The 144,179-nt window shown below is 40.0% G+C and overlaps 1 protein-coding gene across 6 annotated transcripts; it reads left to right on the top strand.

Annotated features, from left to right (window-relative positions):
- Positions 1–42,329: 42,329 nt before the first annotated feature.
- LOC136694281 (PDZ domain-containing RING finger protein 4-like) lies at positions 42,330–118,805 on the top strand. 6 transcript variants are annotated; one of them, XR_010802168.1, is made up of 9 exons: positions 42,330–42,693; positions 82,499–82,752; positions 85,556–85,658; positions 91,782–91,880; positions 95,424–95,486; positions 98,183–98,284; positions 99,187–99,315; positions 100,124–102,007; positions 118,742–118,805. XR_010802168.1 is itself a non-coding variant. In XM_066667694.1 (8 exons), exons 1-8 carry the CDS (start codon positions 42,625–42,627, stop codon positions 101,606–101,608), a joined length of 2,304 nt encoding a protein of 767 aa, XP_066523791.1. In that variant the 5' UTR covers positions 42,330–42,624; the 3' UTR covers positions 101,609–103,581. The 6 variants fall into 6 exon arrangements, 2 of the variants coding, with proteins under 2 accessions (XP_066523791.1, XP_066523793.1); XR_010802166.1 differs by lacking the exon at positions 118,742–118,805 and adding an exon at positions 103,481–103,613 and having other exon boundaries at positions 100,124–103,385; XR_010802167.1 differs by lacking the exon at positions 118,742–118,805 and adding an exon at positions 102,902–103,581 and having other exon boundaries at positions 100,124–101,658.
- The last annotated feature ends 25,374 nt before the right edge of the window (positions 118,806–144,179 follow it).

The following is a 144,179-nucleotide window of genomic DNA, read 5'->3' as shown; positions in this document are numbered from 1 at the left end:
TTAAGTGGAATAAAGGGAGGCAGAAAATGGTTGTGGGACTGGGATGGATGTTATTTGTAAGCTGTTCTTGCACTGGCTAGATAGGGATGTTAAGTGTGGACTGTCTAAAATCATGCATTTTGAGTTTTTCTCTCTCGTTATAGTGGTATGGTATCTACTTGAGCGTTAAAGCTCAATTATAAGTTACTCTCACTGTCTCCTAAAGCTAGAATTTTAGGCAGCTCTTTACATTGTGTTAAAAGTTCATGGATAAATGTGTAGTAAAAGTCCAGAGTTGGTTGTAATAAAATCTTAACATGGACAATTATTTCTATCTCTCTCCCCCTATAAAATTTATTTTTTGGAGTTATGATATTTCAGTAAGAAAAGCCATGATTATATTACAATATGTAGCATATAACCCATTTTCAAGTGCTGGAGCCCTGTTGTTTTTGTTCTGTTTTTTTTTCTTCTTTTTTTCTTGTATTTGTTTCCATTTAACCATGGTATAGAATGTTGTCTTAGCTGCTAATACTATTCTTTTAATACTCTTTGCGCACATCCCTTGATCAATATTGTCTAATCCAGGTGTCCTGTTTTAACTTTATTTTTTAGTCATTATTTCAATAAATCATCTTTGGAAAAGACATTTGCTACATCTCTACACTGACATTTAAAGAGCCTCCTCTATTGTCTACTGTATCACCAGGGTTAACTGACCCCAAAAAAATCCATTGACGTGCAATAAACCCTGCAAAGCCTGTGCCTTAGGATTGATTCAAAGCCAATATTGATATATTGCTTTTCAGAATGACTTCTGTTAAATGAACTAATTTTGCAATTGGGGAAAGCAGAACTTCCAGAAATAATTAGATATGTAGGCACACACACACGCACACATTCATACACTCACTCTCTCTTTGTTTTCCACTGTCTCCCTGGTTTTTATCCTGCTTTGGCCGTGGCTAACAGTCCAGTATTGCTCTGAATGGACGGTTGTATGAGTGAAATGTCACATGCTCTTAGAGCGAGTGCATGAAAGCGTGTGTGTGTGTGTCACGTAAAGGTCTCATCTCTTCATTAATGTTGAATGTGCCATTTGAGGCGTTTACAGCTTCTCCAGCACGTAAAGTCCTTTTCACCTTCTGGGTCAGACCTGATTCAGAGCATGAAGCATGCAGAACAATCCAGCAAGTTAAAACCCATGGAAAATTACCCTAAAAGCACCTTGTAATTACAGTTTGAGGTTTCTTGCACATAGATACTGTATGTGTTCACAGTATTGCCTTGAAATTTATACTGATATACAGCATCATGTACCATCTGTCAAGTGACTAAATTCGATGTAGTGTTAAACACTTCTGGCAAATTTGATATTTGATGTTTTGTTCACATTCCTTTTTAACAAGGAGTAGCGAATATAACATGTTTGTGCATAGATGAATTGTAACTTAAGTTTTTATTCACTGTTTGAATTACCACAGAAACCCATTTGTAGCTTGATTTGTTTATTTTTTCTTTAAGTAATGCAGCTGTCCCTTGAGTAAGGAGACATTTCCACCTTAAGTAATCCAAAACAGCAAAAATATGTCAATATTACCCACCTATAGAGCAATATCCTCATCCTGGATCATCTTGAACATTTGGAGTTCTCTTCGTTGTCTAAAAGAAAAACTCCAGATGCATCTGCCACAAGCAGAGAAAGAGACACAGACTGGAGAGCTATCACATGTTGAGGAAACATCTGATTTATATAAAAGTTTTTTTTATTATTATTATTTCAACCATGAATGTCACCTTTTATACTGCCCACATTTCCAGGCTTCTACTATTTTCCCTTAATTTTTCATAAGAATAACAGTTTGCAATTTTTTTCAAGGTAATTATTTAATAGTATGCCATAGGAAGTAATAGCCCTATACACTGAGTGATTAAACTATGTACAATTGCACAATAGTATGTACAAAAGCACAATTTAGAGCTATTGCAATGGTAAGTTTGCTGTTACAGTAGTTGCGAATGCATATTTCATCTCCAAATAAATGATTTGCTGTCTCCACAATGGAGGGACCTCTACACTCCCATATAAACTGATCAATGCATTCCTGTCTAAGTTGGCTGTTTATTTTTCCTAATTAGTCATTGTATAAATGTATAGCTAGTTATATTATCAGGCCACTATGAAGAATGAGTTTTCTTTCAATCTGTCCAACTAGCTTATGCAACCGCATGCGTTTTTATCGTCAGACTCTGCCTGAGAGATTTCCATGGTCCTACTAAACTTGTTTTTGGTTTCTTTTTATAGCTTCCTACAGAAGATTGATACAGAAAGAAAATATCATTTTCCCGATAGGAGCATGACCAAAATGGCTTGTCGCTGTGTCAGAAGATTAGTATCAAGTCTACAGAAGATATTTATAGTGTCCACCCACTGCTCTGGTGGTTTATTGATCAAAGACACGCAACAGGGTTCTTATATGGTCACTCAGGACCCAATCAAGATGGAAGCTCACCAGGTGGGGGGAAATTGGCCCAAAATATCCAAAGCCTGCAATCATCTATATTAATCCCATCCTCTCATGGCTGTGCACTGGGAAAGCATATCTGTCCTGGGTGAGTTATTGATTTCATAAGACCATTAGTGCAGAATCGTGGTGTAACGAGGCAACCTCGTGAACAGACCTCACATCAGGAGAGATGGCTGTGAGGGCTTTCAGCACTTCTCCAGCCCCTAATGCAGCAGCAAAATCCAATTCCACACAGCCGTAATTGAAATTTATTTTGTCACCACAATGGCATGTCAGATTCGCTTATTGAACCCCGTGGTGCTTCAGGATATGTCCCCTGCTCTCTATGGTGTGTAGTGGCCCTAAATGTGTTAATAAATGAATAAAGCCTAAGGATTTTACATCACTCCGGGAAATGACTGTTGAATAATTGAACTGACAATGTAGCTTTAATTGTGGCCAGTCTGGGATCACATGCTGTTCAATGTAGGGAAGCAGGACTGCAGGTTAAATCATGAAAATCATCATGCCATAGTGTCATTTAGCTTTGTCTCTGAACTGTATGGGAATTAAAAATGATTTGGCCTGAAATTTACTATTTATGCATTACTGTACACATTGATTTTTCTCAGAAACTTACATTTAATTGCTTTCAGAAATAAGCTAATCAAAATATTGAATAGTTGGGGAAGCATAAAAAAAATCTATGGGGTGGGTTCCCAAACAGGGATTAAGTCTAGTCCTGGACTACACAGCATCTTGTATTGTCCTCAGACTTTTGACTCACCCTGTAATTCATGAAGATGAGGTGTCCTAGTGAAGCTAACAAAGCTCAGCAGCCTACTGCTTGCAAATATCTAATCGCTAGAGAACAAGTTTTACAATCTGTAATTCACTCACATAGCAGAAAAAATCAGGTCCTCTTGTGGCATTGCATCATATTCAGACCCAGTTCTATTTTTGCATTAACTGCATGGGCTCAGATACTTCAGAAAACCATTGTCTGTGACATAGTTTGTTGCTGCATCCACAAATGAAAGGTAAACTGTATCATGCAAAGAAGAAACCATATATAAACAGGATCCAAAAATGGCATGCAGAAACTCTACCCAAGCTCATTTACAGTGGAAATGTCCTGTTTTCAGAGGAATTTAATAACTTTTAATTCTGCTATGTGTTAAGTAGTGCACATGACATGGCTGACGTACATATTTGTGAAGGCACCATTAATGCTGAACAAGATTTATAAAGTATATAGACATATATACATGAACAGCTTTTGGAGCAAAAGGCTTTTTCTTGCTTATTGTGCAAATCTACTTTCCGCATGGATTACTACAACCTTGTCCCATAGAAAATAGTGCTAAATTAGTTTAGACCTATTGAAAACATTTGGTACATTATGAATTAAACACTATCATCACCAAATCACTGTCACTACAGCGCTGAGAATGATCTACCAACCAAATCATACCTGAACCATTGAAGAGAGGGTTAGTTGGCTATAAATTACGCAGTGAAACAGGTGGACAACGGTCTGTAATTGTAGAACTACATACTTCTACATAGGGTTTGTAAGAGGTATATTAAACAATTAAAAGAGGGGAAAAAGCCAAAAGCCCTTACTTTAGTAGCTGTTGAAGTGAGTGGTCTGCACTCCATATTTGAATGTAAATTAAGTTTTACCATTGCCCTTCATGCCTTCTAGCTCTTGTGTTAAAACAGTGTACGAACTGCTTCATTACCCTATAAACTGCACTTTGCTGTAGAGTTCATATAGAAAGATATGAAGGACAGCATGTAAAAAAGCTTAGCAGTTCATTTAGTTTAGAATTACAGTGAAGGGGAAGGTTTTAAGCTGCTTCCTAATTAATAATGTTGTATTATCATATAATGACAAAATAATCAGTCACAGGTAAGGTTTACTAGGCTAGAAGTTAACACTGTGACATTCTAAATCGATTGAAATTGACAATAAAGACAGTTACATAAAAATAACACTGGTGTATATTTGATGCATTTCATAATGTGAAACACATGAGACCAGCTACAAACAGTGAGAACAAATCAATAATCAGAAAAACTAGAATGGTTCTTAATTTTAAACTGGTTGTCACTAGATGCTTTGTGAAATAAAATAATTATTTTTGAAATCCTTTTTTCCCTCCTCATTTTGTTCACATTGAATGCAAATAATTTATGTCCTAAAAGTATAGCCAAAATAATAACTCCTGACTTCTAGGGATTGTATGCATATAAGGATATGTTTGTCTATATTTTGTTTGTATGAAAAGGAGCTTTAGGCAGGTCTGGTAGTTTTGTGAGTGTACACAAATGATTTTGGCATATGTGTATCTAACCATCAGTATCCACTAAACTGCATAATCGCTCTCAGCCATCAAGTGTCTCTCCTGAGTTTGCAGTACCCTGATGATTAATTTGGATCTAATTTTTCATATCAGGAATCAGCATGTGCAGATTTCCTTTGCTAATTGGCATGGAATCTCCTTGGCATACATAATTATGGAAGAGGTGTGTGTACAGGTGGTAATGTGAGAGCTGCTGTGTATTTAAGTAGCTGATAAGACATGGTATTCTAGAGCTTACTTAAAGAGCATAAACTATTAACCCTCACAATAATCTCCTCTGTCTGTGGCAGGTGACCAAGGTCCCCTCTGTGCCCCGTTTTTGTCTCATCTCACTAGCCAAGCATGGTGATAAGAACAACAGGATGTCAGAGTTAGCATGCAAGAAAGCCAGCTACGCTGTCACGCCCTCGTCTCGTTTAGTCTGTTTTCCTTTCTTTGCACATGGCTTTGTTTTGTTGTTGTTCCTGTCTCCGCCCCAGTCCCACCTTAGTCCTGCCTCTGTCTCATTATTGTCTTCAGGTGTTCCTCGTTTGCCTTCCTATATAGTCCCTTTGTTTCAGTGCTCCCTTGTCTGGTGTTGTGTGCGCAGATGTGTGTTACTCCCTTTTGTGTGTTTCACATGTCTACCCCAGTTCATGGCTGTCTACTTTCTGTCTCTGGTTAATTCATAGTTTAGTCTTCTCTAGTTTCTGTGTATCTACCCGTGTTTATTTTGAGTCTATCTATGTTTAATAAAACTTCCTTGCGTTTACGTCCGTCTCCTCGTCCTCCCTGCACGGCCATGACATACGCAGGGTTTGCTCTACTTCAATTAAATTATTATAATTTGTTTTGTAACACTAATGTATGCATTGCACATAGTATGCAAATACTATAAAATAGGCTTAAGCTTCTTCACTATGAAAAATGAAAATCCGTGTAGCTTTTTATAGTTTCTGTAGTTATTAAATGCTTAACTGCTATATTTCATATTTGAGGATGCAGCGAATTTTAGATATAACATTTCTTATGTAATACAAACAGTAAAGAAGCATGTCTCCTCCTGATTAGCACTGTGTGCTAACCTTAATATTTACAAGAAACAAAAGCACCAACCCAGGGTGGATGTATTATAGAAAGTGTTGGCCTCGTTTTCAGGAGATCAGTGATTGGATCCTCGGTCCTCCAAGCCTGGGAGTGTTGCAGAACATAATTAGCCTTGTTTTCTGGGTGGGTTGTATGGCCACTGCTCGCCTCATGTCTGTCTTCTCATTGTAGATAACATGGGTGTCTTTTAGCTTATGATCAGATATAGGCAGTTTGCGTTCTCTTCTAGCTTTTTAGAAGCTTTTTTTAGCTGCAATTCAAAAAGAAGTGGAGGGCTTGCCTCAATTTTTGGAAGAAAACACATGCTCTCCTGAGGCTGGTGGCACTGATTATCCCTGACAGGTGAAATTGTAGATGTCTAATAATCGGGGAGAAAATTCCACTAAATTTGGGGTCATAAAAAAATGAAGCAGATGGACATGTTTTATTACATACTGCGTACTCTCACACGGTAGTTTGGTGCTGTGTTGATTTTTGCTTCTGATCCACACTGCACTTGATTATTTGCTAGTCATGCTTCTGGTGCCTATTGTACATGGTTGGATTATGTACCCATTGTTGTAACAGTTTACTGATGTTAGCATTCTTTCCTTGCTCCATATTGGTCTGACAAACTTGGTTGTCTTGGTTTGAGTGAGAAATTGTATAGCATATGCATCATTTCAGCACGTGTTTTGACTCAGCATTGAAACTGGCTAATTGCTTATTTTGAATGCAAATTGATAACAGATACTTCTTACTACACTATAATTCAGTATTCAGATAAATAAATCATTGATAAAACTGTGCAGCTTTCTCAGTTTCCTCTTGTCTTCTAATCTAACAAAATCCATATCCATTTATGGATGGTTTCTAGTTTCTTAATCATTATCTAAAATATAATTCTTGTATACATTAGTTTGCTAACAAATTGGTTAAATGTGACTGTAAACATTGACTTGGTTTCACATTATAACCTTTACTTTCGTACTGTGTATGCATTAATTACAGGTTTTAATGAAGTCATCAAGGGTAATCTCTTTGGATGTGTGGGTGTGTAATAAAACCACTTTGTAAGTACACATTAAGTGTAATATCATGTGAGACCTGTTTAAGTTTAAACATAAAATGAATGTAATGAAACAGTAATCCCATGTGAACCACAGCACCAGGACTGCTGCCTCAGCACGAGCCTGTGCTCTCTGCTCACTTATGACTTATGGCTTCCTGGAAAAGTCCTGCTAATAAAGCAGCATCAGAGGCAGCTCCAGATCTCACTTCCACAACACTTGCCAAGGGAACTGTATCTGCACAGGAATAGGTTTTCAATTCATATGCAGTGTATTTCAGAGCTTTGTTCTCTTTGCAGTATACTGTAGGTGTAGTGAGGCATTGATAATGATACTGTCCAAATTACAGCTCTCAAATCACAACTTGACAGAAACATTAATTTATTCTAAAGAAATTTTATTACATTTTTAATGACTTTCAATCACCATGAAAACCAGGTTTTGTGGTTCAGATGGGAAAAAAAATAAACAAGTTTTGATAGATTAGAGCATTGTTAGTTCTGTTTAAATGGGTTTAGTGCCTCATAGCAGTGCATTAAGTTTACCTTTGTACTCAGATTGATTTTGAAGACTTTGTAAATTTTGCATTAATAGGGCATTCTTTACATTTTTGCAATAATGCATTAAGTATTGCATGATGTTCACTTACTGTATTATAGAACTCCGCTGTTTAAAGTTTGACTGCTCGCGTATTTCTGTAATATCTGTAAAGTCAAATTACAGAGCAAGCTTGATTATGTTGATGATGATAAAAGTGCAATTTCAGGCTTGTGCATCTGTTAATTAAAGCAGTTTCATGGTCTTTTAGAGTTTGCAGTCCAATTTGGGATCAGTGACTTGGGCTGTTTTGTCCTTGGTGATAAACACACACACACACACACACACACACACACAATGCCCTCAATTCAGTTCAAGGGCTGAACACTCATTATCTGGCAGCAGCTTTGCGAAAAATGTGCTCCCACTTCATATCTACTGGTATATCCCACTTCCTATCTACTGGTATGAAATATTTAGCATGTCTTTGGTATTATGCACAGATTGCACAAAGATAATTGCAGTATGGCCATCGTCCTGCCATTAAGGACTGAATACGTAAAAGGCTTAAAGACCAGCAAATTAAAATCAGGTAAAATAAACATCCGAATATATTTTTAGTCGATAAAACACTCCGACAAGGTAATCCACAGCTCTTTTATTATAAAAACAGCTTCTAGACCACTTTTTTTTTTTTTTTAATAATTTCCATAAATGATTTCAAGAACCTTCAAGAACCAAGAACATCCTGGATAAATGTACATAGAGTTCAAAGCCATTATTACAATATATAGTGAAAATTGGACACTTAACACTGAAATTATCACCATTTGATAATCAGTTTTTTTTTTTAAGTGTTATTCTGATCTTCTTTCAATGTGACAAGATAATTCAGTGCCAATTGTTATAAAGGACTAGTAGTTGTCAAGGTTACTTTTACAGAGAAAAGGACCAAAAAGAAAATCTAACATTTAAGCAAACAGTAAATATATAACATTGCTAAAAGTACAACATACTATTCTCATTGTGTAAACCTGTATATTTGTTACTTGTAAGAGTTAAATTGGTTGATGTATTCTGGTGCAGAGTATTATCACAGAACACTAGTGTGTACTGATAAAGAAAGAAGAAATACCACCTACCTCGTTCTACATCATATTATCATTAATGTGTATGGGTTTTTATATTATATATTTTTTTTTCAATCAGCAGATAATCAGTGAATTATTCATTACAGCAGCTGAAATGAAGACTGTGCGCAAACAGTGGGAATCAGTAATGGGTGCAGCTATGCAGTCAGCTTACCCGTAGCAGATGAGGCCTTTCATGTGTGCACAAAACACAAGACTGGGTTTATGGCTATGTTTTAGAGGCCTGCCAAACTGGCTTATTGCACACAGAAATCTAGTCCAAAAACAACGGCTGCACAATGACTGCCCACAGTCTCTGCTCTGCCTCCATCGAAGGACAGAGAAAGAGAGCATGGGTTCTGTGGCTAATGGACATCTGTGAAGGTGAAGACCCATGCTTTAACATATGCACAAATAAACACACACACACAAACATAAACAAAGGCCTTTTTGTGTGCGTAGTCTGAATTTGCGGAGGTGTTAGCGAAACCTTTGGGGGCATTTGTCTTGCTGCTGGAGAGAATCCTCTCTCTCTCTCTCTCTCTCTCTCTCTCTCTCTCTGTCTGTCTCTCAAACACACACACACACACACACACACACACACACACACACACACACACACAAAAATAATGGATTAACTATTGGCTGAGATGGGAGGCCTTGACAAAGTGCCTGTTCTGAGATGCACTCATGTCTCGCAATGCCTTATAATAATTGATGGATGACTGTAGTGTTGGGTGATGACAGTCTGGTTGCCTGGCCTTTAACCCCTGCTAGTCCAGCCCTTACATGTGTGAAATAGGCAATTACTGCCAGGCCTCATCCCAGTAATAGGCCAATGAGCAAATGGCTACTTTTGGAGAGACTGTGAGGTGAGTGTGTTTCAGTGAAGGCTTTAGGAGGCAGCTAAAATTACGATTGGCCCATGCTGTTGTATGTCACCCACTTAGAATCTAACATTCTTTTTGGATCATGATTGCTGAAGGATATTCTCCCAGTCTAGTTGCATCTAGTGATGTTGCCAAGCCAATTTTTTTTCCTCCCAATTTTGGATGTACAACTGCCACTATAGACTGAAATAAACTGATTTAGACACACAGCACACAGATGACAAATGGATATAAATTTTAAACCTGTTGGTTTTAATTAATGGAATAATTTACAAATGAAATAACCTGCTTATGGAGAAGCCTGAAAATATGAGCATGATTATTAAAATAGTTGAAGTTATGGCTATTTAACGTCATATTCCTTTTAAAAGGATATTTGTTTTGAAGTGGGTTCAATGTTCAGCATTCTTCCATTTCACAGTTTACATCTACTTATGTACATCATAGAGACCCACTTCAAAACAACAGAAATATATATTTATATTGTAATATCCAGTACCAGTCAAATGTTTGGACACATCATCTCATTAGTCATTGGTGGAATAGGGCTATTCACTGTATAGAACTGTATGCTAGCTAGAGTTTATGAATTTTATGAAATTAAGTTGTCAAAGTAGCCAGTGCTTTTAAATACAGGGCTATAATACCTCAAATAGAGAAATGTGCAAAACATTTAGTGAAATTTGTTTATACACACGGAATTCGAAAGTATGGGGCATAAAATTAATTAATATAGAGGTAACAGTTTAATAATACCAACCAACACACATGTATTTTTGTATTTTTTCTTGCTAATTGACCCTCTTATTAAAATAGCTTATTTTTATCTACCCAACTTCAAATGCGCAGATTTAAAGTTGGTTTTTTATACGCTGTTATTTCTCTCTTGGCACAGCTGCATTATAAAGATGTGGCCTTTCTTGCACTTGAAGCCGAGGTGGTCCCTTAAATATGGCCAGGGTTTAATTTCTTTCCAGAGCAACTCAGAATTCCACAGGATTTCGTACTCAACTGGGTCTGCACCTGTAACAGACTTGTCTGTTTGCATATTTCTTGTGAGTTTAGCGGTAGACTGCTCTCCAGCTCATCATTCACTCCAGTAGTTTGCAGTGCGCAGTCTTTTTTTTCCCCTTGATTTGTATTTACATTTTTACTCAGTAACAGATGTGATTTAAAATGTAGTGAAGTAAAATATTTCAAGCAAAATGTACTTAAGTAAAAGTAAATTTACAGATTTTCAAAATGCCTAAAAAAAGTACAAATACACTAAACAAAACCAAATGATATTTAATTCTGATTAATTAAGTATTTTTGGAGAGTTTCCGTTGGTCCATTCATCATTAAATAAGAATAACAACTTATATAGTCTTGCACTTATTGGACAAGTGTGTTAAATACAAACAACATTAGTTCATTTTGCTATTGCTATTTGTTTTTAAAGTATATATTTCTGTTGCTGAAAATTTCCTATTGCTTGAGCACTCACTGATTGGTTATCAGAATCATCCGCAGTAATAGGAGACAACACCACAACTAACATTAAAAAAAATAAATAAAAAAAAAATCCAACAGAAAAAAACTTAGCCGTGCCACTCTGCATCCACAGGGCACCTTTGTTTTTAGCAGTGTAAAGTATGATGTCAAGCTGGCTAGGTAGACGGGAGCTACTAAATTGTTTCAGTGGAATTAGCCCAAATCAGCCTTTAGGCTCATAATACCTACACTCTATTACATATATTGCACATTATTCAATTATATCACACACTGCCTTTCTCCAGACTGTATATAGAAGATGGATTTGGTGGCACAAATTAGTATAGAAGGCCTGCTGTACAGCACAGCAGATTAGTCTGGTTTTAGAAAAGCATTTTTCACAGTGGATTAGTGGTGTGCTTGTTATAAAGAGATTCTCTTTTTAACTGCTCAACTGTGTTATTTTTGAGAAATACAAAGCTGTGATAATTAATTGAAAAGATAAATTGTTTTCTGAAAAGCTTTAACTCGTTTTCCAAGCAGCGTTGGAATAAGTTGGATTATGTAGGTTATGCCAAATAAGTTGCGTTGACAAATACGCTTGTTCAGGATGAATAAACATCCTCTTAATCACTGATTTTTATTTATTTATTTATTTATTTTTTCTTTCCTCAAAATGCTCATTTTAAGCCTTTATCTCTTGTTAGAGAGAAAGATATAGCACGTAGACACGTTTGTATTAGCAAAGTGGATTATTTAGGTAAATATAAGTAGGTTCATTGTTGCTATAAAATGGTTTAAAAATCAAAGCTCAAACATACTTTGTAAATAGTGTGCAAGGAGAGGAGGTTGGGGGCTTATCTCTTCCTGCAGCCTGTTCTGCCCCATATTGACTTAAACTTTATGATCCATGATACAGTCCTGTTATACCCTGCCTAATTTAGAGAGATAAATCCTGCTTTTAAAGCTGTTAACAGGCTAATGTTCACGGCCAGCGCTCATACATTCTCTAGGCAAAGCATTAAATAGGATTTCAATTCAAAGTATAGAAAGTCATACAAAATGCACAACATTGCTCTAATGGAAGCTGTCCTGTGGCTATTGACAGAACAATCCATCTTTATAAGGGACAGTGAGAAATTCCAATCTACTTTCTGAAATCACATTATCAGAGGTAATAGATGGCTGCATCTAAATATAAACTGAAGATGCGGAAGAATGAATTTGGACTATGACGACAAAATAATCGGCTTCACAGTTACTGCCACTCTTGTTGCAGGGCATAAAAATCTGTTTTTAATTAGCTTTGTCTTACCCCTAAAATGTGAGGAGTATCAAGATTTTTCTTCATGTAGGAAAAAATTAATTAAGCAAAAACTTTGAATTCCTTCATGATTATTGGCACTCCACCCTTTAATGCAACAGTACAATAAGCGTCCCGTAATGCTCAGTGACGCTTGAGAATAGAGGCAATGTTCCACAGTACACAATCTCTGGAGAATACTGAATCTCTTTCTCACATTATTTGTGCATGCCTTCCAAATTTTTTTGGCTTGGAAAGTGAAACATATCACTGTTCATTGCTAATATCAGTTTGTTAGTATAATGAAACACATTGATTTATTCAGTGTAGTTTACTTATGTAGATTTGCATACAATGTTATGATTTTGGTATTATTTAATCTACTGATTTTTTTTTTTTTTCTTGTGTAGTTTATGTACTAGTAAAGGTTGACAGTTACAGAATTTGCACTTTGTGACTTATTTATATTTACTGGTGTTGCACCGATACCAGCACGTATTGTTATCGGCTACAAATAGCCCCAATACCATATGTGTTGGAAATGGCCCACTGCTCACTATTCCCTATATGTAGCAAACAGGGCACATCCCATAAAGCAGATAGTGATGCACATGCTTAAATGGTTCAGAAATAGCAGTAGCCATAGCACGCACCACAGTGTTGCATCATGTAATGTGGAATGGAAAACTAGAATACAGTTGGAATATAGGCTGTAACAGTGTGTTGTGTGGCGCACTGTTTTCCTACAGGTAATTCTTGTTATTTGGGGACATGTGCATCTAGCACTATGTAATATAGTGCAGTTATTTGTAGTTCTACCGTCCCCTACTGTACGGCTCCACTGCAAACACCTGTGTTACTTTCTGTGCTCTATTCTAATTATAGGCAGCTTTCTAGTACTTTAGTTGGTACGCAGTAAATTGACTGGTGTTAAATCAACACTATTAGTGTTAACACTGAGAGTGTTTAATTATTACACTAACAGTTTTGATTTAACACTGGCGTATTTATTGTGTATAGGCAGATACTTGAACATGAAATATCGGTATCGGAAGGGGAAAAATTGGCATTGATGCATCCCTTAATTATTACCCAGTAATACTGGAAGTCCTGTATAGCCACTAAATAGCTTCCTTGCTGCTGCTGCTCCTGTGACCTCTTTTTGCTGCTCCTGTTTCTTCTGCTGCTGCATCTTCTTGTGTATACTTCAGCTGCTTCTTCTGCTGCATCTTCTGCTGTATCTTCTGCTTATTAGTACTACTACTATTAAATCCTTAAAGCCCTTGTAGCTAGTCAGCTGATTTATTATACACTGGCACTCAGTATATTGTCTTAAATGTCTTTTAATAACGTAGTAGGGTTTATGTACTAATGATGCTCATGTTGGTCTCTGGATAACACGTTGTGATTTAATTTATTGTGATTAAACATTGTCAAGTTGCCCAGCACTCTGTGTATAGAAGTGTCTGTAAATGTACTTGCTTGGGTGATGAGTACAGTTGTGCCTTTTTAAGAAAAATTGTGTTTTATGCTATTTTAGATGAATTATAACTGTAATCTTACATGAGAATTTCTTTAGTAAAGTCTATTATACTTATTTACGCCCAGCTGTGTTTGACGGCATTATGGGCATCATTTTTCTTATGTATTTTCTGTCTACATTAATTTTCTTACAGACTGGAGGACACACATGACATGGGACATTTGTAATATGCCAGGCATGACAAGGAGCTCTATTTAATTAATGGATGGGGAAATGTCCCATTAAATGGAGGTCCCATATCCAAATGACAAAACAAAATGGAGTTACCTGTCCTTACCTAACACCTCACCCATGAAATAAAGTCACTGGAAGCCATCTTGCTGATTTTGGCTGCTTTTATTTGTTTGATGGACACTCCTTAAAGTACTCCCAGTGAAATAAAATGTAGAATGTAATATTCCCTGGCTGCAAGGCTGAAGTCATATTAAGCCACTCAATCCTGAGCATATACAGGGAGAGGGAGTTGATGATCATTTCATTCTCTGCACTACAGTGAGATCAGTGTCCAGAGAGAAAGACTGAGCTTGCCTACAGAAGTCTCTGCTGGTCTATTTACAGGATGGATCATAGACGGAGGGCTTGTGATGCCTCCTGTAAGGACTTATATGAAGAAATAAGGATGTGCTCTATGTCCCGTTTTCATTGGCTGCCATCTAATGCATGCTACTTTTTACAAAAGGCTTCTTGATGGGGTTTGAGGGCTTCATTTAAACATGAAGAACTGCGTTGCCTCCTCAATAGTTCCTTAGGATTGTTCCCAAGCAGAAAGGCCATAGCAGCTTGGGAGTGATAATATTTCAATAGTGTAGTAGCACAGCTCTGCACATCTGTAACCACAGAAACCACTCCATTTGTCTTGCAGTTATTCCGTAATGGTTTCTGCACTCTATGTCTTGGAGTTGTTTACACTAGCTTCTGAAATGACTGTTGCTACAAAGTGTGTCTTATAGGAATCTGTATTAAACTTTGAGTCTTTTCTTTGTTCAACCTGATGTGATTTGGTTTTGGCTTTTAACCTAAAATTAAGTTAAATCTCATGTCTTCTCAAAGTGTCAGCATATGTTAATTGTAAGGTTGATATACATTTATTTATAATAGCAAACAGATCATGCGGGATGCACTGATTATTCACTTACTGATGTCAAATTAATATATCTAAAAGTACATCACAGGTTACACTGAATGCTTATGAATGTCCTAATTCCTGATTGTTACACAGTGAAGTCTTATTTCATCCTTCATATAAAAAAAACAAATATATTTGTTGATTAAACTATATATATATATATATTTGTTGATTAAATTAAATAATATGGGCGGCACGGTGGCGCGGTGTGCAGCAGGTAGTGTTGCAGTCACACAGCTCCAGGGGCCTGGAGGTTGTGGGTTCGATTCCCGCTCCGAGTGACTGTCTGTGAGGAGTTGGTGTGTTCTCCCCGTGTCCGCGTGGGTTTCCTCCGGGTGTTATGGTTTCCTCCCACAGTCCAAAAACACACGCTGGTAGGTGGATTGGTGATTGGTGAAGCAATTACAGATAATGAATGAATATAATTAACATATATTTCTTTAAGGTCTTCAAACTAATCCTAATGTTTTCTATTTTTTGTTTTGTATAAAATTGATTACTACAGTAAGTAAGGTTACTTAATTATTGATGACAAAATTAAAGACGGTGAGACTTGCACATAATTGTTTATGTAAGATTTGGCCATATACAATTAAATCTAGTTCTATGGGGGAAAAAAAATCTTTCCTAATCGTGACTTTATTTCCTCCACTAGAGAGCAAATTGAGTACATATCTTTGCCTCTAATCTGATGGTCTACTGTAATAGAATGAAATGATAGGCTGACCAGTTTGTAAATAGAGGTTTATTGCAAGGGGTGCATTCATGTATCAACAGTGGTGTTCATAAGAACTTCTGTGTAAGATGATTTCTGCATCTTACAGTGGGGAATTTGGCAAAGAACCATGGTCTTGGATCAGCATAAATGGTTCACGTACACACACACACAGCCATTACAGCAGCAGTGATTGGCAGAGGCAATGGAGCCTGGGATTAGCAGAGAGAAGGGGCCAGCTGTTGTGAGAGTTCTGCTCCATTTGTTAGACAGTGACTGAGAAATGACCAAGGCAACCCTTGTGTGACCCCACAAACACATTTACACCTGCAAGGGCTCGCCTTGTTATGGATGCTCATGACTAGTCGAGCATGAGCATTTCATTACTGCTCACCTTATCAGTTACCTTTCTCCATAACACACTGGCCACGCAGCTGATGGGATTTAAGCTTGAAAAGATACTGTGATGGTGCTAAAGTATAACCTCTCAGGTCCCATGCAGCAAGGTGTGAGTTATGCTTGAGATGATGTCTCTTGTTGCATGCCCCACAAAATGTAGGTTTATATTTACACACATGGCCAGAGTAACTTATAATTTTTAAATCATGTTACAAATGTAAGCTAATTTTACATAGTCTTGTCCAAGGACTCTTTGAGATATAGCACTGATATAGTTTTTTTTCCTCCACTACTTTCTCTAAGTGAAAATAAATGAACACATCTTCAGAGAATAGACATTCCCAATTGAATGCACAATTACAGTTCAGCTATTGTTCAGCTGGTGAAAATGTGGTTAATGTTCTTTTTTTATTTCTTCTCAACATCTTAAAATAGATAGGTGCAGTTTAAAGGAAAAAGTGTATTCATTGTCTTTTTTTTAATCAACTCCCCTTACCATGTTTGTTCACTTTGTAACTTTACAATTGTAATATGCTTTCCATCTGTTTCTCTGCATACCTCATTAGCTTCCTTCCAACTTCTTCAGTGGATCCCACAGTGACTTTCCCAGTGCAGGTTTGATTTTGGTCCTGGATCATCCTCAGCGTTTCAGTGATAGTGATGTGTTGGTGGTGTTAGTGTGTGTTCACTTGGTATGAGTAGACCAGGTACTGCCATTTTAAAACACTGTGCCAAGATATTGTAATATTGTACCAGCACAACACACACTAACACCACCAACACATCATTATCACTGAAGCGCTGGGAATGATCCACCACCAAAACGCTGAATTAAATTCTTAAATAAAATATTTGATGGCTCTTGGGACAAAGTCTCCTTTTACATGTGAGTCCTGGTATGAAAAAATGTAGAAACCACTTGAGCAAGGCACCCAACCCAACTGGGCACTGTGGCTGGCTGCCCGCTGCTCCGGAGGTGTTTTCACTAGCGGGTGTGTGTTTTCTAGACATAAAGTATGTCTAGAAAGTAAAGAGCAAGTTGGTGTAATGAGGGACAGAGCACTAATCAGTTCAGTTGTTTGAAGGTGATGTTCAAGACTTTAATTAAAAAAAAAAAAAAAAGTTCAGATGATGTTTTCTCATCGTGTGCTAGCTCACCGCTCTCTATTTGTGGAAGAAAAATGGCAAGGAACCATCCAATCATTGAACATCATGAAAAGAGATGATGTTATATTATTCTTGCTCCATAGGTGGGTAATATTGACTTGCTCTTTCAGATTTTTTAGGTAGGAACCCACTCTAAATATGGGAGACTTGCAACTTCATGAAAGTAAAAGGACCGAAAGTGCTACAAAACTAAACAACTTGAGTTACAAATGAGTTTTGTGGACATTCAAAGTGTGAATAAAACTTACAAACAAGTTAATCTTCAGCCACACACAGACAAGTATTTTTTTTCTCCTTAAGCATACCATTCCACCTTTAAACCAGGGGTTCCCAAACTTTTTCTCAAAAATTATTTTCACGCCCCCAATTTCACCCCCCCGTATTCACACATGTAAAAATCTTTTACTTCCAATCTGCACTGGAATTTACTTACACAAACTGCAACTACTTATAGAAAATAAACAAAAATAAACTGATCGTCCTTAACAGTCATTTTTAAACGTATTTGCTCCTAAATGCTTCCCTGCACAAAAAAATAAATTACAAAACAGCTTCCTGAGAGGAAAAAAGCCTAAAACCTGCACATTTGCTCTGCAAAAATGACACATTTAATCTCCTAATCTCTTCAGTGACTGGTATAAGCTTGCTTTGAGAGATGCCTCGTCATATTTTCTTGTTTTCTTTTTGGAAGTTGTGGCTTGAGAAAACTCATCAACTCACAAACTATTGAGAATACAAAGCTGCTAAATAAGTAGGATAAGCTCTGCAAAAGTAAGCAGTATGTGTGTTTGTGTCTTGCATCTGATGTATCTCGATCGTATTAATAGTAGTAGATAATGGGAGTGAATCTGCGGGACAGTCCTGTAGTCCACCCACTGCAGTAAAATTAACTAAATTCCAGTGTGAAACCAAAACGCATTGGTAGGTAGTGTAACAGTCACACAACTCCAGGGGCCTGGAGGTTGTGGGTTTGATTCCCGCTCCGGGTGCCTGTCTGTGAGGAGTTGGTGTGTTCTCCCTGTGTCTGCGTGGGTTTCCTCCGGGTGCTCCAGTTTTCTCCCACAGTCCAAAAACACAGTAGGTTAGTAGGTGGATTGGTGACTCAAGTGTCCATAGGTGTGAATGTGTGAGTGTGTGTCGCTCTGTAAAGGACTGGCGCCCCCTCCAGGGTGTATTCCCACCTTGTGCCCAATAATTCCAGGTAGGCTCTGGACCCACTGCGACCCTGAACTGGATAAGCGCTTACAGATAATGAATGGATGAATGATTGTACCATTTGGCTGGCTTTACACAGAGAAACTTTGCTGCAATTAGTTGCAATCTTGAATTGCATGCAACGTCTGTGCAACTTGTCAGTTACTTCATGTGATTAAAAAGACAAAGTTGCATACAGCAACTTAGTTAGCTCACCGCTAAACCAAACTACCAGTTCATATTTAGATACAGCATAGTCATGTGCAAGGTATTTTATTTTCAAATCTACGGCATTACTATTCAGTAAATCTTTCAGCCATATATCGTTGCTGTGGATTTATGGGTGGTACTACATCATCTGAGCAGCTGTCCTTCACACTGGGTGAAAATTTCATGATGACTGGACTAATAGAAATGCTCCAGTTTTTTGTTTTCTTTGTTCTTTGGTGGTAGATCATCTAGTATTTATTTTAAAATCAAATGAACAAGAAAAACACCACAGCAATGATATATAAATACATCTATATTTCTTTAATTATATGTTTCAATTGTTCAGGTCTGTGTTTTAAACCTTTCCCTAAGGAATGTTTAATTGGTCTTTATGTCTGTTTTTGGTGTATTGTTATTGAAGGTCCTTTGAGTTTATTGAACATACGTAGTGTCAGAGAAGCTAACTGTGTAGATCTTGAAAGCAGTAGACTACTAAAAAATAAATAAATAAATAACACTGGCCTTAAAGTTGCATGATAGTTTCACCGTATAATGCAGCAGTCTGTGTTCTGTGTACTGTTTTGTTACTTTCTCCTACGAACTGGGCATGCAGTCCAAAGTTTAGATGTGAGTCTTGGGTGGTTAGAGTTCAACACTGGACAGCATTTAAAAAAAATAAATAAAATAAAAATAAAAAAGTCTTGCTCTCCCTCTTTCTTCTTTTTCAGCTCTCTCTCTTGCTCTTTCTCACTCTTGGTCACTTTGCTCCGTCTTTCTCTTCTCTCTCCTCTGTAATCTCCTCTTTTCAGTTCCCCCTCTGTCCTTATCAACCTTGTCCTCTCTCATTGTACTCTTAAATATTTTTTTCTTTCTTTCTTCTGTCCTCTCTTGCTGTCTCTCCCTCCTTTCTCTCACCCTCTTACACTCTCCCCCTCACTCTACTGTTCCCTCTCTCTCTCTCTAGCTTGCTCTCTCTAATCCTCCTTGCTTCAGTGTATTGATTTCATCCTCCTGCTGTTGTAAAATGAAACCTGAAAATAGTTTCCCTCTCATTTTACAGGTTACAGCTTTGTGCTCACAGCAAACTTTGATTTATCTAACGGTTCTCCAGTTCTGCATTATAGTGCCTGGCTTAACGTGAACAAGCTTTATGATCATGGAGATAAGAGGAAACACACAATCTTCAGTCTGGATCTGTGTTGTTCAGGATGAATGTGTGTAATTTGATTCAATCTTTTTAGAGATGCTATTAATAAATGGCTTTATTATGAAAGTACTGAGGACGACAGTGATGCAGCAGGTAGTGTAACAGTCGCACAGCTCTAGGGACCTTGAGTCCAAAAACACACGTTGGTAGATTAATTGGCGACTCAAATGTCCATTGGTGTGAATGTGTTTTTTGCCCTGTGAAGGACTGACACCCCCTACAGGGTGTGTAACTGCCTTGCACACAACGATTACAGGTAGGCTCTGGACCAACCATGAACCTGAACTGGATAAGTTTACAGATAATGAATGAATGAATGAAAGTACTGAACATGTTTCTACATTACTTCTGCATAGAAATAATAATAATAATAATAATAATAAAAACAGTTCTAGAAAATACATGCTAGGGACATACACACTCTGTCTGTAACACTGTTTTAGAGTGAAACACAGCATCAGGTTGGGTGTCTTTACAAATAAGACTTTTTATTTTAAATGTGGGGTGGTTAAAGAAAATCACAATGATATGTTAAATCTGGAGTAGTTGATTTAGTAGAAACCAGTGTTTTTTGTTTTTTTAAATGGAAAATCCCAAGCCCTCAATCAGTGCTTGTCCCAAAGACTACCCAAAACATGCACATGTACTTGTGCACGGCTCCACCTGCCTCATGTCTCAATCATGTCTAAGAAATCACCCAACAGCTTCACCCTCTGTCTGTATGTCTCTTCAGGCACAAGTCTCCCTCAAAATGTGGGGTGGGGTGATGTAATAGACAGGCAGGTAAATCATCCAGTCCTTTTTGTTTGGTCTGAGTAAAATGGGTTGGACTAGATTTTTACAGTCCTGTTGCGTATATAGGCAATTTACTGATTGCTCTTGGGACTCCTAAAAAAAAAAAAAGAGAAAGTAGGCAAGCCTAGTTTTGCTGGACCGCCGTTAGCCATATAGCTACTGTTACAGAGTTGTTTCTGGTATTTCAAAAACAGGAAAGCTTAAAATACATACCCTTGTCATTGAAAGGTCTGGAGAAGCTTTGGTGCTTCATATCAATGTCTTTATTTACAGTAATAACAACAATGTGTGTATGATCATGGAAAGCCTGTTATTTTCTGTTCATACAAAGCTACAAAATTGAATCGACGTGTTTAGATGACGTTAGATGAGCTGCTTGTTTCCCAGAAAACAACAAGATAACATTTTAACGTTTGAGTTTTTGAACATTTCTAGAATCAAGCACCTTAACCTGGAACCACAAGTTCGATACCGTAATGCCTCATTCATCCAAGACTTGGGATTCCAAAAGGGAGCAAGGAGAGCTGAGGAGAAGAGGGCCATTCTACCCAACCTAATGCAAGACATTGCAGACTCCTGTTATCTAACATTACCACTGGTCAATTTGTGTTCTCCTCCAAGTGTGTTGAACGGAGTGGACATTGTATTAGCAGCAGTAGTAAAGAGGTGATAAATAAGTTAATAAAGGTGTCTGAGGAAGCGTGTGCTGGCCTTTGCCCTTACAGCTTGTATGTATTGTGTGATTTGTTGAAACCTTGCTAACGGGTGGAATTCGCAATCTCACAGTGTGGATTAGGTTATATTTTAAATATGTTTTATTTCATATGAAACTTATATTACATATGAACTTACAATGTAGAGGGTTATATTTGATTTCAGGTTATTTTAATATTTAGTTTTCATTTTCAAATGTGTTTTCAGTGGCTCCTGTGTGTACAGTACATGGGTGAGTATTGATGCTAAGCTGACCTTAAGAATTTCCCTCTCTTTCCAGTGGAATAATGAAGTGAGGGGCTCAGTTAATGAGCTTTTGTCCTTGTGCCGGAGTGTGGGCCATATGGCTGAGAGGAGAGGGCTCTGAGTGATTAGTAAATTGGACCTAATTAGATAGATGGAAATCTCTATGGCAATGATAAATCTGAGGGAGGCCCAGGCTGTTGAGCTTTCATCTACTGGCGATGGAGGTGAGAGACACATTTGTGTGTCTGAACTGTACGTGCACATGTTTCAGTTTCTGGTTTTTATAGAAAGCCATTAGGCACAATTTATATAGATAGTGGAAAATGTGCTGTTTTGTCTTCTCTTTGTTTCTCCCTCTGTGTTCAAAGACAGCCTGGAACTACTCGGAGATGAACCTTCTCTGTCCTCTTCTCCTGTGGAAGAAACGTTCAGTACGTAAATGAAATTAATGATGGAGTGTGTTTGAGTAAGCTCTACTCCACTTGTTTATGGCCTTTCCATCTATCTTAAAGATAAATATGGTATGCAACCACAGATAAGTATTCCAAAATATGATTTATTATTAAATGAAAATGATTTATTGCTCAGTTATATTGTGCAGTCCGTGTGTAATTGGATACGGAGACCATTTCTGTTTTTGTCTCACTCCTGAACATTTAAGTTAGAACTTCCTTGGTCTCACGCCAGGCGAATGAATGGCTGGTAAGAACAATCCAAATGTACCAGTTGCAATCCCACAGGTCCAATGTTTAAACACTTTAACCCAAAATTTATACACTTAACTTCAGATTTACCTCTATGTATTTTGGCAGGCACTTTATCCAGAGCAACTTTTTTCCAAAAATGGAACTCTTGTCAGCTGTGTGGGAAGCAGAATGCTTTACCAACTGCTTTCCTAATTAAGTTACCCACATTTTCTTTGTTTCAGTTTAGAATATTTTGAATATTCTGTTTACCGGTAAATAAAGGTCATGGTCAAGTGTCCAGCCTTGGTACAATAAGAGATTTACAGATGACTATTCTACACCACAACAGGCAAAAAGAGTGCCATTAGAATAAACAATTTTTCTTACTGTTTTATTAATATGTGTGGTGTGATATATAGTCTATGTAAATGTGGTAGTTACTTAACATAAACCTTTAGGATTCTCTCAGCTTACATTTTTATTTTTGAGGCTTACCAGTTGTGTGTATCTAGACACTTAGGTCATGTAGCCCATGTTATGTTTTATGATGGTTAGCCTCAAAGGTTTCTTAATGGACTTGATCATTTCTTTATGGGTTTAATGGCTGCTAATGTGTTTTGTTGTTGCTGTATTACTCTATTGTTCTGTGTGGTGCTCTTAGACATCATTTTAGTTACAAAATATTCTATTCTTGATTTATTGTTCAGCCATTCAATTGCCTGCAAAGTTTTTATTTTATTATTATTATTTTTTTATTATTATTTTTTGTCAAACATTTGCATCAGGCACTCACTGTGTAGTGTTTTTGTCTCATGTCTCTAAGGTTTTTCACCTTCAAAACTGATAGATGCTTCTGTGGTCATCACATTAATATAAACATCAGATGGTAAATCTTAAATAGTTTGCGGCTCCCTCTTTGCAAAGAAGCAGCCGATTGTTCAATCAGATATAGCACCCTAAATTGAGTAGAATATTTATCACAGAGATCCAACAGATCATCTGTTATGGACAAGTGTTTACTTTGAAGCTGTTAGTGAGCATTAATTTGTGATTTGCTTGTTCTAGGGTGTAGTGCTAGAAACTGCCAGTGTCCAGTTATTTGGGGACTGTACTGTATAAACCCACAGCAAGTTTCGTTTAGCAGCAGCTAAAATAATTGATGTGGAATTGTTCTCTATATCTGCAGAGACTTGTGGCCGGTCTGACCTTATCTAAGTGCAATACATTTCTCATGAAGATACAGCTGATAGTAGGTAATAAATATGATGAAGTCTGCAGCGCAAATCCTGCTCGGGGTTCTGGCCGTAGAGGTGACCTTAGTATCCCTCCTGTGTTCTATATCTGGGTGTTGACACATTTTATGAGTGATAAGATGCGTTTTCCAGAGACCCCCGCTGCTGCCCGCGCTCGCTCCTGACACAGCTGACCTCTGGGAGACTGGCGCTGCAATTAAGTGCCAAAATGACCATCACTAAATCTCACCGAGGGCCAAAGGTTGGCAGGGAAACCTGAAGGAGAATGGAAGAAGCAGTGGGCTAACTGCAGCCTTATGACATTATTGAGGTAAGGGGAGGGGGGCCTGTGTCCTTTGTGAAGGTAAAAACAAGTTTCTTTTTCCAGTTGACACGATTAGTCTGCCAATTAGTGTAAAGTTTGTGCAATGGAATATTACATTTATTGTTGAGTAGTGTGTGTGTCCGCGCAGTGTCGATGGCAGCTGGTGTTGGGGTATTTAAATATGAAATTTGGATGTCACTACAAATAGGGTTGCTGCCTCACAGCTTCAAGGTTTCCTGAGGTCTGTCTGAGTGAAAAGAAGTTAACACATCCTCTACAGACTTTTTCCTCACGTTCAAAGAACAAACAGTTTATTTTCTGAATTTAAGTTTCTGGCCTGTGCTGTCATTATTCAGCTTTATGCAAACCTTGCCAAAACTCTTAGTTCTGAGCACTTCTGCCCTCTTGGTTTTTGGACTCTCAGCTTGCTCATTTGCATTGTTATTAAATAGTTTTCATTTTGAGATTTTGAATGTTTTTTTAGGGGCTGGCATTTGTCTTTTGACTTGTTTTGTGTTTCATAGTCTTTATTAAAATAAAGTGTGCATCTCTGAGTGTCACAGAGGTTCAGTTTGTAGTCTTTGCATGCAAGCCCTCAGAGCTAATTTATAATGGAGTACATTCGTATTCTGTGTGCACCTTCAGCTGCTATATTTGATGAATGTTAATATTTCTCTAATAGTTCTCTCCAAAGGTGGGCAATATTTATGCAGGGAATACTGCAATGTAAACAATACGCTTTCTATTCATTTCTTGCCGACATCCATCTCATTGCAATTATAATGTAGTTCAGGTCGTGGCAGTGCAAACAATGTATGGTGGTAGTGCGAATGGGAATTATAAATTCAAAAACTGTTGATGTAAGTCAAATTGGGACTGCATTGTGTCTCCATGAGGATGAGTGCAACCAGTTGAGGTGACTTTAAAATTGTAGGAGTGGGTTTTGTTAAGTGTAGGTGTGTAAATAATGAATCTGCAATGTTACATTTCTATGGCAAGTCTAAATAAAGTATAAACATGCACATGCAGGTAATCTGTTATAAATGTATTACATTGACTCATAATTGTGATATGAAACTGCAAATGTGTGCACTGTAGATGTTTTACAATTCGTTGTCTGAAAATTAATAATGTAATTAAGTTAATTACAATGACATTCCACAATGAATCATGATTAATAGTAAGAACAACTGCGAATACTTCTTGTTTGGAAGGGAAATAAAAACAAATATGTAGATTGGTATGCACAAAAACAGGTTAGAGGAAACCATTCTTTTTACTTTACTTCGGTTTAATTTTTATATTTGTATTAATTAGTGTGTTGAATAAATATTATAGGGAGATATAGAATATCAAACATGAGCAAGCTCAGACACAAGCTTTAATTGTGGAAAGCGTGCAGCTCACATCTCAGATAATGAAACCTCCATATTCCAGCACCAACAACTTTATGAGAGAAAAATGTGTGGATTAAACCAAGCATTAACTCGTTAACGTTGACAGTACTAATTAAAATGCATTGTAGAAAATGGATGATCTGTTAATTGTGTTATCTAATGTAACCATTTTCAGAATGCCCTAAATTAGCAACCAACAAGCCCCAACCAAAAACTCGCTCAAGCCTGCTCACCTCTTACATCATATTATGCATTAATAAGCTGTGAAGCCGGATTATAGTCATTTTGTTTTGAAGGTATGCTGCTCTGAATATCAAATTCTGAACACAGCTGAGAAACAAATTGAATTTTGTTGTACTCATAGTGAATATAGATTGAAAATATTGTAGGTATTGAAGGTATTGTAACTCTTTTGCTCATAAGTATAGGTGAGTTTAAACAAAAGAGAAATATTTATTTATTTATTTATTTTGGTGAATGTTCATTGTTGCACTCAGATCAGTTCCAAGTCTAGTTTTATCCTAAATAATAAAACGTATCACTCCTGTGTACTTAGATGCTGCAAATGACATTGAGTTAAATCTTGAGTGTTTAATAGGAATGGTTCCTCAAGCTGTACACTACGACTGTCAGGGAAACTTATTTATTGAACTGCATGTAGTTGGCTTTTGCTTGTGTAGGTGGGATATTTGAGGGGTGGGTGTGTGATTCTCATCGTAATGTACAGCAGTGTTAGTTAGCATGTAACCAACTTCATATTTTGAATTTTCATATTAATTTTTAATATAAACATTGAGAGAATGTAGCACTAGTCAGAGGAAAGAAATGTATGAACCTTTATTTTTATTTATTTTATTTTATTATTTTTTTTGGTACAAGACTTGACAGCAGAAATTTTCAGATGCCATTTATTTTTGTCATTTGTTAACCCAGCTTCGACCCAGTATTCCTAATATGGCTACATGAATATGAATGACTTCACTACTAAAGAGGACTTTGGTGAATAGTGAAGCCTGTTTGGCTGTAATCTGGAGAAGTTATTTGTCTTTGAACAGGCTTTCAAATCTGACAAGATGCACTGATTGAGTGTGTTTCAAAGAACGAAAGCCTTCCTAATGATGCCAATCGTGTAGGAAATCAGCTCTGAAATCCAACCTCCCAACCATCTGGCACATGCCGCATGCAGTATAAAATTAGAATGGGTGTCTTTAGACAACTTATAATCAGCGCTTCTCTGATGATGTGACAGTCCTTTTCCCCCCAACTGTCCTTATGCACACATAGTAAGACATTGCGTGTCATGTCAGAAATGATAGCAGTTTGTCTCCTGAATGGTGATCTTATTGAATCTAACAGAAATAACAGAACTGCTCTTTGAACAACAGAAATATCAAACCTTAAACAGCAGGCAGGATGAATATAACTACTTGTTACATATAATACAAATGTTTTAAGAACTCAAAATCACTTAACTCATGCTTGCTTGTAAGAAAATGTAAGGAGCAGTGCCAGATGTATGCGCATTTTGTGGACCATTATGCACATATTCTTTTAGAGTATAGAATATATGTATGTATGTGTGTATGTATATGTATGTATGTATATGTATATGTATGTATGTATAAATACTGTAAACATGTGTATTGTGGCAGTTTGTGTACAGCAGTTGGAGTTGTGCAGGACTGCTGTATCATGAGTTGTAAGCCAGCCGTGTCTGACTGATAGTGTTGCTTCTGCATTTACAACAGTCGGCTGATTTGTGAATATTGCCTTCCGTTGGTGTAATCTGCCTTGTTCTCTGGGCTGGAAACCATTCCCAGAAGGCCTTCCACCAAGAGCCCTAATTCATATCCACTGGATTAACTTTGTGTTACAAAATAGCCATCCTGACCAAGACCATAACAGCCAAATGGTCGGGAACACAGTGCCCTTTGTTGACCTCAATCCATTTTATGTGTATGGGTCTGCATGTGTGTGATGCAGTACAGCAAACCATGCTGTTTATCCCTAATCATGGGAGAGGTCTGAAAATGGGTTGACTTTGCCTGCACTCTGTTCCAAGTCAAAGATCCAGCCCAACTTAAGAGATCTTGGACTGTTATCAAGAAATTGTGTGTGCTTTAAACGCAATGAATTTTTATTTATTTATTTTTTGTTTTGTTACTAGTGACTTCAGAGTTTATTGCTATTCCTGTCCTATTTTTTTCAAAGTATGCACACTGCCTACCTCAACTTTTCCTTGAGTGTGTAAGGAGGCCATTTTCTCACACGCAGATTCTCCTGCAGTGCTTTTACCTATTGCTCCATGGTTAGATGGCATGCGATTGTGTTGCGTATGGTATGAGATTGTGGTGTTGTTTTTTTTCTCTGTTTGTGTCCCCCCCGTCTCCGCTAATGAAAATGTACAGATGACAATGCTTTGTCAAACAAACAGTGAGGTTGCCACAGAGACGGAGCCCTGCAAGCCCATTTGGGAGTAGTACTTGTGGACCTTTCCACTCTATCATCTGATGTTCAATAGTTTGGTGTTTCAAATAACTGGGAAATCAATGGCTTTCTCTGGGGACTGTGTAGAAGAGGATAGAGAGAGTGGGCGAAGTGCACCAGTGATGGCTTTGTGTTTCTGTGTTTTATGTTGAGGGGTACAAACAGAAATGTGGTTCTACTATATGTACATTCTTGTGAAATGTTGATGAGGTCACGTTTTCTTATACAGGCTTGGCTCTGTTTCTACAGAACATCTCTAGTTCCCAAAATAGGGAATAAACCAGGGCTGACACAGATGTGAAGTTTTAGCTGTGAATGAACTGCAACATAATTGCGATTATTGTTGTTGATTAATAAATTGTTTTAGCATCTTAACACTAGTGGTATCACTTTCGCGGTATGCCAAGCATCTGATATTAAGTTAGAGACTTTGTTTTTATTACATTATTTTCTCATTCCTTCCACCAATAAACCAACTATCCTTTATGTAACTCTTATTCAAATATGAATTATTCTGAAGCAATCTTATCTGAATACCATTGTTATCAACATTCTGTGCATTCTTTAGTTGGAAGATAAAAGAAAAGTTATTCAGTTTCAGCACAACACCAGAATGATCAGACAGGCATAGCAGCAATGATTAAAAAGTGCACTTGTAGTCCCTCACCTTTCACTACAGCTGAAAATAAGGGTTCTGCTTACTGGGCTTGGTCATAATACCTGACTAATCAGCCTTGCTGTAAAAAAAAGCAAAGTGGAGGCTCATCTCCTGGTGGTATTAGAGAGAGATGTGACTGCTTTGGTTTTGATCAGGATTTTGCCGACATGAAGATTTACAGCTTATTCTGAGGTACGCAAAGGCTGCCTCCTACCTATTGGCAGAGAGTGTAGTGAAGAAATACTGTGGAGAAATGTATGGTGTCTGTGCTGCTCTGCTCAGCACTGCGAATACATGAAGTATTTCATCTTAGCTCAAATTATGGAGTACAAAACAGGACCTGGAAGAGGCTAGTTACTCAGCATAGCCAGGGAATAACACAATTGCCAGTGCCAGGGTCAGTTTCTGGCTGTTTCTGAACCCCACACCTGGTGACAGTCTGTGAGGAGTTTGGTGTGTTCTTCCAGTGTCCATGTGGGTTCCATCCCTGTCCAAAAACACGCATTATTAGGAGGATTGGCTACTCAAAAAGTTACCATGTGTGAATGCATGAGTGAACTGGATAAGCGGTTACAGACAATGAATGAATGAATGAATAATACTTCTGCAGAAAATTAGGCCTCGTCAGTTAATTTATTATTTTTTTTTCCTAGTTAGAACAACGGAAAAGTAACAACAGACTCTCAGCAATGTGCCTCTAGACCAAGCCTTTGTCTGTAAATGCTGACTGTAAGTGCATCGTTTGAGAAACAAATGTATGTGTCAAACTTTTATGGAATGGCCTCCATGAACATATAACTTTTATGAGTCAATCCTGCCTGGCTGGCTGCAAAACAGGCCTGCAAAATTGTTTCACCCCGGAGGTCATGAGAAATGCACCTGCTGTTGAAACCAATCTGATGTGCTATCAAGCTGATGGTCATGCTTTTTTGCTTCTTGGAGTTTCTGTACCCCGAAAATGAAACCAAAGAAACTTCCCTCTGGGCTAGAGCTGGTTGACACACGTCCACCACCCAGTATCGTTATTCCACGTTAGCTATTGCTACATTGGAACATTTTTAATGAAGCTAGAGTTGCTGAGGATTGTCAGCCTAATTCATTTTCTTTCCATGATATTTTGAGAAATTCTGGGCATTATCAACCCAATTTCAGCTAATTTGGAGCAGCTATTAATACAAAGATTTGGTGGTCTGCCCAGTGGGTTATAGAAGTTGCCGTTTCTGTCACATTGCTCATTACACACAACTCTTAATTTTATACTATAAGCCAGAAGCAATTTAATCACTAGCTCTTCTCTGTCTCCTGCTGATAATATTTGCTCACACTTTAAACAAGAACAGTTACTTTTGGATTTAGCTAGTTAATGGTGCTACAAACAAAGGATAATTGATTGCCTGGTAATAAATTGGCTAAATTGAGAAGTATAGGTATTAAATGAAGAAATGCAGGCTGAGAGTTTTTATAGGGCCTGATTTTAACATTCTGTGGTAGTGTTGCTTCCAGGGGTTTGGTTCAGGGTTACTACATACCACGATCCATTGTTAGTGTGTGACATTGCCACTGCTTAAAAGGCATCATACCCTTCTCACCCTTTAAAAAATAAATGTCATTGCCTAAAATGCCATGCCAAGGACATGTTTATGAGGCTATTACTGTATTGCTAGTATCAGCATAACTCTCAATAGATGGTCACATATGCTGTACCCTTTCAAACCCTCTCTACAGATTGTCCTATAGATCTGTTATCTCTCTTAAGGAGAGGCTCAACACTTTCTATCTGGACTTTATTGATTCTATTGACTGCTACTCAAGCAGCTAGAGGTTTAGGAGTGTGAAATCAATGTTGTGTCTATTCTGCACCGGCTTAGAATCTCTCTTGTCAATGAAATGTGCAGCTTACTTTTTTTGTGTCTTTTCTGAAGTTCACCTTAACACTTTTTGCAGAGGTTAACACTCAAAACAGTGCCTATATTAGAGAGAGATCAGTTTTTGTTTCACTCTTACTTTAGTATTTCAGCATGAAGATTAGTACATGTATATATTGTGAACAGGTTCCACAGGCTGTGTTCAGAAGAGTATAATTGCCCTCACTCTGACTGAGTGGGTTGATGGCGTAACCCCACAATATTAGAAAACAAGTGACATAAAGGAACTGCCAATTCTCCTCCAAGTGGGTTGAGCTGTCCAAGACGGCCATGTCAGCCGCAGAATAGAAAAACGTCATGGCACAGTGTCTCGTCCTAACCTTCAGCCTCCCAAGGGAGACTTTTGCTCAAGTATGGAGTTGGATGTACCTTAATTGGGGACAAAAAGTGGCTAAATAGTTTATTTTAAGTTGAAAGCAAATTTCAATATCTAGTGAATATTAATGTCCTCTTGCTGAATTTTTAAATGCGTATCTAACCTGCTTATCAAGTTTAGGCAGTTGACACCATTTGAAATTTTCCATTCCTGCTGGATTTAGAATGAATTTTCTGTTTCTTAAAAAATGCATCCAAAGGGTGAATTAATTTTCAATGTGTTCTCTTGCTAAATACATGAGAACATGACAGGACTCCCACCATAAAGAATGCTGTGAGGTGTCTTTTTATGTGTCACTGCAGATTTCTGACATCCAGCATGTATAATGCAGCCAGTCTGGGTATTGCTGCTCAGAGGTTGACATAAGAGGAACCCAGCTGAATAATACTGGAAAATTCCGGAAGAGTGTTACACTTTAATACTTAGTTCAATGACCTTTTTTTTATTAGTTTAATTCACATTGAAAAGGTATCTTTCAAACGTGGAAATTGCATTGTGGAGTTGTACAATATCACATTGGTTGTTTTATTTATTTATTTATTATTATGCCGTTGAATGCAGTTTTATTGTTTCGTCCGTTACATCAGAATTTGAAATGGTTTTAACTCTCACTAGCACCTCCCACGCCACACTCCTGCCCACATTAGCACTGCAGCTTCATCTATTCTGCAGTGGAAACTGGTGAAGGGGAGATTGGGGGAGTCCCCTCATATTTTAAATACAAGCTGTGGCAATATTTTGTTTTCTCCATTTCCTGAAAAGCTGATTGAAACCTGCCTTGATACTTGTGTTTCTTTTGCAGTAGTGTAAACATATATTTCATTGCAACCTGTGTTTGAAAAGCAAACCATTCAAGATTTCTGGGGCTGTGTTTGTTTCTGGCAAAATATTTGTATTTTCCCCTCCCACGGGCGCTCTGGCTTCAGCGGGTTAAGTGATTTACACTTTGTATTGTATTGCACATTGCTTTGTACACCATGTACTGAAACCTAAAAGCACTGAGACAACTCCAAATACCGTGAGAGTCACAGCAATCAAAATGACCAGTTCTTGATGTTTCTAGTGTTTAAGGGCTAATCTAAGCTCAGTGTGCTTGCTTGCTTACTTTAATATGAATTTAACATTTGTTATTTAAAAAATGGCAAAGCTGTTACAATGGCACCACTGTTCTTTTTGTTTTTATTGAATAGCAGGGGACTATATTTCAGGATTTCATACAAGAGTCTTGGTTCCTTCCAAGGTTTCTTCCTCGTGTCCTGAGGGAGTTTTTCCTTGCCACTGTTGCCCCTGGCTCGCTCATAGGAGGCTTGGACCCGGATCTCTGTAAAGCTGCTTTGTGATGACTTTGTTGTGAAAAGCATTATATAAATAACATTTGATTGATTGATTTGATTGAAATGTACACAGTAGTTTTCATTGTCTGTGCTTCAGAAATAAAAAAGAATGCTTATACTTTGTAGTTTAATATGGTGATATTATATATAGTAAAATGTCCTTTCATTTAAAGGGGAGGAAATATTCTTTTTGTTCAAATATTTAAACAATGAAACAGTGCAGAGTTTGCATTGTTTAATAAATAAAAGATGGCAAATTTTTCATTCATATTTTTGTTCAAATATTTTTAGAAAATCGAATTGTCAAGTTCAGAATGTTGAGTTGAAGCCAATTGAGAACTGAGTTTGTTATTTTATTTTATTTTATTTTATTTAGCATCACTTTGGTTTGGCCGATATTCTAATTTTGTCTAATTTTATAATCAAGCATGTCTGCACTGAACATTATAAATCTGTTTTGTTTTTGGAAAATAATAATGCAGTATGTGGTAGCTTAGACCTGTATGCTTCTGAAGTTTCTCTTGTGCAACTAAAAACTTTAATCTCTTAGCACAGGTGCTACAGATGCTGCCAGACAGTGCAGCCTGAGAGATAGACAGATATAGCAACAGTAACCAAGAGAGGTGTGTCCACATTTCTGACTAAAATTTTGATGATACTATTTTATTAAATGAATTAAATATTTAATTCTACATGTTTTGCACTGCTTATTTAATCCCTCTCTTCTCTTTTGCATCTCCTGTGTGTTTTATAATGGGTTGAGATTTTGTCTGAGAGAGCAATATGGTTTACATTGATAACTTCACATGGCTGGATGGCTGTCCATCTCGGCAGTTGCCAATTATCTGAAGATGCATTAGCAATGCTGATTGATAATGTAGATATCATACTCACTCACTCCATTAACATTGAGGTTGTATTTAACATAACTAAGTTGTATTTCATTCATTAGGAACATGGGTGTTCATACTAAGGCTCTCTGGGTGGCAGAACTTTTCATTACATTTCTCACCTTGTGGAATACTTGGCAGATAGCTAACTTTTAGAAGAACTCCACTCTTTAACAGAGAGGTCCATAGTGCTTTATACAGTCTTATTTAATTATGCATGGTGAACAGTACTGGATGTCTAGAAGATGAATGAGAAGAGGAGCAGGAAAGGCAAATATCATCTCAGGAGAAACATAGAAGTGCTGGACTGAGCTTGATGAGAACAAAGGCAAATGGAACTCTTTAAAGATGCCTGTCCTGTATTTGCCTGCTTTGCCAATCACTAGTATAACGAAGGGAGCATGCTACATTTGGTTCAAATGGTCATTTCTACTTCTCTTAAGTTCTTGATTCTAATTTCCTGATTGTCATTTTTCAATTTGAATAAGTGACATAAATCGTTTATGCAGAGCACTCCATAGCAATCTTAATACATGTTTCAGATCCAAGCTTTATTAACTGAAAGAAATCCAAAGGCACACAGTGCATTGATAGAATTTTAATTGGCTGTCTCTGTTTCCACAGTAAGAGCTTTGTAAATGATTTTACAGAGACCTGAACAATGGATTTGGAGTTTTAAGATACATGCTTTTAATTATTTTTCTACAATAATATTCTCCAGAACCTTAGGAATGTTTTGGTTGTATGATCCATATGTTAGTGGTGTATTTCTCTGTTCATTTTCTCAGATCCACTGACAACACTAGAGCACTTAGTTCTACAGTTGCCGGCTGTAGTCCATATGTTGCTGTTTGTAATTCTTTGCCCAGATAGGGATCAAGCCTTGTCCTGGACAACACAGCATTTTGAATTGTCCTTTTCCACTGAAATGAGGAATTAGAATGTATGTGGTGAAAATGTTACGGTTGATCACGGTTTATATATACAGGGTGTCCTCGACTTACGATGTTGATCCGTTCCTACGTCGCGTCGTAAACCGATTTTCGGTGTAAGTTGGAACATACGTACATACTGTACGTAATATATATATATATATATATATATATATATATATATATATATATATATATATATATATATATGAGTGTGTGTGTGTGTGTGTGTGTGTGTGTGTGTGTGTGTGTGTTAATCTAATTTGAAAACAACTGTTAAGAAGCTACACAGGTCAAACAGTTGTGTGTTAATTGATTGTGACTAAATAGTAGTGTACATCTCCTGCTTTCTCCTCTCTCATTTTTTGCCTTTGTTTTTTCTCCTTTTCTTTCAGCTCTTAGAAAGTGTTTGTGTGGTGTGCAGTTTGTCGATCGGTGTAACCAGGTCAAAAGATGATTCATTGAACACTGTTAGCTATTAGTCGTTAGCACCTACAGCGGTAAACCCCTGGCACTCTGCGTGTGAGAGACTCCTGGTTAGCCTGTTGCTTTGAATCTGTGCTTGACTTGAAGTGGCGACCAGCAGGAGTCTGCTCTGTGAGCGTTTGTGTCTCTCTCTGCCTGTCTGGGACCGTTTGGAGAGTTTCTCTCTCTCCACAGTGATTAAAAGTGATAGACATAAGAGTGTTACTACCTGCTGGCTCCATGTCTATCTAGGCTAGAGACAGACATCGTGCCTCTCTGTGACACATCAAAAGTGAAGTTATTCCTCCCTCTGTCTGTTAGCCTCACGCCTTGCTGATTTCGCTGACACACACACAGGACAAGGGGAGCATGTTGTCAGGAAATACGGAACATGCCTGACATGCGGAGAGGAAACCTAGAAAACATTCTTTCCTCTGATGTTAGCTTTGTTTCATCCTAAACATGGACCAGCCAGAAGATGCAGAAACCTGGTGAGCTTGTGAAGTTTATAGGTCATGCCAAACACAGGAATGTTTGTGGATTTTTTTTATTTTTTTTGCAGACACCTTCACTTTTGCGCTTTGTTTTGGAAGCATACAGTGTTCTAAGATCTCAGGGTGGGTCTGTATAGGCTATTGAAGCAGCTCATTAATGTTGTGTAGATGCTGTAGCAGTGTGTTGGAGGCCTGTGACTGAAGTAAACAGTCAGACACCGAAGCATAAATATAAACAACCTCAGTGATGTTTTTTGCCAGAGATGTGTACAGGAAGACTCTTTTGTTCTTTTCAGCCAGAAGGAGTTTGGATTTTTCTGCACATGAGCACCAGAAATGCTATGACCCGATTTGGTTTCAAATACACACAGACAACTAAGTTACTTCAAAGGACTACTTGATCAGAACTGGTCTGACAATATCACTACCAGGGTTAATTGTACAATGATGTACAATGATGTTAGTACGTATGGTTTATATTAAACTGGGTGTTAGAGGGAAGGAAAAGTCTCAGTTCTCAACCTTGTATTTCCTGTGAGAGGTTACTCAGGTTACTCATATAGTGTGTGTGTGTGTGTGTGTGTGTGTGTGTGTGTGTGTGCATATATACATCAGTTACCCATAACATTAAAGCCACCTCCTTTTATCTGTACTCATTGTCTACATTCAAACTGTTGCTACACAGTTTGTTAGTCATCCTCTAGCTTTTCATAAACTGTAACACTACTGGTGGGATATTTTAAGTTGTTGGAATATTCTCAGTCTTGCAGGTGTTTAAAATATCCAGCAGAACTGCTGTGCCTGATCCACCTTTACTACCTCATCACAAACAATCCAGCCACAACCAGATCAGTGTCACTGTAGCGATGAGAAATAATCCACCACACGTCATACACAGAGCATTAGCTGTATTGCAGTATGTAATTGTGGAATTAGAACGTGCACCTCTGTGGTAAGTGGAGTTAATAAAACATACAGTAAACGTTTAAACGAGAAGATGGCTTTACGTCTGTGCTGATCAGTGTATGGTTTGATGATTAAGTAACATTTGCAATGATTAAATTAGGGATAAGCAAAAAATAAAATAAAATTAAAGTGATGAGAGGCTGGTGTGAATGTTTAAATTAAACCTGTTTGTTCAATGCATTAGTCTTAACCCTTTTTTGTAGGTTTAACCATTGAAGAAGGCCAGTGAAATGTGTGGTTGTTGAGTTTGTGTAGCAGTCTGAACAGTCTTGAGCTAACAGTTATGAGCTCTCGAGTTGATGCTAGATCTAAATGGGGAAAGAGTAAGTTGGACATTCCAGCTTCATCAATCAAAATTATGGATGAGGCATTGTGTATTTGTAAAGTTTTTTAATATTTTTTTTATATTATTTTAATTATAAATTTTTCAGATGATCTAATTTTTGTATCTATATATTCCCTTTGTAGTCACTTGGTCACTTGGTACTTGGTTTATTGTAATGAATGCTGAATGATTTCAGGAGCAGAATCCTAGCACATTCATAATTTTGAGCTGTGAGAAGTGATCGTGGCAGAGTGGTTAGTTGTACCCGAACATGACATTCTTAAGGTGTTTGAAAACAGTCTGGCTGTTGGACTAGTGGTCCTCCTTTGATACATTGTGTTTGGATTTCACACAAAATGACTGTCTGCCTTAAGGCACACGACAACTGTAGCTTTCTCTGAAGACACAATGGAGGAAATCAGCTAATAGGACCCTCGGTGTGAGGACGGATGGCTTCTCCATGCCTGCTCTGTGGGAGGCCTATGAAGGGAGAGCACGGGACCTTCTTTTCCACTGGCTAGTATCAGAGTAGCATGTGATGGATGGTCTCTGGATGAAGGGAGGTACTGGAACAGAGCATGAAGGAACCAAATGTTTAATATCAAGGAAGAAAAAAAAGGTGAGACCAGCTTAAATCAGCATATGCATACGCTGTATTATTTTCTGAGAACATAAGTCATAGGGTTCTCTTTTCTAGGCCTTTCCAGTTCCTTTTTTGTGTGCCTTACTTGTGTTTCATGGTTTGTAGCATTTATAGTGATAGATTAGATGAAATAAAATGTCTTTATCTAGATTGCAGTCAGTCAGCCAAGACCACCTTTTTGGCATAAGAGCTTCCTTTGATTTTCACCACAGTTAAGAAGCTAAAACTATAGCTTACACTACGTGGAATCCTGCAAGCAGAATCATTACATATGGCCAATAATCACACGCCTACCTCATTTCAAGTTGTTTAGAAATTCAAAATATACCTGATGTCTTTGATACCTGAAAAAGCTGTTGTCTCAGTACCTCACATCCAAGATATATCCAAAAAGCATGCCAACACCTTATCTGGCAGGAGGGATATTATTCTGGAGTTCATACTGTTTCTGCTATCAGCTTCTGGTCCTTTGGTAAGACTTTAAACTAGTTGTTGTAAAACTTAAAGAGAATCAGTGTGGTCAGGTTTTGTTGGATGATTATTTCTTGATCACAAAGGCCATTCCAAAGCATCCCAAAGGTAATGGGTGGTGCTCCATCGCTCCAAATAATAAACTACTTTTACTATACCCCTGATGTTGGGAAGTATAATGATAGAGCATTGTGACCATGTTTGCATCCAGTTTCCTTCTTTGATTTGTATGGAGATTATACAAACTCTATGTGCATTATTGAATATTTGTCATCAATGCATGCACTTTACAGTAGCTCATTCATTCATTATCTGTAAGCACTTATCCAGTTCAGGGTCGCGGTGGGTCCAGAGCCTACCTGGAATCATTGGGCGCAAGGCGGGAATACACTCTGGAGGGGGCGCCAGTCCTTCACAGGCAACACAGACACAGACACACACATTCACTCACACCTATGAACACTTGAGTCACCAATCCACCTACCAACGTGTGTTTTTGGACTGTGGGAAGAAACCAGAACACCCGGAGGAAACCCCTGCAGACACGGGGAGAACACACCAATTCCTGACAGACAGTCACCCGGAGCAGGAATCGAACCCACAACCTCCAGGCCCCTGGAGCTATGTGACTGCGACACTACCTGCTGCGCCACCGTGCCACCCACTTTACAGTAGCTGAATTACGGAAATAGTAGCAGTTGTCTTGAATGAATTTTTGTTTGCAAAAGAAATGGGGAAAAAAAACAGACATGAGTGAATAATAATTTGTGCTGAACATGGGCCCCTGTGCCTTACTTGTTGCCTACATCACCTATCAGCTTCATCTGCCATGGAAATGCCATGCCTTGAACTGTTTGAGTATGATATTCTGTATATAAGCAGTGTCGTAATTATATAGCATAGGTTCAGGTGTGAATCTTTTGGTTGTTGATCATAGTGACTTATGTATGAGTAACTGGAACATTTTCATGAAGGGTGCTGTTTCCATGCTGATGCTCCGAGCTCCCTGCAGTAGTTCCTGCTAAAGCCCAAAATTGAATCCTAGTTCATGGACTGCCGAATACAGCCCTTGAAATGCAATATCATTCCCCTGCTCTCTGTACTCTCTCCTCTCACAACAAGCCCCTTTGATGTAAAATTGACACTTTAGTGGATAGCACTTCATGGATCTGGTATTGCCTGGCAACTGCAAAAAGGCTGTTCCCTGGTTCTGTGCTTGTTCAGGGTAAAGAATCTGGAGGTGTGTGTGTGTGTGTCCTCTCTCCATTGTATGTATCTTCTGTAGATGCTCTGCTGACGTGCTTGTTTGTGTTTGTTGTTCATACTTATATCTTAGTCTGTCCAATTAGGAAGCATAAGAAATGGAATAGGTTTCATCTGCATTTTTTGAAAATGAAAGTGGCAACAGGTCACAGAAGAGACACAACAATAAAACAACCGCCAAACTAAGGGATTGTTTTTTCAGGCGATGGTCACAGACAATTACATTCTCTTTATCCTTCCTGACTGATTCTTGTTTAGTTTTGCATTTTGCTAGTGTCCTTGGCACTACAGGTAACGTGAGGCAATGCTTCAGCCCATTGAAGTTTCACAGCTAGTGCAGCTCCTCCAGGATGGACTGTGGTTTGCTGTGTCTCCCAGCACAGTCTTTAAAGCATGGTTGTTAAACAAAGAGAGATGGACAGGGCCAAAGAAGCAGCAGCAGGATGGGTATCTATTCCTTTATGTGCGGAGGAGCAATGCCAGAGCCCTACAAAATGATCTCCAGCAGACTACTGGTGTGTGTATGTTTCTGATCAAGCAGTCAGAAGCAGACTCCATGATGGTCATGGCCGACGTCTTCTAGTGCACTGTACAGCTCAGTTGGCATTCCCCAGAGAACATCAGTATTGCCAACTTCGCCTCTAACTCCTTGTTCTCTTAAGAGATAAGGTTCACACTAAGCAAATGTGATGAATGTGAGAGAGTCCCTGTTATGCTGCTTGCAAAATGCTCAGTTTGGCGGTGGGCCAATGATGGACTGCGGAGCTTAAATCCTAAGAGCCATTGTCAGGTTCTCCTGTTGTAGGACGATGCCTGGCCTCATGCGGCCAGTGTGTGTAGGCAGTTCCTGGTGCCTTTATGTTCCCCGTTGAGAACCTCTGGGACATTTGTCTCAGTGCATCCAGGCTGTCCAAGAACTCATTGATGCCCTGATGCAGGTCTGGTAGGATATCCCCCAGGACCATCATGCCAGACATGGTCAGGAGTGCAGACGGGCACATGGGGGCTATGCCCACTACTGAACTGATGTGATGAAATTCATGCAAATTGGATCAACCTGTGATTTTATTTTTTCATGTTGAGTCTCAATGGCTAAGTGTATGTGAGAAAAAACAAACTTGTGGCTGAATCTGTGTGTAATCTAATACAGTCCTTTCAGAGTTTTTATAAATTGTTTTAAAAGTATTGGGAATTCACAAGATGTTTCCTCACTGTTGGCTTGAAATGAAGATAAATAAGCCTGTTAGAGAGTGCCCCCCCCCCCCAGCTTCTAATCAATGAATTCAGGTGCCTTTGCTACAAGTGTAGACTCCTAGCCATGCAGTCTGCCCTTACAAACATTAGTGAAAAAATTAGTAGTTCTGAAGGGTTCACTTAATTTGAGCGTGGTGCTATATTATGATGCCACCGTTATAAGGAATCAGTTGTTTATCTGCTACGATCTACTTTGTGATATAATTTTAAAATGAGAAACTCCAACTGCCCTGCTTTAACTGATCCCCTTGTACCATCACAACACACACTAACACACCACCAACAGCTTTGCAAAGCCTACACCTGACAGTGGTAGAACAGACTACTAAGTACTTGCTGGTGTTTGCTGAGATCATTACCGTCTAAAATTAAGTAACCAACCCGTTTGTTTTATCTAAATTGTAGAAGAGAGTAAAAAAAGATGAAGTGTAATGTGTGTATTTAAAATCTGTTTATCTTGGCTGTAAATGTGCTTTGGCCTTGTAGTAAAAAACTATAATTCAAGTAAATGTAATGCATTAACGCAGTAAAACTGGTTTGAATAAATAGATAACTCGTATGATTGTTGAAAGAACACAGGGTTGATTTGACCTCTTGTTGCTCTCCAGCCGTGGATGGCAACACACCTGATTCAGTTTAATGAAGTATTGATTAACTCAATAGGTTAATGGATGGCAACTAAATACTACGCTTCCTCCAGGTGAGGTTTGGAACTGGTTAAACTAACAAACACTTTTTTTCCCCATGTTTGTGTTTAGTATAAATTTTAATGTAAATATTTGCTGTGTATATTAATCAAATAAATGTCAATTTTAGGATGGCCTATGATGCACAGTTCTGTATGCGATTGGTCTTCTTTTTAGCAGCGCTTGTAGGTGGGTTGCTGGTGTGTCTTCTGGCCAGGCCCTAGGCTAGGGGGCAAAATGAAACCCAAAAAAAAAAAAAAATTGGATTATCATGTCCCAAAGGGACAAGCCTGATAGCCAACTGATGGGAGCTCATTTAGTCTTAACTATGGTTGTATGTGAGAGAGAGAGAGAGAGAGACTGACTCCAGGGCCAATTTGTTAACAATTATAGCTCGTTACCATTCCTTGGATTCATACCCCACCATGGCTCTATTGTGTTGTAATTATCTCAGTCAGAGAGAAGCGTCTGCTATTATCAGACCACTATGAACCTCCTCATCTCTGATTGCTGACTTGTTTCTGGCGATGCTATTATAACAACACCTGCAGTGACTGCAGTCCATGGGTGCTGTTATGAACCTGTTTGTTCGTGTTCTTATCACGTGTTCTGTAAATGTGATATACTATAGCTGGAGCAGTTGGAGATATCAAAGATATGTTTGACTTATCAGCCTCTGCTCTATTGAAGGCTTCATTGTAAAAATGTCAGTGCAGTTTTATCAGATATTTCTGATAAATAAAAAAAAGTCTTTGTTGGCTTTGTTTGCCTCAGCAACTTTTTCGAGCTGCTGCAGCTATAATGTTGTGAGATACAGCTGCATATAAAGCAATCGTTTTTCATGCTCGTAATCATGAGCCTGTGGCTCAAGGCAGGTTGTGAATGTTGAGTATGCAGCAGGTTGACCTAGTTTGTCTCCTTTCCCCCTTTTTTTTTTTAAATATATAAAGTGTACACAATCAATTCCTTGCTATGATTTTTTTTTCTCCTTCCCTCCCCCTTATCTAACCATCTCATCTATCAAACAAAATAAGAAAGCATAGACCAGACTTGCCTTTCAGCCCCGAGGGCTTTTGAGTGATATGTCTTTCTAGGTCTGTAGTGTGAATGAAAACAATTTTATTTGGAAATGAGGAGATATTACCTATTATTAGTTGGGAATATGCTGATGTGAGAATTGTTTCTAATATGTGTCTGCCAAAGCCAATTAAAAATAATATTATTTATATGTGGATTTTTTGCAGCTAAATACATCTGTTTAGACATTTTAATAGTGTCACTATTTACTGCAGTTAAGTGAATACAATGCAGACATTTTAACACATTAGTCCAAAATTATTAACGTACTACTCTTCAGATATAAAAGTAAGTACTGGTTTAAAGTATCAGCTAAATTTAAACATCTGTTTAATACCAATATTTTTGCCCAGTTTTCCCAGACAGATCAAGCCAATGGAGAATCTGGGTTTACAGCTCCATACTTAATCCCATTCTGGGGAAACTGACCCTTTTAAAGTGTTGTAAGTAAATATCCACCAGTACTGATAGAGTTTCTTTATAATTGTGCATCCTTAGTTATTCCAGTCATGTCCTATTGGGTGCATTTTTCCTTACTGCATCCTCTGTATGTGTCCGTTCCTTCTGAAAGCAACACAAAGGAAGCCTCATTGTCTTTACTGTGGCTGATCCCTAATGAGCAAGAAAACACTTGCTCCTCCCACATGCGTGACCACACCTCCTTTATGCATACGCGCAGGCTCCCTCATCATTATTCATGGTCCAGGCAATGTGCGGAGGCTGGGAGAGGGAAGGGGGAGTGTCTGTGTATCTGACCGGCGTGTGAGTGTGTGTGAGAGCTAGCGCATGTGAGTGTGTGGGAAGAAGGAGAGGGATAGAGAAGTAGGACCCTGACATTGCTCCAGTTGCTGATACTATTACTACTACTGCTACAAACACATCTCTCACACACACACACACACACACTGCTGATTGGAGCTGTGTGTTAACACACACGATTTTGTGTGTGTGCATGTATGAATGTGTGGAAGGAGCATACAGGAGTGTATAGGAAAAGTGTTAAGGAGGACAGACTGATGAGAGACTGGAGGGTGACCCCCCGAGTGCTTCTGGGGAGCGAGAGAGAGGAGAGTGGTCTGGCGTATCCGTGACGACGAGGATGGGCTGCAATCTGTGCTCCCTGCAGAAGAGAGAGGAACACTACAAACTGCTTTACGAGATCTCGCAGGTAGGACCGGATGAATGAGCTTTTTTTACAAAGCCCGAGAGAGTGGCAGACTGAATGCTTCTGAAAGGTTTAATGGCACAGTGTGAGTGACAACAATTCGCGTCAGGATTAAAGAACAAAACATTAAAAAAAAACAATACAACACTAGATGTGCCAGAGGAATGGTCCGTGTGAGAAAGCAGCACTGAGAAATAGCAGAATGTGAGGGGGTCTGTGTGTGTATGTGTGTGTGCATGTGTGCCTCTTTCTTTAGAAAGGAAGTGTGATAATTCTTTCTTGCCAAGGAAACAGTCCCTGGTGTGCTAGCAGAGATCGTATCCAAACACCTGTGCTAAACCAACACAGAATGGAAGAGACCCAATTCTTCTGACAGTATGAGGTTAGAGTGTACATATGGATTTTAGGAATTCTAGTAAGAGTCTAATATAACATAACTGTCAGCCCAAGAACCTTGTGTGCCCCTAAATGCTAACTTTCCACAGGAAGGAGACACGTTTTTAACTGAAGTATGTTAACAGAGCAGCGTTTAACCAGTTTAGTAAAGTACTTGTGGATCATTTTCACTGGCACTGTCATTATGAAATGTGTAAAAACACCTGGCATTTTAAATGAAAATGAAACAATAATTACTAGGTTTTGAGCTAAAAGCAACAATAGTTTTTCAGTGACATGCTTTCTGCATGAGTGATTTGTTTTTTCTTAAAGTACGGGGCATTTATTGTAGCGTCATACTTTCATTCACCAATGTAATCACTGCTGTGTTGACAAAGCGCTGCTGATAGTGGTAGCAAGGTTCAGTCTAAACATAGTCCTGTGCTTTTGAGCTTAAATTGTTCATTAACTTGTGCACTTGGCAATGGGTGATCTCTCCAAATTGTGGTGAGGGTTTTTTTTCTTCTACTGTTGAGCTGAATAATACCTGCCTATTCCCTAATTGTTGAATATTTAAGTGCCCCAAAGCCTTTTGTTGTACTAAAGAATGGATGAATGGGTGGGAAAGATTCTTTAACTGGAAAAGGACATAATGGATACAGAATGATGCGTTATATCCCCATTTTAATAAACACATACATCAGGTCTTCCAATGAGAACAACATTTTAAATATGAAGAGGATCATTTGAAGATATTTTTTCTGCTGTTATGTGTAGTTCAGTTGCTGGAAATCCTTTTGTTTTTTAAGCAGATTTGTCTACGCTTGCATTTGCCTAGATTTTCTGGAACCATTTTTGGTTAGACATTGGTTAGTTGTGTATATAAACACTGCTTTACTGTAGGTTGACTTGTTCTAAGGGTATAGGGATTGAAAGTTTAATCTGTGTCATCGTACTAAAGAAAACTTACTGACATTTCTGCTTTACTTAGACACGCACTGAAAGCCCATAACTGCTTTCTCAGTAGTAAGATCACAGTCCCATTAGTGCCTTTATGAAAAAATCCTCAGCTGTAATTGGATGTGAAATGTCTTACTTCGTGCAAAACAGTCAGATTAGGTCAGTTAATTGCCTCCTTTGTCCAGTGGCTTTGAGTCTGAGTGAGGCTTTGGTGAGTGATGAGCGTTGACTGAAAGAAAGGAGTCATTGAGTCCTGCCAACGGATAATGTCTTATAGCTTTTACTTTTCCAGTTATACGTTTTGAGGGATAAGATGAGGGGTTATTTGAGGACTTTCACAGAGGTACTATGATCAAAATTAGACCTGGGCTAGAGTAGAGGACAGGCATGTTATAACATGACAAACTAACTGTCTAGGTATGCTGGTCCTCTTGGCCAAGAAAACAGGCCTGAGAGCTGAAGCTAAATTTATTTATTAAAAATCACAAACTCAGATCTGGATTAAAAACTCCCAGATTAGATGTGTCACCACATTCTTCTTGAGAGCTGCTACACTTTGTTAAAAGTATTTATTACAATTGCGATTCACATTTCAAGAAAGAAAATGTAACGTGTAATTTGAATTGTTCTGTTGAATTGAACTGTTCTTCAACAATTGATGGTAATAATTCACACAACCAAATAAAAGGTATAAATGCAATTGTTCAGCATGACTGTAGGTTTTGAAGCTGGAGCCCATCTTGAAGAACCACATTTAACACTTGTTTTTTGAATAGAGATTCAGACTGTGGTTTTGCGCATTCATTGTGAGTAGATAACTACAGCAGAGATTGTGTAAAATTGTGTATTCTTTAAAACATGGGTCACCAATCTTATCCAGAGAGGGCTGGTGTGGCTGCATGTATTCATACCAGTTAAGCAGAGCACACCTGATTCTACTTGTTTAATTAACTAGTCTCCTCTCTGAACAGTTAAACAGTGTTGGCATCTATTTGGTTGGAACGAAAACCTGCAGCCACACCAGCCCTTTGTGGATAAGATTGGAGACGCCAACTCTATACGCAGAACTCACCACAGACTCTGCTACAGCTCCAGCGTCTGCGCTGCTCAGTGAGCCGAATGTTGTGTTTGCTGGAGGCAGTGTGCTGTTTGTACAGTTGTGGTGCAGGTGGTGTCTCTCTCCTGTAATGTTAGATAAGACAAGCTCTGATTCTACACGCAGTGCTGTTCTTCATCTTCTGCAGGAGCACTCTGCCACATCAGCATCCAGCATCCTGTCACCAGCAGGAAATTTAAATAGCACTTTGAGCATGGAATGAACATTATAGTAACCACCACTGTTTCCAAATGTCTGCAAAGTCATTCAGTGCTTTGGTGTGAATTGCTTGTTTCTCCAGAAAGAAATGAAGGGTGTAGTACTTCTAGAAGCTGCATCATGGAGTACAACTGTGTGTGTTTTGACCCTATCAGGAGTTTGATATATTTGCAGCTGTATTTCCAGTTTAAATTGTTACAGTAGCTGTGTTGTTCTAGTGCGGAATAGTATTTTGGCCAACCTTCCGTGTAGCACAGCACACCTAGAAACAGGATCTACGCTTTTGTGTTCACAGAATAGATCACTAATTAAAGCCTTTAGTATTTTTCATATGCATAAAATAGTAACAGGTAAGGTGAATGAAACCTTGGTTCTCTTCTGTCAACACTCCCAGTGGAAAATGTCCTGGCCTTGTGCCTCTCCTTTGAACTGTGTTTAACCATACGTGCAGTTGAGCTGCTGTCCAGCTGCGGTGACCAGCCATATGTCCAGTCGTGAGGGACAGCGTAAACACGACTGTCTGAGGGAGAGCCAAATGGAGTGAATACTAAGTTAGATTTGTGGAGTAGACATTTCTTAGAAAAACTGTTTGAGTTGGAAGAATTGCTGCAGCAGAGATGCTGACAGAGCTTCCTCTTCTCTAACCTGCTCCACTTTCCCTCTCTCCTGGAAAGCCATTTTTTTTTCTTTTTGCCTCTACTCCAACTTCTCATGCTGTTGTACTGTCAGTTCAGCAGTTTAGATGTGAATCTGAGCCTGTTGAGATCAGCACTGGACAGCGTCTCTCTGGCCTCACACCCTCACTGCCTCTTCTACCACACACTCAGGCACACCTCCTTCACGTCAACCTTCAGGCCTATGGGAAATTAATGAATGTCCTGCTGCTCTCGCTATCTCTCTTGCTCTGTCTTTCTCTCTTTAAAAAATAAATAAATAAATAAAAGCTATATTTGCCCAGGGACTGCTTAGGTGTGTGTGTGTGTGTGTACACACACACACACACACACACACACCAGAGAAACAGTGTAGCCAGTGTGCAGCACATGTGAATTATGTGAATGTCGTCCAGCATCTGGGAGGAGTTCAGCTTAGTGGTGTGTATCTTTTTGTGCTAATTAGTGAGCCTGCAGATGCTGGGATGAGGAGTTGATACACACCACTGAGCACGCTATGATGGGCTGCTGAGCTGTTTGTACATTTTGCACATGTGCTTACTGCTTCTCTCTCTCTCTCTCTCTCTCTCTCTCTCTCTCGCTCTCTTGCTCTCTCTCTCTTCCCTCTCTCTCCCTCCCTCTGCGAGCCTAGTCTGTCACTGTCAGAGTGGTCTTCCAGTATAAAGAGTTTTATGGGAACAGTTCAAAGGCAGTCATGTCTAACATCAGAAAACAATGTGAGAGAGTGCCCCCTCTAGGACAGCTATTTACACTGCCATAGGTTAGAATGCTGATGTAACACAGGGTTCACACACATCACACACCAGAGAGATTGAATTTGTTTGTATATCTACTAACCTCTACAACAGTGCAGTGTTGCATGTGGACAGATGATCTTTTACACTATGGCATCATGTGGCATTTTAAATAGACATGTACAGTATATAGACAGAAGTCATCCGAATTGGAGGAAATCAGTAGGTACCTGCTCTTCCAAGAAGGTTTAATGCTTGATGGTGTATAGAGAATTTCTTTGGGAATTGGATTGCCTTTAGCCAGAAGGGCATTACTGAGGTCAGGTGCTGACCACTTGAGTTAATCCCAAACACTGCATAGTGCTTTATCAGGGAACAGTTCTACTGCCTAGTGTATAGCCCTTTAGCCAACAATTAGCAATGGATCATAGTGACATTACGTAATGAGACGCCCACTCTGGGGGTGTATCAGGAATGGTCAGGGGATGTGTAATAATAGGAACTTATTATTAAGCCAAACTTGGCTCAACATCATTTAGAAAAAGGAGAACCTGTGGAGTTCAGAATACTCAAACCGCCCCAGTGAAAATCAGTTGAGTGGACACAGAGGTAGGAATTTACAAGTAAATAGGTGTGCTCAGTTTGACAACAAAATTGCCTAAACGACCAGTATAAGTACTATGACTTAAAACAAAAAAAAGCAATGCACATAGTCAAGTTGTCTTTGTTTATTTTACAATCTGAAGAAAATGACTTTTGGTGACAGATTTAACAGGTAAATTAAATCCATGTATAGTATTCCACAGTCACACATGTGTAAACAGTTCTCCTTCTGAAATGTCTGGCTTATTTAGAGGCTGCTGACAGGGAGGCCCATTATCTCCCTACCTCTTTAATTTTGTGATTAAACCCCTAGCTACAGCCATATGGGTGAGCAGAGATACTTACAAAATTACTGTGGGGAACACAGAGACTAGAATTTAACTGTGTGCCCATAATATCTTATATCTGACTGATGGGGACAGATCAGTCCCAGCAGTGCTAGCTCTTATCAGCAAATTCGGAGGGATCTTGTGCTGTGAAGTTAATTGAACACAGAACTAAACTAATATCTGCTTAAGTTCATCAGTTTCTATTAAACTCAAGACTACTGCTCTGCTGATATTTAGGTGGGTGTGTCTTCTAAACTTAAAGATAAATTCCACATAAATGTATGCAGTGCTTCTTAAAAATATTTGAACACTGGGATTTGCTTCTCATTTCATTTCTTGTATAAATTAATGTGGTAAAAAGTAATGTCCTGCCATGATTCAGTTGTACTATTGAGACAAAGAGCATGATTAACTGGGTACAAAACCATAGAACTACTCCCTGAACGGATATTAAAGAGGAACTTTGCCTTCCTACCCCTCTGACCACTCTACCATTTATGAATAATATAAATGCATTTCACTCAGGACCAAGGATTTGTGTCATTTATAAAACAAAGGACAGAGCCATCTGCAATTTCAAAGTCCTGGTGCACTAAATTCCTCTGGATATCCTACCAGTCTGTTGTTGCTAGTGTTATATTCTGTGCTGTTGTGCGCTGGGGCCACAGCATCAACAAACAAGCTCTGGACAAACATCAGAAAATCTGGCTCTGTTTTAGGAGTCGGACTGGACAGACTGGAGGTCACAGCAGAAAAACAGACTCTCAGTAAGCCGCGGAACATTATGGACAATGCGTCACACCCTCTGCACACAACAGTGGAAAAACTGAGACGCACATTCAGCAGAAGATAGATACGGCTTGTCTGTGCTAAAGAACACTGCGTGAAATTCCCACTGCAATAAGACTTTACAATGAGTCTCCCTACTGCTGGGTTCAGTACTGATCTGCTTTTGTCTGTACTGTGTAGCTCAGCACAATTCCAAGTTTACAGTATATTATGCACTGATAGCCTTTGCTTTATTAGAGTACCTGCTAATGTTGTGAAACCTTTACTTTCATTCTTCACTTTAGACTGAGTTCTGTGAGTACTGCAGCACTTGGTAATAATTTATTGACACTTAAGGACCTCATACACTTGCTGCAGAATTTCTGCAGTTCCTACGGATGCTGCTAAATATCATGTACAGTTCATACCTCATATGTTTATAGATATACCTCACCCTTGGACATTTTAGATTTAGATCAATACCTTATTGGTTAATGTACAATATGGATGCTGTTGTAATTCTGGCTGCAATTTCCTTCTAAAATAGTAACTTCAGTTTATGCAGGGACATGCAAAAAAAGTTGTGTGAATTTGTGTTGGTATGCTTTCATTGGGCGTGTGTGAATGTGTTCCAGTCAGCTAGAAAGGGCTTGTTAAGAGTTGTATTATTGATTTTAATATTAAGCATGTCATGAGACCCAAATCATTCTAATATGACTTCTGTGAGAAAAAGATGCCATTATAAATGCCTTGGGGGGGGGAATATCAGGAAAAATGTTTTCTATTCAGACGCTGTATAGAACAAGACCATAACAATGGTGTAGATTAAATTACATTTTAGAAATGTAATTAAAACAGGAATCTGTGATTTGAATTCTCTTGATGATTTAACTGGACAAAACTGAAAAACATTGATTGCCGTCCTCTCACAAAGTTCCTCTCACAAAGTGGTGAGCCACAACAATCTTTGCTTATAAAGAGTGAGCCTTCGATGGAAGCTCCTGTTGTACCTAGTCCTGATCTCCACATCTCTTACCAATCATAGTTTGTCATAGACATTTTAAAATTCACAGTGGTGCAGCAGGTAGTGTCGCAGTCACACAGCTCCAGGGACCTGGAGGTTGTGGGTTTGATTCCCGCTCCGGGTGACTGTCTGTGAGGAGTTGGTGTGTTCTCCCTGTGTCTGCGTGGGTTTCCTCCGGGTGCTCCGGTTTCCTCCCACAGTCCAAAAACACACGTTGGTAGGTGGATTGGTGACTCAAAAGTGTCCGTAGGTGTGTGTGCATGTGTCGCCCTGTGAAGGACCACCACAACCCAGAACTGGATAAGTGGTTTCAGACAATGAATGAATGAATGTATCTGCTATAGTCTATACATTTTTTGGTCTTGCTTTGCCTCTGTCCCAAATGTTTTGGTGTGTTGCAGAGATGAGGTTTTAGATTAGTTTATATAACAAAATTACATTTAGTGGTTCAGTGAAAACACTAGAAATTGTTTTTCATTTGTCAATTAATAACTTTATTTTTCAGTTTTTATATTGTATTTTACAAAATGTCCACCATTTTCTGAAAAAGGGCGTTCTATTTTGTGTGTGTGTGTGTGTGTGTGTGTGTGTGAGACAGAAAATATGTGGTCATTGTGAGTTTCCTTATCTTTTGTTTTACTAGTATGTGCTATGGACAGGTGTGAACACGTGTTTGACAAATGGGTCTCATCACTAGTGGGGATTTTCCTGCTTGGGTCACTCCAGCTGGTTTGTTTGTGAGGGAGAGGGAGAAAAATGTCCTGAGGCCTGTGCACCCGGCTTGGTGGTGGTCACCCCTCTTGGCGCTCTGGTGCTATCTCCTGCCTCTATGCTACAAATGTTCCTATCCATCTTCTTGTCCCATTACATTTTTCTGAGTGATGGTCCTCAGCCATTAAAATTGATAGGAGGAGAACAAAGAGGAGGGGGAGAGAGAGAATGCGTCACTTGATTGATCTCATGTCCACAGTCTGGAGATTACAGTCAAGTATTATATATAAGAGATGGAGAGAGCGAGGAAGAGAGAGCATGCAGTACATAAATAGATACATACATTGAAAAGGAAAGGGTGTGTTTTCAAGTCATACCTGCTTTTTTGATTTTGTCTCACACCAGAAATCCTCTGGTGAATCTCTATTTTTTCTGTTCTAGTTAAATTCAAGCTCCATCACCGTGTTTGCGGAGGGGGGAATAGATGTCCTCTTGCATTCATGAGAACTGGAGTGGTATACTCCGCCGTTATTCAGTCTTTCATCCTGTATGTGTAGACACAGTCAGATTAATTCTTGTGCTAAAATTCTTTAAAATATAAGCACATAGTCTGATTAGCAGATATGCTGTTTACTTATATTAAAGCTATTACTTGCAAATAAAATACAAAAATACACCTTGCTCCTAAGCTTCCAAGCAGTGAGCCAGGGCAGGCCAGATTGCAGGATGATGATGAACATATGTGTGAACACCTTTAGACAACAGTGATTGGTTGAATGAGTCTATGTCTGCTGTGAAATTTAGCAAAAAGCAGAATCCAGCAAAGCTAATTATTCATTAATGCTGCTGTTTCATAGAGAATTTGGGTTTAGAGCAGAAACCTTTTTCACGAAAGTTATTCGTGATTAAATTCATTTTTTCATGTTACACTACATTGCATGATTTAATTGTGAAGTCCTTTTGATTGAAACGTGTAGTTGACGTAGTTTAAATTCTTCTGCAGCTAGAGTGTGATACATTATTTGTTTATTTATTTATTTTTCTCGGAGCTCTCTTTGTAACCCTTTAATTCCCTGCTCAACCATGTGATAATATCACAATCACAGCACACATTTCAGCTCCCAGTGGGTTCTTGACCTACAGATGAACACAGACTGAAAGGACATTTAATTTAACAATTCAGGCCTAACCTGTCTCATTTTGAGCAGCAATATGTCATGTACTTGTTTTGGAATAAAGCCCTGTTCTGTTTTTGAGCTGAGCAAGCAATTGAAGAAATCAGTCCAAGTCTTTAGACATTTTACTAGACTTTCTCATTGTTGTAGAGACGCAAGAAAGGCAATGTAGCCAGTGTTGTCATTGCCTTAAAGCCCTAAGAATGCAAGGAAATGCAAGGGAGTTAAATAAACAAGGGGGGGGGGGGGCAAGAAAAGGCAGGACACTTTGCAAGCGTTCCATCGTATCTCAATGCAGCTCATGCACTGCAGTGGATTATGTAATCAGGATTTCAGTTTTAATATCATCAGTGTGCCATTCAGCCTGCCTCCCAACTGAAGACTATTTGCAGTAGCTTTATATGATGCATGAAACGTGTTCCAGCTTTAGTGCACTTCATCCCATCCTCATTCTTTCCTCCACTGCTGAGAAACAGAGAGGGAGAAAGAGAGGGATTGGTTCAAATTGCCTGATTCTAAAAGAAATGAGTCTCTCTTATGGCCAGTAAGCGGATTAACAAAGGTCCATTTTCCCAGCATTTGAGAGCCCCCATATATATATATATATATATATATATATATATATATATATATATATATATATATATATATATATATATATATATATAGCATGAAAGTGTGCAAACAAACAAGCATGCACAGTTTTACTGACAATAAGTCTCTTATATATTGACTTTACTGAGTAGTCACTGAGGAGCAATTGCAGAGCAAAGTTGTGTTTAACTGATGGTATTTAATGTATTAATGTTCTATGCAGTAACTACATAGGTTAGTGTTTTGTTTGAAGTAAGAAGATAATAACTGAACAATAAGCCTAAAGCTTAAGGAGGTAAGTACATAGTCTCCGGTTCATATGCTGTAGACATTAGCCTTTGTTCAGTGTGGCTTAGGAGTGTTAATCAGAGGCAAGGACTGCAGGCTGTGTGCGTTACGCAGGCAGATATGCATTCAGTGAGCTTTATCAGTGAAGTCTGCTATATCGTACTGGTGAGGATTTAAGCAAAAGCTGATGAATTGACCTTTAGCGTTAGCACCTATTCCTCATCCCTATAGGAGCAGGTCTAACCTTTACAGCTGTGCATCAAATTCACAGCCAATCATTCTGACCCTGTCGAGAGGAAGGGATCTTCCCCCAGAATATTTCTTTAAATAGTGTTCATCTAATATTTCAGTGTCACTTAATCTCTCACATGGGCATATAATGTTACAGACTGAGAGATAGATTGATGCATAGGTTTATTAACATCAATAGGAGAGTCACAAATCAATAGCTATTAAGCATGAGTAACACAACACTATAAAGATGAAAAATCACGACTCACTGATGCAGAGCATTATAGTTTTACGTTATGTAGCAGTCACTAAATACGTGAGAGTATGTGAGATAACGTGGCCATTGTGGCACTCCACCAAACCATGAATGAAGTAGTATTTGAGTGAGTGAGTTAAAAGCAAGTTTCCGTCCATAAACTGTAGAAGCAACAACAACAAATAAAAAGCCTAAGTCTCTTGGCAGTGTGCCTTAGTGCAAGCTGAAAATAGAGACAGCAAAGGTTGGGACAATTGGAAAGACTACAAACTTCCACACTGATGGTAAAAACAGAGTCTTTTTTCTGCTGTGATGAATTATTAACAACAACGGATCCAGCAGTCGAGGAATAGAGCTGATTGGCACTCTGTAGAACATGGATAAAGGAGCAGGAAAACATCTGCAAAAGTCTGGCCCTGCTGTGTTTGACTGTATAATGGTAGGAATATACTGATGGTTTTCAAGGCTCGAGTACGTTTGGATGGTAAAAGTAACAAAAGGGTTCAATCTTCACTTGTCACTCTAGATGCAGTTAAGTACAGAAACGCTTTGTCAATGTGGATCTTATGAGTAGAGCTAGCTCTTTGGAAAAGGCACTTATTCGTGATACAGCAAAAGAAAGCCAGCAAGATGATGGATAGAGACAATCATTAAAGGAATATAAACAAGCCATTAAGAGCCCTACAGACCCAAACGAGAGGATCTTCTGGAAAAACATTATCCATATTGTCGACAGGGGTCTGAACTGACTTGATGGCACTGCATACTAATAATGAAAGCTGGATGTGTTTCTGCCTCAAGTTTCAGCCTTGTTCTTTTCACTAGTGTAACTTCCACACAACCTGGCTTTTAAACAATATAGTTACCTGCTTTTAATCAATATGTATCTAGAGTAAACAAGTGTAATTGACATGTTCAGGCAGTTGGACAAAATTCTGAACTGTTGCATAAACAATGTTAGTCAAGGTCTTGGTTTTAATAACCTCAGTATTGACAGGTTCATCAAAGTGAGCTAATCTATTGATCCTCAGTCCTCATAGAATTGTCCATCACAGCTAAAGCCCTGGTGGACGGCAGCTGTAGACGGCAGCTGTAGACGGCTGTATTTCTTCTGTGACTGTCAGAGCACACGGTCAAAGGGCGAGACAGCCTCCATGGCTTTACGTACAATGTTGCCGCATTGTTTGTCTCCTCTTCAGAAGGCAGTAAATGAAACATTGCACCATATTTCCTCGATTTCATTGGCACAGACACATTATTAAATTCAGTGGCGGGAAGCAGTAGCAACCCCTCCACATAAATGACACTTTATGCATTTCAAAGCAGCAATCTCCCTCCTTTATGGCTGGGCGTAAATCGGACTGAAGGGATTGTTTGTAGCGTAATGAAATGTCTGGCAGTCTGTAAGAGTGTGTGTACGTTGGTGTGACATCAACGGCTTGGACCGCAGGCTTGGAAGAGTGAATAAAAACCAAAGCATACAGCATAGCCCAGTGAAACCTCATTGAGGGGCTGGCTAACTGTGTAGCTGTAGGCAGGACCCTCCATCCGCCTGATTATCCTGATTTAGCCTGTAAAGTGGGCATGTCCTTTTCTCCAATTAGAGCATTATGCCAGAGTGATGAGGGAAATGACTTTCAGAAACCTGTGAATGCTGTAATGATGGGTTAGCTAAAGAGATGATGGCTTGCAGGGGTGACTCCATCAGATCTGTGTCTGCATTCATGGGGCCTTTTTTTTTCCTTTCCATTGACGTTTTTGAACTGAGTAGAAATGAGATGGCCTGCTGCTAAGCGCTACAGTTGTTTGCTTTTCCGCATACAGCCTCGCTGTCTGCAGTCATTTAATTGGCCATGAGTTGTTGCTTAACAGTAGGAGTGAGCTGAAGCGGGAGCCTTTTCATTTAAAGTTCATGTGACTTGGTTTTCGCTCTTCATATTTTGCTTGTTTAACTGTTTACATTTTATTGTGCACCACACTTTGACCTCTTGAACAGCTGGGCCATTATTTAGCTACAAACTTTGTTGCTTAATAGCCTTTAATTTAATTAAAACCCTTGAATACTGTGTGGACACCCACTGTACTATGTGGACCAGTATGATCCATAAATATTGTATTTATTAGAAAGTATCGTGAATATTTAATATACCCTTGAATCAAAAGATCACTCTTAATATTTTTTAGGATGGGTTCGTATCTAAACAGAAATTGTGGACACAGTGTGTTTGGAGAAAAAACTAAACAGAAACAGTGTGATGACACGTAAACAGATAAAACGTATTCTGGCCACGTAAGCTACTGCTGCAGGTTTATCCAAACAGTACAGTACATTAACCCTAAACTATACAGATAAGATTAAATTGAACACACTGCTAGTAAGATAACTACTTGACATAGGTGACAGATTCAGACCCTAGGCACACATGCACTAGTCATAGGTTCTTTTTGAAAACCTATTTCATCCAATGTGCTCTAGGTTGGGCTAAAGGCTGTGACTGCCCAGCAACATTCTCTCACAGAATGCTATTTCCCCTGTTGTTCTACATGCTTGAAGTTTGGGGTGCTCAAGCTGTAACCTTCATTGTCTGACCTGGTTCATTGTGCCTTTCGGTGAGGGAGAGAGATCACCTGAGGGCACTGGAACAGCTGATTTGGAAATAGTGCTTTCTTTAAAGGCTGCTGAAGGATAGCATGCTGTTTGTTCTGACCAACAAGAATCAAATTGAGAAAGAGAGGTCAGCAAGTGGAGTGAAAAGTAGTTGACTTTTTTTTCCTCCACATTTTGTATATTTTTTGCTGTGTTCTGTGCACTGAGTGGGATTTGGCATCAGAAGGTAACCACAGAGAATCCCAAAAGACATTGTAGACTTTTTAGCTAAGAATCTAGGATGAGGGAGTCTTGAGATTCATGGGAAAATGTATTAAATTCTTTACAGGTTTGACATGGTACTGGAAGCAAGCTGTTGGCTTTAGGTGTGCTAATTTCAACCCCAATTTTTTTATTTATTTTACTCATTTTTCCCCTCCCTCCCCCCTAAGTGGTCCTTAACAAAAATGTAGACCTTAGCTTGGCGCTGTAGCTCTCAGTCAATAAGGGTCAGCTCTGTTTATATTTACACAAGGAGGGCTTGTTTGTGAGGCTTTATTGAAGTGATGTGACCTCTCAAAAACACAAGCCAAATGCATGACCATCATCTTTCCATTTCTCCCCAGAAGAGATAAATAGACCCTCAGGGTAATAATAATGAGAAAGCTTCAGGCCTGTTTGGTTTTGGAAACACAGCCTCTACTTTCACTACCTTTTGTGAATGTATTTTTAGGCAGGTATTAAACTGGCTTTCTCTCCTATCTCCTCCATTTGATATTAACAGAATCCTCTATCCTTTCCCAACTTATCTCCACCTCAATATCTGCTCTGACATTTACAGAATTGTGGAAGTGTCAGAATGGGGGTCTTCATTTGATCTGTTATCAATGAGGAGTATTGCACGAGTCACTAGTTTCCCTTTGGTAAGGCCCACTGCTAGGGTGTGTGGTGCGGTGGGGGTACGTCTGCAAATCTGGCTTTGTGGTGGTGGTGGTGGTGTTGGGAGGTGGTGTGGCGGCAGAGACCCCTGCTGAGAGACCCTTTCTGCAGGTCAGTGGCCACTCTCTGCATTCCATATGATAAGGCTGAGGGTGGAGAGGGGCTGATGGGGAAAGCTGAGCTGCTGATGAGGGGCTGACACACCTCTGAGGTTTCTCATCACGCCTGGGTGAGAGAGGACAGGAGATGATAAGCAGCAGGACAAAAGCACACTGCCATCCATTTACATTCTCAGCCTCAAAAGCCCTGCTGACACAAAGGAGTCTAGACATGATGGATATTATTAGCTAAATGCGCACTCCTCTGTGTTTATAGAGTTTGATATCAATTGGAGGTATTGAAGTTGGCTTTGGTTCACTCGTGTTTTAAACGACAGATGGACATCTTGAAGCGTATTGAGTGATGTGATTTCATGAAACATACATACACTCTCAAAAAAAAAGCTACCGTACTGGACCAATGTACCATTTAAAGTTACAACTGTGTGTTTAAAGTCCAGCTGTGTTTCCTAAATGTACGTCACATTCTTCTCTCCAGTAATAAAATTAATATTTGTAAGCTTTGAAAATAGAGCTGTAAAATAAAAACAATATACATCCTGAAGATTAAAAGGAGGGTATGAAAGCAACTTTAAAATCTACAATTAATATAGAATATGGTACAATTATGTTCCCTAACTAAGTGTTGAATAAGTACCCTTGAGGGTACAACCACAGTGAACATTTTTTCTGGTCTTACTTTGGCATTCTACAATCTCACAAACACACATCCCTGTGCTGTAAGGAAAAACTCCAAAACAATCTTTTATATATTCCTTGACTTTATTTGAAACAACAGCTGTTGAGACCAACATTTACAGTCACTTGTGTATGTGTATACCACAGAAAGGGAAAAAAAACCTCTGAAATATTTAATTTGTTGAGTGGAGAAAGTTCATGTGGTGTATCATCTCCTTCTGTGCTTTAACACGCTCTTTAGCACCTCAGCTACAGCCAGAAAGTAAAGGGGAGAAAAGTCCATTACTGTCAGTGTAGCAGCGGAGGGTTAACTGTACTGCATCATCGCTCATGTCAGCTCCTTTCCAACAAATACATCTGTCAATCACGTGTGTGTGTGTGTGTGTGTGTGTGTGTGTGTGTGTGTGTGTGTGGCGAGAGAGCTTTCAGGATTATGATGGTACTCAGTGAAGAGGAACATTATGAGAAGTCGTCAGTCAAACCTGCGATGATGCGATAGTGTGCAATGCCAGGAGCAGACTCAGGGCTGTCTCTAGTCACCCATAAAATAGAATAAATGGCTGGTGTGTATGATAACAATCCAAGATGCAATTATGAAACGTTATATTGGCTTATAAAGATCAGTAATGCGTGTTTTTATGGGTTTTCACTGCCTATAAATTTCTGTAATAAATGACATTATCCATCTTAAACAAATGTCAAGAACTCCATTTAGCTTAACATGAAATTGTTTGTAAACCATACAGTCATGTACAAATGAGTTAACTCCTATAAAACCATGCAAAATTGATAGCTGCCCAATACATGGTCATGTTTCAGCCATCTGAAGAGGTTAGTCAAAGACACCAAACCTAAATAGTTTGGCCCTTGTTCTCCCCATCAGTCAGCATTCTCCTCAGCACGTTCAACTGTCCAGTGCTGTTTTGTTAGCTGTAGTTCAAAAAAGAATTGGTGGCCGACTTCCCCTGTCTTGAGGCAAGCATTTGTTGTGTTTGACGTTAACTCTGTCCCTGAAACATTTACTAAAGAAATTGAGATTCTGATTCAAATATTGTTTCATTAAAAACTGCTCTGAAATGTTTCCTCTTACCAGAAAATGCTAGCATTTTAACCTGAGATTCATCGTAATTAATCACAGAATGTCAATTTGATTAACTCAGTTTTATTGTCGATTGACACCACCACTCTGAATGCTTTATAATAACCTGCAGACACTGTTTTTCTTTCACACTACTAAGTTCACTCAAACATGTTTTAGTAATTTATTTTAATTACATGATCATTACAGCCCAAAATTGCATAAGCATTTGAGAGTGCCCAGCTTGAATCAGCTCCTCTCCTGTCCATTCGACATAGTTTACTGAATCAGATCATATGCACACATGCACTAGTCGTAGTTTCTTTGTGAAAATCTTTTATCCAGTCTGCTCTAGATTGGGCTAAAGGCTGTGGCTGCTCTCAGATCTTATTTGAGAGCTGAACTTGAAGTCTCAGAGAAAGTGATTTCCCCTTAAAGCTGCTGTTCTACATGCATGAAGTGTTGGGGTGCTCAAGCAGTAACCTTCATTGTCTGGTTGGTACACACTGAGGGAGAGAGATCACCTGAGGGCACTGGAACTGCTGATTTGGAAACAGTGCTTTCCTTAAAGGCTGCTGAGGGACAGCTAAAGGGGAAACCTGGCACTAATCAATGAGAGAGGGAGAGAGGCATGGAGATGGAGATGCTGCTTTACCCTGCCTGTCTTCTCCCAGAGGAGCTAATGTTTATCAGCTCTGGCAGTGAGCCAGGTTTGTGAAACTGGGCTATCCCACAGGTTCTGGACTACAGGTCATTAACTGACATTGAAATTCTCTCAGTTGCTTCTGAATGTGTTTCTACGCCATGCTGTGGGGTCAGAAAAACCCTCATAACATTGAGCATCCCCTAGAGGATGAAGGCTAGTTTTCAGCTTCCTCTCTGCCTATTCAGCTCACACAGCCTCGCAGGGGAGCCTGTGTTTTTTCCCTACTTCAGCATCTGGTGTACCTGGAGGGGAGAGTGGGGAAGACAATACCCCCTAAAATGAAGAAAAAGGAACGAGGGCTTTCCTCCTGTAGTCTTCTTGTATTGTCATATTTGACAGTCTAGGCATGAAACAAAAGTATACAGTATTTTATGTCCCCACTCTGACAGGTGACAAGCAGCAAAGTGTTGAAAGCATGTTCTCAGAAGGATGTTGGTATCATATCATTGCCGTAGGACCAAACAATATGAATGTTGAATTAAAATGTGAGTTTTAAGGGGCTCCAAAATATAAATCATATACCAAAAGCAACTGATTTCTCAGTTGTTAGAGTTGTGTTTTTTTAAATTTGATTCTATTTCTGCATAGTTCAGTAGTTGCAGTCATTAGTTTGTTGTGAAATTGTTTTTTTTATTGAAAGTATACCACTTTCTTTACAATGGTAGTGACATTTAAACAGGGCTCAAAACAAGTACAACACAACTATAACCATAGTATTTACTCTGAAACAACTACTGTGTTTTACACAGGGTCAATGTTGGTAAAGTATTGGTCATAAATGTATAACTGGGGACTATTTCCCCAGGACACAATTCATATGTTAACATCAGTGTATTTTCTTATATATAATAGTGTTTCAGGAAACAGGCAGAACATCTTGAAATACAGATCTGTGATGTTGGTTTTGAGTTCACCAACCATTTGAACATCTAGGTCTTTATCACTACCACTGATGATTTGTGTTAGTTTCTGGAACAGAGCCTTTTACATCAGATTTTAATTGTTTTCAAGGTAATATATCTGACATTCTGCCACTAGATGCTGCACTAGAGCGCCAGCATTGGAGACCACAACAAATGCTTTTTGTTCAGCCATGACTCCCACCTCCCATTTCTCAGGACTGTGTCCAAAGAGAGCATCATCTAACAACAGATGAGCACAACAGAGTAGGTAAAAATCTTGGTCAGGAATTTTTACTTTCTTTCTTCCCTCTTTCCTCCCTCCCTCCCTCTTCTTATTTCAGATTGTTTGGTCTGTCACTTTCACTAGAATGTGTATCAGTCTTTTCTCCTGTGAAAGGGCACTTCAAAACAAAGAGCAGGTGTTTGTTCTCTGCTCAGAATATCTTTAATATAGCAGCACAAAACTAGTTCTTATGTAATGTTTAATACGTCAGATATCTAGCCGTTAGTGTTCATCTTAATGATTAAAAATTTTAGCCATAAATCATTTGCATTAAAATGGTGAAATATATATCGTCGCTGTCCAAATGAATAACATGTAACTGCATTTTTGTGGATTTTTAATTTACTACATCATTTGAACACAGCAGCTGTCCTTCACACTGTGTGAAAATTCCATGATGAATGAACCAATAGGAATGTACCAAAATGACTTGGAATAAAATATTTTTGCAATGACTTCCAATAAAATTTGAGAAGGTTTGTTCCTTCTGTAAAGCTACTATTTTGGAGATGGATGTTTTTCGTTGCATGGACACAGTCTGTAAGCTCCTATGTTTTCTTAGAGACATATAGAATGTTTGGCAAGTGTTTAAAAAGAGCATAAAAGAGCAAACGTGTTTTTTAAATACTAAAACCCACCATTTAAAGTGAAAAGCTAAGATTACCAAGTCTTTAGATTTAATGGATATAACATGTTTGTTTGTTTCATTCTGTCTAACTTGTTAATCAGTATGTGACTTCTGCTTCCATGTTCCATGTTTTCTGAAGGAGATAGGAAAGCTTGGTGTGAAGTATTGCACAGTTATTTTCTGCCACACAGTTCGTTTCCCAGAGTCTCAGAGCATGTTTTTCAGGAGTGTTAAACTCGGCTCCTCCCCATCTGTCTCACTATTGTATCTGTGAATTTGCGCATTGCATTCTTTAAACACAGATTTCCTCTCCAGCGCAATATGGTTGATATTTTCATTTGGGTTGACTAATAGCCTTCACCGCTGGTGTCAAGCCAAGCTTCCATCCTGTAGAACTGTTATCGGAGAAATCGCACTACAACAGACGCTTTGCTCCCAACCAATTGGGCTCATCTAATTATGAAACACTAGATGAATTCAGAACAGATGCACCTCAGTCCCACCCTCCAGCCTCCAGCACCCCACTTCCACCTCCCTCCCTCTCGCCGCTCAGCAATCGCGGTAGCCATTTGGTGTTCACATTGGCTCCACGTGGAGTCACTATCCTTGCCAAAGAGTGCTGTGGTCTAAGTGGTCCTAATCTCTTTCCTCCATTTAGGAGCTTTTTGAACAAATGGACCTAGAGCACAGGCTTTGTCCCTTTATCTGGTAACTGCTGTAGGTCTGTTAGTGATAGTGTGTGAGCTTGCTGAGAGGAGAAAATCTGCCTAGAACAGAGTCCACATGGTTTGGTTTTAATGACAAAGTCCCCGCACTTGCATTTGGCAACAAGGCCCACCAATTAAGCACCTGCTAGTGGAGCCGAGAGAGCTAGAGCAAGGCCATCAGAACTCAGCAGGGGTGCCTTTAACACTGCCCTGTTTATACACAGATGGACATGAGAAAAGAAGGCACTGCTCATTATTTGACTGATCCAATCATTCATCCCATTTAGCCAACTCTGTATGAACCCATTCTCACACAGAAAAGACAGTCTTTCACTCAGGAACTGTGGGTGTGTTTAACAGTGGAGGACATTGCTGTGTTGCTGCAATGTTTATTTATATATATAAAACATTGATCCCCAGTATATATATATATATATATATATATATATATATATGACATGTCCAGCTTGGTTCGATGCCACTGACCATGTGGAATCAATGCCTCGTCTTTAGGTTGAAGCGATCCAAGGCCTTCTGATATTTTCACTCCTGTTTACTTTTAATTTTAGGATTATAACACGTTTTGTAGTATGAGGTGACAAGCAAGAGCTTTTTTCCCATTCATTTTAATTTGGTTTAAAGGTTGGTGTGGTCACAAAGCAGCTTTAGAGAATTTCTAAACTGTGTACTAAACCAGTGATTCTGACAACTCCAGACGCACAGCTCTAGCTGTAAAATCTCTGTCAGACTAGAAAATTAGTAACAATTTTTGCACATAATTCTGTCACTATCACAAGTGACAGATATTGAACAGTGACTAAACATCTTGCACTCAGCAGAGTAAGGGGCTAACGATCTGAATGTGATTACAGCTTGGGGGGGGGGGGCGGGGGATAGACTGTTGGAGCACTAAGACGGTAACACTTTTTTAGAGATTGGATCAATTCACCTGATCCAAATGGAGTAAATTAGCGTGCTCTTCCTGTGATAAACTTTCTTTTATCCTGTTTGACTTAGCTCAGTGGTGCTAAATCTTTATATTCAAATTGCACCTTCCAAACTGGAAACAAATATGGCAAGGAATGTATTGTTAGCTGCACTCAAGTCAAGTAACATAAGTGGTATTAGTGATAACCGATGAATTTCGGACTTAATTTTTCTCTTTTACAGATGTAATCAGCTCATTTGCAACCAGTTGGATTTGCTCCACGTCTGACTTTATGCTTTTAATATCATAAAGTAGATTCTCATTTGCATTCACAGCCTTTCTGTATACAGCGTGCACACTGGATATGCTGATTGTTAAATTGCAGCTTGAAGATAAATTTGTGTGTGTGTGTGTGTGTGTGTGTGTGTGTCGCATTCATTAGTCAATCACGCCTGCGAATGAAAGTAAATTAAAGGGAAAGTGTAGGCTGATTGCAGCGTTGGTTGCTCTGTCTCAAGAATGAGAATAACGTAGTGTTCCCTCTGAGAAACAATCCTTCATTAGAGCTATTAGTGCCCAGACCGCCAGTGGAAGAAGGTGGGATCCCATATGAATGTGCATGTGCGTACACACACACACACACACACACACAGACCTGCACACTCATTATGTGGACCAGAATTTTGCATTCAAAAGACAGCCTGGCCACTCCATTCACTTGATCTTTTATATTCATTCAAGTTGCCAAGCTTAGCCATGCGCAGGATTCATTGTGCCCATTGTGGACTTAATTCAAACTAGGTATGATGTGCTATTTATAACCAGGAACAGCTCACACCAGCCAGTTGGCATGCTCAAAGACTCTGAATGAGTAATCGCTACTCTTAATTCATAGAAAAGCAGCAGGTGTGCTACCTGGGGATTAGTATGCAGGTACAGGGTTTTTTTTTTTGTTGTTTTTTTTTTTTTTAAGGAAATGATTATTCATTTCCTCAACAAACGCCAGCATAGGCTGATACATCTGAGAGGAACATGGCTAAAAGGCATTTGATTAGATTTAAAATGACATACTCAGTAGTGCACAATGACTTCTACTTTTTGTGAGTTGTGTAATTGATTCCATTACAGGCTTCAAGAGTGTTCTCTGTGGTGTACAAGCATGGCCAGATCTGTCTACAGTCGACAAGCTTTTAATGCAATGAGCTCTACAGGAATGCAGATATGACTTAAGGGTAATCATTGCTACTGACAACTCATTTAGCTGCAGGATTGGAGAGAGCTACTCAACTCGTCGTCTTTAAGTCTGTGTAGCAGTTGTCATGTTGGAGAACATTCTGTTTATTGCTTCATTAATGTTGAAGCTATGTTCACTTAGTGTGATGAGTGACTATGAGTGACATGGTATGATTTTGCCTTTGAGTAATGCTCTAGTCTTTTAGCCGGTAATTAGTATTGTGCTCTCTGACTGAAACAGGTTCTATTGTGAAGCTGATCACAGTTATACTAAAATATACTGTTCACATTCTGTCATGAAGAATGAATGAGGGTGGCAATCAAAGGCTTGCAGTTTGAATTTTACAGAAATTTTGCAGTTTATATTGGACTTTTCTTTCAAAAAACAAGTGAGTCATCAAATCAAGTTTTCAAAGTCCAGTTGTGTTCCTTAAACATTACGTTCTATTTTCCAGGAGGAGATGAGAGTTTTTATAAGGTTTCCTCATAGAACTCTGTAAAATAAATCAATGTAATAACTAACTTTAGATAATAGCAAATTTACTGCTATGAGATATTGAATAGTAATGTGTGAAATTTTTGTTTTATTTACCCTGAAAAATTCTAGACAATATTTGAAGTGCTTTGTGCCATATTTAAGATGAAGTAACATCAGTCATTCTTCTTCTGTCTCTCACTTGTACACACACACACACACACACTGATGAAAGCAGTATTTATATGAAATGACCTGGAAAAACATTAAGATCCAGGCCATTGTCCCTTGAAGTTGTGAAAGCAAATTATTTATAAATTGAGAATCAGAATGTACTTTAGGAAGCATTTACAGTTTAATTGTAGCCATCTGCATCAGTTGTGCCTACATAACCGAATGTCCTCGCAAAGTCTCAGTCTGGAATTCTTAAACTACATAGCTTCATTAGCCATTTGAGTGATTGTTTTCTTCAAGCAAATATGTTATGTACTATCCATTTACACAGATATGGAGATGTGAGACATTGTTCCCACAGTGAGTAATTTTATGACTTTTGTATTGCAGTAGAGTTGTCAGTAGCATTAGATCAAGCCTGTGTGTTGACTGTGATGTGGTAAGGTGGAATTCGTTTTCTGAGCTGTGTCTGCTGCCTCAGGGCAGCGTCACTGTGGGATATGTGTTGTGTAACTGTAAGTGCTTCTGCACAGTGGGAGTTGTCTCTAAGCAAGTGAGCCAAATTTCTTTATTCAGTGATACATAAGAGCACTGTGGAGAAAGGTGAGGAGTGCGGCTTTTTCAAGTTGTGTATAGCAATACAAATGACTGCTGGTGGTCCTAAGCAGTTAAGCTCAGCAGCTTCATAATGAAAAAAGGTTATTGCAGGGAATAAAGTCTATGGCTTTGTTAATTTGAGGTTTATATTTTAGGTGCATGTATATTTTTCATTTTGCACAATTCTTGTAACATCTCCATAGAAAAGCAATGCCAAAGAAATGGGTCACCTGGTGCAAACCTAGTAAAGCCCTGGTAACATTTGGTATGTGAAGCTGAAGCACCATTCAATAGCTTTAGGACAAGTTAGAGAGGAGTTTCTGATTCAGAATTAATCTAATCCAATATCAATTTTTGATCTTATTAAGGGAGCTGATAGCAATAACAAACATGTCAGTTTTCATAGCAATGTTGTATAATCCAGGGTAAAGCTTCCAGCCAGAAGAACCGAGGACATAGCTACAACAAAGGAAAAACTGTAAAAAATTTTTATCAATACCCCTGATTTCAAAAGAAACATTCATGTAATTGCCATCTACACACGTTTGGTCATATACAGGCCAATGGGACAGCCATGGCCTTAAGGGAAGAGAAGTAGGTTTGGGAGGGAAAGGTTACTAGTTCAATCACTGGTACCTGCAGGAAAAATGGAGATTTGCCCTTGAGCAAATCATCTAACCCTCAACTGCTTCCCACTCACCAAGGTGACTGTTCATTGCACTGGTCACTGCCTCTAACTGTGTGTGTGTGTTTTCAGTGCTATGGATAGGTTAAATTCATGGGTCAAATTTCTTTTTACTGCCACACTATAAGGATGAAGCATGTTTCACCTTAGTAGTGTATGATGCAAAAGACAAAATGCTTATTTTCTTCTGTAATCTTCCATAAAAATGTAGTGAGTTTGTGTACATATAGGAGAGATACTTAAGTTTTCTTGGTCTGAACCCTAGCAGAAAATGTTATTGTCTTTTATATAGAATCTAATGGGGGTCATTAATATTGAGAGATTGTAAAATAATATTCACATACTTTTACAATCTGTAGTTGTATATCACCTTTTGTGTGCATGTAGTGAAAAAATGCATGGATATCTACATGTGTGGAAAAAAATTCTCATAAATACATGTTTGAGAATGTGTGATAAAGATTTGCAGCTGTAGAAATATTTTGTGCACGTGTGAATGTTTTGCACACCCAAATATTTTCATGTGTTTAAAAAAAATTGTAGCTTTTGAAATATTTGGTATGTGTGAGTTTTCCATCAGTGAGATGTCAGAGGTCTAAAATACAGACACACACTTCATACATTTGTTTGCAACACTGAAGTTACAAGCTTGAATCTGAAAACACAAATTTTGTCCCTGTTTTTACAGCTGAGCTTACGCAATTACGTTGCCTGTTCTCTAACCAATCAGAATGCTGCCCCCACAGTAGCCAATCAGGGAGCAAATGGTTCCAGCGCCTTCTCAGTCAATACAAACTGTTGTTTTAGCTTTAGTTTCTTTATTTAAGCACATTAACAGAGACCTTCCTGATATTAAATTCTTGTGACATATCGGGAAGCACTTCTAAACGTCTGCCTTACGTTCCTTAACGTTACCAAGGTGTTCAGCTTCTTATTCCTCCTCATTTTGTTTGAATGTCCTTATTCACCCTGAAATGGTGGGCTAACTAATGTTGTTCTGAATAAGATTTAAAGGATGGATTTAAAGCACATAAAAATTCATGTTTACTACAGTAATGTACATGTTAGCTACACTGTTCTTTGCTTATCATCAGAATGTAAATTGCTACAGTCTAACTGTAAAGCCAGTGTTTTGTTTGTTGCTTAATTAATGCAAGTGTTTGTTTCCATACTGCTGCACTACCTTGAGACTCCATTTTCCCAGTTTTTACTTTTCTACATTTGTTGGACCTTCATAAATGAACAAAACAGTAAGCTCAAAAACAGTATTGTTTCACACAGCAATTCATTTACATTCATCTGCATCAAGTTACAAATGCTTTTAACATTGGCAAACCTGCTTCTGAAATTACTTCTGACTTGGAAGGACATCAGGGTCCAATCTGTTTTTGGTCTGTTAAGATCTCTTTGGTCCATTTTGCCTTCCTTTATGTGCAGCACCAGGGCTAGATTGGATGTGACCTAATTTTTTGGGCTGTACAAACATTAAAAAGCTACTAAAAATGCACTTGTACATCTCAAAAGACATGTAAAATATACACTAAAAAATCATCCGTTTTTATGTAACCTTGTTTGTATAGCTGTGAATTAACAACCTTCTGTGTATAACCTTATAATTTTTGATGTCTTCAATAAATGAGTATGAATCTGAGTTTTTCAGAGGGGGGCTTGGTGTTTAATCATTACAGCACTACAGCCTTGGGTCACATGCAGCGCAATGTGGGATGTATATAAAACACTAGAAACAACGTTGTTGAATATATTAAATGTACTTGAGATGTAGCCAGACGAAAATTATTTAAATAACACATATGTATTTAAATACCTCATAATCAGGGAGGATAAATCCTGCAGAGTAATTTATATATTTTCTGGGTCTTGATGTGCCTTTAAAAGAGATGAAAAGAAACACATGCGAGTACATCTCGAATAGTGAAGAAAGGGAACTGGCCCCATAGACGTACTTATTTTTCCCCTATTCTGTGACAATTTCAAAAAGAGAATCAGACAGTGCGCATTGTGTTAGCAGCACACACTCCCAAAGCTTAGGGCTTTGTTAACCTTTAAGCCATAACCTCTAATTTACCCAACTGATGAGTGAGAGAGCACAAGAGATGAAGAATAAACTATTTTCCTGTCAGACACTTGTCCGACTGCTGACACGCTTCAGCTGTCTCAAAACCTGAAATTAAGATTGCAACATGAGTTTAAAGTGCACGAAGCGAGACAAAGACAAACAGAAGAATAAGGAATAAATGAACTCCACTTTGCTGTAAGTACAGTGCTCTCTTTAAAGCGTTGCGACTTTCCCAAGGCACAGTACACAAGCTGAACAATGAATATATTACCAATGTGAGATTTCCTCTGTTCTACTTATTGACCTTGAATTTCTAAAGTATAAACATGATGCCTTCATTCAACTGAGTCACAAATGCAATGCTTGTGTGGGTATTGAAACAGTGCACTTGTTTTCATGTTCCAAGAATAATCAGTAACCTCTTGTACAGTGGATGGAGGCCATTTGTAATCTGAAAGAGGCAACTTCAGTGCTATAGACTCCTTCCACAAGCCCCCTAGTGACCAATCCACTGGCAGAATGGACATTTCTAATTCAAATAGTAATATAGTATATTTAAGCTTGGCCTGAAAGTTTTAAAGCTTAAAGATAGTTGTTAGTGTACTCAAATATTTCTTAATACTGCCCTTGAAAATGATTATTACGTTTGTCCAGGTTTCACCCTGTTTTTGTTAGCTTTGGTCTTAGTTATATGCTTTGCGTCCCCGCTTGTCTCCCTTAATCACGCACTGCACCAGTGAGCTGTTAGACAGTCATGTGACTGAGCTCACAGGTGTACACTCATGTCTCTGGTTATTTAAGTCATGTCCTGGTAGTTTTTGTTTGTAATTCATTTTGTTTTATCCTATGTCTTGCTATCGTGCGGTTGCTATCGTTAGCTGTGTTTGACTTTCCTTCATGAACTTTCAAAATTATCTACCTCATCCTATGCTTCTGCCTTCCATTGTATTCACTACGTCAGTTCCATATTTTTAATTGTAACAATAATTCTATAATTTTAAGTTTGATTGTTTTAGGTATGTTAGGTATGTATCAATACTAACTGTTTAAGGTATCTCTAAAGTTCATAACTTGAAAAACATTCAACAGTCATCTGTGTCGCACTGATGGGGAGTAATGAGAGCTTCACAGATGAGCTTTGTCCTCACAGGTGAAAAACAAGGGGAACCGACTAGCCAATGAATGAGCTACCCTCAGTAGCCAATCAGGGAGCAAATATTTCCAGCACCTGCAGGTCCAGCAATACAAGCTGTTGTTTTAGCTTTAGTTGTGTTATTTAAACACATCGTTATGGGAGACTTTCCATATATATATATATATATATATATATATATATATATATATATATATATATATATATATATATATATATAAGGATATTTGCAAAATACTGATTACTGAACATTTTGTATGTCCCCTCCTATCGGCTCCCTACACCTTACTGAGATCCCAATTACTTTCAAAAAGGAAGATCAAGGGCCACCACCAGGGGTCTGGACTGACCCTTGGTGCCCCGAGTGCTTGTTACAGCTGATCTGTGCGCAGACGTGTGGCAGAGTGACCCCCTCTCTCGCTGTAATGAGCACAGGATGGGCTGGAGAATGACAGCTAGTCACAGGAAACATCTTTGTTCTGTGTTTGTGTGTGTGTGTGTGTGTGGTGTCTGGCACTATGAAAATATGGCTCACATGATGCTAATTGCCTCCTGTGCACTGCAGTTTGTGGTTGAGGATGTGCAAATTAATGTGCTGGGCATCAGAGGCTTTTTCTCTCTCATTCTCTCACTTTTTAGCTCACATTGTCTGTGTCTTTGTCTTGCATTTACTTTTTATCCTGTGTGCTCTCTCTCTCTCTCTCTCTCTCTCTCTCTCTACTTAGTCCCCCTCCTTTTTCTTTCAGTCTTGTTCTTTTCTCTTCATCTACACTGTCCTGTTTCTCATCCTCATCAACTGCATGTGCAGTTAACCACTGCTGTAGGAATGGTTTGTTTTCTTTCTCAAACATACATTTTTTGAGATTAGGTAAAGCTGGGGTCTTTCAGAAGGAGAAGAACTCTTTGAAAATTATGTATTAATGAGATTCTCCCAAAGGGTTTTTTTAACACACCTTTTTTACAGACTCACTTGTTCTGTATTGTTTTTGGGTTTACTCCATTTAGACAAGATATGTGAAGTAGAAACCCAGGAATGTATGTGGGTGATTTAAATCAATTCACATTATACACACTGAAGGTTAGTTGAAAAGAACTCCTTGTCTAGACATTCCTATGCTGAAATATCCTGCTCCAGGGTCAGTTTTTGTGCACATCTCTGGCCCTGAGTGCCCTTTGGAATCTAAATTCACTTTATAACTCTGAAAGGCTTCTACCTTTCTTAACATTTCATAAGTCAGTTAAAGCATTCTACAGCTGAAGCTTAACAGAGAACAGGAAGTCAGACTGCTATCTACTTCTTTACAGGGATAGTTTGGTGAAAATTTCAACATTCTGTTTCTACATTCTATTCGTTCTCTCAGCTCTAATGACCACACAGGAGCACTTTGGAGTTATGTAGTTACAGACTGTTGTACATTGGTTGCCCTGCATACTTGTTTGCCCAATTTCACCCTGTTCTTCCATTGTCAGGACACCACAGAACATTTATGATGTTGTGGTTCATTCGCAGCACCTCAGTGACACTTATCTGGTGGTGTGTTTTGTGTGTGTTGCATTCATACATGTGGATCAGACACAGCAGAAACCCTCTGGAGTTTGAGGCCTTTCAGCCATTCCTCATATTCAACACAAACCCAACAACAATAATGTAAGAGCAGTAACAATGTTTCAGTTAAGTTTAATATAGACTTTACAGAGGTACTGACATATTGTTATATATAAAATAAATGACAGTGATGGTTGTGGATGTGCACCATGACAGTGGTTGTAGACTGGGCAAACTGTGTGCTTTCTTTTTTTTGTCTGTGTAGATAGAATGTTCTCCATATTTCTGTAAAGTAATGATGTAAAAATTAAGCAGTTTCCCAGTGAGTAGTGAAATATTTAAAGCATTTTCCCTAAGATTGAATTATTTGGTGGTGATTGTGGTGGTAAATGTCTGATTTTTTTTTTTTTTACACAAAACATTACTCCTTGGAATCAATTTGTTGGTTGAAAACGGACCTAATTCTGAGATATACATGAGATTTGTGTGAAAACAAGCAGCCATGTGCTCTGTGTTTATCGGAGTAAAATGGGTGTTTTCACACCTTTTCTTGCTTCTGAATTTAGAGCTGCTGGATTAACATGCTGTTATCATATGAATAGCTGTATTTGTTCATGTGTGGGAAATCACAGCTTATGCTCCCACTCACAAGCTGAAACTTGCCTCTTGTTACATTTCTCTCACAATAATCTAAAAGTGTATTTAGTTTCGACCTGTGCTTATTTTTAATTTTTTTTGAGGCCAAATTTATCTTACCACGCAGACTCCACAGGATTAAAGCCTTTGTCCACTTACAGTTCGTTCTTATTAGAGACACCGTCCCTGTTGGACCACTTTGTAGATGTAAATTCAGAGATTGTAGTTTTTTGTTGCTGCACAGTTTGTATTGATCATCCTCTAGTCAAGTGGTTCCCAAAGCAAGAAAAAGACTGGAAGAAAAAGACGTGTTGGAGTAGTTGAGCAATAAAATGTGGCACTGCAGAAAACTGCCCACAGGACCTTGTTGGCTGGCTTTGTCTTTGTTGGTGGACTATTAAACAGTGTTGCTTAGAGCTGGGCGATATAGCAGAAAATGTTTTGTATGAGGGAAAACCACGTCATGCAACGAACAGTGCTCTCACAAAAGGGAAAACATTTCCCAGGAGGAAAATACACTTTGAGTGAAATAAAACCCAGCGGGTTCACCCTGTGCGCAAGGGAACGTTTCTGCGCTTGTGTTCTGACAAGGGGTCATCATACCAGACCAAATACACCCTAAAACAATACACCCCAAAACAGAGTGAACAGTAGACTATAACATATTTAATAAATAATTAATACATACACACAAGCACTTGAATTAAACTTATTATAGTCTTGTTTACGTTCTCACGTTCATGCGGTGTCTTATGTACCGTAATAGCATGAGTATACGCGTCTGATAGCGTACAGCTGGCTGTGCTAATCAGGAATAGAAATGAAGGTTTATTGAGCTCGATTACTCGAGCTTGTCATCGTTATCGAGCAAAAATTAATCACAGAACATTGATATAATTTTATTGCCCAGCAATACTGTTGCTTATTATGCTGTGTTAGCCCTCTTCCAGTTCGTTCTTCTTTGGTCAGAAAGCCAACAAGACCCCTGAGAGCATTATTTAGGTGGTGGATCATTTCCAGCACAGCAGTACAACTGGCATGGTGTGACATTGTTATGTATCACATTGGATCATGTGGATCAGTCACAGCAGTACTGCAGGAGTGTTTTAACACACAGTTGCTGTAACAGACACGACTAACTTATTGGTTCATTTTCTAACAGTAAGAGACAGTAGCTCATCTGTTGCTGCACAATTTGTTAGTCATTCTCTAGTCCTTCACCTGTGTTCACTGGACACTGTTAGCTAGATCATTGGATGGTTGGTGGACTGTTCTCAGTCCAGCAGTGACACAGAAGTGTTTAACTCCAGCAGCACTGTGGTGCCTAACCCACCATGTCAGAGAAGCCCAAACATCTCTGGCCACACACAGCTTCCTCTAGCACCTTCTAGGGAATTCCCAGGTGTTTCCAGGTCAGCAGGGGGGAGATAACAACTTCAGCATGCATCAGTTATTCTTGCCTGGTATACCTTCAGTGGGAGTATTCCGGGGGGCATTTTATCATCCTATCAGATGTCCAAACCACCTTAAAAGGCTCCTGTCAACATAAGGGAGCAGCGGCTCTACTCCAAGCCGCTCCCTGACAGCCGTTCTCCATGCCTGGTCATGAGGAATAGTAATTTCAGCCACTTTAAACTACAATCATGTTGTTTTATGACTCAGCTCCCTCTTCACCACTAGTGTCTGGTGCAGTGACTACATTACAGCAGCTCCTGTACTTAAACTATGGTCAATCTCACAATCCCTCTTACCGTCACCCTGAGATACTTGTTCTCCTCAGCACGTATGTAGCTCTGGTGTGAAAATACAGAAGGAGAACTTGAACAGCAGACACATCTTGGCTAATCGGCTGTATAAGGGTGCAGCTGTGCTGTGGGTTTATATCCACTAACTGATGAGGATACTCAGTTTCCTATTTTGGTTGCTGTTAAATTGAAATACTTCACTTGCATCTGGCCTGCATCATTCCATCAGCACGAGTACAGTGCACCAGAGCACTCAGAGTCAGAAAATTGCTCAAAATCATTTAATGTATCCGGGCACAGAGCCGTGAACAGAGGAGCTCCATTAATGTACAAAACAGCCCATGGCAGTGCTCTGCGTGTGTTTTATGTTGCTGTGGGGGTGAAAGGCTAGATGTTGAGGTGCTTGGTTTTGTGATGCAGGGGGACAGTGAGATTTCCCTGGTGGTCTTCACACTGTTTTTATTTCGCTGTTCCGTGTCACTGGAGCGGTACCCCAGGCCCTCAGTCTCTCCCCCCCACGTGATTTATGTACTCATAACATCTTTACTGTACCAGGCCACTTGTCATATTTTAGTCTGACACTTACTATTGAAATGAGACATTTAGGACGCTTCATTGAAGCACCAGCGGTGACGGCTGGATCGCTCCACATCACTCTGGGATGTTCTCCTCCTCGGTGCCAGGGATTACTTTTTGGAGGTTTAATGCCGTTTTGCAGCCAAGCAACCCCCATTCCTTTCACCTGAGAGCTGAATTTTATTTATGAAAATGTAAATTGATTCCTGGAACACAAAAGGGGGTGTAGTGTGTGGAGTATTGTTTGTGACTGGAGAGCTGTGCATTCATTTATTCACCATCAGAAGCAAATGGTGCCATCTATGAAAATGAGAGCAGCCGTCTTTGGCACAAAGGCCTGCTTACACTGTGAAGTCTCTCTCTCTCTCTCTCTCTCTCCCCCTCTCTTGAGCTCTTGAGCTCTATTGTTCCTAAAGTCATTGCAGGAAAAAAGGTAATGATGAAGCTGTGAAAATTCATCCTAACCCCTGCTTGCACATTTATATGTGAGGATTCTATAATGCATTATCAACCTCATGTTATTTGCTTTTTTTGGGAATTTAACTAAATTAATCATTTTAAATATAGCTTCATTTATAGTTTGATTACACATTAACTTAAGGTCATTGTAGTTTTTAACTATTTTTTATATTTCTTTTGTGTCACTTGTAGTTTTCAAATGTTCAGTTCCATTGATAAATTTCTTCATAAACCCAATCTATGCTGTAAATATTTGAAGTACAGTATATCTGGTGTGTTTTCAAATTCATGCTATTTAACTTCACACATGTATGCAACGTGTATGCAAACAGTGAAACAGTGAAGCCTTCCACTCACAAATAAGAAACGACATTTCTTTTTAAATCAGGGAGAATCAGTTTTTTGGGTGGTCCAATTAGGGGAGAAATTTTGTTTAAGTATAAATTCTAAGTGCAGCAGGTAGTGTTGCAGTCACACAGCTCCAGGGACCTGGACGTTGTGGGTTGGAGCCCCACTGTCTGTGAGGAGTTTGGTGTGTCCGTGTGGGTTTTCTCCCACAGTCCAAAAATACACGTTAGTAGGTGGATTGAAGACCCAAAAAAAAAAAAAAAAAAAAAAAAAAAAAAAAAAAAAAGTATCTATAGATGTGAGTGTGTGTCGCCCTGTGAAGTGGCGCCCCCTCCAGGGTGTGTTCCTGCCTTGTGCCCAGTAATTCTGGGTAGGATCCAGACCCACCATGACACTCTAAGTTTATACATTACTCTGAGTTTTACTTAAGATAATCACCTAATCTTTCTCAAATTAACACTGTCACACACAGCTGAAACAAATGCACGGTGAAAATGCTTTCAGAGTTGTTGCAGTGTTGAATAAGATTCTTTGTTTTTATTTCCTTTGTTAACCGTATGACAACAAAACAGATTAATAGATGATATATCAGTGGGTAGTACTCATAATTTTGGCTAAATCACTACAAAATGCTGTACTGTTCTGTTTTAATTAGCTTTAAATCTCCATCTCCTGATTTGCTTTCAACTTGAGATGGTTTAAACAAATCTGCTTTCATTCACAGATTTGTTGACTACAGTATGTGGGTGGGTGAGTGGAGGATACTATTTTGTATATGTTATCATGTGGTTCAGATTCAAATACAGAAACAGATATTTTGAGCGCTGAGCAGATATAGATCGCCTACGGATACTGGAGCAGAATCCCGTCCCTATTACTTATTCATCTTTCAGTGCTTTTTCTCTGCAGAGATTTTCTTTGCAGTAGTACCCTTGGTTGTATGAGGGAATGTTCTGTGATGATTCAAGCAAACTGAACTGGAGGCTAGTCCACTTGGAGGGCGTCCCAAAGCGTGTCCTCTCTCACCTGCTTTGAGCTAAAGTGTGGATATTTGTGGGTGGGTGGGGGGGGAGGGGAGGGTGGTAAACAGAACAAAACTGCTCCGAGGTCCTACTGACCTACATCCTTCACACTGCTGCTGCTTGCCCTTGACTTGTACCTTTTATCCATCTGGGTTATCTGGTCTGTGCCATGGGGGAATAAGTCACAAAATTATGAGTCTTCTTAAGCGTAGGGCTGGACAATAATTCAATATCAGTACATATTGCAGTATAATATGTTTCAATAACTATGATCTTTATAGACGTTTTAATATTTCAATATATATTACTCACATCAACTGTCTCTGACTGACGTTGAGTATGGGGTGCTGCCATCATCAGTGTGTAATCAAACTATAAATGAATAACATTATTCAGTTAGTTACATTCCCAGCATATAAGCAAATAACATGAGGTTGATAATTCATTGTAGAATCCTCACGTTTAGATGTGTGAGTAGCGGTTAGGATCATCATACCTTATTTCCTGCAATGACTTTAGGAACCAGAGAGAGAGAAATGTAATGTCATGTTGCTTTCCGTTTTTGGCAGTTTTCTGTAGCTTTTTTTATTGTTCATATTGATATTGGAGTTCTATCTTATTGACCGAAATTAAGAAAGCTCTATTTAAGTGCTTATAATATATGTACTGCAGTATCTAATGGATACATTAGCAGATTAATAAAATTGAATGATTTCCAGGTCCTGCAGTTGTTTTCAGTTAATGCACTTTAATACAGTGTTCTGACAAAAGCTATACAAATAAATGTAATGATTAAGAGTGTGTAAGTGACCTCGGGTCCCCAGTAAACAATGTTTTTAGATGACTGAATTTACAGTATGCTCCAAAAATGATCAAAATCTTAATTCAATTCTGGAGCCTTATCTTATAGTTTACATTTCCCAGATGGTAATGTGTTTTCCATGTAGTTTATCATAGCATTCAATAATGCTTTGTAGTTCATAATGATTGTTGTATATTGCATGATGATATGTAATACCAATATCAAAGTGGTTCTCTGGATTCATTTACTGCCAAAATGGCAGGGGAAGGGGAAAAAAACATGTCTCATTTTTCTGGATGAACTTGTCCTTTTACTCCCAGTTGATTTCGTGTATTAATTAATTAATTTTTTTTTTTTTTTTGCTGTACCTCGTCATACTTTACCAGGCTTAAAATCTTTATCTTTTTTTAACTGGTGTTCAGAATATGTATGTGCAGTTATTTAGCTTTTTTTGTGTGTGTAGACTGTAAGTGTTCTGTTTTGTGTTTTTGTACTTATTATTCTTATTACTATAATTGTACCAAGAGAATTAGCAATCAAAAAAGAAAACTGGACACATGAAAGAAAAGTAATATGGATATAGTTTATTTAAATTATTGCAGTATTTTATAATATCAATTATCAGCAAAATGCTGATTAATAGGAAAAAACGGAGAACACAAAGGCCTCACTATGATAGCATCACATAAAGTCATGATGAAATGTGTTCTATTCAGCATTCCATTTGTGCATTAGCTTTTGAGAGACGTTTGAGTAGTTTACAGAAAATTGACTAAAGTGTAGAAAAAGACGTGTGAAGTGATCGTTGTTTACTCGCAAGTTGACAGTAGCTTGTTTAAAGTGGCTTTCAGGGTGTGAAAAGCACGTCCTGTGAGATTTAGCATGAAAACATGTCTCTTTCCTCACTACAGCTGCTCAGTGTCTGTGTGCAAACATAACCAGATGCGTCTCGGCAGACATTGCATGTATTTGTCTAAAGCCTTTCTATGGTAATGTCCACTGTTCTGTTTTACAAATGCCCGTGCTGGCCCTCAATCAGATTTATTAGGAAATGAGCAATTTAACTTGGAATATTGAATATATGTGATGTGCTAATGATGTCACCAGTTGAAGGATTATGCTAAGAAGTTTCTCAAGGACATTCTTTGTGTGTGTTTGCCAGAGTTTGCTGGAGCCACAAGCATCTGTGTAAACATATAATCAGCCTCCTGCTATGAAAATCCTGCTGGAGGTGGGGAAAAAATAACTGATTTTGAACAGAATGGATGTGAAGGATTTTGTCACATCTTTAAAGAAGTTTAGTTCTGCCTAGGGCGCATGGCTGCTCTGTCTGTGAATGGATCAACATGAAAAAGAAATGCTGAAAAGTGTTATGGAGTTTCCCTAAGTTATTATAGGCTTTTAATGGGGATTGGCTGCTGTCACTGGATGATAAAAATCCATTATTAGAAGTAATTACTAATCAAATTAGAGCTGGATCAGGTGATGGAACTTTTAACTGATTTCATGCCCTTTAGCACATTCTAAACCTGTCCTATTTCTTTTAGAGCACATTACTCTTCAAGTTAAGCTTCTAATCTCTATAAATTATTCATTCACCTTGTATTAGCGTTATACTCCCAGTATACACCATCCTTGGGAGTGGCCTCGCTTGTCCTTGAACATCTGTGTGGTATTAGAGCATACTCGGTAGAGCATACACTTGGTATGGAACCAGTGGCAGGTAGCCGAATGCTACATAGTGGCCAAGCGTGTGCCCAGGATGCCCAAAGTCATTAATATTCTGTGGCTCAAATGGGATTAATTGGTCCATCTGGCACTTATGTAAACAATGAGAAGAATCCCTCCTTTCGTCTTTGTTTGGAATGGCTTCTTTTCCTCCAGCAAGGCCGTGTTCGCCATCAGGCTAGAAGCCGCAAGAGGCATTGCTAGCACTTACCGTTTGTTCATTTTTCTCCCAGCCTGTCATAAGCCATAGACGTGCTCATTTATCTAGTGTGGCTTCTTTGTCTCCAATCTCGCTGTTGCAGGAATGGACTGCAGGGCTATAACAGAGGCGCCTACACTCAGCTTCAGACTCCCAACTCAGCTCCAGCAGATACCTCACACCTGCTGTTAACAATAGGCTTTGAATGCTGACTAGGAGAAAACGGACACAAAGTTAGTCCATGGAGTGGAAGATGAAAGTGGGTCCAGAGAGATTGTCTGGCATCAACACGTCTGTGTGCGTAAGTGTGTGTGTGTGTGTGATGAACGTATAGGCTGAGCTGTCAAATACAATTGCCAGATTTTTGTTGGGAGAAATTAAAGAATTAGGAAACCCAAGGCTTGTCCAACTAAACAGGCATGTTCAAATGACAGGTCACAGCTTGTGTGTTTGTGTCATATGTAAATTCTCTCAGCTCCTATGCATCTATAGGCCTCTTCCTCTCTTGGCACTGTTACAGACCACAGGCTCTGTTATTTGTCTAGAGTAGCTTGTATGATACTGGTGATTCCTCTTTTTCCTCTGGCCATGTTTGTTGTACACATCCCTCAGGAGAACTGACCCACTTTTATTGCCTAGCTGATTAATGCATCATTGCTTCACGCAAAGGTCACTTCACTGAGAGGAGAAGCGTCTTCACGTGAAGTGTTATTGAGAGTGCTTATCAGTGGTGGAGAGGCGACAGATAACTTTGGTAGGGTCTCGAGGCATCTCAGCTATCACTGCCATTGCTCTTAGGAGATAACACTTTTTCTCCTGCCATTTATGACAGAGTACCATGTGTAGATACATGTTTTCATGTTGTTCATAACTCACCTTTTTTCCTCTCCTAAATAAATGTTCCACAACTTACCTGTCTCTTTTCCTCTCAGTGTTACTATGTAGCAACCGTTGGTACTGGAAAAGCTTTCCAGAGCAATTTAGGACCATATATATAACATCATTGATTGCATGGAAGAATAGACTTTAGATTATTGTTAAAATAAACAATGTTAATATAAACAGTACACTATGTATAATAACATTTGTTATTATTTAATGCATTAGCCATTTAATTTAAAAAAAAAAAAGCCGAGCCCCGAGTCGTGTGGAGGTGGGGCTACCTCCAACCCCTCTCACACCATATATCACATTACTCCTAAAATACTTGAAAAGGGGGCAGTGACAGGTAGGTGTGTGTGTGTATGTATACATATATATATATAAATATATATATATATATATATATATATATATATATATATATATATATAGAGAGAGAGAGAGAGAGAGAGAGAGAGAGAGAGAGAGAGAGAGAGAGAGAGAGAGAGACTTTTGGTGGTCTGACAAACTTTAAAGCACTGTGAAATGTGGGAGCAAAAAGGTATGTTTTTTTTGTTATTTTTTCCTCTTCCTTCCTCCTTTCTTCTCCTTTGGAATTTTGTTAATAAATTACATGTCTTCTGTAAACCTGTCTCTGGTTTCCAGGTTATTCCAGGTATCTAAAAGCTTGCCACATGTACAGTGAACTTTTTTGTTCCGTAGGTATTATTTTTGTTATAATTTTGGAAATTCATTTTTTGTTTGTTTTTAACAACTATGTTCAGTAGTTACTGTAACATTCAAAGTTTAGCTGGTCATTGTTAGAATAAGAAATATTCTACACAAGACTATTGTGTATTGACTAAATACACTTTGTTATATTACTGGGTTATAAAATGCATTTACACTTTCTTTTAATTTGTTTACTCTAGCCTTAAGCAACTGAATGTGAAAATGTATTTTTTATAATAAGCTCAGCAGTGCAGCATTGCTCGCTCTCACACCCTCTCTCTTCCTCTGTGTTTTTATTTTTTTTTCTGTCTCTCAATCTTCTTTCTTTGTGGTAACCCTAATGGATAAGAGATGCTGGGAGAAAATCAGTATTTCAAAAGCTTAGGGATGGAAATTGTGCTGGCTTGACCATATTCAAGCAGCAGATTCTTATCTTCGGTTTCAAAGCCTATTCACAAGAGTATTTTACCCGTATTGTTCTCTCTGGCTCCCAATTACTGAGCTAAATGAAGCAGACCTTCTCTCCATATATGTACCATGTGCAGAGCAAAGATATTCAATTCAGTCAGCAAAGCAAATAGAGGGCCCACTCACACTCTCACTGAGACTACTGACCACACAAGAGATCATCACACACATTAAACATTGCAGGAATGCAGCTTGAGCTCTCTTCTCTTTTTAAAACATTCTGCAGTTGCCAAAGCAAGATTTTTCTTTTTTACTTTATTAATATATCATTTATTGCATTCTGGAAGAGCATGTAATTTAATTGCTTTAGCATTAATTTAGCTGTAGGGATGAATGTTTCAATGATTAATAAGTGTCAAGTGTGAAATATACACAGCATTAAAAGTCTTTCAAAGAAATGTTTGTGCTGAGAATCATGAGACTACAGGCAGTAATCTGCCCCACTTAATGTAAAATTGCCTTCTTTTATGCTTCATATAAACACTAATTGAGTTTCTTTTCCAATAACATTTAAAGCTTGGCTTTCGAAAAAACACAGTAAGTTATAAATTCTTAAATCTGTTTAAGTGTATGCCAGGGCTATTTACAAAAAAGAATAAGCAAAACTTGCCCAGAATGCATTGCGCCATGACGCAATTTTCATTGCAAGTGTAAAAACAATGTTGGACAACTGTTCCCTATTGCCCCTACACCCCTTGTACTTTGAGTGGACACTTGCGTGACTTAGGCAATGTGCCGTTGTATTTTACTTGTAATATTTACTATATTTGGGCAGGTTTCAGATTGTTTAGATAACTTTTTTTTTTTTACAGTGAAAATAGCAGAGTAAATATACGTATTTAACTGAGGTTTGTTCTTCACTTTATTAGAGGATAACTGTTTTGTTTGACGTTGCACAAATTTGGTCATGTCTTGTATAGGGGTGGGCGATATAATATTGTTCATGATAATACTGGTATGTTTTTTTTAATTAGACTTTCGCCATATTGCGATATTGTGCATTAGCTTCTGACACAGGTGCGTGAATGTGACTTCAGCTCAAGCTAAAGCTGGGGGATATATATCGATACATTCCATAGTATTTTTTACACAATTTTGAAAATGACCATATGCGTTATATCGAGTATGCCACAGACACGCAGGTTTCCATCTGAGTAAATTTAAAACAGTGCACCAAAGTCCCGTTCATCTGTTGTTCTCAGCAGTTCTCAGCACATTTATCGCACTCACAGATCTGAGTGGCGACCAGTGGTGAAGTTTTAATTCCAAAAAAAGAGCGCTGTTAAGACCATGACCCATGACTTGTTTGAGACACTCTGCTCTTCCTCAACCTGAAGGAGGGGCAGATGCTCCACGGCTCCTAAGCAGAGAATGCACTTCTCATTGGGGGTCACTTTTATTTAGCCAATCAGCTAAAGTTAAACTACATTTAATTTTTCCCTCAACGCATCTGTGATGGCAATAAAACTGATGGATTTTTTAGGCATATCAAGATATGAGTTTTTCGGTCATATTGCCCAGCTCTAGTCCTGTAAGAGTCCTGTCACAGTAATCTCTCTTTAGAGCAGAGTGCCGTTGCTCAGTGTATCCACAGCCAGACTGACCTCAGTCAGCAGAGCATAAAGCTGAATATTAGTTTAAATGACCACTGACCCTTATAACCTTAAAAAGAGAGTCCTTTACATTCCATGTGTTCCAGGTGTGGCTTCTGGTGTACTTTTTTTTTTTTAAATAATCTGTTTGCAGATTAAATGAGGCAGAAGCAATATCTTGTATAGATACTTGAGTTAGATATGATTGGAAAAGGTAATGATATTGCAGTTTTGTTGAGTTGCTGTTCAGTGGCTGAATAAATGCTTTTCATTAATAGTGCACAGGTCCCTTGTGTGCCTTAATCAGCAGCAATTGGAGCCAGCCAATGAACATTTAATTATAGATTAAGGGCTAAATATGAGTGGAAAATGTTAAATGGCTTAGTGGTTGGCTTAAGCCAAGGCCCACTGTTGTATTGTGTTTTAGACAGATCACTTTTATTTTGCCCTTGTGCAGCAATTGAACAGGGGCACTGCTCCATCAGGAAGCTTATGGACTGGTGCAATTATAACAGCAGGGCTTTCTGGGCTATTATGAAGATATCCTGATCCCTGTTTTTATTTAGCAGAAAAATAGGGACAATGAAAAGACATAAAGGGGATTTGAAAGTCGGAACGTGAAGTTGAGATAGAATCTATTAGGAGAAAATGTATTTTAAAAGCATGCTAGCGAAACGGCTCCAGGTGGAAAGATTCTGATGACCCCCACTTTATTCTTATACGAGAGTCATTTCTGTGTCAGTTTAAAGACATTCAAAGTGGGTTTGTTAAGAATCATGAAGGACAGGCTGTCCCCAGCACAAAAAAAAAAAGATTCTCCCTTAGCTTACAAAGAGTGAGTTAATATAAGCCCTATTTAAGGGTGCAATGGCTGAGACCTTTGCTAAGGATTTGAGAAAATGTGCAGATTTGTAATATGCAATATATTGTCAGTGCACCACAATATAATTTGAGCATTTGTGGACACAATAGAATCAGTGCTAAGGTTTATATAGCTCTTAAAACTCATGTAAAAGTATAAGTTTTGTTGCAAGATTTACACTCAGATCCCCACATGGCCATTTGTGGCTCTATTTGTTGTGACTGAGATGTGGAATTTCTCCTGCAGGTGAATGGGAAGGACTTATCGAGGGCCAGTCATGAGGAAGCAGTTGAGGCCTTCCGCAGCGCCAAAGACCCCATTGTGGTCCAGGTGCTCCGGCGGAATCCTCTCCCCCGGAGTCAAGGGTCATCTCAGGATGTCCAGCTGGTGGACGTGTGCACACAGACAGACATCACCTTCGAGCACATTATGGCTCTTGCCAAACTCCGCCCCAGCAGCCCACCCGTGCCAGACATCTGCCCTTTTCTGCTCTCAGACAGGTAAGACCTGCTGACTCTGAGGGAGGTAAGATTAAGTCACAGAGCATGACTGAGGGTTAGGGTAAGAAGCAACCATCAACCCCCCCTTAGGGTTATTTAACCCTGGAATTGAAGCATACATGTTTTTTTATGTAATCAATGTGGAGCTATTTTACAGCCCACCACTGCAATGCCCTTGTTTCGACTGTGGTTTGAACATTGTTATATTAAATGAAAGTTAAATTGTATTACACAGCTTTTAGTCCCTGTGCTAAAAGAAAATCAACATGTTCAAATCTAAGAAATAATAATAAAAAATGAGATAATATATATGCAGAGCTTTAACTAAGTTAACCTAGTGATTTCATGGTTATGTCCAAAGAGTGATTATGGATTATTCTGGATATTGGAGTGTTTTTTATATATATAATAAAATTAGCCAAACATATATCAATGATTGAGTTTGTATAATTGATACCATAACATGATTGGTTAAGAAATATAATGAGCTGCCACATGACAAGTTATAACACCTGCTATACCGGAGGTTAATTATACCGACAGAGATAGTCAAGTGTTTTGCTGGAACAAAAAAATTCCTCATGTCTTACCTTTATGGGCTTTAGATTTTTGACTTATGCTGAGTAAAAGTTTATAACATGAGCATTGGACTTTATAATTTACCTCCAGAAACTCTGTATTCTGTATGCATTTCTTAAAAAGGCCTTGGATTCTTAATGAATTCTAAAAGCGTCTTGGGGTTTCCTAGAAAACAACAAAGGAAAGTGGAGTGCTGGTTTCGGTTCTTTGTAAATTAGTTGTGTTTGTTCTCAAGTTTCTCTCAAAGGAGTTGCAAACTGTGAACAAGATAAAGTTTAGCATGAAGAATATCTGGGTTTCTCCCCCTGAGACACAGCCATGGCAAACAAGCTATGTGAGGGCTTTTCTTTCCGAATACAGAGTTAATTGAGACCAGCTCTGAGACAGAGACTGTGTAGGGGAGGTAATTAATACCACACAATGGTCCTTGGATAATTAATTGTCTTTAAATTTGTCACTCACCCAAGCCTTATGTTTCTTATTGAAATTCCATTCATGTTTTATGCTTTGATGTGTACTTCAAATAATAATGTTTATGCTAAAAACGACAAACGCCTGATGAATGTGACATCAGACCTCATTAATACTCACATTACCCCCAAAAAAGAACTCTGAGGACCTGTGGTTGGATGTACATGATTTATCCGACCAGAACTGTACAAAAACACAAAGTTTTTTTTTTCATGAGGCTGTATAGAACCTCTTGTGAAGTTCTTTGTCATTTTGCCTCATTATAAAAATTCACTGGCTCATGATAAAGCTCTTAGTTGAAGATACTCTTGTAATAACCAGAGCATCTCGGAGTGTTCTGTTGGAGCAATGGGAGCTTTACAAGGTAATTAAAAGTAAATTGACCTATAAAATAGAAAAGCATAGACACCTACATTAAGTCTGAATTTATTCCTGTATCCTGTGGCTGGGTCCCAATGTAATCAACCTGTCCCATAAAACCAACACTGCTGTTGGCTCCTCATGTGCCATCAGGTGCCTCAGACAGGATAGAGATTTTATAGATCCAACAAAACGTGTTTTGTGCCAGTGTATCACACAGGAGATCATAAAACCGTGCAATTTTGTTGTATTCACATATTCAGTTGGGCACACCACATGGCAGATACAAAAAATAAACCATTCTGGCATTTACAATGCAGAGCTGCTTATACAAGTTGCTTGTGTTGTTTGCTAGTGGTGATATACTCTGAAATGTCCACCCCATATGCCGCTGCTGTACCGTTGCCATATTTTTATGCGTCTAAAATGGGGTGCAACAAATGATGTACAATGCATTGAACTTCAATATGTTTTCTTTATTTTTCCACTGCTGAAACAGACCTATTTGCGTACATATTGTATATTATGATTTACATATTCCTGCATATAGTAGCATATGGAAAAGCATATTTCACATTCTTTGTTGTCCAGAAAAATCCCTTGTTATGAAAATGGGCTTGTTTGTGCCTTCTCCCCGAGGACAAGGGGGCAGCTAGAGGAGGAGGAGGGCGCTTCATTATGAGCAGAAGGCTTTATAATGATTAATTTGAGACAATGTCCTTTTCCTCTCAGGACATCATCATTGAGAATGTATGACAGACATGTTATTCACCTGTCATTGTCTACGGAGAAAAAGACCAAACCTGTATTCACATGCATGCCTGCGTGAGTGTGTGTGAAGGACCCTGATTAAAAGCTGTGACGTGCCTTTTCCTTTCTCCGTCCACTGACAACTTCTGTCACCAGTATGTATTCACTGCTCATTCACTCACTTCATCTCTATCTCACCCCCAGTTGTCACACCCCTTTCTCGCTCTCACTGGCTTTTTCTTCCTTTCCTCATCTAGGTTTCATTCACTCATTTGTCTTCCTTTCTACAACCCTTCCTCACTTTTAACCCCTTAATTTTCACAAAACAGCAGGAGGGTCCAGAGTATTATTCTTTGCACCTCTAACTTAGTATAGTAATTTTCTATTGGTTTCAAGGGCAGTTCTTTCCATGAGGGCCCTGGGATGGGCTCTTAATGGTTACCATGAACAAACCTGAAATTTAAAACAATTTTGGCAGGTAAAGTTGGGTGCGTTTGGAATACATTCTCACACCAGTGCTGCATCTGGCTCTTATTTGTCTTCTTTTTGGCATGGTCTGTGTTATTTTTGAGCAACCAGTTCATAAATTCACGTATCTGTTTTAGCGCATACAATTGCTTACACGCTGTCTATTGCCCCATAGCTGCCACTCTCTGCACACCATGGGTCAGGAGTATTATGACGGGAGCGAGTACCTCTCCACCATGCCAGCTGATGCCGACAGGACAGATGAGTTGGAGTATGAGGTAAGAGTCTGTCCGGTTCCCTCCTCTCACGTTTATTAATAACAGTTGACATCCACTCAGCGTGTTTCCCTATAATAGACCTTTCCCAATCATAGGAGCAGGCCTGCTGGTAATAGACTCCCAAGGGCTGTCCCCTTGGGTCCACGTTGACAGATGATGGGTCACAGTCATGACCTAGGACACATGATCATAGGCTGGTAAATAAATGAAGGGGGAGGGGGCACATTGTTTCCCTTGGCTGTTGAGCTCAGACCATTGTTGCGTTGGGTTTTTTAGTTTTGTTTTGTTTTAATAATGCTCTCATTTGGGATTTTGGGTTAGTTATGTTCATTCAGCTCCAAATCTGTCTGGTTCTGCAGATTTTCTGACCATGTGGTTATTTCTGTATATAGCCAGGACTTTGGCTGGGTTGATGATTGGCTATATTCCTCTGTGTCTGTTTTCTGATTGGTTTGATGCAGAAAAAGAATATGAATGCCAGATGGTTTGAATGCATACCATAGCAGATTGGGTGAATATGGCAAAGAAGCTGTTACTAAGCAAGATGGCTTCAGGCTACTGCATGAGATAAGCTGGTCCCAGACCAGTGCATAAGATCCCAGGAGAGACTGCATTCTACATTCAGTAGCCATCATTGGCATATCTTCCAAAAATATTGATTCTTTAATCCTGAGCCAATCCTGCTTTTCCCTTTTAACCAACTCCTCTCTGGTAATAACATGACTTCTGTTGTTGTCACATTTACTTTGATTTGAGGTGAATAAAAGCCTGTGTTAAATTACACTTGCTCAGAAACAATTAAACTTACTCAGTAATGCAGCTATAAATGCATCACCATGCTTCTTTTGATGATAGAAACAACAGTAGGGAAGGCTCTGGTTCCACATGCTGATACAATTTATTATGCTAATGTGAGTACACATCCCTACAGCTTTGACAGCAAATTTCTAATGAGTTAAGGGAGATATCAACAAAATATCTGAACGAGTTGCTGACAACGTTTGATGGAGTTCAAAGAAATATTGTGTGCTGTGCTGTTCAGCACCAGTGTTTCATACTGAGCTCTACATTGTAGAATAAATCATATTGAAGTCCATATGAATGAGATCACTCCAAATCCACACCACAGCATTTCTGTACCACTGCTTTTGATTGTTTCTGCCCCATGAGTGACTTTGCTCATTATGTATATGTCAGTGCACTGGAAACGTATAGCGGCACCTTCAGAGCCCTCGTTAAGTTGTGCTAGTCCATCATTATGTCAAGAGCTGTTCATCTTGTTAAATTTCCCTTCGTCTTTGTGTTGAGTTTTGACAGATGATGTTATCAGCCATTTTATAGCATAGCCCACACTAGATGATGAATTTCTTTCTCTCCGTGCTAGTTTTTGTTTTGATCCTCCCAATTGCACCACCAGCCTTGAGATTTCTTTATTTCCAGGCCATTTGAGGGAGGACAGTCTGTTTAGGGGCTTTGAGTGATATATGATGATTACCTCAGTCTGCTTGTTTCATTTGAATTTGTTCAAATGCTTTTGCCCCACCAAGCATGAGCTGCGGCTCCTCTTCGGAGATTTACACATCCTCGCATCTCCTGCTGCTCGCATTAAGCCCGAGCAAATATATTATATTAAGCGCTGATCTACACGGCTCATTTCTATGAACTAATCCTATTACATTGTGTGTTCTATTTATTTCATGCCTCGAAAAATAGATTCCGGGCTAGAGCGTACCTCCACTTATCATATGTCAATAGGAGTAGGTTTGCACAGAGAGGGGAGCCCACTTAGAGAAAAAATGCCATAAGGAAATCTAGCTTGAGATGGGGAAATAGTCTAACAGCAATGTAAATGGTGGGAAACGATACTCTGGACAGCCATGCTTTGTTCTTTACTTCTATAGCCTCACTGGTATGAGAATTGGTAAACAGAGCCTACTAAAGACGTTGACTAAAGGTATCGTATTTCAAAACATCATGGGCTTCATGATGTTTCTTGATGTGATCCTGAATTTCATGATACGTTTTTCAGGCTTATGTTCAACTGCTGTATGTTTGTCATTCTCTAAATTTTGAAAATTAATCAAAATTTTGTTGATATCTCAGTTAGAAAAACACAGGTTTGGATCCTCATTTTAGTGCACCTTAGCCATTGTACAGATTTGTTAAATTCCATCAGCAATACACCTGATTTAATTTCAAGGATTGATGAGCTGAAGCATATATTAGAACCTGAGATATTAAGATTCTTCTAGAAGAGCTTTGGGGAATGGCTAAGCTCATTAAACTCACTGACACATAAAAGTATTGTTTATTCTTTATTCACGTTTAATCTTATTTTCCCAAATAAATAAATGCTTATTACATATTTAAGGATGGATTTAGATATTTTTGCAGTGCTGTATGCCTGAGAGTTTGTGGAGACCACCTCATCAAAAGATTATTATGAAATATAGGATATTAAAACTCATCACAAAGGATTTGAAAGGAGCTCAGGAGTTCCAATGCTCCACAGCCTGATCCTGGGGGGTTTAACCACACTAACTGATACTTGGCTGTAGACTTGGTAATCCTGTGCATGTGTAGCTGCCCCTGAGTATCTCATTCTACTGCTAGTGCTTTTCAGTAGAGATTATCCAAAGTGTGTGTCTGTGTGTGTGCGCGCACAATTGATTACCTGTATCAGCGGTTTGTGCACTTTAAAGCAGCACTGATTAGAAGAGGAATCTGGGTATTTGCCATTTTGGCTTATTACAAGCCATGAGATCATCAAGATATAAGTGTGTTTTATATACGGCAAAACACTTCACAATCACAGTGTGTGGTAATATAAACGTGCAGTGGTGTATCATGCAACAATACTCCAAGGTTTACCGGGCTCCTGATGTGGAGAGGAAAGATTACTTCCTTTTGTGTTTGTGTTTTCCTGTTTTCCCTCCCTCTCCATGCCACTTCACTCAATCCTTTTCCTATTACTGCTGTGAAAATGCACCGATATTATGACAGCACACTGTGCGTTCTGACGGTGGGCAGTAATCTTCTTTAATCACAGCATCACACTCATTAATTTACTGTCATTCCTTCATTCCTCTCTCTCTCAGCTCTCCTGAGCCTTGGCGATCATCTGGAAAATGGAATGAGAGCAAGAGAGAAGGATAAAGAGAGGGAGAGAGAGCGGGAGACAGCGGGAGCATTCCTGGGAAGAGGCTTTGTAAAGGAGATCAGATGATGCTTTTAGATTTGAGTCACTTGGGGAATGATGATACATTCTGACACTCCGACCTGTGCAGAGGAAGCGCATTGTTGGAGGAATTTCCACTGGGGGCTGAACAGCAGGTGTTTGCTGCTGATAGCAAGGTTCCTGGTGCCTGTTTACGCTTTTAAATGCTTCCTCTCATTACCAGCACTACGCAGGCCAGCTCAGGCTTTTTATCTTATCTGACAGTGTTGTGATTTACCTCAGAACCTGTTAGTACAGAATCACTTCCTTACTCGACAGCCTAGCTAATTACTTTGAATGTTATGCTTAAAATACTGTCTGGTTTTCTGTTCATATCAGTGTTTGGTCTGCTCTGTGACTTCAGCCATCTTGTGCTGGTTTCTGTAAAGAGGAAAAGCTGGATGCTGCACTTTTAAGTCTCAGAGACTTTAACTGGTGCTTTAAACCATCAAAGAATATAGAAAAAATGGAAATGTGTCAGATTATCACCCTATCAGTGGGTAGCATTAAGCCCCTGCCACCCCTTCACTGGTTGTGATAGCATCTGCGACTGCACCTCACTCACTCACTCCACTAAGGCTGATCCTCACAGAAACACTCAATTAAAGATCTGAGAGCTTGGCTGCGTGAGTGTGTCAAAAAAATGAGACGTAATGCCTGACACTTTAGTTGCCCCATTTTCGTCCCTCCCCTTTCCCCTGCTCTCATGTTGCTCTGGGGGGCAATTAGGTGTGCAGGCCCCTGCACCAATGGGTTTATGTTGAACTGCCAATGTTTGATGAACACAGGCAGGGAATAAGGAGGAAGTGTACGCAACCTCTGGCACTACACACACCAGATGGCTCTCTTCGGTTGCTTCATTTGTCCCCCACTTCCCCCTCTGCCTTCCTTTGTGTTCCTCAATTTCTCCTCTCAAAGACCTGACGTGTCTGACACATGTGGAACCAGTCAAGCCACAGATGTCAAAGGCTAAATTATTTCTTGTATTTTGGCTCTGACTGCTCTGTGGCTCTGACCACTAGCCAGGATGGAGGTCTCCAGGTAGTATGCTGATGTAAACGCCAAATGGCTATACCTAAAACCAGAGCTCAGTTTGAGGGAGATGCAAGGGAATTTAATCCACTGAGGAAGAAAAATATATCAACCCCCCCCCATTTTTGTTTTGTTGTTTAAAAAAGCTCAAGGGTTTATATAGTTAAAAACTGATTATGCTCAGCCCTAGATTCTAACTGATATCTCAAAGTTTCATTTTGTTAAAACAATTACTAAAAATGGGAATATTAAGCCCCTCAAGCCCACTCTCATTTCATCTGATGATCCTCTTGACACTTTACCCTTAGATGACTGTGCATAAGAATGGGTATTTGGATTATTATTGTATTACTTCTGTACTTTCTTTGTTGTCCATAGGTGTGAACGTTTAAACGCAGCTGAAATTGGTAATAGAATACTTCGGTTTAATTTAGGTTGTAAAACCTGGTGTTTTTCAATATGAAAATGTCACCTACCCAGCTGAAATTGGGAAACTGTAGTTGTGTTTAGTTCAGGGTGTGCCAGTATTCTAACACTATATTGTGGTGCAGTGCTCATTTCTAAATTGAATGATTCAGTGAAGTCCTGTTCAGTGCATTCTCTTTTACTCACTTAATTTCCTGCTTTGACATCCCTCAGGTGAGTCTCTCAAACAGCAGGAGTTGGCAATGTGAAAATATTTATTGGTATTGTAATAAATTGCTACAATATGCTTTTCCAAGCATGTCATGGAGATTGTCAGACTATAATTAATCAAGTTTAACTGGGTGTACTGCAGCTCAGTTTGTGAATTAGCAGATGATATGAATAAGATTGTATTGAGTGTTTGGTTTTAAATGTGGCACATTGGTTTGGTTTGTTTTCTGGTCGTTCCAACATAAAATGTCAGTAAAATTTAATTATGATACGCATTTTGAATTACACTATCATGAACCTTATATTTATGCTATATAAACCACCCCTGTCAGAAAGTAATTAATTTTGATGTGCATTTCATTTGACATTACCCACTTAATATTTAATCTGTCTATGCTTTGTAGAATGATATCTGAATTATCTCTTATTTGTGTGTAATGAGGCTTGCCGCCACAATGGGATTCCCTTTTTTATAAGTAAGGATTTCCAGCCTCTATTCTTCTCTGCTCCAGAAATATACCTTTGAGTTCTACTCTGTGAAACTCTATTGACTGGTTTGGTTTTATAGATAGACACCATGTCCATTGGTCCTATCATTTCTTCCTCTACGTTTTCCATCGTAAGCTTTAAGAGGAGAGTCGCGGATGATACACTGGTCAGTGGGGCTCCACAGAGTTCAGCTGTGAAAACAACATGCATTATTAATAAGTTTCATTTGTGTTGGTATGAAATATCTTTCGTCGTGGAGTGGTTTGTTCAAGTTTTGTTTTCATGAAGATGGAATTGCAGTTGGAATCCTAGGTAGTGAGACACTAAATATAGCTAAGCCCTCTCCCTCATACTCCTCAGTGGAGCAGCCAATGAATTTTTCATCTGCGCAGCCTCTCTGTGGTAAAAGCGCAGCAGTCATTGAACGAATAAATTAATGGTTATTAGCATAAGTACAGCTTATTTACAAAATATATATTAATATTGAAAGAGAAGCTGCATATTAAGTGCACCAATATTCTTGGAAATGAAAGTAAAATTCTAGCTTATTAAGATCTGTTGATGAGGGAAAATAAGTTTGCCCCATCTGATCTAAAATTTTCATACTTGGATGCATAATTTCCAGTGAGGGTTTCCTTGGAGGTTTAGTGTTGACTGTTAGTTTCGCTCTCCTTGGACAAAATATTTGTGCAGCAAAACTGGTCAAAAGGTCATCATCTTCTAACATTATAACTTTTTCCTTGTTGTAGGAGGTGGAGCTGTGTCGTTTAAACAGTCAGGAGAAGCTTGGCCTCACACTGTGCTATAGGACAGACGATGAAGAGGACATTGCTATCTATGTGTCAGAGGTGAGAGTTTCTTTCTTTGTTTCCGGACAGTGAGCAAAACAATACCATGTCTTATCTGTTCTTTACCAGTGTTTCTTTAAAGGTAATGTGTAGGTAAAGGTAACAGGGAGAGTGTTAACTTCATCAAGTATGAACAGACTTCTTATTCAATATAAAACTAATTCACCAATGTGATTGAACATGGGTGGTTAAGACTCAGTAATTGCAGCAGGATGAGAAACTGCCTTTAGTTATTTTGGCCCTCCCAGAGTAGATTCAGCTCTTGACATAAACTAGAAAACAAGAGCTGTGAAGTTAGAAATATACTGCATATTTGTGCAGTGATTGACAGCATACCTTCATACAAACAAAATAATAGCATCCAGGCAGATTTTATTTTATTTATTTTTTCCTTTATTCTCTGCGCATTAATACTGTTCATTAAAAATGTATGAAAACTGCTGCAGATCATTTCCTGCGATGGACCATCCATTCTTGGACGTGTTTGTTTTTTCTTTCTCTTTGAGGCTTTCAGAAATGTTGACTCACTTTCTGAATTGTTTGCAGACAAAGAATAACAAGCCCATGATGATTATAATTACCCATTCTCATAGTACAGCATGATCTGCAGGAAAGAGGGGTGTTAGCGCTGCATGTAAATGAGACAAAAAGACCCTAGTGCGAATATGACTTAATCAGAAGTGACATATGAATTTGATACTTCACTCCTGGCTCCTACACTGCGTGCTGGGCTTAATAGGCATGTTTGGGTAGTTTTCTTTCTCGTGGTATTTTGGCTTGATTGAAGGTTTCCGCAACGTGCTGCAAAAGTCAGAGCCCTGTAGAATAATGTTGACGAGATGTAATGAAAGGGTTTTGTACCTCATTGATTAAGAGCACTTGTTTAAAGATTGAGAACAGTTGCTGTAGGTGTATGATGCTGTGCTGATTATAACAGGAACACACAGGTACAGGGCCCTGACCCACTGTACACTGCAGTTTACACTGACACTGATGACTATGCACATAAGCTGTGTTTAGATACACTGCTAATTATTGTTGTCGAATTAAAGGCTTGCTGGAACTTGTGGAATGTGACACAAACTGCAAGAGCAAAGATTTAAAGCAGTTAGTGTCACAGCCACACAGCTTGAATTTCTTAGAGTTCTGGTTCAGACGACTAGGGGCGTGTTGGTAGGGAAACTGGTTGTGCGTAATTGTCAATGGGGGCGGGGGGGGGGGGGTGGGGTTGGGGTGTGATTCCCTGTGATGGACTGGAACCTTGAAGAGGTTTTGCTACTGTTTTCCATGCAATGATTCCATGTAAGTTCCAGGCCCGTGGCAAATTTCAAAAGGATTAAGCAGTTACAGAGAATCAATGAATGAATTTTACCATTTGTGTTCCTTTTCATAGGCTCTAGTTTATATTTAAAATAAAGGAGATTACTGTAATTTTAAAGCAGCATATAGCAACAACAGTGCTAGAACATTTAGAGCAATGAGTCTCTTTAGATCATACAAACAACCCATTGCTGTCGCACTAATCTGTAGCGAAGGGGAAAACTAAACACAGTTACTGAGAGATTGGCCACAGAGCTGATTGTGTGGAGGGTATTAGAATTGTAATAAAGGAAAATGTAACACGTTTCTGGGTCTGAAACTGAAAATGTCTCTAAAAGAAGAAAGTAGTTGGAATAAAACATGTGCTTGTTCTGACTGGTGATTTTTGCTTAGTACTTATTTAGATTTATAGCCTGTATGCATTAAGTACTTTAAAATACATACATTTTTTTTTCAGAACATTTTAGCTTTTAAAAAATAAATAAATAAAAACCAGACATACCCCCTCCTTTCTCCTGGCACCGTCAAACATGACTGCTTCCAAAATTCACAGGGTGTGTATGTTAGACAGATTTGGTCGAAGGGGTTCTTCTTCCACTTGTTGGCACCAAATCTAAAGCCACTCTCCTCCATTCTGCCAAACTTGGTCCCAGATTCATTTGAAGTCGCCTCAGAGCCGCAAGGTACTTGCAGCAGAGACTCCTGCTGAATATAGATATGCCTGCACCAGTCAGTGGTTGCAGGCTTATTAAAATCTTCACTCCATAAAATTGAAGACTACAGATGCGTGGCCTGTGCTATCTGCCATATTATACGCTGCTCTTGATGTACTGCCTTTGCTCTGTGTTGTAAAACTGCGAAGGAGGATCACGGTAACTGCACTGTAATCCATTTTATGAGGAAAGAGTTTCAAAAAGTGGCAGTTTCACAAATGATTCCGTCGCCTGTACAATAAACCTAATAATAACAAAGTGATAGCATTCTTAACAATATAGAGCTAGGCTTGAAAGAGCAGTGGAGTAACAAGTAATTTTAATGTGCGATAAATCTTCTCAGCTCTTGAATGAGTGATTTTAATAGTCTAGATAATCATCTGATCTAATGTACAAGAGAAGAGCCAGTGTTGTAATGCAGACCCAGCTTTAACCGATGAACAGAACGCATCAGCAGCATCTCTTAAAGTGAAGCTGTCTCTGTATGATCACACGCGCTGTGGCAGGTCATCATTCTAAAGAGCTGGGGCTGGGCGAAGGTCTGGACTGGGTTATGAAGATGGAAGACCCCAATTGTCTGTCATCTCTGGAGATGGTCCACGATCGGGCAGAGTGCAACAAATGGGGCGAGACAAGAATTGACTGGCCATTGAAACATGGGCTGCCCTCTCACTTAGTGCCATTAGTCACAGAGGATTGTGGGATTGATAAATCTATGAAACATGAGATAGTCAAGTTTGTATTTCTTCTCGAGTTTTCCTTTGAAATCTCAAATTCTATTCCAAGGGAAAGTTAATGTGAAGGATTATTATAATGTTCATGGTCTTGGTGATTGTGGCCAACAATGTGTGGCATATTTAATGATTCATGCAGAAAATTTATTAGAAAAGTTCTGCCCATTGGACCAGTGACAACTAATTTTAAATGCAGGCTGTCGGCTTTTATTTTAGGGAAACTATAATGGTTTTACCATTGGGGAATTGTAGTTATTTTTGTGTGGAACTCACATTTTGGGGTTCTGTAAGACTGCTATTAAACTGTCCTGTTTAGTACTCGCGAATAATAAAATTCTGTGAATCCTGTAAGCAAAAGAAAATGATTACTGCCTGAAGTCTGCATATTGAACATCACAAAACTGACTTCCCTGGTGATCTATGGACCAGGTTTTTCTTTATTTATTTTATTTTACCCTTAATGTAAGCATGCTGTCTGGAGTTGAAACTACAATAACTGTAATATCATTCTGTGGTTCCTTTTGTTATGAAAAAGATACACTTTAGTCATTTGTGCTGGCTCATTATTTTGTGAGCATAGAAATGGGAGGTGTATTTACACTATGATTCTTAAGGTGTCAACCAGTATAGAAATATAAACTCATTACAAATAAAGACATATCATTGTTTCATTCCCCATGCATTGTGACAAAAGTGTTGCTCACTCTCCTGTTTCTTACAAACTGCTCTGTATATTCACTTCATTCTCATATTTGTGGTCTCACACTCTCCTCTAGATTGGCCCAAACAGCATCGCAGCACGAGATGGCCGTATCAGGGAGGGGGACCGTATTCTGCAGGTATTTCTCAGCATGCCAGCCTCATTAGACACCCATGAGGAGCTCTTTATGCCAGCAGAGCAGTCATTGTCTCACAGTTAGAGGCCTCTTTCATTTTTAATGGTTGCACATTAAGCCTGAGTGTAACCCCCCCCTCAGTGCTCCCTAGCTGTTACAGTGTAGGAGTCAGCAGTGGTAGCCCACAGGGTGAGTACACACTTTTACATCCTGCTTTAGTGGGGTCAGAGAGAGAGAGTGTGAGTGTGCTTTAGTCTCTGATGGATCTCCAAAGCAGGGAGGGGGTCTCCACAGGACCATTACTTCGGACCCATGTAGTGTGTGTGTGTGTGTGTGTGTGTGTGTGCGCGCGCGCATGCACGCGCATGTGTGCACTGATGGGCCCTCCAGGGCAGGGAGGGGGTCTCCTTGGCATCATTAGGTGGAGCAGTGTTGCTGCGCTGGCCACAGCGAGAAGCTGATGTGTCCCTGTGGAGCATTTTAAAGTGCACTATTACAGCTTCTCAAGAGCTACTGTACTTCACGCCTTGGTATTTTTGGCTACAATCACATTTTCACTAAAGCAATTCTTAATCCTTTGTTTGCTGACCATGGCAATTGCAAGCAGTTTTTGGATAGTTAAGAGGTACAAGTGGTTATTGCTGTTTTTAGAGTTCTCTCTGGTAAAAAGGTGAGAAAATTGTGCCAGTAGTTTTACTGTGTAAAGAAAAGCAGCAGTGAAATACAATGTCTGAGTTAGAGAACTGCGAAACTAGCATGGGTATTCCAAAAACTACAGCGTTGGTCTCTGTAGGATATAAAAGCATCATACATTAACATTCAGTCTGCAACCCATATGGCCTCTATATGAAAACAAAAGGGTTTTGTTCTTGGTTGTTTGCTTGTTTTTATTGTTGTTGTTGTTTGTGATGTTACATTTTTGTTTTTGCATATATATTCAACCTGCAAAAAAGTTTGAAATGAAGTACAGTTGAGATACAACCTTTTTGCTGCATAAATCCACAACAAGCTCATAAATAGACAAAGATTAAAAACATGCCATTGAACCTGTGTTGTATGGAGTGACTGGGCTTGCAGTACAACTGTGATGGAGTAACATGTTTGAATCAATTCCTTGTCCAACCCCAGCCAGGCTTTATTTGGCATTCATAGAAATACTCAAGATTCCTCTAATTGCCTCGAGGCAAGCATGTGTGTTTGTGTGTGGCAGGCTAGTTTGTGTAGGTGGGTGCATCAGCTTATGAATGTGTGTTTCTTTGTAAAGGCATGCCTGGGTGTTTGTGTGTGTATGGGACACTGATTGCTTTGGTGCAGGTTTGCAGGGCAGGTTCTGTTATCCCTGCAGTGACTAGATCATTACTCATCTCGCAAAGATGGACGCTGGCTGTCATAGGCCGCTTAATTGTGTGACTGGCTGAATATGGGCCGGAAGCTCTCTTGAACATAAACAGTCTGTCATATGATGTTTCCCCTTCATAAACAATGAGGGAACATCATCCCCTCAATATCAGTGACTGCTAGCAATCACCTGCACAGAGTGATTTGATCAACATCCTCCTCTCCAACCTATTCATCAGCCGCATCTCTTGTGGTATATTTAATGTGGAAGAAAATCCTATTGCTGTCACATTTGATGAATACAATTCTTGTACTGTTTCCTTTTGAATCTATTTGAAGGTGTGGGTATTTATGTTCTGTTAAAGTGGTGGTTTGGTTTAAAAATAAAATAATTTTCACAACATATCTCTAACAGTCAATCAGTAAAGACCTGTTTAGTGTATGCATCAGCAATTTTGCACTGAAGCTGCAATCGCACTGTCGCTAAGAAAAAACCTGCAATTGTGTATGCAGCATGACTTGGTCAAAATACTTGCTTGAAGCCTATGGCTTCTGACACTGATGCAAAAACAGGTGACGAAGGAAATAAACGTGCCTTCAGTGCTTTAGTAAAGGTTGGGCTGGAATAAGATGGCAGAGCAGCTTTGGTGCTCCTCGGAATAGATTCTGCAAGCCTCTGGAATTGGGCTGTAGAGATGGAACACCATTATGGACAATTATGATTTACAGTTACTCTTCCCTCTCAGGGGATAAGTGGAACAAACCTGTGCTAGCAAAATATCCTCCACAGTGGAACAGAGCCACCAGACTCCCCTCACTATAGGGACCTTGCCACTCTCTATACTCATCTGAACATAATACGTTTTTCTCTGTAGATCAGTGCCTATAGTTTTTACACCACTGAACTATCAAATGGGCATTTGTCTTTGCATTCGCAGGGTTATGCATTTCAGCTCTCTCATGATATCTCTCTTTGTTTTATGGGATGAAAGAATGTGAAAATAGCAGAGCTTTTCTGTCATTCAGTACACCTGTTTGGAAGCATATGTATTTAGTTTTTTTATTTGTGTTCGGTTTTGTTTTTTGTTTATGTATTGTTTCCTTAAATTTGTCACCCATCTGTACTTTTACATAAAAATAGAAAACTATATTCCTATAAACACTAGTTTTATTTAACATACACAATTTTTTTCTTGACTGACATACACACTACATTTGAAATAAGGCCTTTTATTTATTTGTTTTATTATTTATTTCATTTTTTAAGTAACTACTCTACACGTAAGGTCCTCTTTGTTTTTGTGTTTTCTTTCTTCAAGTCAACAGATATTTAGCAATGCGCACTGTGTTTTTCCCCTCAGATAAACGGTCAGGATGTGCAGGACAGAGAGGAGGCAGTGGCTGTGCTCACTAGTGAAGAATGCAGAAACATCGTACTACTCGTAGCCAGGCCAGAGATTCAGGTAAGGAGGCTGGTCCATATACACACAGTCTTTTATACACAGTCTCTCTTGCAAACATGCAAATTTGGAGCTCACCAGACCATCAGATATAATGCTAATGAATACAGGCAAATTTACAACATCACATGCTATAACAACCCTATATAAGGCACTGTAGGGTTTTTGATGGTGTTTCCCTCCTGTGCTCAGCAGGGCATAAAAAGACCTGGCATTTGTTTTGATATATAGAGGCAGCCATTTTGACTTTCCCCAGTAAACATGCCTGGGGCGGAGGATGTGCCCTGCCCTCTACTCATGCTGATGACCAACATATTCACCCAGTCGTGTTTTATTTTCACACGCTGCCCGTGTAATTGACTTCCAGCCGTCACCCATAAAAACTAATAGCATACTAATACTGCGCAAGTTCAAGCCTCGGACCAAGCTGAATGGTCATGATAGGCCAGAGCAGCGGAGCTCGTACGGCCATTAATGGACTTTTCTCGTTTGCTGTAATTAAATACATCTCTGATAATAAATTTGAAACCATAAATATGGATTATGCTTTATGGACAAGCACCAGGCAAAGAGCTGATGTAAGAAATTAAAGGACGGGGTCAGCAGGCCACTAGACTTTGTATTGACCGTCCAATATGAGATCCTGGTTCATTAAACACTACACATGAAGTTTATTATCCTACAGTGAAAAATTTGCTAAAAGATGTGCAAGCTTGCATTTTTTCCAGTGATTATAGACCATAGGTGTTATTTGTGTATGTTTTGCATGAACAAGTGTCCTCACAATATTGCACTTCCTGATGAAGGCCAGCGCTCACTTTTTGAAACCTTGCTCCGTATTAAACATGCTGGAGTGTGTTTTACATCTCCCACACTCATCTGTTTGTCTTAATCTCTCCGTGCAGTTGGATGATGCAGCCTGGCTGGATGATGAGCACAGTGAGTTTTTGGAGGAACTCAAAATGGAGATGCTTGAAGAACAAAGGAGAGAGGAGGAGGAGATGGAGAGAGCAGCCAGAGAAGAGGAAGAGCAGGTGGGTGGTTGAACACAAAAGAGCAGCAAGTTCTAGAAACGCTGTACTGTATGCAAGAACCAGTAGTGCTCATGCTACACATGCATCATTGAATATGAATCATTTCCTCAGAAGGTGAGATTTTTTTTCAGTAAGCAATGAGAAAATATGTTAATGTAGTACAGCACAGTTATGGGGAAAAATTTTATATATATACGCTACATCTATTTTCATGTGTTTTATATACAAAGGGCTCTTCCACTGCACTGTTGTTTAACCTGCTGTGTGTGTGTCTTTACACTGATATCTCTGTGTGTGTGCATTAAGCATCACTCATATTTCAAATTAGTTTTTACCACAGAGAATTCTCTGCAGAAACTGTTTAAAAAAAACTCCACACGGCAGACATTTACTTTAGTTTAACTAGCTGCCAAAACTCCACAAATTTCCAACCATAATATGATTGATTTTTATTTTATGTCGGGATGTTAGTTTGATTATCAGGACTAGTTTTGGGTTCATAAAGCCCAAGACCATTCTCATTCTCCATGTATAGAGAGAAATACAATCCTGCCTCTCTTACTTTCACTTAGGTCTTGTTTGCTTCATTAATATTGGTTCTGTAGTAAACACTGCTAGATTCATTTATTTTCTCAGTCTCTAGCGACATTAAAATCAGACAGGATTACAGAAATGTAATTAAATACAAGCTGAGCATCCAAAACCCTGACGTGGACCATTAAAATATCCTTAACAATACTGTTTTTGTTGTTGTTTTTCTCCCCAACTAATGTTGTGTTGTCTGCAATATTTCTTTCATTGTCACTAGGCCAGAAAGGCAGAGCAGGAGGACATCATGGCTGGCAGTGCATCCTGTTCCTTCAGTCAGGAGAGAATGTGTATTGCTGGAGCCCAGCGCCACCTTTCGGACAACTCTGACAACAACGTTCTTGCTCAGATCCAAAAGAGGTTGTCCCAGTGTTTACGGCAGCGTCGGGAAGCGGTGGGCCAGAGCCGTGCCACTCCAGGGCTGGCCAGATGCTCTGGGGAAGGACTGGAAGAAGAGGAATCTGAAGGTGACCGCTACCAACAACTGCTGGAGCTGAAGTGCCAGATCCGGAACAGCGGCGAGTATGATTTGTTCTACAGCCGCAGCAGCACCATCGAGTGTAGCTTGACGGAGCAGAGTGGCGGGGTGGAGAGGGAGCTGCGCCTCCTCAATGAGGAGCTGCGCAGTATTGAGCTGGAGTGCCAGAGCATCATGCAGGCTCACCAGCAGCGCAAGAAGGACCAGAGGCAGCCTTTGCCAGCCAAAGAGCAGCTGCAGAGGAGTCCTCGACGTGGCCATGGACAGCAGCATGGAGGCAAGCTGGCTAACATCAACGAGCATCCAGAGAAGTCAGACAAAGACAGCTCCAGTGCGTATAATACAGCAGAGAGCTCTCGCAGCACACCACTAGCTATGGACCGTTCCCCAGAGCATTCACTCCAGAGGATGGTCAGTCTCACCAATCAGAAGAATCTGAAGAGTAGTCTGAGCAGTCTGATCACAGGACGTGGCTCACCGCCCTGTTCTGCTGTAAGGAGGGCTCCTAGTGGCAGCCCTGACCACAGCAACCCTTCAGAATCAGAACAGACCCCCCCAGCTGAGGAGGAAAGCTCCCCAAAGAAGACATTAGGCTCAAGGATCCCCTACCTCGCCCACCGCCACCAGCAAGCGGACGTTCCGGCACATGCCAGGCACTACCAGAGCTACATGCAGCTGGTCCAGCAGCGGTCAGCCGTGGAGTTCGGCCAGAGTCAGCTCAGCCTGCTGGCCACAGGTGGTCCGCAATCCCCACATCCTTCTGAGCCCAAACTCGAATGGAAAGTGAAAGTCCGGAGCGACGGGACACGTTATATAACAAAGCGTCCCGTCAGAGACAGGCTACTGCGAGAGCGGGCGCTCAAAATCAAGGAAGAGCGCAGCGGCGGGATGACCACGGACGATGATGCCATGAGCGAGATGAAGATGGGCCGCTACTGGAGCAAAGAGGAGCGCAAACAGCAGCTGCTGAGGGCCAAAGAGCAGCGCAGACGACGAGAACTCATGCAGCGCTGCCGACTGGACAGTCTTAAAGAGAGCCCGCAAAGCAGTGGGGAGGGCCGCAAAGAGGTCAGCATCATCGAGCTTAGCCACCGCAAGATGATGAAGAAGCGCAACAAGAAGATACTTGACAACTGGATGACCATTCAGGAACTGATGACACATGGCGCGAAAGCACCAGAAGGGGCCAAAGTTCACAACGCCTTCCTTTCTGTTACGACTGTATAGTGAGCCACTCAACTCAGACTTCGACTCCAACTCAAACTCTACCCCATGTGGTATGATCTACTTTTGCCTCGTTCAATGTGGCGATTTATATCAAAGGAAAAAAAAAAAGCAGAGTATTTTTCTCACTTTGTTATTAACGGGACATTTTGTAAGCAGTTTTACCAACAGATTCATTGCATTTTTACAGGGGAACTTCTTTTTCCACAGATTTGAAAGGAAGTGTTTCATGTCACACTCCATGAGAAACTTTTCAGTGCAACAATTCCAAAGCGCCAATTTATGTTCAAAGCTGCTTATGGTTTTTCTGCCCCTCCGCTCCCCGCCTCCCCAAACTCGTTCCTCACCACATCCTCGCCTTGGTTATGCATTGTGTTCGTATTTGAGTTTGTTAATCAAAATGTAAATCACCATATAATTATTTGTTCATTTTAATTTCCTTGCTGGATTCATTTTTCAGTTGGTTGCTTCTTGAACAGAAACTTGTTTAAGTATCTCATGTAATGACACAGTTCCGTCAAATTACTAAATTCTGTGAAAAACTTTGCCACCTCACAGTAAAATAATGAGACGTTTTCATGAATGAGTCCAACTCCAACACAGTCACCAGCAACAGGCCTATGGCAGCAGTCAGGCCTAACGCAAATATTTTTCTGTGTATGTTACACAACGACGATGCTGTGGTTTGGTTGATTTATTTTGCTAGTGTAGTGTTCCTGATTTTCAGTCCAACTGAAGCCTTAAACTGCAGTGTTTTCCTGCTCGAAGACGGCTGATTGAATTCATCAGGGGCTTGATATTTTTACTGATAAGTTGAATCACATGGCAGTACAGATAAACCTCCGTTCTAAGCTCGTGACTGAGAATGAGAAGCACAACATGTAATGTTCAGGCAGTGTTGTCACTGGATGACAACTGGAAATACCCTGCGTTGTCTTACTGCATGTACATTTCTACAATTACCATAAAAACACTATTAGTGTTACAGTGTGCCTTCACTAGGCCAGTCAGTGCTGAAACCCCATTTATCAGCATACGCGCTGAAGAGGTTACTATAATACTGTAGTTTATAAATCACACAGACGAGGGTTCTGTGTAAGCAAAGGTTCCAAATCTCACTTCTTGAAACAGTCTTGTCTAATCAAGCACAATAACAAATGCACAAGCTGTGTGTAGAATAGAGACAAAACTGCACATAGTGTGTGGGCTTGACTTGAGCTAGTTGACATTAGTTTTGCCGTCCTCAAAGTTACATTGTGCAGTATATGGTATATTTCACTCACTCTATGTGTGCAGGGATTTGGAACCCATGCTTTAGGTTCTCTGAACAGGTTCAAGAAAAATACAGTGGGGTGAAAGGATGTGGAAGTGGCACTGTCAATCTCAGTGGCCTTTATCTACCAGCCAGCACAGACTAGCAGCTCTGATGTAGATCAGTTTCACATAACTGTAGCTATTACAGTGCAGAGGAGAACAAATGATCCTGCGTTATCAAATTTACTCTGAGTACGGTGAGTTGCCAAATATAATCAATTTTCAACAATGAGCCTTTCTTATAAGGCCCCTGCTCAAAAGTATGCTCACACAGGTCCTACCTAATCCTCCGTTCCCTGCAGGTGCTTTGATGAAATGGGTCCCAATTCACATGACAAGCTCCTAAAATCTGGATATGCATCGTTAACACTACGCCAGGGTGAGGTTTCAGATCGCTGCCTGTAGCTGTTGGTTCTTGAGCATTAAACAGTTCCATGACTTCAGGGGTAAGCAGAATATCCAGCAGGTACAGCATTCTCACCGTTGTTTTTTTCAAACAGCCTTTTAGTGTCATTTGAGCCTCTTTCATTTCTGTGCTCTTTCTCTGATTTTTCTTTGCAGTAAGAAGCTGTAGATTTCAACTGTAAATTCCTGTACTTGTACTGACTAAATGTTAATTGTCCTATTTCGAGTGATATGTAGTAGGCTTTCCTGGCCAGGTGAATGTGTGGTCATTGTGATACATTGACATTGAAATAAAATGTTTTTTCTATAAAAAAAAATAATAATAAAACAAACTTAACATTAATATACAGACTTTTATTTTCACCGGAGCCTGTTCAGAGCCGAATGTATTGCTGTAATAGTATCTCTCTCAGTTACACAGTAGGAAATGTGTGATGAATAGGCTGATTTATAATTATGAATCCACTTTAGAAAAGTGTCCTTTAGGTCACTTTCTCATCAGCGTGTTCAGTGACCCTTAATCAAACAAACAGTGGCCAATTGTTTCATACTTCAATCATTTTTGCTCCATTAGCATATGCTCTCAGCGACGTGAGTAGTGTGGTCTTATTGTGGACCTGCACATGCTTGCACACATTTTTTATTTATAGGTGGTTAATTTTTAGAGCTTCTGGATTTTGGCATTAATATTTTGCATAAAATGTAGCATTTATTTAATTTAAAGCACATTACTATTTCTAAAGCTGAAGGATTATATCACGGTCTAGAGCAAATTCTGGGTGAGTGGGGATTCTTTTTCGGTTTATGGAGAGGTTAATGAATCCCGTCCGTATCTCATCTCCTAAATGTCTTCTCAGCCTTGTGTCTGGGGTTTTTCCTCAGGAGCAGAACAATGAGAATCAGGTTCATCAATTCAATGCCAGTCGCCTCCCTGCTTCATTACTTCATTCACGTGTATCTGGACACCAATAAAATGCCATCGTAGCAGCACACGGGCCATTTCTGGCGAGATGTGTGAGCTGGAGCCTGTACATCAGCTAATTAAGTTTGGTCGGTGATAGCCGTAAGACTCAGGTGTAATTAAACAGGATCCAGTGACGGTGCTGGCATTTGTCAGAGCCATCCACCCAATCAAATACCAGGACTGACAGAAATGTCAAACTGATAGCAGCACTTCGCTCCCCCTTCCCCCAAAAGACCCCCAGCCCCCCTTCTCAGAGATATAGTGCATGGCCACTGCCTTGTGAAGCTTTGTTGATAACCTTTCCAATTCCCTGTGTGGACTAAACCACCAATGCCCTTCCTTTATGCTATAGAAGGGCACCGGCTTTAGAGCAGTGCTGAGTGGATGCTATAATACAAGAGCCAGTCGCTTTCAGCACACCGTGAAAAGCCTTATCCAGACATTAGCAAGAGTAACAAAGCCATAGATGCCGTGGATAATGTAGCCATTGATGTCATTTTTGTGTATTTATGGTGCTTGTGATCTTTGATATGGTAAGTGAAGGGCCGCACTAATGGCCTTCTCCGGTGCACACAGTGGAGGTGAGTGCTGAGATGACTGAGCTCATTTTATTATACCAGCTACTCATAAAGCATAGAGAGGGTGGGGGAGGATGCCTCTAAAAGAAACAAACAAACACATAGAGTAGAAAGAGTCATTTGCTGTACATCCAATAAACTCTGATGGAGAAATCCAGACTCCAGAAATCCAGGGAAAAGCAGAACGGTTCCTGTGTAGCTGATCTTGAGCTTTATCAATATGAAGAGTCTTTAATACACTGCCATTCAACATCACTTCAAACATTCAACAGATCCTCTGAAATGAAGGGTGTTTGTAGGAAGTTTGTCTACCCTTAACTGCGGTAAAAGCTGCTCTTCTGAGAAGGCTTTACACTAGATTTTGAAACAATTTTGTGAAGGTTTTGATGGCTTTTAGCTATAATAAAATAAGTGAGTTCAGATACTGATGTGGATAATCTAACACCATTAACTTTTAATGTGGGATTATAATCTCTTGCAGAGATTGTCCACTTTCTACTCTTCTGGTAAGGCCATACTCTAGATACTAGAACATTAGCTCAACCACTCTGTGGTTATCATTGCCTGATTTTCACAACCCAAAGTGTGATCCTTTGGTGGAAGGTCCTGTTGTACCTGATCCCAGCATCTAGCAGTTATACACAGTACTGTGCAAAAGTTTCAGGTACCAGAGATTGAGATTTAAAAAGCTATTTATCTGAGCAGTAAGTGTTTATTTGCTAAAAAACAAACAACAAATAATGCCCAACCAAATAGAATAAAACCAAATAGCATTATTCCAGTGAGTGTGATATCTGTGTGTGAATGTGTTGGTTTAACTTTCTCCAAATCTCTCCTCGTGGCAGTCCGTATATTTGAGGTGATCATCCAGTACCTAATTTTACCGGTTAATAAATAATGATTTTAAATAATGTGTGCTATTGATTTAACAAATTCAAGGAGAATCTGAATAAAACATTGTTCTTCAAACTCACTCACACCTACTACTTTATTGGGGGAAAAATGATCTTGTATTTCTTATTTGTTCTATATTATTAATTGTTTTTGTTTTTACAATGATTTTTACAAGCACCACGCTTACTGAGAAGGCATTAGTTTTTTGTATTAATTTGTATAATTAGTATTTTTGAAAGTATTCTGGGTGCCTTCTGCACATTACTGTGTACTATATATATATATATATATATAAAGGACTGAGAAAAGGGCATAGAGTTATGTTAATTAGTCATTATTTTATTTACCATTGTTCACTACTACTTTACATTTTAGAACCCTTTATATCTCTGTTGATCACTGGGAACACTAACATTTATTCTACTTCAGTTGAAGCTTTACTGTGCCCTGATAATTATTTCTAACCTCTAGTGTCACTCATGATGTGCAGAATACAATTATTCTATATACAGTTTCATGCACATGGCTTTATATAGTTGTAAGCCCCTCCTACAATAGTGTAAGGATAATAAGATAAGAATACTTATTGCTAATTAGAGATGTTGCCTGCTTCTGATCCTTAAGAAATTGCTAATGAAAGTGCAGTGTATTACTTACTGTATGTAGTGTAATACAGTGACACTGACAGATTTAAACACTGCATTTTGTTGCTTTGGAGACTGTTGTGATTAAACTGTCTACAGTTGTTCTGAGTCAAAATACGAACCTGTTTTTAAAATCAGAATACTCCAGAGCCTCATTAAACAGATGATTACAGCTCAGTATTCATAGAAGCTCAGTTCAGAGTCTCTCCAATGCATTATTTACAAGAATTCTTCAGTGTGATAATTAACCAAGTATACTGGTGTTTTTTTGTGTGTATGAAAACTTTCATTTAAATGAACTGTAGATATTCATTGCTGGAGCTGTTTACCTCAGGCATAATTGAATCATTCAGCTGTACATTTAACTATTCAATCCAGCTCTGAGCTAATTATAATTTTACAAACTTTGTTGCTGAAAAAGAAGGGAAATTTGCCAAATGCAGTATAAACAAGAATCTGTGTTTTATTTAGTGTCTTTAACACAGGGGCAATGTGTTTTCTTTGACCACAAAGTATTAACAGATTTAAAAGTTGACAACTGCAACCTGCAAAAGTCAGGAGATGAGAGTGAATGGTTTATAAAATATTCAAGCTCCAATGTTCTAATATTTTTCAAACATCCCACTGTAACCAGGTGAACATAGAAGATGTTGAATGAGCATCAGCTGCCCAATCTTTGCCAGCAATGATGGATCATGGCTCAACACTGTGTTCCAACCTTTGTGAGGGGATTGACAACAGTGCATAAAGAGCATAGGTTAATGCAAGATTGCAAAGAATTTTGTTCTTTCACCGTCTACTGTATGTAATATTGTAGATAGAGTCAGAAAATCCAAAGAAATTTCAGTCTGTGTAGGGCAAAGTCAGACACCACGACTGAATGGTCTCTTAAGAAGCTGAAGTCTTGTAAGAATGGGCAAAAACCAATGTTCCAAAACAATTAAAAAGTATAATTAAAAGGAAGGTGTGTGAAGTAATAGTGTTAGCCAGTAACCATCCATAAACCCTGGCCTATCGTTCTCCCCCACACTGAACTCAGATCACTGATCTCTGGACTGATATCTCAGTGCTGGATGAGAGTTGACCTGTGCCACATGAGTAATTGCTCTAATAAAGCTCTTCTCTCTGAAAGGTCTAGTGGAAAGACTCCGGCACTAGGATGGTATCTCACTCTGCCTCTCTGACTCACCTCTGCTGAGCAGTGAGAGGTGTCAGCAGTACCTTAGTTTTTTCTGGTGAACTTTTAATCAGTGTGAAGTGCTGTGTGAAATATCCACGGCTCTTGATTTGTCTGATCCCTGAAGGTCACTTGAGATAACTGGATGTTTTAGTTGAGAGCAAAGAAGACTGGCTTCAAAAAGACTTTCAAAAAGGCTGAAATTCAGGACCTTAATTCACCATGAACACCAGATTTTCTATGCACTATGAGCATAATTACTTAGATTTCTAACTGTAGAAGGGAAATTATAACTAAAAAAAGTAGTTAACACAAGCCAGTTGATACTATAATTTATAAACAATGTGCCATTGTTTAGCTGGGTGTCTTTAACTATATTCGTTTGCATGTTGTAGGAAATCCTTTGGATGTGTACAGTTTAATATAGGCTACATAGGCTCAAGTTAATCTGATATTTATTCTGAAACTACTGGTCTTGGAGAGATTGTCCATGTTCTACTCTTCTGGGAAGGCCTTACTCTAGATACTAGACCATTTGCTCAAACGCTCTCTCTGGGTGTCATTGCCTGATTCTCACAATCACTGCTCATTTGGTGGAAGCTCCTGTTGTACCCAGTCCTGATCCCCTCATCTCTTAGCAGTTCACCAGCTTTTTATAAAATCTTTAATTTCAAATGTATCTTGAGTTTTCTATAAATATTTCACTCTCATTTTGACTTTGTCCAAACATTTTGGAGTGTATATTCCAGGCCAGCGAGTTCATCTTTTAGCCTTCTCCTTCAAGCATGGTGATAAGACCAGTAGCATAGCAATAGCAGCATTTCAAAAAGCAGTTGTTGCCATCTGCTGCAGTAAAACAATTTAGAGGAATCAATAGGTTGGAATTTCAAGTGTGAGAGCCAAAATGTGTGCTTCTCCCATGGGATGTAGTTGGGTTTTTCCTCCAGAATATAAAAGTGTTTGGGAATTCTGAGGGACTGTAAGTACGCACATGTACCAGGTTAAAGAGATTAGTGGTTGACTTTTGGGCGGCTTTCTTTCACCTCCTTAAACAGCTAAGGCTCTATGTTCTGAGCAGTTTTCCCCTGTCAAGCATTTTTGGGGAAATTAATTTCATCTCCTCTAGTGGTATGCAAATGCTGAACAGTGTAGCGTGCTCCTGAGTAAACGTCTCATGTTCAAAGCAGAGAATAAGAAGTGGTATTCCCTGTAGCTGCTACAGTCTCAATTTCTGTCTAGAAAGGAACTTTTACTACAATAGCTAATTAGCCATGCAGCTCTACACCTCTACTCTGCATGCCTTGGGCACACTGCATCCCTCAAAACTCCTGAAGACACAAGCCTGAAACTGTAAGGAAGGACTGGGGAAATAGATATCTTTTTATCACAAAGAAATGCATAGTTAGCAATTTTATACACTGCTTTAAGCGAGACCTGGGGCCTAGAGAAGAGCCATGGTAGGATTAAGGCCTTTTGGCTAAGTTGAGGTGTGATCTCATGTCGGAACTGATTATCATACTGTAAATATAATAAGCATAAAACACATGAATAAGATGTGTAAGCGTAGAGAAATATGAGCAAACTATGCTAGTATGCTAGCTTGCTTATTTTTACATTTTACTACAGCTAGTTATGGCTTTTGTTCAGAAATCCAAACACAGGGACTTTTTTGTGGTTGTGAGGAATGAACTGAACGACTGTATTTACAGTTCATTCTTTTAAAAGGCTTCCTTTGGCAAAGAGCTAAAAATATGAGAGAATCCCTCACATCTATATCTTGTTGCCACACTGGTGGCACTCTGAATAAAACTCTTTGAATAAATTGTGTCAGTAATGCACAACACAGCACAGAGGGACCAATTTTCAGCGCTATGATACATAATACAATACAAGTGCATGGATTAACTTTCAAGGCACCGACAACCAATGTTAGCCTTTTTTTTTCTTTCTTTTTTGTTTTTTTTTTTATAAATAGCTTGCAGCTGCTCTGTATGCACTATATATTTGTAGACATCCCTACTATAACATGCCAACATTATTAATACAGGTGTTCAACTGTACAAACAGCTTGTAAAATCATTACCAGCAACTTTACCAATAGAACGAGGAACTACAGACACAGTCACAAATGATTTAAGATCATGTTGCCCCACCAGCACTGTTTGTAAAGCAGTGGAAATGTGTTCTCTGGAGGATAGAAGCACCATAATATTAATTACATTAGGGATGAGTTGGAGTGACTTTTGTGGTCTAAAACTAATCTGATATGATGACCTCGTTCATGTTTAAGTAGGTGAATGCAATCAAATTCTCACAGCATTTTGCTAACGTCTGATGTAAAGCATGCCAAGAATAGTAGAGGCTTTTACAGCAGCAAAGGGGGACAAACTCATTACTGATACTCTGGAATTTAGATGAAACACTGAGCAAACAACCCCTTTGTAACTTTAGATAACTGACATATGATGAGCTATTGACTGAGGATTTTCTCATCCCCCAGATTATGATGTCATTAAGTCTTATCATCATTTCCTGGAAAGATCCAGAGAAAAAAATCCTTTTCTGACTCTGTGCTTAAGGGAAGATCGACTTTGATAATAAAAATGATACATCCTGATGTCATGGCAGGTGCTTATGTTAATCCTCTGACATGGAGCAATCCTTATCTCATGTATATGACAGGGACATGGGTCTAAACAAGAACAAAGAGAAACTAAGCAAGTCTATATAGCCGCTGTCACAGAGGTGTTTCTGGCATTTCAAAACAGGAACACCCAGAGTACATTCCCAATGGAAGGTCTGGAGAAGCTTTGGTGCTTCATATCAGTGTCTTTGTTTACATGTGTTTTTTATTATGACATCGTGTTGTACAGAAAATATGGAGGGCAAGACTAATAAATGAAATATAAAATAAAATAAAATGAAAAAAGGAGCAAAGATTTGTTCATAATATAACACTGGCACCAGTGTTTTTCTTGTTCATTTCATTTAAAGATAAATGCACTGTGATCTACCACCAAAGAACAAAGGAGACTAAGAGCATTTTGTTGCTTTTAAGGATTACAATTACTTATTTATTCAGTGTAACTTGGTTAAAGCACATGAAGTTGAATGTGGCTGTGTGCAGTTATATGGAGTTTTATTAACACACTTACGCAACAAAATGTCTCCACATCACAGAGACACACACTCGTGAAATAAGACAAATTCAGCAGTTCTCCTCTCTCTGTGAGATATATGTGTGTTGATGTTGCCAAGCTCCGAGCCGTCCTGCTGAGCTTGTGAAGTCACACAGAGCCGAGGCTCTAGCTGATGTGCACAGTGTCACGCCAAACACTGACCCAGAAACACACACAAACGGAGCATGTTACTGTCTTATCTCCTATTATTCAGCCACGGTTCATGCTGAAGAACCTACTGTTCTTTGGTTCCAGCTAGAAACTAATTTTTCTGGTTCACAAACCAGTTTATGTCAGTGGAAACACGCTGAATGGTTCCAAATTTAATTCACGAACTGGAATGTGAAATATGGCTGAACCCACAACAGATGGTGTAGTAGCACCACCTTAAGTTCTCTCTGTGAAACACGTGTCAGTCAATAAGTCAATGCCTCTTCGAGGCCAGCCTGGTCAGTTGTCCAGCGATAATGTTTGATCAAGTTTAATTTGTTTTATTTTATTTGAATTATTTAGGATCCTCCATATTGTAGCATGTTCTCTCTCCAAGGCATTATTCCTACACTGTTACAGATTTAATCAGATGAGTTTATGGAGAGAAAGGGATTCCTATTCACTGTCAGTCTGTTGAAAACCATAGATATACACTGAATGATCACTGGATTAGGAACACTTCCTTATATTTTCACTCAGTGTCCATTCTCTCAGTTCCACTGACCACACAGGAGCACTTTTTAGTTCTGCAGTTACAGACTGTAGTCCACCTGTTTCCCTGCATGCATTCTAATCCCTGTTTCACCCTGCTCCTTCAATGGTCAGGACCACCACAGAGCAGGTATGATTTGGGTGGAGGATCATTCTCAGTGCTGCAGTGACCCTGATGTGGTGGTGGTGTTAGTGTGTGTTGTGTTTGTACAAGTGGATCAGACACAGCAGCGCTGCTGGAGTTTTTAAACCCCTCAGTGCTACTGCTGAGAATAGTCCACCAACCAGAAATATGCAGCCAACAGCATCCTGTGTCCACTGATGAAGGACTAGAGGATGACTAACACAAACTGTGCAGCAACAGACCAGCTAATGTCTCTGAATTTACATCTATAAGCTAGACCAATGAGGTAGAGTGTCTAAAAGAGTATACACAATGATTAAAAACTCCAGCAGCACTGCTGTGTCTGATCCACTTCTACCAACACAAAACACACTATCACACCACCTCCACCACCACTACCACAGTCAGTGTCATTGCAGTGCTGAGAATGATCCACCACCCAAATCATACCTGCTCTATTGAAGAACAGGGTGAAAAAGTATGCAGAGAAACAGACTAGTGTGTAATTTAGAACTGCAAAAGGCTCCTGTATCAGTAGGTCAGTAGTGCTCATAAAATGGACAATGAAGTAGGTGTTTCTAATCCAGTAATTGTTAAGTGTGTATCCAAAGGTTTGTGGACTACTACCAAATGTATTTGCATCTTTAACGTGCATTAATTGCTGACACAAATGTGTACACAGCTTGTATAATTTCCTTAGAAAGAAATGGCTAACAGTCAGCTAGACTCAAACCCAAAGTCATGGGTTCTGTGATGACACCCCATTCAATGCCTTTGTGATGGAGATGGAGTGAAGTTTTTCTTATGCAAATCTAATCATCCAACATTAGCACCTAACCTCACTAAAGTTTAGGTGTCTGAATAATATCTTCAAGGTAATGTTCCAAAAATCTTCCCAGAAAACTTTAAGATGTAACTTCAGAAAACAAAATCCCTATTAATGCCTCTCTTTTCAGAGAAAACGTCAGAAGAGCAGCTGTCCACAAACATTTGGTCACATAGTGTATGAACGTGCTTGAGCATAGAGGCTCAGAAGGATAATGGGGTTTTATTCTCACATCTTTACACAGTGAAATTGCCTGTGTTAAATTCTCACTTAGACAGCTGAATCTGATTCAAACTCAGTGGGAGCTGACAGTAGGGCTATTACTGAGTATGAATACATTTACTGTACTCACTCTCTGATCTCATATACAGGAATACTGTTTATTTCACTAAACATACTGAGTCCCCCAAAGATTTTGTTCTACATATTTTATGCTAGGAATACTGTACTAGGAATATATGGTTCTTGGAAATGTCCTAGGATTACTGTGGTTCCACAATGCTGTGTTATGTACAGGAATACTGTTCAATGCACTCTTCTAGAATTTCTTCGCTAGGAGCATTGTCAGTGGAATACATTGCTAGGAATACAGTAATATTCTAGGTGAATGTATCCTGTGAGGGAATTTTTATTTCTATTTGTATAAATTCGGCTCTAGGAATGCTCTTCCAGAACAAAACAATAAAACTGAATGCAGAATGCATCTGAGCAGTGACAGCAGAAATCATGCACAGCAAATGGTCTAGCGCCTCTCCTGGCTGGTGGCGGTATGATGTGTAGCTCCGCCTTTCCCTATGTTTTCTATGGCAACACATTTCAATCTAATTTTTCTCCTCTGAAATGTCTCTCCAGCAGTGGCGGAAGCTCGATTTGTCACTAGTCGTTTTTAACAAAGAAAATGCCACTAAGTGGATTAAGAACGTCTCCGGTTCAACTCGGAACAGAATGAAAATTTAATGCTCCCACGGATCTTTACACCAAAGGGTCGCTGATTCGCTCATTTCGCTGTCAATCAAAAAGTGATTCAGCCTCAGACAGATCATCCAATCATCATGCAGAAGCTGAGCGTCCGGGCCAGCCCACTGCCCCATAGACCCCCAGAGACACTGAGCGTCCGATGGGCGGGACAAAGCCCAGCATTTATCCAATGACTCGTCTCGTTTCGCTGCACTTCGCTGCTTCACTATTGAACTCTGTGGACGCTCAGCGTCCTCACTGTTTAAAGCACCGAGAAGGGAATGATTGAGAGGTAAACCGCGTCTTTACCAGTGATAAGAAGCTGATTCTGAACAAAAGTTGAGCGCGTTGTAGTGCATATTTATTCAACGACATGTACACACAGCAGAATATATTTGATCACTTATTTTTTGACATTTTAGTGGAAGCTGAGCTTCCCTTGCAGTCTTAGAGCAATCACCTCTGCTCTCCAGCTCCAGTGTAATTACAGCAGTTAGTTTTCCTTCTGCTAATATTGGCAAATTTTTTGTTTTCATATTCTCCCAGGAAAAAAACAATGTTATATTCAGCTGTATAATAAGAATGTAGGGTTACACTTCGGAATGAATTGATTGACAGACTTGAGTGGTCTGAAACCACCCACAGGAACCGCTTCCTTCTCGCAAACCAGTTTTATTTGTAGTGGAACTGTTAGACACCCAGTTCACACTATTATTTATCAGTTCTTATATCTGTTAAATTTAAATGGTTTGGCAGTCAGATGGTGTTCTGCTGTAGGCTGCACATAACAGAAACTCTGTACCATGCTCATGCACATCTTGGCTATTTTCCATTGCAATTTAAAAGGGGCAGCAACATTCTGCCATTGGCAGAACTTTCAATTCCACTTTAAATGATGCTAAATTTACATTTATACCTAGAGGACTTTCCACTCCCCCATAAATGCAGCAGAAATTACTATGTGGCCTCCGCAGAATTATCCATTCCACTTTAAATGGAATGTGGCCTGGTAAAATATCCATTTCACCTTAATGCTACATAGAGAAAATTTGGTTTGAGAAAAAGTAAATAATGAGAAATTTAAGGTTGTTTGCAGCTGATAAATCTCCTTCGCTGCTGAGACGTCTGACTGCGAGAAGAGGACAGATCTACACAATTTAGGTATGTTTCTCAACCTCTGGTGTCTACCGCTCAGTCTCTGGTATCAAATTTGACAACATGCTGGAAAACTTTGGCTTTGGGAAGGGAATGGATGCATATTAACCATATTTTTATTTGTGCACACTGCAAAGAGTATGGATCCCTCTACACATCCAGCTTGTTCTCTTACAGAATGGCTTCATCATCTTCATCCAAGGTGAATGTATGTTATCTCAAAGGTAAATAATTGCTGTGACTTGAGGATTCTGTTCAGTTTGGCCTGTAGTGGTATCATTGTACATTCTTCCCTCAGGATTTTGATTTAAATAGAAACTTGCTCTCAGACTAACCAATAGAAGTTCTAAGATCATGATGCAAATGATAGGCCTATGACCTTTTATAGAGTAAAAACACTATAACATCCAAGTCTGTAAAAATATAATGGAGAATTGGGATAGATCTCTGAGCAGGATCGGGGGGTGGGGGGTTGAGGGGAGGTAGGGGGTCATCTCTCTTCGGTTGATGTGAAAATGTTTGAGATCAACCACTTGACCTCTTGCTGTTAAGTCAACCGCCTCAAGTGATTGATTTTCTTTATTCCTGGAAAAAAGATCCTGATCTTCAACATCTTCCATCTTCCTTTGAACTGAAATGATCATTTGGCAGTATTGCCATGGCAACTATGTTTCTGTTCAAATTGCTTTCTATACTGAATGAAGGGATTTTCTTGACATACGCTATATGGCCAAAACTTTGTGGACACATGGTTTTTCAACATTTCTTTTGAAATGTTGTATTAATGGGTACTATTCATAGCACAGGGCCTGTCAGCTGACGAGACGGTTTGGGGAATTTATGTACTCCTCCAGCATGTTAAGCTGTTCAGTGATGTTGTGTTCATGACAGTTTATAAAGAATTGCTGCTCTGGTCTCATGTGTTTCAAGAGAAAGAAGCATGAGTTTTTAGAGGCTGGTGTCAATCTGAGATTAAAAAAGATTCACTGACAAATAGAATTGAAGACAATTGATAACTGGGAGAATATTTGGCTACACTGTTGAAATAAATAAATATTTTTAAATGTTAAAATTCATGACAAATGGACCAGTGCCAACTATTCAAACGGATTTCCTCAGGTTAATCCAAACTGATTTACAGTTCAAACTTGGAATTAAGATGGTTTTTTACTTTGTCCGTAGAGTATCTTTTTTCTCTCAGCAGTGAGAAATATTGTCATGGAATATGTGACACGCTCCTGCTATGTGAACAGAATTAATGTTGTTGCTCTGTGTGGTGATATCAACAGGGGAGGGAAACAAATTTTCAGCAGAGACGAGAGCACAACCTCCAAAAAGAAAGACCTCCATTTGTGACCTTTAGGTCAGTAACATTAACATTCAGAAACCAGCACTGAGCACCAGGGCTGCAATTTAGCCCTGTGAGAGTTACCTTTCAAAATGCTGTCACCAAGAAGTGCTCCACCTCTGCCTTTGCATGTGTGCATTATACAAATATAAAATAGCCAGACCAGTCTATGTTCCTTTTAATTTAATTTAAAAGATATAATCCCTCCAGCGTGTCCTGGGTCTACCTCGGGGCCTCCTTCCAGTTGGACGTGCCTGGTGTACCTCCAGTGGAAGGCGTCCAGGAGGCATTCTCATCAGATGCCCGAACCACTTCAACTGACTCCTCTCCAAGCTCCTCCCTGGTCACTGAGCTCCTCACATGATCATGGAGAGTACACGCAGCAACCCATCGGAGAAAACTGATTTCGGCCGCTTGTATCCGCAATCTCGTTCTTTTGGTCATTACCCAGAGCTCATGACCATAGGTGAGAGTGTGTATGTAGACTGACTGGTAAATTGCTTTATGGCTCAGCTGTCTCTTAACCACGATGGTCCAGTACAGCGACTGCATTATTGCAGACGCTGCATCTAACCTACTTTCAACCTCACAATCCCTCTTCTCATCACTCGTGAACAAGAACCTGAGATACTTGAACTCTTTCACTTGGGGTAGGTTCTCACCCCCTACCTGAAGGGAGCATGCCATCTGTTTCCGGGAGATAACCATGGCCTCAGAGTTTCACCATCCTTACTGAGCACAGCTTGGACAGTGTCCCCCCTCCCCCTCCTGAGCTGTTGGAGTGTTTTCCAGAACCACTTTGCGGATGCCTGGAAGTCATTCTCCATGGCCTCTCCAAACTCCTACCATGCTCTGGATTTTGCTCCTGCAACTGCCACAGCTGCAGCCTGTTTCACCTGCCAGTACCCATCTGCAGAATCAGGAATTCGCCAAGCCAGCCAAGCTTGAAAAAATCCTCCATCTTCTGCTTGACAGCTTCCCTCATCCCTGGTCTCCACCAACAGGTTCTTGGGTTGTTGCCATAACAGGCACCAACAAGCTTTTGACCACAACTATATGTAGCCGCTTCCATGATGGAAGTCCGTAACAGGGTCCATTCAGAGGCCATTGCCCCAACCTCCTCTGGAACACGTGAGAAGTTCTCTCTGAGGAGAGAGTTAAAATCTTTCCGGACAGAGTTCTATGCCAGCTTTTCCCAGCCCACCCTCATTATACGTTTGGGTTTGCCAGGTCTGTCCGGCAGCTTTCTCCCGCCATCGGATCCAACTCACCACCAGATGGTGATCGGTTGACAGCTCAGCCCCTCTCTTTACCTGAGTGTTCAAAACATATGGCCTCAGGTCAGAAGACACGACTACAAAGTCGATCATTGACCTTTGGCCCAGGGTGCTCTGGTACCAAGTACACTTATGAGCCGCCTTTGTTCGAACATGGTGTTCGTTATGGACAAACCATGACTAGCACAGAAGTTCAATAACATCACACCGCTCGGGTTCAGATCAGGCAGGCCATTCCTCCCAATCACTCCTCTCCAGGTTTCCCAGTCCATACCAACGTGAGCATTGAAGACCCCCGTAAAACAGTAGAGTCAGTGCATAGAATCCTCTCTAGAACTCCACTTACCATCTCCAAGAAGGCTGAATACTCTGAGCTGCTGTTTGGTGCATACGCACACACAACAGTCAAAGTTTTCCTCTCTGCAAGCCGGAACCAAATTGAGGCAACCCTTTCGTTTACTGGGACAAACTCCAACTGTACAGTCGCCTGCCGGGGACTTGTGTACAGCCCTTGAGTAGGAGAGAGACCAACCCCTATTGAGGACTTTGGTTCCCACACTGTGTGTAGAGGTGAGCCCAACTATATCTAGCTGGTATCTCTCAACCTCCTGCACCAGCTCCAGCTCCAGGAGTAAGTCCCGGTAACCCTCTCCCGGGCAGGGTACACTTAGTTTTAAATGTTGTACTCATAGGGATGCTTTTTGGATTGTGTTTGTCTGGATTTTCAGTCCAGACCTTTTCACCATGCGAGACCCTGCTGGAAGCTAACAGCTCCCAACGACATATCCCTGGAAGTCATTAGACCATACAAGCCCTTCCGCCACAACAAGGCCCCGATCTAGAAAGGTTTTATACAAGGTAATCTATATATACTTCTCCTGAGCTAGATCTGCAGCATGCATGTCAAACAGCCACATACTTATGGGAATCACAAAAACAAACATGTTGGTGTAGTAGTTAGTGACAGCTTCTGGAGGTTTCTTCAGGAGGAGGGCGCTGTGAGATTTGGATTTGTTCATGAGGTGTGAGATTAAAAAGGGTCAAATGCCTGAGGCAGAACGGGAGATGTTTACCTCACACCGCTCCTGTGAAGAGAGAACTGAACCACATCACTCTGCCAAAGCAAGAAAATGGCTCTCTGTGCTGTAGTTGGAGGCAGCTGTAGAAGGTGCTTTCCACTGTGAGGAGAATTCAGCTTAATTAACTGAAATGTTGACTACTTTCTCAGTCACTCGAACTTTCATATACATCTTACTGCACGACATATGCTTAGGTTTGCTGATAATAACATTATTTGTTACACAAAACACTACAAGCTTCATAAAATTAATATGTGATCACTGTGATCATCGCAATTATAAATTTGTAAATTTGCAACTGCAAGCAACAAACTGACCTTAAATTTGGACCAAATTAAAATGGTGATGAAATCAATTACTTAACTATTTTAAGTTGGAGTAATTTTTTTACAGTGTGAGTGCTCAAGACTTTTGCGAGTACTGTATTTTCCATCCATTGTGTGATTCCAAAGTGTAAATACGGAGATCTACTGTCAGCTGATATGATTCTGCCTCCACTTTGTGTTTTCACAGGTTTTCCCTGTCTGCTGTGAAACTGAAGAACAAAGAAACAGTTGCAGAGGATCCTCTTCACTCCTGAATTGTGCAAACAGCAGGTTAAACAGGGAAAGGGTTCATAGGTAATGTAGGTCATTGAGTCATATATTAATAGTCATGCACTTTGCTGGTGCTCTCCATGGGAGGTTGCCATAACAAAGCTCATTAAAACTCAGTTATGGATGGTGGCATATGCTGCTTCTATAGTCTGCGTACAGGCAGGCAGTGCATGAGCCTGAGCCTGAGCCTTGGAGCTGTGTACTTTGATGGAGGTCTATCAAATATTAATACCCACCCAGCTGTCTGGGTGCCAGCCTTATTTGACATGTCGCTGTCATCGTTGCTCTTTTAATAATCTTCCTGTGTTTTGTCTTGTTTGTGTGTTGCCCTTCGAGGTGCCTGTAATCTCCTTCATTATTAATCTGGCAGAACGGAAATGTCACGGCAGCAGACTTCCCTCTGCCAAGGCATCATTTGACTGGTGTTTACTGCAAACTCCCTCACTGGGACTGGGTTAAGTTGCGCCCGTGATTCCCCCAAAGATTTTCCCTTGTCTTGTTTATCACCCCAAACAGTCAAGCATTAGCATATGTGAATCCAAATAACTGGCTTTGTTCCTCATAAGTCAAGCCTAACATCTAAGCAGTTATTGTTATCATGACTTATTTGGTTCAGTTTAAATGTATTTGAATGTAGGGCAGGCCTCTCACTTTCAGATACGAGCTGATGCCTCTCTGGTTTCCTGTTGTGATTGCGTCCTCTTGAATTAAGCATTGCATTAGACATAGAGACATCTACTAAGTTACACCACCTGCTGTGACAGACTAGGTCTGGGATGTTGTTACATACGGTAGACCTAACCCTCCTTGTTTCTACCTCTGCTTCATGCAGATGTTCAGATTAATTTGACAAAACTAGGAAAAACAAAAGATACCACGTTAATTAGTAGAGCGAAGAAGTAGAGTGAAGCAATACAAAGTAAAGTATAGTGCCATATGGAAAGAGGTAGTTTACAGCTAGAAATTACAAAAAAAGTTTTTTTGAGAAACAGGTAATTAAAATTTCTGCTATAAAATCATGGAAGGCCTACATATTTATGTAAATGAATGATATTTATGTCTCCTTCATCCATAGCTAAACTACCCTTGACCAAAGCACCTAACCCCCAACTGCAGCCTGGGTGCTGAGGGTGGCTGCCGGCTGCTCTCTCTCTCTGTGTGTGTGTGTGTGTGTGTGTGTGTGTGTGTTCGTGTTCACTGCCATGGGAGGGTTAAATACAGAGTTCCTATTTAATTACACTGTTGTACAATGACCACTGATATGTAAATCCTACTGTCATTGTCAGCTGATTGGTCGAGGTATCTGCTTATTTCAATGACACACCGTAATTATTTTTTTACCCGAAGGACAGAAACTTTCACAGGACAGAACTCGACACGCATGAGGGTTTGTGATTGGAACAAGGGCAAATGGAGCAGCCAGATGCATATATCTTTTAGCCAGTGACTATATCCATCCTCTAAACCCCACTGCTGAACACTTCATCCTGGAGATTTAAATTCTATAGCATTTGGGATTGAATACTTACAAAGTCTTTGCTGAGACAGGTCAGAATTCAGTCATTTAGATGTGTGTGTCTGATCAATAATGTCAAGTTAACATAACACTACTCAGATATAATGTCACTGAGAAAATGTAGGTATTGCATTTTACACAGCTACAGAATGCATGACATCTCAGTAACAGTATAAGGTCCTGAATAATGTGTCACTAAAACGTAATATGAGATGCAAATACATTTTCTGATGTTGTCTGTTTAAGTAATACAGTACCAGGACCAAACGGATATGGAAGGCACATCACAATGCCATTATCTTATTACCTTCCTCCACTGAACTGGGTACGCCTCCAGAAAATGAAACAGAAATATTCAAAAGCTCTGCGAAAGGGCTTCTGCCAACACTCTGACTGACTGTCACCCAGGCACAGATAAATTCTAAATGAAAAATAAGCGGGAACAATGAAGAGAGTAGTATAATGAACCCATTGAGTTTTTGACAAGAGGAGCTATCATCTCAGAGAGAGAGAGAGAGAGTGAGTGAGTGAGAACGAGAGAGAGAAAAAAATACATTCTTCTGCACTGTGGCTGCTCCAATGTAAATTGAAAAGAGGATTAAAAAAAGGCTTTCATGGGAGTCAAAGATAGGGCATCGTCTTTTTCATCATCATTTGTAAAAAAAAATAAAAGTGTCCTTATTGAAAATGAAAGTGTTCTGTTCAGATCTATCTGCAGTGATTCAGTCTGGTGTGTGGACCTTAACGTTTGAGTCATGGCTCACCAGAACTCTTATAAGTGCATGTGATAATGCAATTGCAAAGATAGATGTATGTTCTGCACGCTGAAACATTCATTACCTCGACATCTACACCAAAGTGCGCTGAGTGTGTCCTTATCCATGAGTGAGTTTATTTTACAAACCTGAATAATGTTAGCTGTTGCTTTAGAAGCTCGTCTCGCGGAGGGTAAACAATGTTCAATATATGTTGTAAGCTCAAGGCCAGAATGAAAAAACACAGACATTGGTTGGTGTGCTCTACCTATCTATGACAAAATCTAGACGTTTTTTTCCCCAATTCCTCAAATCTCAGGATTTTTAAAGCCAGAACACCATAGAGTGTTGTCGGTCGTGAATGGACTCATTTTATTGTATATTTCTTTCCTCAAGCTTACAATGAATTTGAATATGATTCTCTAGCATTTGTTTTGTTGTTAAATTCTGAAAGAGGAGCTTTTTATGTATTAAAGGTCAATAACATAGTTGCATGGATGAATTGGTCACCTGTTTACAGCCCTGCCCCAATCACATAGCCATAGAGCCACCAATTATATCAGTGGATTTTGGTTTCCATGGGGAACCAATCCCCTGTGGATAAGGAGGGATGACTATATTCAAGAATGTATTTGTTTGTTAATTTAATGAGTCATTGAGCTGCATTGCTTGTAATCAGAAATAAGCCATATACAAGCAAATAAGCTCATTAACATGTACAAGAATGAATATAGCTTTTTTTTCTATACGGATATAAAACCTTTCCTGAAAATGCCTCCCTTTTGTTCAAAACAGCAAACACAAGACCCACACCTCAAACTGCATTCATAAATCCTTTGACTTGCAGGAAATCCCAGAAAGCAGTGCTGCAGCCAGTATATGGAGGACTCATTCCAGAGTGGAGCTATATTAAAGTTTTGGCCTGAAATCACATTACAGTACACAAACCCCAGGTTGGCAGGTAAAACAAAAAAGTGTGCAACAGCCATGAACGAGAGCAAGTGAACAGACATAACATTAGATTTTATTGGACATGAAAGCCTCTGCATCCTGCTAAAAACCTCCATGACTAGAGATGCAGTGAAACAAGGGGAAGTATTGGCAATGTGTCTGAAATATTGATTAGAATTTACACAGAAACTCATTTGTAACTCAAGTTGTTTAGTTTTGTAACACGTTCAGTCTGTGTTTACTTTTGTGCAGTTAGCTGTCTCCTGAATTTGGAGGGTTTTCCACCTTAAGTATCCCGACACCACAAACATTAGTCCATATTACCCACCTACGGAGCAGGAATAGAGGAATATCCTCATCTCAGTTCATGCTTTTCAATGTTTGGAGGTCTCCCCATTGTCTAAGAACCTCCAGATGCATTTTCTCTGACATGAGCAGAGAGAGAGAGAGAGAGAGAGAGAAAGCCTTGCATACTGGACAGAGATACTTTGTTTTTTTTAGCCATTTATTCACAATGTTGCCTTGTAAAACACAACAGACAGGTTTTGAGTGAGTAAACATACTGGAACGTTAGCAAATGGTGAGCAAACTTTCTCAGAACTTTAAAAAATGTGTTTTTGAATTAAAATCATGAACGTTGCCTTTCCAAAGGCTGACAACTTAAATCTGTTAAATTGTTGGCTTGTGAAGCCCCGCCTACTGCAGCTTTTTCCTGTGGGCACCATCATGGTTTGTTATTGACCCACCCCCAGATCAGGAATTTGAAGCTCATTGAAAAATCAGTCTTGCTAGTAAGTGCACTGATACCATATTTACAACAGGACTTGAAGGCAGGATGTGTGTGTGCGCGTGTGTGTGTGATATTTAAAAACATTTGTTTTGTGGTGGTTGCTGTAGATTTTGTTGTTTTTGACCATGGTCAGTAATAAAAATCATATGATGTAAGGTTCCTAGAAGACTGATAATATTTGACAGTAGTGTATAAATGAATTAAACAAAAAAAAAAAAAAATTAAATCTAAGACATTCTGCTGTGTGCACAGAGTTTGAGTAATCTCCATAGAAAAAGGCTCAGGGAACAATTCAGAGCGACTCTGGACCATAACCAATGCCAAGCACTGGCTAGGGTAATAATGTATAGAGGTATATTTGGTGCAAAACAACCGAGCACTTATGACAGTGAAATTTGTAGTTGTAGAAAATAATGTTTCAGTAAATTTGGAGTCACAGAGAAAATCACTTCAGGAGTTGCAAACCTGTAGAATTTCTCCCACAAATGCAACTTAACAGTTACACTTTTACAAATGTTTTATTGCAGGTCCACAAATCCAATTCTACACACACAAGTACAAAAATATCATAAGCTCACAGTTTCGCTGCACCTGCGCTGATGAATATGGTGCATAAGGCCTGTCAGAACAGTGCTCATCCTGGCTCTACAGATGCACAAATTAGTTTTGTACCACACTGACTTGGTAATTTAGTGCCAAGTGAGAGCACGTGGAAGTTGTCATGTGTGAGTGTGTAGTGGAGTATGAGCCAAATATGAATATCGGACAATCAAGAAATGAAAAGTTTTGAATTAAAACTTTTCCAGTCTGCAGAAGACTTTTCGTCTGCAACATAGCAGCCCCCACACACACACAACCAATCTAAAGACATCAAAAGAACCCTTTTAAGTAACACATGGCCCCAACACCCCCCTTCTCTCTTTTAACTAACAGGAACTGTCGAGATAACTAACTTAAAGAGACAGGAACCTCAAACAAAGAAGAGAGCTTTTACGGCCCGTTTTTATGACAATGGCACCTAAATGTCTAATCCTTATCTTTCACGGAGATCAACAGATGTTCAAACCAAAGTGACCTCGAGTGAACTCCCGTGAACCAACAGCTGAAACACGGATTAACAACGACACCAAATGGACACTGGCGGAACTACACCTCGCTCGGAGTCGCCGCAAGACAATAGCGAAAATAGCCGATCTCTGAGTTATTTGTGTATAAACGAACGTATGAATGTCACTTTCTGTACCCTCAGATGAATGCCTACCTTCTAATGAAATGATGTATAATGCCGATTGTTTCTATTACAAAGATCAGTTTTGTCTCTGAATGAGAGAAAATGGATTAATGTTTTATTTTTCAGCGTATCATCACGAATTGGACGTGAACAATGTACTCAAGATGGGACCTTATGTAAATGTCTGATATTAATAGTCCAATGTACTCATTTGTTATAGGTTGATAACAGGTATAAGAATTTTGATACGAGAAACTCATATTCCTTATGTATGAATCACAGAGTCAAAACCCCCTCCTCCTACTCTCTCTCTCTCTCTCTCTCCCTCACGAGAGTCACGTGAGTCTGGACTCGCGTCCAATCAGAAAGAGGACGCCTCCCATTAGGGCGTGACCGCGCCAGCCTTGAAAAGGACAAACAGTAAGACAGACAAGGAGTTCGAAGTTTGAAGAGTCGCGAGGACTCTGCAGAAGTAACGGGCCACGAAAGGAACTGGAAAATAGAGGACGCCGACAACAAACAAAGAAAAACCTCTCAGACTTCAGAAAAGCTTACGAGAGACGTCTCGAAATTAGCTAAGAGTATGAAGTTTTACTAATACGTCGAGTAATTTGAATATCTTTCTTTTCCTTTAATCTTGTTTATGTTTATTACCTATCGAAGTGTGATCTCACGAATGATCAAGGCGGGTGAAACTTATTTGTGGCCAAAGTAAGGTATCAACCGTTTGAGTAATCGATAACAGATATATTAACGTTATAAGCTGATTCCTGAAGACATCAATCCTGGAAAGCTGGACAACGAGACTAGCTAATACTCTGAAAAAGCCTCCCCACTACGGTGGAAAACCAGCCACGCCTGTGAAAAACCGAAGAAGGGAAATCTCGATCAACGCAGCTCAGCTCGGAATCGAGGGTCTTCAAATCGACTGTAAAGAGATCCTCCATAAGCGGGCCTGCTTCTCACCACGTGGGAACGACGAGAACACCCCGGGACACGGAGATTAAACAACAGGACGCGACGGCTCGGTGAAACGGCGAACGAGTAAGCTAGCGTATTTAACACCTTTTCAGTAGCTGATGTCCAAACAAACCCTCTTTATAATTTACCATTTATTAACCTTAGTTAGCAACAATTTAGTCACAAGTTAGAAGTGTCTAGCTCACCTTAAGGTCAAAATCAGTTCCCCCTGCCGGACACCGTGAGATTACAAGGTTGTGCTATGTTAACTAAATATCTTCTTTTTATTAATAAAACTCTCATTATTTGAAGTCACAGTGTTTGCAATTTATTCATTAGAATTTCTGAAAATCCTGAAGAACTCATTTAGCATGATTATTATTCATTCTCAAACTAATTATTAATGTTTTAATTGCTTAAACCAATTATAAATCTTAATTAATATCATTAAGTCAAATATCAGAGGTTGGAGGAGTTTGAATAAGGTCAAGGCTATAAAACAAATTATAAAATTATATATATATGTATCGGGGTGTATGACCAACATCCACTACATATAAAATATATATATTTTATTGGCGCCCACGCGAGGCCAGGAAAAAGGCTTTTTAATGAGCAAACTGCAAAACACTGAATATCAGCTTGGGTTTATGAAATACTTTCCGCTGTTTGTGTTGCTGAATAACGATTGAGATTCAAAGCTTGATGTGGGTAATTTCGTGTTGTGTTTGTTACTGCTGAAAAACTGTTCTGTGATATATACCGGTTAGAAAATAAGCTTGGTTGTTTTTGAAAGAGCGCGGCTCTGCGCCATTTCGCATGCATTAAATTGAGGCCTGGGCACGTCTGAACTGCGCGAAATTCCGCTGTGAGACTTTGCCGTCGGATTCGACCTCCCGCCGCGAAATCCCGGCGAAGAGAGACCACCGAACCGAATACCCCCGTTCGTTTTAAACTGGGTCGCTACCAGCGTTAATAACGAGATCGCGCGCTAGGCGATTGGGAGGTTATTAAACAGCCGAAAATACGGCTTGTATGAAGAGCAGTCTGCTCTCGTCAGCTGTTCCAGTTAAACTGAAATCATATTCAGAAAGGAACGAACCCCTTTGAAGGGGCGGAGCTGAAACTAAGGAGGGAAATTCAAAACGCCCCCAAAACAGAGGAAGACAAATTCCCTCTTGTGGTATAAGTGCGTAATTGCAGGGAAAAATACTTCATAACTAGCGTCTATTGAAGCGTGTCCTCCCTTGCTCCTCCTTGTGGTCAAGTGGTGCTACCCTTGACGTTTGATTCCCGTACACCCTCTAGTGGTTGGGAGGTTGTCCGCCGAGACAACATAAGTGTTTAGCAGCCCTCTGGTGTTTAAAAGTTGTCATTACAGATGAAATTCTTTTAAAATACCTTAGTGTAAAATCTCTGTTCCCCTTTTAAAATTTTAAATTTTATTTTTTTGATAGAGTATCTGAGCGTTTAAAATCTTTATTCCATTTTAGATTTTAATCTGATAACACCCTCTAGTGTTGAAACTTCCCGCTACAGTGGAAATTCCCATTTGTGTTAGTGTATCTGCTGGTACCGTGTCTATTGGGACTCTCACCAGCGCCGACTGGTGTCCATTGCTGCTATTGCATTGTAACTTGCTTGTCGCCCTCTGGTGTCCTAGTCTGGTATTACAATTTAAGTTCAACTTAAATACTGAAGCTCGCTGTTGCCATTCAGACTTACCTTCAGTACCCTCTGGTGGAGAAAACTTGCTATCGCAATTGAAATTGTCGACCAGTTCACACTGATAAGACCTGGTATCACAGCTCTAGTGGCTGTCTCTAAACTCTGCACATCTGAATAATTACAAGTAAAGGCTTGGAAGTATAATAAGTTGATACAACTACAGCAGACAGTGTGCAGTAATTAGAGATTGACACTTTAACTTGATACCAGATCACAAACGCAGTTAAAAGAGAGAGTCTTTTAATCTCGCTATTCTTAATAATTCTTTAATTCGGAAAATTCTTTTACTTTCATAATTCCTTAATTGGAAATTATATCTAATAATAAAACTCACTTAATATTAAAATTCCTTCATCCAAATTTTTCGACAATTCTTTAATTCAAAATTTTTAATAATTTTAATTATTGAAAAATTTTTTTTTCTCTTTCTCTCTTCTTTTATTCACTCGCGCATAGCAACTTTCACTCCACCCTCTCCTACTAACAGACTTCCCTTAGAGATTCACAAGTGAACTCTAACACCATACATACTAGCAGTTACTCTTAGAGCACTCGGTACAAGTGAATTTAGTTCAGATTTAGTTAGAGAAGGGATTAACGGAATTAATCCTAACTAAATAGAAGTAAGTTACACCTCGCAGTTAAAACACAGCTAACATGGCAGAAGGGACTTTTTCTTCGGAAGTATATGTAGAAGGTTTGTGGGATGAGGCATTCTCTGTTCTGACCAGCATCACCAGTGATGTGATGCCTGGACTTGCAGAAACGGTGCAGAAAACCTCACAGGCCCATCGTGACCACATGGTGGCTAAGTGGGTAGAGAACCACTTAACCGACATCCTCAAGGGCAAGCCCCTAACTGAGGCATTAGGTCAGATAGCCCTCCTCGCTGTAATACAGCTAAGAGCCAGCGAACGTGAGCTTGAGGTATCAAGGCGACAGCAGGCAAAGGTAGAGGCAGAGCTAAGTCGACTTCAAAGCGAAATAGCTGAAGGGAACACGCTGCCCCAGGTCACACCCGATGTGCCACCTAGTGCCGCTACAGAAAGACAAGGCCAGCAGGAAGATAGTGAGGATCAGGAACCAGACTCAGGGACCGTAACCTTTAGAGCTGCTGCAGCACCTCCTCTGGTATCAACGGGTATTTCCCCTTCCCTTGTGTCTCCTGTCAGTCGTCCCTTACAACGCCCTGCTAGACCCAGAGCACTGCAACCCAGTGTCTGGTCCCCTCAACCTTTACCCTCTCATGGTCCCTCATACAAGGACCTAGATAAAATCGCGCGTAATATAACCCGCTTTGATCCCAAACCTGACGGTTCTAATGATATCTTTTCCTACCTAAAAGATATTGACTTCTACCTCCAAAGGTTCCCCGGGATCACCATAGATGACAGACTATATGTGATTAAACTGACCTCCAACCGAGACGTCAGTAACTTCATTGAACGTCAGCCAGACTATGTAAAAGCGCGATATGATGTGCTGTGCCAAGCATTGGAGGAAGAATTCTCCAATCACCTGTCACAGACCGGACTGGCCGCTGCTTTGAACATAAAACAGCAACGCCAGGAATCCCCTCAGCAATATTATAATCGACTCAGACAGGCGTACTTCGGACCTAGAAATGACTCCGGAATGGAGGAAGAGTTAAATTTCAAATCACTATTTATCCAAAACCTCCATCCCCACACCAGTCATCAGTTGGGAGTCTCAGCTTGCCCTCGCACCCTGTCTAGCAGGCAGCTGCGTGATTTAGCACTCAGAGGTTTCCTAAAATCCCAACAAATCCCCAACAGGCGGTCCGAAACACCCCAAGTCTTCAACGTCGACTCCAACTCCCCACATTTAGAGTTAGAAGGTGCCACCCAGGCCGATCCACAAAGATCCGCCCTGGACCCTTCCTCCACTCCGTGGACCAGTGAGGGCCCGAAACCTCATCCGCCCTCACACCAATACAAGCGCTACCCTCCTCGCAGGCCAGACAGAAATCACGACAAAGATTTCTGGAACCCTCGGGACAGGGCTGGGTATGGTCGTGACTATTACCCTGTAGAAAACCGCGGTGCGGGCCGTGGAAAACCATCACATCCCCATAAGGGATATGAGCGAACAGCTCCGAACCAGCTTTCTAATTCCTATAGAGAAAAGAAAGAAAAATACTGGTATCAAAATAAAGAAAATCACGCTAAAGACAAGCTTAAAGACAAGGAACTCAGCTCTAAGGAGTTAGAGGACATCCGCCGAATGCTTGTAATGATTTGCAAAGAGAAAAAGAAAAAACCTGACGTTCTTTCTATCACCTCTTCGCGGTCTAACCCAAAGCCATCCTCTAACACCCCAGAAATGTTAGAAAGTTATGTAGGAGAAGTGACAAGCGAAGCTCCGTCTTCTAGCGCACCGTGCAATCTCCTCGTGACCCAAACAAACACTGAAAACCCGATGATACAGGGGGGTGACTCGCAACCACCCTCCAGTGCTGTTTTAGTTGTTCAGTTAGACGGTAAAGAAGGTTTAACGCCAAATGACCCTTCAGTCATTGAAGGCGACACACCCGTCCGACAATTCATGGGACACTTAACTGAGAAAGGGGTTGCACGCAAATTCTACTTGTCCACCATTGTGGAAAGAAGGCTAGTACATGAGGCCCTATTGGACACTGCATCAGATGTCACGCTCATGTCTTCCGCCTTATTCCACCAGGTTCGAGCCATTGCGCGGCGTGAAAATCGCGAGATACAGCTCCAAAACTGTTCTCTTAAAATTCAGCCGTATTCACATGCAGGCCTCACTATCCAGTCTATGGCACTAATACACTTAGCCATTGGACCAATGACCTTAGTGCATCCAGTCCATGTGTCTCCTCTCGAAACAATTCCCTTCCTCATCGGCAAAGATCTCCTTAATCGCTTCGAACCACTGATTGACTTCAAAAGGTCAAAGATCTGGGCACAAGTGCGTGAGCCTTTACCCATCTGCACCCCACACCACCGGGAAGCTCAGTGTTGCCGTCTCGAAATCCGGCCTGAATCAATAGGAGATCCACCAAGTCAGATCCCTCACTTCGAGGAAGAGGAAACTGAGCCCATGGCAGCCACACCAGAGACAGCAGTCTCTCCCTGGCCCCCTAGTGCCATGTTAGAACAACGGAACACATTCCTGTGCACTTTCACACAGCCGTCCACAACAGACGCTCCAGGCCTTCCCATCGTGAATGGTCTCACAATGCAGGACTATCGTGTAGACAATGCAGTTCTGGCTCTATGGGCCGACCAGTCCGCCATAAGCCAAACCCTCTTTAACACTCTGCGCCTCACTCAACCAAATATTCCTTTGGTGAGCAGTCCTTGTCGCTTTCCTCTTAACCTGGCATCAAAAGCAATGTCACCCACTGATGGAATTTGCGCTTTAACCGTCCAGTGGAACAAAAGGGTAATCACCCATTATTTCTTAGTCGTCCCTAACTTGCCGCACGACGTTTACATTGGTAGTGACTTCTTGGTGCGCCTCGACGTCCACGTAGACACCCTCAATAGTGTACTGTGGTCTTTGACTGATGTTTCAACGGAAACCTGGTCCTCCGATCTCAGCAACCTAGGCTCAGGACAAACTATTCCCGAGGTATGTCAGGTCGCTAACCAAGGTTCACTTGTGGTACCTGCGAACGCAGCAAATGTACCCATCCGCTTAGTCATGCGACCTGGCCAACACTTAAGCCACGCGCATGCACTTTTCCAACCGTCACCTCAGTTCTTCGAACTAGGCCTCACCCTCGAAGCCACACCTTTGGTGGAGACGCGAGCAAGATCCACCTATCTATTCGTACGGAACGAAACCACTCAACCCTTGACGATCCCTCACTCATCCCCTCTGGGTTGGTTAGTCAGTACGAAATTCCATGACTTCGAGTTGCGAATTCCGATCATAGGGCCAATGCCTGAATCCCTGCTTCTTGACCAGGCAGAATCAAAGGTGTTCTACACTCATCCGACACGAGCTGTTGCCCTCTTCTCAGCTCTGGACATGAGTAACGACGCCATTTGCAGGATAGATCTCGCTGACGACAGTCAAATGACGATCACGGTCCTTTCCATAGATTCATCCCCGGAATCCTCCCGGGAACCATCTCTTCTTCCCGAAGCGGGAGAAAACACTTCAAATCCGCGTACTTCGAAAGAACTATCTGACTCCGAATTTCGTATCCAAGTCGAACAAGTTCTAAAGGAGGCCGACGCCCTCCAAAGCAAAGAAGAACGTGAGAAACTCTGCGAAGTGCTCCTTAAATATCAAAAATCTTTTTCCAAAGATTCAACGGACTGTGGTCTCACTGACATTCATTCAGTACGCATTCCCACTCGTCCAGGAGCACCACCCACGTTTGTCCGCCAATACAAAATTCCGTTGGCATCCTATGAACCGGTACAAGAAATCATTGATGACTTGCTGGAAAAGGGCATAATTCGACCCTGTAACAGCACGTATTCGGCACCATTATGGCCCGTCATAAAACCAAATGGTAAATGGCGCTTAACCATCGTCTATCGGAAACTAAATCAACAGGTTCCCTTGTCTCGATGGCCGATGACACAATTGGAGCAAGAGCTTCCCTCGGTCCGAAACGCTAAATACTTTTCCACCATCGATGTAGCCTCTGGCTTCTGGACCATCCCGGTGCAAGCAGAAGACCAACACAAGCTCGCTTTCACTTTCGCAAACCGACAGTACACATTCACTAGGTGCCCTTTTGGATATGCCAACTCACCCGCGGAGTTTAATATTTTCTTAAACAAAGCATGCCCTGATGCCCGCGAGCGAGGCACCCTCATATATGTGGACGACATACTCATGCGTAACCACTCCCTACAGGCACACATTGACGAGATTGATCATGTTCTTGACCAGCTTACAACAGCAGGTGCGAAAATATCACTCTCCAAATGTCAGTGGTGCAGAACAAAAGTGAATTACGTCGGTCTGCTCGTAAGCACTGATGGTGTTGAACCACAAGTGAGTCGAGTGCAAGGGGTAACAAACCTCGCAGCACCCACCAACCTTAAGGAACTCCGCAGTTTCTTAGGAGTATGCAACTACTCACGACAATTCATAGAGAACTATGCGGACCTAGCTCGTCCACTTTATGACCTCCTGAAAAAGGACACTCCGTTCACCTGGGGCGAAGCCCAGGAACACGCCATGCAGGCACTAAAATCGAAACTGTGCACGGCCCCATGCCTTGCCTATCCTGACAGTAGCAAAGAATTCTACCTAGAAGTAGGGTTCTCGAACCACTGTCTCAGCTCCGGTCTGTATCAATTACACGATAGAGACAAACGTGTCATAGCCTATGCTAGTAAAACTATGCTGGCTGCCGAAAACAAATACAGTGACTGCGAAAAAGCACTACTAGCAACAGTGTGGGCAGTCAAACATTTCTCCAACTACCTAGGTGGTCAGAAGGTGATTGTTGAAACTCATCATCAACCAGTCACTTTCCTAAACAGCCAACGAATTCGAGAGGGTGTAGTAACTAACGCTCGAGTAGCGTCATGGCTAATGGCTCTCCAAAGCTTTGACTTAGAGGTGCGTTACGCGCAAAACTACAAGAGCCCCCTAGGCACAGGCCTTGCTTCCTGCAGGCGATGCGAAGGAAACATTCCTTCCCAAGTGCCACAAACTCCAGAAACCCTCTTACCCACCGTGGCTAACCACCACTATTTTGATCCTAACACATGCAAAGACCTTGTCACTGCATATGTAGATGGTTGTTCGTTCCGCCAAGAACACACCCTGATGGCAGGGGTGGGTATTATCGGAATAAACGGATGGCCTCACGAACCCCTAAGTTTCAAATTGGGTGCTCAGTCCTCCCAATATGCTGAAATAGCAGGAATTCTTATCACAATCCAGTCTGCAGTCCAGAAAAGCATAAAAACGTTGGTGATCTGCACAGACTCCAACTACGCGCGCCTAAGCTTCACATGCCACTTGAGACTGTGGAAAACCAACAACTACACCACGTCAAACAAAAAGCCAGTTAAACACAAAGAGCTTTTCGCGGCATGCGAACACTTGGTAGACACACATGACCTGCAGATCTACTGGAAGAAAGTGAAGGGTCACTCCCGAGTCCCGGGAGATGACAAAGAATTCAATGATCAAGCAGATAGCTTAGCCAAGCAAGGGGCCCGCGAAGGCACATCGTGGACATTCGATCCCTCCCTTTTTCCAAACCCACCCGACATCGAAGTCCTAGCTGTCACACGGTCTCGAACTATAACAAAGGCGTCGCCTGACAATGCCAAAACTACCATTGTCTCTATTAACCCTGCTTTTTCGGACGCTGACTTAGTTACTCTCCAAGCTCGAGACCCATCCATTTCTAAAATGCTTAGCCATGTCTCTGACCCTTCTACTAATCCCATCGCAGCACAAGATCTTGACACCATACCAGGCCTTAAAGACCTATACGGCGCCAAAGCGTCCCTCCAAGTCGTCAAAGGCTTGCTAGTTCATGCCACTGACTCGCACACTTCACCTACGTTCGTGGTTCCTCAGTGCCACAGGGGGGTGATGCTGATGCACGCCCATGACTCCCCATCTGCGGGACACAAAGGGGTCAAAGCAACACACCATGCGCTCAAGCAGGTGGCATATTGGCCCCACATGGTAAAAGATGTGGCTGACTACATTAAAGGCTGTCTGGTATGTTGCCAACTTCAACCCTCGAATCCTCTTCATAGAGCCCCCTTGCAAAAGAAAGGAGTATCCTTCCCTTGGTCAAACCTCCAGATAGACTGGGTTGGACCACTCACTCGAACAGTAAGAGGTAACAAGTACTTCCTCACAGTCACGTGTGCATTCACTAAATGGGTAGAATGCCTCCCCGCACCGAATGACACAGCACTAACCACTGCATACTTACTGATGAACCATGTCTTCTCACGGTTTGGCCTACCCAGCCGTGTCGACTCTGACAGAGGGACACATTTCACAGCTGAGGTCATGCAGCAGCTCTGGCAACTCTTAGGAGTAAAAGCCAGCCTTCACATTAGCTACCATCCTCAAAGCTCAGGTCAGGTAGAGCGAGCCAACCGAACTGTTGTTAGCATACTGAAAAAGTACGTAGCAGCAAACCAACGAGACTGGGATGTCAAACTCCCCCTCGTACTGATGGCCATACGGGCGACCCCACACGACGCGGTCGGGGTCTCACCCTTTGAGTTGATGACAGGGAGACAAATGACTCTGCCTCTACATCTGTTATATCAGCCAGGTGAAGCTAGCATAGCCGTAGCCTACACCACTCATCAGTATATGGAGGACCTGCAGAAACACCTCAAAGCTACTTTCGCCTTTGCCCAGCAGAAACTGGAAAGAAGTGCAGAAGGTCGCAAAGCGTACTATGATCACAAAGCATCCCACGATGAACTCCAAATAGGGGACAAAGTATGGTACTACATCTTTATCCAACCTGTTGGAAGGTCGCGAAAAACAGGGGGGAATTTGGCCCGCAAATTCCTACCCCGATGGTCCGGTCCCTACAAGATAACAGACAAACTGTCCCCCGTTGTTTACAGGATCAAAATAAACAAAGCTCGGGGCAGTACCGAATTCAAATGGGTCCACCGCAACCAAATCCGACCACACACAACCCCCATGGGACTTGTAGGGGATACTAACGCTTGTGTTAGATCATAAACGGCAGAACCAAAGGCAGGGAGGGTGTTAGTTAACAAACAACTATAACCTTCTACTCACACCTTAGTTCTCCTATCCCTTTTCCCTTTTTCTCTCACTCTTTAACAGGCAACGAGCTTCTAACCAGACTGAGGACACTCAGGGTGCAAGACCCTAGTCCCTCATCGTCAATTATTATAGAGTGCTTACCCTAGGAAAATTTTATCAAAAGGGGGGTACCGTGAAAAATTTTATAATTTGTCTAAACGACTCGCCATAAATACCCTAAATCTAACCATGAGCATCTCTTCCGGTAGGATGGCCCCGCTGCTCATTCTCCTGATCGTCGGCTCCCTAGGAACCGCCGTGCTCCCTGAAGTGATTGAACCAGGTCCTGACTCAGGAATAATACTGAAAGACCAGCCGGGACTGCTAATCACTAATTGCCGCCTCCATACCCAGAGAGTATTTGTACGGTTGAATCCCGCCGAAGCGTGTAGCAAAAACCTACCGATAACCACGCTGCAGACTGGCCGGAATGGAGTTAGATGGACTGAGGAAGCTATCAGCCATGCTGAAGCCGACGTAACTCACATGCTCCGCCAGTTACAAAAGTTTACCGTAACGCAATCAGAACTAAATGGTTTTAATAAACGACCTAAACGCTTCATAGGCGGATTGTTAATGGCAGCTGCAACTGTGGGATCACTACTGAGTCTCGGAACGTCCGCCGTCAATGCCGTCAATGTAGCCACTGTTAAACGTCAAGTAGGGGAATTGCAAGCGGAAATTCCGAACATTAAAACCCAATTAGACAAACAACAGCAGCACCTGCAAACCATTGGGCAAACCCTACGTGGCACCGTCGTAGTGCTCAACGCTCACAGTGTCGCTTTGAACAAAACGCTCCAGACGGTTAACTCCATGCTTTCAGTAGTACAACTTGACCTTGCCCACATCCAGCTTGTGAATATGTTATTGTCTGATATGCTACAAGAAATCAGCTCCTCTGTAGATAGCCTAGCCATGGGGAGAATCCCTCCCTACTTGGTGCCCCTATCCTTAGTACAGGAGATTTTATCCACAGCAACTCGAGAAGTAGTTACTGATCTCCAGGCCCACCTAGCCTATACCTTAGGTAGCGCCATCCCAATTTATGTTAATCCTCAAGACCGAGAATTAGCATTCATTATTAACCTTCCCATAATGGCGCCTGAGAACATATACCGTTTGAAAGATGTTGTCAACGTTGGTTTCTGGCAAGATTCTGCCTACGTTCGTGTGAAAACAACATCTCTTGTAGCATACCAAGACGATAACCCTGACTTATATCTGGTACCCAATTTGCTTATGTGCACACTCACTAAAGACATTCACTACTTGTGCCCTAGCAAACCTTTCATTCGTGACAGCGCAAATGGGATCTGTGGCCTTAAGCCTATGATGAGTAATACTCAATGCCCGGTAGTCGTCACGCCCCGACGTTTGGTAACCAGTACTCAAGCTGAAATTGTTGGAAATCGTTGGTTGGTTAACACCCCCTTTAGAGAGGCCCTACTAACCTATGATCAACATGACACCTCAGAAAGGGTACTCCTTCCTAGCCAAACCTTCTGGGTAGACGTCCCCGTAAACGCAATCTTACATGTAGGAGACCTGGCCCTGTATCACCTAAACCCTGACCAATATGAGAGCGACGTAGAAATCTCAGAGTTCTTCTCCAAACACACCATCGAGCTAGATACTAAAACACTAACTCGCCTAGAATATGAGGGAACCCAAGTCATTGACCTAACCCCCATAGATAACACTCTTAGAGAACTATCGTCTCAACCCCTATGGCCAGTTCAGCCTGTCACCTATGCATGGTCCACCCCGGACACCTTACTAGTTACCCTGGTAGGATTAGGATATCTTTTGACCTTTGGTATAGCTTGGTTCTATTTCAAACGCACTCGAGCCCTCCAGAGCAGGTTAGAAACTTGGTCTAATAAAATGGTCAAATTCGTTAGACATAAGAGAGCCCAGAGAGGTGAACCCCCAAGTTTTAGATATGAAGCCGAAGGCCATGTCGAAGAATCAGCTCTCGAGGTTGCGTTTGAACAAGACCTGCCCCTAAATAATTAGGATCCCTTCAGCATGCAAACATACACATTCCATATACACCCATACACTAATAGGAATACATCAGCTCTGGAAATGTGTTTGAATATGCTTGCTGACCTCACCTTCCTCCACAGCAAAAGTTCTTTTCAGCTCCATGATCCCTGACGAACCATAAAACTGAAAAGAAAGGGGGGAATGTAGTGGAGTATGAGCCAAATATGAATATCGGACAATCAAGAAATGAAAAGTTTTGAATTAAAACTTTTCCAGTCTGCAGAAGACTTTTCGTCTGCAACATAGCAGCCCCCACACACACACAACCAATCTAAAGACATCAAAAGAACCCTTTTAAGTAACACATGGCCCCAACACCCCCCTTCTCTCTTTTAACTAACAGGAACTGTCGAGATAACTAACTTAAAGAGACAGGAACCTCAAACAAAGAAGAGAGCTTTTACGGCCCGTTTTTATGACAATGGCACCTAAATGTCTAATCCTTATCTTTCACGGAGATCAACAGATGTTCAAACCAAAGTGACCTCGAGTGAACTCCCGTGAACCAACAGCTGAAACACGGATTAACAACGACACCAAATGGACACTGGCGGAACTACACCTCGCTCGGAGTCGCCGCAAGACAATAGCGAAAATAGCCGATCTCTGAGTTATTTGTGTATAAACGAACGTATGAATGTCACTTTCTGTACCCTCAGATGAATGCCTACCTTCTAATGAAATGATGTATAATGCCGATTGTTTCTATTACAAAGATCAGTTTTGTCTCTGAATGAGAGAAAATGGATTAATGTTTTATTTTTCAGCGTATCATCACGAATTGGACGTGAACAATGTACTCAAGATGGGACCTTATGTAAATGTCTGATATTAATAGTCCAATGTACTCATTTGTTATAGGTTGATAACAGGTATAAGAATTTTGATACGAGAAACTCATATTCCTTATGTATGAATCACAGAGTCAAAACCCCCTCCTCCTACTCTCTCTCTCTCTCTCTCTCCCTCACGAGAGTCACGTGAGTCTGGACTCGCGTCCAATCAGAAAGAGGACGCCTCCCATTAGGGCGTGACCGCGCCAGCCTTGAAAAGGACAAACAGTAAGACAGACAAGGAGTTCGAAGTTTGAAGAGTCGCGAGGACTCTGCAGAAGTAACGGGCCACGAAAGGAACTGGAAAATAGAGGACGCCGACAACAAACAAAGAAAAACCTCTCAGACTTCAGAAAAGCTTACGAGAGACGTCTCGAAATTAGCTAAGAGTATGAAGTTTTACTAATACGTCGAGTAATTTGAATATCTTTCTTTTCCTTTAATCTTGTTTATGTTTATTACCTATCGAAGTGTGATCTCACGAATGATCAAGGCGGGTGAAACTTATTTGTGGCCAAAGTAAGGTATCAACCGTTTGAGTAATCGATAACAGATATATTAACGTTATAAGCTGATTCCTGAAGACATCAATCCTGGAAAGCTGGACAACGAGACTAGCTAATACTCTGAAAAAGCCTCCCCACTACGGTGGAAAACCAGCCACGCCTGTGAAAAACCGAAGAAGGGAAATCTCGATCAACGCAGCTCAGCTCGGAATCGAGGGTCTTCAAATCGACTGTAAAGAGATCCTCCATAAGCGGGCCTGCTTCTCACCACGTGGGAACGACGAGAACACCCCGGGACACGGAGATTAAACAACAGGACGCGACGGCTCGGTGAAACGGCGAACGAGTAAGCTAGCGTATTTAACACCTTTTCAGTAGCTGATGTCCAAACAAACCCTCTTTATAATTTACCATTTATTAACCTTAGTTAGCAACAATTTAGTCACAAGTTAGAAGTGTCTAGCTCACCTTAAGGTCAAAATCAGTTCCCCCTGCCGGACACCGTGAGATTACAAGGTTGTGCTATGTTAACTAAATATCTTCTTTTTATTAATAAAACTCTCATTATTTGAAGTCACAGTGTTTGCAATTTATTCATTAGAATTTCTGAAAATCCTGAAGAACTCATTTAGCATGATTATTATTCATTCTCAAACTAATTATTAATGTTTTAATTGCTTAAACCAATTATAAATCTTAATTAATATCATTAAGTCAAATATCAGAGGTTGGAGGAGTTTGAATAAGGTCAAGGCTATAAAACAAATTATAAAATTATATATATATGTATCGGGGTGTATGACCAACATCCACTACAAGTGAAAAAGACAACATTTAAGACTTGTATGAGATTCTAGCAGGGGAAATCACTAACTTGTTTAAGACATTTATTAAGACATAAAAAACCTTTAAAAAATTGTGGAAACTTTCTAAAGGTGTAAAGGAGTATGATATTTTCCAAGAAAATAAAGGATGTGATTTTTAATATTGGGGAACCTTCACAAAATCTTACACTTTTTGTCTCAACGCAATCACAGGAAGACACTGAAGAGGAGTGATGATGAATTTATCTTTTTACTTTAAGCACTGCAAATAAACAACACACACCCACTCCACCCCAGTCTACAGAACAACATGGGGAGTTGGAGGCTTTGCTTCTGAGTTTTGCTTCTTTATATAAAAAAGAAAAATATATATATCACATTTTCTTTAACTGCCATGTTATAATAGTCAGCATGACGCTTGTTTTTTAAATTTTTCAGCTGCCGACTTCCTGCTCAATTGTTTGGTCTCTAACCATGACAACAGCGCTCTGATTGGTCGGTTGGATTTTATTGCATCCATAAAATGCTGAAAATAGAACAGGATCTAATTCAAAATCCTCAGGCCATCAGCTTTTGCCCCAAATATATCTCCATAATAATGGCCCTGCAGTAGAACTAAATTATCTAGAATGATGGAGATCAGTTCATCATCAGTGAAATAAGCTGACGTGGCATTTAATACAAAACCTATCATGCAGAGACCTGACCTCACTAATGCTCTTTTGGCTAAATGCAACCAAATTCTCAAAACAGTGCTCAAAATGGCAAGATCACACAAAGCCACTGGTTTACCGGAGCCAATGTGTGGTTAAATGTGCTACAGCTTTCGAGGCTTATCTCTGAGTTGAGAAACCTTATGGTCCTCATGGTGTAGAATATTTTCTTGTGAATAACTCTCTTGTGAAAAAAATCACAGCCACAGATTTTTCCTCAGCAGTGTGAAAGGAAGAAAGTCTAACTGCCGCTTATGTTTGCACTCCTCAGAACTTGGCTTGGTTGGGATTTCATATTGCCTCCACTCTGATGTGTTAGATGAGAGTGGTTGAGTTTTTTCATCAGGCCCAGGGCACAGAGCAGAGGAGCTGGGAATATTGCCTAGGCACACAGATGGCCCCATCTACACAAATCTCTTTGATGCCATGAAAAAATGCTTGAGGTAAATGAGAATGAATGTCCAGGCACTCTTGTCTAGATTGATCTTCAGGCTTTCATCAATAGCACAAATACAGGAGGCAAGCCAGGAGGAAAGAACATGATTAGTTTAAAGTAGCTTTATTCACACTGCGCTCTGTAGCCAGTATCCGAAACATTCAATAACCACTATTAAAGTTCACATGTCTTCACATGCAGAGTCTCTTCACATGCAGAACAGTAACGGGAATCAGTCAAAGCACTAATTTACCTTAATGAATCTCCACTGTTTGCATACTGATAAAGGTTCTCAATTAAGAGAAAGAACTGAACGTATTTATAGTTTTCAAGTGCAGGTTTGTCACAGCACCTAGAAGAATATGTGTTTGTATTTTCTACTGGTACATGCACAGCAATATTAATATAGCATTATTTAAAGTAAATCAGATGAGCTCCTCTAAACTCACTGCACATTTTAATGGTCAAATATTTTTATCTTTAAATGAGGGACTGGAATGCCATTGGTTCAATCCTTTTGACCACCAAGAAGAATGGGATCGGAGGTGTCCCTCCTTTCTCTCAACCCTTCATGACTTCATTGCCCTTGAGCAGAGCACTTAACACCAAACTGCATCCCAGGTGCCAAGGTGGCTGCCCAATGTTGTGTGGCCTTGTGTGTGTGTCTGCCTGTAGTCATTTGTATGTGTGTGTATTCAGTGAAACAGATGTGGAGTCCAAATTTTATTGGACTATACACTTAAAAATCCATTATAAAGTACGTCCACATATTAACAGTTCTGTTCCAAGTAATGTTTCCCTTAAAAATGTGAGAAACATTTTCATCAAAGTGTGCAAAAAACACTCAAAGTAATTTTGGGTGCATAAATCGTTGTTCATCTGGGTAGATTACTATTCCCTATGATAGGAAACATTACAAATAGTTCAGAGAATCATTTTGGTGCCATTATGGTTCTCCACTCTGAAGATAAGAGCAGTACAGGTCAAAAGTTAAAAACAACAAAATCACCTGTTTTTATGCTCTTAGCTAAATATAAAACCAGTTATTTTTGTCTATTTTACTGACCAGTATTACACTCTTTTTGGTCAAGAACAATAAAAGCTTTGTTAATCATAATATATAGCTCACATATAACTGAGGCTTTCCCATAAAGGGGTGTGTGTGTGGGGTGTGTGTGTGGGGGGGGGGCATATATTAAGTAAAATAAACACTCAAACAGGAACATTTCTTTATAAAGTCCTTTTTCCAAGTTTTCCACCACAGATAAGAACTGTTCCACCATGCATGTTCACAGTTGTATAAAGGGCGCCTTTACTAAAGAACTCCCATCCATCATTTGTTTAGGAAAATCCTTACATTCACACCCCAAATATGATTGATGTACTGTCTCTAATGAGACACTTAGATAAACTGCCACTGACCAAAATTACTCTCCTTTCTCTCTAATCAATAAAAGACCATCAGAGTTGGTCAGTGTAGAGAATCTTTCCTGGACATCACTCTGTTGTATGTGAAATGAATGACATGTGAAAGCATAACTGTTATGTGTGTTGTACACGGCAGAGAGGGAGGGGTGGATGTTTGAGATAATGAGTTGAAGTACACCTTCAGGCTTCAAGCTGTTTATTTGTAGTGTGTGTGTGTGTGTGTGTGTGTGTGTGTGTGTGTGTGTGTGTGTTTGTGTGAAGTGTATATTAATCCAGGATTTGCATGAAAGCACCTCTCTGCTTATTTTGCGATATTTAATGGGGTCACAGAATGTGCCAACACAACATTGTCTGTAATCCTGTTTTATTGACTTTAGTGATGGAATATTTTTGGATTCTCATTTTTGACTGGTTGCCTGCGATTTGAATGTTATCAGGCTCTGCATTCTCTCATGACTTTTTATAAAATGCTTGGCAGAAAACACGAGTATGCCCATTAATAAGCAGATAGGAGTGGACACAGGACTGGAGAAGCCGGTACAGGTTCGGTTTGTGAAGGTATAATCTAAATGCAAATGGAGCATTCTGCTCATCTTTCCCCTTTACAGCGTCCTTGGGCTGCAGTACTTTAGCATAATAGGCTGCATGTTGTTATTAGGCCACTGGAATTGGATAATGATGAGCCATGATCAAATATTTTAAATTGCATTACAACAAAGCCTGGTGTTTCCTTTAGTCAGGAGCCCACAGGGCACAGAGATTGTGGTCTTACTGTGTGGTCTGAGAGTGGAGCGCAGGCAGAGCTTTATCATGCGTTGTAAAGAAATTCAACCTCAATGTGTAAAAACACCTTACTCAGCCATTTATTTCACTGCATAATACATATACAGATTGTAATGTATTAATTAAGGAAAGATCTCAAGCCTGTTTTGACTAACGAGCTTGTGTCCTAAATTTGCTCGTGTGTAATGTTTGTACCGAGAAAACCAAATTAATAAAATTCAATATAAGTCAAGATATGTGAGCCAGACATCTTTAATCAGAAGTGATATTGAAGAAACCTCACAATTATATACAGAAAAGTCTATGTATATTTGATTACCAATGATAACGTTATGCTAATTTCCACAAACAATGAATAGCCTTATTGCTGTAGTTTGACTGTGAGGAACAGATCAGAGAACAGTCGGTTTTGTGAGAAAATGTAGGAAAATAAATAACACTGTAATGACAAATTATGACAATTTATTTAGTTGTAATTTTGGGAGCCTACGATCACAATGCTGTATCTTTCTGGCTAAATTCCATTAAGCTCCACAACATTAATCAAACATTAAGACTTTCTAGAAAAGTAATAAGATGATATGGCAGCAAAGACTTGGACAAGCTTCCTATCAGTATGCTTGATTTAAGGAGAAATTTTAGATGAGCAGATGCCCATAAAATGTATCTTTTTTATAGTGAAGGCTTCTTCTGCTGATCGGGTGTGTAATGATGTGTATGTATCTATGAGAAGAAATATCCTTGATGCTGTCATTTGCACCTTGTAAAAAATTGAGTGTCTCTTGTGTGCAGCTTGAGAGTAAAACTGCATATACATCTTTGTTGTTTTTCTTTTTTCGCCCTCATTTCTCTTTGCTAGAGGTTAATCTACAAACCTGCAGCCTCTCATAGCTACTCAAGATAAACACACTCTGGAGCCTGCAGATGGCAAACACCTGCGAGGTGGGATTAGACTAAATGGACACTTTATCAGAGAAATTACAAGACGTTGAGGAACAGAAAAGTGCCTGTGGCGTCTTGTTGAGAGACTTTCGAGTCTGTGTGCAATAATCAAGCATCAAATCGCTAACCGCTTCACCAGGAGAAAAGTGTGACTGATAGAGAGTTCAAGGACTTGCGTTCCTCAGGACTGTTCCAGACTGGAGGAACAAAAAGAAGGAGGGATGAAAGAATGGACGTGATGGAGAGATGAGTGCTGGAGGCTGCTAGGAAGCATTTAAGTGACACGTTGTGATGACGGTGTTGAGAAAAGTCACCCAGGAGACAGCGCGTCCCTGTGCTGAGGACTTCATAAGCTTTGAGACTCTGCTTTAGAGTGAGTGTCTGCAGGAGACGCGGGAGCTGCTTCTGTACGATTTTCACTTAGTTGCACTCAGGTGGGGGAATCTCCTGAGACATCAGACTAGAAAAGTGCTTCAATTACTGAGGCATTGAACACTCTGAAAACTTTCATCATGTTGAACTTTCCTAAGTTTGAAATCCTGTACAGACAGCCTTATAGCCCAGGGAGAGTGTGATGACGGAGAGTGTGAAATATTTCTGCCTGTTTTGCGTGGCTTTTGGGGAAAGGAATTACTGAACGCCATGTTCACAAGCTGTTGTTTCAATCACTTTGTTTGTGCTAGAAGCCACGGTTATTGCAGGTGATAACAAAAGCACGCTTTTGTTCCAGATAAATCACGTCTCACTCATAGCTTTTAGTAACAAGCAAATAAATTCTGTCGTAGCTGCGGATTCTCTTTACAGTCGATATCACACATAGCAGAACTTCAGTGCCAGGAGTCCTGCACATTTCATTTAGGGCAGGGGACAATAAACGGGTAAAAATACTCAAGAGCCATTCCTAATGGAGACACCAAATGTGCCTCCATTAGGAGGATAGTTTGGGGAATGGCAGGAAAAGAGCCAACACACTGTGAAGTGTTCTTCATTTGCAATTAGTGCAATTTCTTTCAGTGCATTAAATGATATATTTTTATTAAAAATGGCATACTGCAGGCTAAAACACTTCCCAGGAAGGGAGAACAGGAGCCATATGTCCCCCTGTAATCCCCACCTGTGTGAAAA

The sequence above is a fragment of the Hoplias malabaricus genome, chromosome 4 (genome assembly GCF_029633855.1).
Source record: "Hoplias malabaricus isolate fHopMal1 chromosome 4, fHopMal1.hap1, whole genome shotgun sequence".
Lineage (NCBI taxonomy): Eukaryota > Metazoa > Chordata > Actinopteri > Characiformes > Erythrinidae > Hoplias > Hoplias malabaricus.
The sequence above is the reverse complement of the archived record's forward strand: the minus strand, read 5'-3'. Positions and strand labels throughout refer to the sequence as shown.

Excerpts from the sequence above, each read along its gene's own strand:
- LOC136694281 (XM_066667694.1), top strand. The coding sequence starts at position 42,625 with ATGGGCTGCAATCTGTGCTCCCTGCAGAAGAGAGAGGAACACTACAAA. Across the intron at positions 82,753-85,555 it reads CCTTTTCTGCTCTCAGACAG|CTGCCACTCTCTGCACACCA; the intron begins GTAAGACCTGCT and ends ATTGCCCCATAG. Across the intron at positions 91,881-95,423 it reads TTGCTATCTATGTGTCAGAG|ATTGGCCCAAACAGCATCGC; the intron begins GTGAGAGTTTCT and ends ACTCTCCTCTAG.